This window comes from Sparus aurata, chromosome 24, assembly GCF_900880675.1.
Source record: "Sparus aurata chromosome 24, fSpaAur1.1, whole genome shotgun sequence".
Lineage (NCBI taxonomy): Eukaryota > Metazoa > Chordata > Actinopteri > Spariformes > Sparidae > Sparus > Sparus aurata.
Genome location: NC_044210.1, coordinates 22,292,732 through 22,435,136, shown reverse-complemented (window position 1 = coordinate 22,435,136; position 142,405 = coordinate 22,292,732). Strand labels below are relative to the sequence as shown.

General features: G+C 42.0%; 6 protein-coding genes, 2 long non-coding RNA genes and 2 pseudogenes across 8 annotated transcripts in view; 7 read left to right on the top strand and 3 right to left on the bottom strand.

Annotated features, from left to right (window-relative positions):
- Positions 1-20,718: 20,718 nt before the first annotated feature.
- On the top strand, positions 20,719-49,727 carry LOC115576605 (NLR family CARD domain-containing protein 3-like; the record flags this gene model as incomplete). The annotated part of the gene is made up of 10 exons (XM_030409138.1): positions 20,719-20,866; positions 21,169-21,339; positions 22,142-22,270; positions 22,935-23,013; positions 23,168-23,396; positions 24,441-26,217; positions 26,313-26,486; positions 27,040-27,213; positions 48,962-49,008; positions 49,138-49,727. Coding segments are annotated over exons 1-10 (3,420 nt in total), but the record flags the coding sequence as incomplete, so codon positions are not given.
- An 8,042-nt stretch (positions 49,728-57,769) lies between these two features.
- Positions 57,770-61,936, top strand: LOC115576727 (uncharacterized). Its single transcript, XR_003982934.1, has 3 exons — positions 57,770-57,876; positions 59,966-60,070; positions 61,907-61,936. It is a non-coding gene; the product is annotated as an uncharacterized LOC115576727 (long non-coding RNA).
- Positions 61,937-62,285: 349 nt separating this feature from the next.
- LOC115576968 (protein NLRC3-like) lies at positions 62,286-64,811 on the top strand. Its single transcript, XM_030409691.1, has 4 exons — positions 62,286-62,337; positions 62,502-64,278; positions 64,373-64,506; positions 64,807-64,811. Exons 1-4 carry the CDS (start codon positions 62,301-62,303, stop codon positions 64,809-64,811), a joined length of 1,953 nt encoding a protein of 650 aa, XP_030265551.1. The 5' UTR covers positions 62,286-62,300.
- A 185-nt stretch (positions 64,812-64,996) lies between these two features.
- LOC115576725 (uncharacterized) lies at positions 64,997-70,351 on the top strand. Its single transcript, XR_003982932.1, has 3 exons — positions 64,997-65,102; positions 65,715-65,888; positions 70,330-70,351. It is a non-coding gene; the product is annotated as an uncharacterized LOC115576725 (long non-coding RNA).
- Positions 70,352-75,146: 4,795 nt separating this feature from the next.
- On the top strand, positions 75,147-77,408 carry LOC115576967 (uncharacterized; annotated as a pseudogene).
- Positions 77,409-99,486: 22,078 nt separating this feature from the next.
- Positions 99,487-106,995, top strand: LOC115576966 (NLR family CARD domain-containing protein 3-like; the record flags this gene model as incomplete). The annotated part of the gene is made up of 6 exons (XM_030409689.1): positions 99,487-99,507; positions 101,767-101,830; positions 101,870-101,998; positions 102,174-103,938; positions 104,038-104,211; positions 106,854-106,995. Coding segments are annotated over exons 1-6 (2,295 nt in total), but the record flags the coding sequence as incomplete, so codon positions are not given.
- Positions 106,996-117,182: 10,187 nt separating this feature from the next.
- On the top strand, positions 117,183-126,089 carry LOC115576613 (NACHT, LRR and PYD domains-containing protein 3-like; annotated as a pseudogene).
- Positions 126,090-131,332: 5,243 nt separating this feature from the next.
- Positions 131,333-138,340, bottom strand: LOC115576647 (gastrula zinc finger protein XlCGF57.1-like). Its single transcript, XM_030409214.1, has 2 exons — positions 137,715-138,340; positions 131,333-133,945 (listed from the first exon to the last, which is right to left on the bottom strand). The coding sequence occupies exons 1-2, from the start codon at positions 137,884-137,886 to the stop codon at positions 132,609-132,611; spliced, it is 1,509 nt and encodes a 502-aa protein (XP_030265074.1). The 5' UTR covers positions 137,887-138,340; the 3' UTR covers positions 131,333-132,608.
- A 614-nt stretch (positions 138,341-138,954) lies between these two features.
- LOC115576649 (zinc finger protein OZF-like) lies at positions 138,955-141,521 on the bottom strand. Its single transcript, XM_030409216.1, has 2 exons — positions 140,928-141,521; positions 138,955-140,546 (listed from the first exon to the last, which is right to left on the bottom strand). The coding sequence occupies exons 1-2, from the start codon at positions 141,097-141,099 to the stop codon at positions 139,333-139,335; spliced, it is 1,386 nt and encodes a 461-aa protein (XP_030265076.1). The 5' UTR covers positions 141,100-141,521; the 3' UTR covers positions 138,955-139,332.
- Positions 141,522-141,840: 319 nt separating this feature from the next.
- Positions 141,841-142,405, bottom strand: part of LOC115576635 (gastrula zinc finger protein XlCGF26.1-like) — a 5,700-nt gene continuing 5,135 nt past the window's right edge. The window contains exon 2 of the mRNA XM_030409201.1: positions 141,841-142,405. This exon is cut by the window's right edge and continues 2,769 nt beyond it. The gene's annotated coding sequence lies outside the window, so the exon portion shown is untranslated.

Here is a 142,405-nt window from a genome sequence, read left to right as displayed (position 1 = left end):
CAGATGCTACGCTAATGCACCAGCTGAATTTGAACAACAGAGAGAAAAGGCATTTTCTGTTCTGGTGCTGAATGTAAGTTCACCCCAGTTGTACCTGATAACAAGCTGTCAGACTCCAGAAGAGGCGTGGGATACGCTGAGAGGACACTTTGGAGAGACACTCTGCAATAAAAACTGTTCCTAAGAAGAAATACAGCAGATGTGAAATGAAGGAAGGAGAAAGTTGAAGTGGACATTTAAAAGGAATGAAGAGAAAGAAGCTCCCCTCTGTGAAGCCTGTGTGGAGGGCAAGCTGTCTAGAAAAGCACACAAGCCAGATTCTCTCCAAACGTAAGCTGCAGTTGATCCATAGTGACGTCTGTGGACTGCAGACTGAGTCAACAGCTGGAGCAAAGGACTTTGTGACTTTTACTGAGGATTCTTCCAGATGCTGCAAGGTGAACTTCCTCAAACACAAAAGTCAACTTCTTTCTCCAGTGAGTGTGGACAGAAAGTCACCAGGCTGAGAACAGATAATGGTGGAATACACATCCAGTGAATTTCAAGAATACTTGAAAGCTCAAGGTCTCCACCATGAGATGACTGTACCTCACACACCGCGGCAAAATGCTGCTGCAGAATGAAAAACAGGAGACTCCTTGAAGCAGCTAGAAGTGTGCTGTCTCATGCTAAGTTACCCAACATGTCCTGAGCAGAGGCTGTAGCAGCTGCAGCTAACATACAGAACAGGCTGCCCACATCTGTTCTGACAAAGAGACACCCTGCCAGAGGTGGAGAGGCAAGAAGCCGGACATGAGTCACAGGAGAGTGTTTGGCTGTGCTGCTTATGCACATGTCCCACACAGAAAGAAGAAAACTGGACAAGAAAGCTGTGAAGCTTCACTTCATGGGACATGCAGACAATGCAAAGGGCCGCCGTCTGTTGGATGAAGAAGAAAGAAGAATCCTGTCAATCATTCAAGGACTAAACACAAACACATTCACTGCCATTACATTCATGAATGTGTGCAGAATGTGCAGATCCCAGAGCAGTATTGTCCAACAGCTGATATGAAGGCAGATGTCTGACAAGAAGAAGGTCTGAGTACCAGTTTGAGTCTGCTGAATATGCTGAATATGTACTCTGCTGTTTACTGTTCAATATGTTACGGACACTGTAAACAAGGTGAAAGGAAGTAAGAAGGATTTATTATTTCTTGATATTATTTGTGAGGTCAAGCACTGATCTTAGTTATGGAAGTTACTTAAATGCTTAAATGCCACTGAAACATTAAGTGGGACTGTTGTAAAAACAGTCATTTGGCGTTTAACCGCCACCTAGTGACAACAACAGGAGTCACCATGTTGACTTGTTTCTGTGTCAAGTGACACACACAATATTATATCATATCAGTTTGCATAATGGAGGCTGTTGGACCAGGACTCCTGTTTTATCATCAGACTGGCAGAACATGCTTCCAGTTAATGGACTCCTCAGCTTGACATCCTCCTTCTTTACCTTGTGACTTATCACTCATGCTGACACCTGCAAAGACAGAAAATATTATCAAGCTAGCTAGTGTTGTTATCTAACTACAAAGGGTCATTTGATGATACATGCTAACACATGCTGTCAACATAATGATTATGAATGTAGGCTACATGTAGCAGCCTAATCGCTACCTCAGAATAATAAGGTTCTATCTGCGCTCACATCAGTTTTCAGATATTGAGGTTTAAAGTTTTAGCATTGCAAATAACAAAACTGAAACATGGAGCACATTTCTTTATAGCAGCAGAGTTACATACACCATAAATGTATTCTACATCTGAGATATCACAATTCTACATGAAGTGTAAATGAGGGTTTTTGAAACAGGTCAATTGTAGATAGAACCTTATAGTTCTAAAAACTAACAGCTGCCTTGGAATTATAAGGTTCTATCTTCAAAAACAGAAAATGGAACAATGATTATCAAAGAATTTTAACAATTTACTGATACATACTGTTGGAATGTTCAATTTATATGATAAAAAGTGTCTTTTTATCGGTTAATATGTTAAATCTTCACTTGCTTCAGTCCCTCCTGCAGGTGATCTCTTTCTTTTATTCCCTCTCCGCCTGCATTTTCCTCTCTACAAGCACATTACAACACCATTAGAGCAACAAATACAGTCACATCCAAACAATGCCTTGCCAAACATCAGTTCAAAGTAGATTTTTATGCTAAGACTAGCGCTACCTAACGTTAGCTAGCATTAGCTAACATGACCCAATTCTGAAAGTTGTCTTCAGCAATCATTTCCATGATTCAACGTTAGCTAATGTTAGCTATCTGTCATTCCTGTGCAAAAAATGGATAATGCCAGCTAACATTAGCTAACGCAAGCTAACATTAATTTCAACAATTCAACAATCATTTCCTTGCCAAACATCATTTTAAACTTAATTTGAGTCATATTCTAACTAGTCTGAGAATATGATTCAAATCAAGTCAGAAGTTATCTTTGGCAAGGAAATGCCAAGCTAGCTAACGCAAGCTAACGCGTTCTAACGTTAGCTAATGCCAACGCTAACTTGTATCATATTCTAAGTCTAGTTACTGCAAGCTGACGCAAGCTAACGTTAGCTAGCATCAGCTAACATGACCCAATTCTGAAAGTTGTCTTCAGCAATCATTCTCAGACTAGTTACTGCTAGCGTTAGCTAACGCCTGCAGTTACTGCTAGCTAGTTACTGCTAGCTAACGTTAGCTAATGCTAGCAGTAACTAGTCTTAGAATATGAATCAAATCAAGTTGGAAATGAATTCTGGCAAGGAAATATCAAGCTAGCTCATGTTAGCTAAAGCGAGCTAACGCAAGCTAACGTTATGTAACACTAGCTAATGTTGGCAAGTGTTAGCTATCTGTCATTCCTGCAAAAAATAGCTAATGCTAGCTAACATTAGCTAATGCAAGCTAGCAAGAGGAGCAAACGTTAGCTAGCCTTAGCTAGCGTTAGCTATCTGTCATTCCTGTTTAAAAAATAATTAATGCTAGCTAACATTAGCTAACACAAGCTGACATAGCAATCATTTCCTTGATTCAACGTTAGCTAACATTAGCTATCTGTCATTCCTGTGCAAAAAATGGATTCTGCCAGCTAACATTAGCTAACGCAAGCTAACATTCATTCCAACAATTCAACAATCATTTCCTTGCCAAACATCATTTCAAACTTAATTTGAATCATATTCTAACTAGTCTGAGAATATGATTCAAATCAAGTCAGAAGTTATGTTTGGCAAGGAAATGTCAAGCTAGCTAACGCAAGCTAACGCTATCTAACGTTACCTAACATGACCCAATTCTGAAAGTTGTCTTCAGCAATCATTTTCTTGATTCAACGTTACCTAATGTTAGCTCTCTGTCATTCCTGTGCAAAAAATGGTTAATGCTAGCTAACATTAGCTAAAGCAAGCTGACATAGCAATCATTTCCTTGCCAAACATCATTTCCAACTTGAGTTGAATCATATTCTCAGACTAGTTACTTCTAGCATTAGTTAATGCCTGCAGTTACTTCTTGCGAGTTACTGCTAGCTAACGTTAGCTAAAGCTAGCAATAACTAGTCTTAGAATATGAATTAAATCAAGTCGGAAATGAATTTTGGCAAGGAAATATCAAGCTAGCTCATGTTAGCTAAAGCTAGCTAACACAGTCTAACGTTATGTAACATTCTCTAACGTTAGCTAGTGTATATATCTGTCATTCCTGCAGAAAATAGCTAATGCTAGCTAACATTAGCTAATGCAAGCTAGCAAGAGGAGCAAACGTTAGCTAGCGTTAGCTATCTGTCATTCCTGTGTAAAAAATAATTAATGCTAGCTAACATTAGCTAACACAAGCTGACATAGCAATCATTTCCTTGCCAAACATCATTTCCAACTCGAGTTGAATCGTATTCTCAGACTAGTTACTGCTAGCGTTAGTTAACGCCTGCAGTTACTGCTAGCTTGTTACTGCTAGCTAATTTTAGCTAATGCTAGCAGTAACTATCTTAGAATATGAATCAAATAAAGTCGGAAATGAATTTTGGCAAGGAAATATCAAGCTAGCTCATGTGAGCTAAAGCTAGCTAACGCAAGTTAACGTTATGTAACACTAGCTAACGTTGGCTAGTGTTAGCTATCTGTCAGTCCTGCAAAAAATAGCTAATGCTAGCTACCATTAGCTAACGCAAACTAGCAAGAGAAGCAAACGTTAGCTAGCGTTAGCTAGCGTTAGCTATCTGTCATTCCTGTGTAAAAAATAATTAATGCTAGCTAACACGAGCTGACATAGCAATCATTTCCTTGCCAAACATAATTTCCAACTTGAGTTGAATCGTATTCTCAGACTAGTTACTGCTAGCGTTAGTTAACACCTGCAGTTACTGCTAGCTTGTTACTGCTAGCTAATTTTAGCTAATGCTAGCAGTAACTATCTTAGAATATGAATCAAATAAAGTCGGAAATGAATTTTGGCAAGGAAATATCAAGCTAGCTCATGTTAGCTAAAGCTAGCTAACGCAATCTAACGTTATGTAACATTTGCTAACGTTAGCTAGTGTTAGCTATCTGTCATTCCTGCAGAAAATAACCAAACATCTTTTCCAACTTGAGTTGAATCATATTCTCAGACCTAGTTACTGCTAGCTAACGCAAGCTAATGATAACACCTACTTGTATCATATTCTAAGTCCAGTTACTGCTGGCTAACACAAGCAAACATTATCTAACGCTAGCTAACGTTAGCTAGTGTTAGTTCTCTGTCATTCCTGTGCTAAAAATAGCTAATGCTAGCTAACATTAGCTAACGCAAGCTGACATAGTAATCATGTCCTTGCCAACATCAAGCTAACACAAACTAATGTTAGCTAATGCTAACTTGTATCATATTCTAAGTCTAGGTACTGCTAGCTAATGTTGGCTAATGCTAGCAGTAACTGGTCTTAGTTAGTTGGAGATTAATTTTGGCAAGGAAATGTCAAACTAGCTAATGTTAGCTAAAGCTAGCTAGCGAGAGGAGTTAATGTTAGCTAACACAAGCTAACACCAACTAATGTTAGCTAACGCTTAAGCTAACTTGTATCATATTCTAAGTCTAGTTACTGCTAGCCAACGCAAGCTAACGTTAGGTAACGTTGGCTAGCGCTGGCTAACATTAGCTAGTGTTAGCTATCTGTCATTCCTGTGCCAAAAGTAGTTAACGTAGTAAATCATTTCCAGCTTGATTTGAATAATATTCTAATACCGGTTACTGCTAGCTAATGCAAGCTAATGCTGACGCTTACTTGTATCATATTCTAAGTCTCGCTACTGCTAGCTAACTTTATCTAACGCTAGCTAACGTTAGCTAGTGTTAGCTATCTGCCATTCATGTGCAAAAGATAGCTAATGCTAGCTAACATTAGCTATCTTTTGCAATGTTAACTAACCCTGGATAACGTTTGCTACTGTTAGCTGACGCTAATAATAACTTGTATCCTATTCTAAGTCTAGTTACTGCTAGCTAATGCAAGTTAATGTTAGCTAACTAAAATAAATAATAAATAATATCAAATAATAAATAATTAAATAATTTCCCAGTCTGGGATCATTAAAGTAATTCTATTTATCTATCTAACCCTGGCTAACGTTTGCTAGTGTTAGCTAACGCTAACGGTAACTTGTATCCTATTCTAAGTCTAGTTACTGCTAGCTAACGCAAGTTGATGTTAGCTAACCCCGGCTAACGTTTGCTAGTGTTAGCTATCGGTAACTTTTGTCTTATTCTAAGTCCAGTTTCTGCTAGCTAACACAAGTTAATGTTAGCTAACCCTGGCTAACGTTTGCTTGTGTTAGCTAACTGTCATTCTTGTGCCAAAAATAACTAATGCTAGCTAACATCAGCTAATGCAAGCTACCATAGTAAATTATTTCTAGAGTTACTGCTAGCTAACGCAAGTTAATGTTAGTTAACCCCGGCTAACGTTTGCTAGTGTTAGCTAACGGTAACTTTTGTCTTAATCTAAGTCCAGTTTCTGCTAGCTAACACAAGTTAATGCTAGCTAACCCTGGCTAACGTTTGCTAGTATTAGCTATTTGCCATTCATGTGCAAAAGATAGCTAATGCTAGCTAACATTAGCTAACGCAAGCTTACATTAGCTATTTTCTGCACAGTAATGACAGCTTCAGGTACACTTGTGAGGTTCTGGAGGGAAACAGTCTGCGAAACAGCAGATACTGAAGAAATCACAAGACCAAGCCTGCTTGCATACCTATCTGTACAATCTTCATTGAAGCAATGGCTAATAAGAAGTTGGCCGAAGATATTGAAGAAATCAAGAAGTCTCTGGGCTTCCTGTCACAGGAAATAACTCAAGTGGTAACTGAACAAAGAGGCCTAAAGGAATTGCTGGAGGAAATTAAACAACTGAAAGAGGTACAAGTTAAGGACAAGAAAATCGAACAACTGGAAAAAAGAATTGATGACTTGGAGCAGTATTCAAGGATGGATGACCTGTTGATATCAGGGCTTGAAATAAAACGCTCTTATGCACAGGCAGCAGCCAGTGGTGGGGGAGAGGAAAACCAGCTAAATCCTGCTTCAAATCCTGAATTACCAATGTTCGAACAACAGGTAATCAACTTCTTTGATAATAATGGCATTACAATAGACAGTAAGAACATTGCCGCTTGCCATACTTTGCCTCAGAAAGACCGCAAAAAGACAAATATCCTGATTCGCTTTGTCAACAGGAAGCACAAAATGGAGGTGCTTAGGAATGCCAGAAAATTAAAGGGAACGGGTGTTTATGTGAATGAGCACCTAACTAAGAGAAATGCTGCAATTGCAAGAGAAGCAAGGATTCTGAGGAAAGAAAGGAAGATTCAAGACACCTGGACAAGAAACTGTAGAGTTTTCATCAAGCTGAACGGACCTCGTGAAGAAGCAAAAGTGATCGCTGTCAAGGATATAACAGAGCTGGATCAATACAAATGACTGAATATTGCTGTGTATCACCCAGATTGAAAGAAGTCAACGCTATGAAACACAATAAACTGGATATATGACACAACCAGACAACACAGTAAGAGCAGATTCTGGTCATTCTGATTATGAAAATCTGCAATTTAAAACGTTCGATTATACAGAGTATAAACCACAAGACATGCAAAATGATCTTGATCCAGAGAACAATTTTTATACAAAAATAAAGAATACTTGTGAATACTTTACCGAGGACCATTTTGAGGCCCAAATGAATCTCAGAGATTCATTGTCCATTATACATTTCAACTGTAGGAGTCTTAATACACATTTTTCTAAGATCTTAGATTGTTTAGCACAAACAAAAAATACATTTTCTGCAATAGCAATCTCAGAGACATGGCTTGGCTATGAAGAGCAATCTTCCTTGTACCAAATAGAAGGATATAATGCGTTCTTCAAAAGTAGAAATTGTCAAAAAGGCGGGGGAGTAGCATTGTACATTGATCAGAACTTGAGAAGTAAACTTGTCAGTAGGAAGTGTCTAATCCTGGATAATATCATGGAATGTGTTACAGTAGAGATTGAGATTGAAAAGTCAAGAAATGCCATAATAAGTTGTGTGTATTGAAAACCAGGGTCCTGTATGGAAAAGTTTCAGGAAACAATGATTGATCTGTATGAGGATATAAATAGTAAAAGGCTCTTTGTCTGTGGAGATTTCAATGTTGATCTGCTCAATCCTCAAAAACAAAATACTGTTCCAGAATTTATTCACTCCATGTACAGTTTATGCTTGTATCCATCCATAACAAGACCAACTCGAATAACAAAAAGCAGTGCAACCCTGATTGATAACATATTCACTAATGCTACAGAAAGTGAAATAACAAGTGGAGTTTTAATTACTGATATATCCGACCATCTACCAGTCTTTACAGTAATAAAGAGAGTTATCAAATCAGTAACAGAAAACAAAAAAATCATAGTAAAAAGGTTAAAATCTCAAGAGGCTATTTCTAGACTAAAGAATGAACTAAAGGAACAAAACTGGGATAATGTTTATGTAGACGATGTAAATATTGCATATGATGCATTTCTCAAAATATTTATGACTTTGTATGAAAAACATTGCCCTCTAGTTAGTAAAGTAATGAACCATAAATGTACAGAAAAGCCCTGGTTTACTAGGGGTATTCAAAAAGCATGTAAGAGAAAGAATAAACTGTACAAAGACTTCTTGAGAAAGAGGACAAAAGAGGCAGAATGTACTTATAAGCAATACAAGAACAGATTAACTAGTATTATAAGATCAAGTCAAATGAACTATTATGGAGAAGAATAAAAGTAACATTAAAAATACTTGGAGTGTTTTAAACAAACTAATCAAAAAGGGAAATCAAAATGCTGACATTCCAACTGAATTCCTAACAAACGATAGAACTTTGATCAATCAACCCAATGAAATTGTAAATCAGTTTAACCAATATTTCACGAATATTGGCCCTAAACTGGCTAAAGAAATAGTCAACACTAATCAAGTTGATGCTTTAAGCAAAATACCAACCACTGATAAAACTATATTTATTCAAGCTACTGATGAAAATGAAATAATTTCAGTGGTCAAAAACTGCAAGACTAAGACGTCAGCTGACTGGAATGGACTGGACATGTCAGTATTAAAAGACATTATTGAATGTGTTGTCAAACCAATCTCGTACATTTTTAATCTTTCTTTACAATCGGGGGTTTTCCCAGAAAAAATGAAGATGGCTAAAGTGATGCCTATCCACAAGGCTGGTGATAAACATGAATTCACTCATTATAGACCCATTTCCATTCTGTCACAGTTTTCTAAGATACTGGAGAAGATATTCCATAAAAGATTATTCAGTTATGTAGATAAGCAAAGTATTCTTTGTGAACAGCAGTATGGTTTTAGACCTAATAGGACCACTACCTTAGCATTAGTGGACCTTGTAGAAAAAATATCAAATGCCATAGACAACAAACAATATGCTGTTGGTGTGTTCTTAGACCTCACCAAAGCTTTTGATACAGTGAATCATGAATTGCTACTCCAAAAACTTTACAGATATGGGATGAGAGGAGTGGCCTTTTCTTGGCTCCAGACTTATTTGAAGAATAGATCTCAGTATGTCCACATCAATGGCACTGATTCCCAGTTGCTGACAGTGACCTGCGGCCTCCCACAGGGGGCAGTGTTGGGTCCTTTTCTGTTTCTTATGTATATTAATGACCTTTGCTTAGTTTCAAAAACATTAAACCTTATTTTATTCGCTGATGACACCATCATGCTTAGTTGTGGTAAAAATGTAGAAACATTAATTGATATAGTAGAAAAACAATTATTTTTGTTAAAGAAGTGGTTTGATTCAAATAAGTTAACCCTCAATTTAAACAAAACCAAATTTATAGTTTTTGGAAATCGTGCCATTGATGTTCATAGAAATGTAATAATTAATGACACTGAGATAGAACGAGTGGATGAAATAACATTTCTTGGAGAACTTTTACAAAATAAGCTCAGCTGGAAGCCCCATATAAACCACATCAAGGCAAAACTATGTAAATCTCTTGCAATAATATCTAAAGTCAAAGAACTTTTACATGAAAAAATGTATATATTTTATACTGTTCCCTGGTCCTTCCTTACATGACCTATGGTCTGGAAGTTTGGGGGAACACTTATAAAACTAATCTTAATCCAATTACTATAATTCAAAAAAGAGCGATCCGCATTGTGAATAAAGTGGCTTACAGGGAACATACAAATGAGTTTTTCATCAAGCTAAAAGCATTAAAATTAAAGGACTTGGTTGACTTTAAAACAGCACAATTTATGTACAACATAAGCCATAACAAGTTACCTGTGCATATTCAGGGATTATTCCAAAAACGAGACTGTGGTTATAATTTCCGAAAGGAAGAAATGTTTAAAAAAACATATGTGAGAACAAGTGCAAAGCAGCATTGTGTTTCTTTTGTTGGGATTAATGTCTGGAGTAAATTGGGCCAAGAGCAAAAAGACTGTAAAACTTTAATTCAATTTAAAACTCTTTTGAAGATATCATTTATAAAAACATATGTTGAGAATGGATGCTAAGGATGCAAAAATTAAGAAGATTCTTTCTTTTCTTCTTTGGGACGATCTGAAAATAAAAAATGTATGAGTGCATGCATAAGACAAGGGCAGCTTCTATTGTTTATGTGTGTAAATACACTGGGATAGGAGCAATAAGCTTAGCTTCTGCCTATTCCACTTCAGACTTGATGTTTATCTATGTCTTTATCTGTTAAATGTTTAAATGTCTGAATAAATCAAAATAAATCTGAATCTGAATCTGAGTCTCTGTCACTTGGTTCTGTGGCAGAGGTCGGGAACCAACGTCCAATGTTTTCTGATTGATTTATTAGGTATAAATTGTATTTGTTTCTTTGCACAGTAAAACAAAGCAGCAGAAACACAGCAAGAACAAAAAGCAGACTGTGCAGCTGAGATTCAGAAAAGCCCTCCAAGCTTCAAACAGGAATCGGACCTCAAAAGTTCTGACGTCCAAATCCAAAAGTCCTCTAATATAGAAACCTGGTCACAAGTTGACATTGGATCAAACAGCAAGCGTAAGGTGGCCCACAGGAAACAGCAACAACATCCAATAAAATAAAGATGAAGTGATAAATCCAACAAGAGGTTTGTGTGTGTTCTCAGATGTTGTGGTCCTCTTTCACACACACCAACATCCTGTGGCTCACTCTCAGTGTGTGAGGAGAGTGGCAGAGGTGAAGAGGTTCAGGGAGAACAGGGAGAAGCAGCCTGATGGACAGATTGTGTTTCTGTGTATGAGAGTCATGTCATGTCCATGTTTGCATGCTGAAAGAGGATGTGCTGCTCTGACCCCCCTCCTCCTTTCAGGGTGGAGCCTGCTGGAGTCCGATGGTTGACACCAGGTCTGAGGAAGTGTGAGTGTCTTTTTACTGTCATTCATCAAAACACTGTGACATCACTCATTCACATCTGTGATGTCATCATCACACTGATGATGACACATTAATAACTGCAGCTGTGTTGTGTCTTTTTCTCTCCATCAGATTCCTGTGAGCTCACAGTCGACACAAACACAGTCAGCAGAGAGATCAAACTGTCTGACAACAACAGGAAGATGACACTTGTGGAGGAGGATCAGTCATATCCTGATCATCCAGAGAGGTTTGAGTGGCCTCAGCTGCTGTGTAGAACTGTTCTGACTGGTCGCTGTTACTGGGAGGTCGAGTGGAGCGGATGGGTTCGTATATCAGTGAGTTACAGAAGAATCAGAAGGAAAGGAGACAGTGAAGACTGTTGGTTTGGACTGAATGATCAGTCCTGGAGTCTGTGGTGCTATGATGATGGTCGTTACTCTGTCAGTCACAATAACAGACAAACACTCATCTCCTCCTCCTCTTCTTCCTCCTCCACCTCCTCCTCCACCTCCTCCTCCTCCTCCACCTCCTCCTCCTCCTCCTCCTCCTCCTCCTCCTCCTCCTCCCCTGGTAGAGTAGCAGTGTATGTGGACTGTCCTGCTGGCACTCTGTCCTTCTACAGAGTCTCCTCTGACTCACTGATCCACCTCCACACCTTCAACACCACATTCACTGAACCTCTTTATCCTGGATTTGGACTCTCCTGGCTCAGTTCTGGTTCTGGTTCCTCAGTGCGTCTGTGTGGTGTTTAGTGTGCAGAGTCTCCTCCTGTCACAGAAACATTGTCAGTGCTGAACAGTTGAGTCTGTACAGGATCACAGTCACATCAATCTTTCAGCTTCTTGGAATAAATTCATCAGTCAACTTTGTACAAAATGATTCAAACTGATTGAAAAGATTCTTCATTTCCATTTGAAACTTCTTCTTCCATTAAATTGTGGATTAAATTGCGTTGACTTGTACTTTCTGTCATGTGTTGTTTTGAATTCTGGCTCTTGTTCCAATAAAATCCACAACTATTAGTGAAATGTAAGAAAGAGAAAACATTGAGTCGTCTGCAGCTTTAATTGTAAAGAATCATTGTGAACAAAGTTGTAAATGGACAGTAAAATCTGATCAAATGTACTCGACACTCCACCTGAAACACTCTGACTTGTTTCATGTGTTTCTAATGATGAAACTAAAAGTTTGATGGTGTTGGTTAACACATGTAATTCTGTCCGTAGTGACAGAGTCAGAAACTGCACAACATCTCTTCATTTCTGTCTGATTATTCTATGAGAAGAAAACACATTTGAATGACAATCATTGTGTTTCTCTCAGTGTTTTGTGGCTGTTGAAGTCCGGCTGTATTTTCAGGACGTTTGTTGGATTTGAATCTGGTCCGTCAAACTAAACAGCTGTGAGAAAAGTCTTTCTCTGTCTGAGCCGGTTGGCTGAAGATGTTTGGAAGTCTGAGAGCCGGATGAAATACTGAAACACTTTCACACATCACAAACTAAACTGTCCTCGTGAAGTTTTGAAACAAGTGCTGAAGAGATTTGAGCTCATGTTTGATGCTTCTGAACGTTGATGTTCAGAGCAAAGAGTCCAAAACTTGTACAAATGATTCCCTTTAGTTTCAATCTGACTTTGTTTGTGAAACCATCAGCTGACGAGTTTATAATCAGACTGAAAGATGTCGCACAGCATCACTGAAATGTTTCTCCTCTGATAAAGTAGCTCAATATAACAACATCAAATATTTACAATATTAATGAGGTAAGAAGACATTTTGTTCCAACAGAACACTGTTTGAAGCCAGAGAGGTGGCAGGGTCCGCCACATATAAACCCAGTGAAACAGTATAAAGTGTGTTGTCCTTTAAGGTCACTTTGTTTCTTCAGTCATGAAAACAAAGAGAGTTTGTTTCTTTAGTTTGTTGATCAGCTGATGAAGATCTTTGTCTGCTCCTTGTTGTTTCTTCCACTAAACTACAGACTGCTCCTTTAAACTTTCTTTCCTGGCAGCAGAAATCCAGTGAAGAACAAAAACTTTGACTTGATTTTAGAAAATATGTGAAACAAGTATTATTCTGTGTGATTGCAGCACAGCGAGCACAACTTCAACTCCTCTTTTTATTTCATTATTCTGACTCGTTTCAGGATAAAAGAGGTTTTTTTTAATCTTCTTGAAGCTGAAACATGTTTTCTTTGAGAGAAGGAAGAATTAAAACCTAAAAGCAAAAGAGAATGAGTGTAACAGTTTGCTGAGACATGAATTGATGGTGAAATGAAAGCAGGTGGCAGCACAGAATCAGTGGGACTCAGAGATCTTCTGTCCTGACGACTCTCATCAATCTGTATGTGACTCATTTGTTTAACACTCAACATTCAATCATTCATTTTCTCTTCATTTCTTTTGTTCAACGCTTTAAGTTCTCACCAAATCTGTTCAATGCTTCAATATGTGTGTGAATCAATAAGTCATGTAGTGATTATGGGTCGTTCCAACCAGCCAACTCACCCACAATCCAGAACTTTTCCCGCTTCTCCAGAACACTTCATGTAGAAACTTCAATGAACTGAATGTGATCGTGCAGCTGAACTCCAAATACTTTTGAACTTGTGGTTGAGTTTTCAACTTTGACTCTTTCAACTCAATCATTTCAGGACAAAACAACTATTTGGATGTTCCAAGTTGTCATGAATTGGCAGGTCCTGGGTCAGTCGGTGTGGAGCGACCCGTATCTACAGAACATCTAAATATCTTATTTTACTCTGCCTTTACTGATGTTCTGAAAATAACACACGTGTCATACTTTCCATACCACTTCACTTTTTATATTTCAACACTTTGAGCTGAAAAACATTCAGGACGTGAAATCAAACGTCTGTGAAGCTTTATTTAACAAGATGTGTGTCACTCACATGTTGATGTTTCTGCTTGTTTTATGTGTTTTTATAACCGTGATGAGAAGAAACAAAAACCTGTGATGGTGTTCATAAACTCATCTGATGGTTTCCATGGTGACATAATAAACAGATGGATGTTTTATTACAGAAACAGAATATTAACAGCTGATTAGAATACCAAACAAACAAGTGTGTATTATGATGTATATATTCATTAAAGTGTCTCATTGTGCTGACGTGGTGTTTTTCTGCTCTTCACTTCATGTTATTTATTGTTTTCAGTCTTTCTACTGTTGTGAATTCTGACAACACATGTGACACGTTTGCAGCAGTTTGATGACTTTTACTTTGAAAATACTCAGGCAGGAAGAATGAAAGAGGTGAAAGCTGCTTTTAGAAGCAGGTGAGCATCATCCCAGATGGTCTACTAGACCATCTGGGATGATGCTCACCTGCTTTCACCTCTTTCATTCACAACATGGAGACGGTTGCTGTGTCGGCTGACATCACATCACACCTTCATGAGCTCCAGTTAAAGCTGCAGGGCCGGAACCATTCAGCGGCCCGTTGGATGACAGAACTTTTCAAAGGAGGTGACACAGACGTTGAGGTGGGCTCATGTGGGATCTCTGCAGCTGGAGCTCATTGATCTGTGAGGAAGTGATGCATGAAGAGCATTTAGAGGCCACTGACCTGCTGCTTTCTGGCTGCTGCACACTGTTTTCATGCTCTAACCAAAGCAGCACTGCACACCTGGACCACGTTTGGACCCGCTGACGGCTGCCAGTGGGCTTTTTCCACCCACCGTCAACAATATGAAGAACGAGTGTGGTTCCAGGCTCACAGGTGAACACCTACAGATCTGCATGAGAACGGCAGCGACTCCATTCAGCCCAGATTGAAATCAGTGGCAGGACCATCACATGCCCATTCCTCTCAGGAAGACAAGTCAAAGAAAAGAAGCACATATTCATTTGCACTTTTTATTGACTGTTTTCTCAACATGTTTTGAGCTGAAATGTCGTCCTGAACTTCTTCAGGCTGGAACTTGTTGAAGTGAAGCGTAAAAAAAGCTTATTGGGAGCTGTTTGCACTTTGGATTGATTTCATACTGAGCTTTGTGTTTTCTGTCACTTGAAATAAAGGCCTGAAATGAATTCTCCTGGGACGACTTTTATTGATGGTAGAATATCTGCTTGATGAGTGTCCAAGTGTTGGACAGTGAATGTGGGGAAGGAAGGCTGTAAGACACAAGCTGGACTTTGTGAGGTTCTGACCTTTTACTGGGAGGAGATGTTACTAACTGGACCTCAGAGAGAAACCACATGACAATAAAGCTTTCATTGATTCAATCAGTCAACTGACTGAGGCATTGGAACTAGATGTGCTCAAAGAGAATCACACTCCCCCACCCACAGAAATGGTACATTCCGGGGGCGGGGCCACTGCAGTGCACCTGATCAGCCACCTGTAGCCACACACACACACACACACACAGACACAGACGCAGGTGGGAAACAGCTGGAGAAGTGATGGATGAAAGGAATTTGGTGTGTTTGAATGATGGCAGAGGAACCAGGGTGAACATTACTGCAGGTGCTGAGTCAGCATTAGACATGACTCTAGAAAGAGAGGAAGCACAATGAGTCAGTGTCCAGGTGTGTTAGACAGGAGGGAAGAAACAGGTGAAGCAAGTGATGATGAAGCCTTTACATTGGCAGACATGACGAGGGCCATCAATACATCAGAACCAACCTCTCCTGGGATAGATAGGATTTGCTATGTGAGGCTAAAACACCTGGAGGAAGGAGCGTTATCAAAGCTGCTGCAACTTTATACCAACATATGGAAAGAGGGAAGATTAGCAAGTGCATGGAAAGAAAGAGGCAGCAGTGATTCCTGGAAGAAAACCTGGAGAGGATCCTTCACAGCCCTTCACCAGCTACACACCAACAGCACTAACATCACATGTGTATAGAGGATGATAACACAGAGGTTATCATATGATCCTGACAAGAGAGAAATGCTGCTGCTGCTGCTGCTGCTGCTGCTGCTGCTGCTGGCACTGATTATCAAAGTGCTTTTAGAAAAGGAAGAAACACAATGGATGCAGTGATGAGGCTGCAAACTGAGAGAAGAAGGCAAATAAAGAGCCAGTAGTTGAGTGTTTGTTGATGCTGAACAAGCCTTTGACATGATGTGGAAGGAAGGATTGTTAATAAAGCTGTGCAACATGGCTGTGAGAGGGAGGGAGGGAGGGAGGGAGGGAGGGAGGGCTTTTCATTGGATAAAGGATTTCTTCTTCTCTGTGTGGAAGGAAAATACAGGTACCAGTTGGATCACATTGATCAGATCAGTGTGCAGCTGAGAATGAGACTCCTGGAGGTGGTGTGATCAGTCCGTTACTCTTCACTATGATGATCCATGATCATCCGTGTTCTCTAAAGTAGCAGCAGATACAGGCAGCTCACTCTCTGTGGATGATGATGGGGCCTCGTGGAAAAGAGGAAGGAATGTGGCGCATGTCATTGTCAAAGTGCCAGGGGCTGTTGATGAGCTGGTGGAGTGGGGTTGTGATCGGGCTGCCGCTTCTCTGAGGAGAAAACCCAGACACTTTATTTCAGCAGGAAAACAAGAGAGGAAGGAATGAAACTAAGGATGTGTGGGAACCACTCACAAAGAGTTTGGGAGCAGTGTTTGATTCACGGCTAACACGGCCAGCAGCTCATATTGGCAGAATGAAAGAAAAAAGTCATGGAGGTGTTGAGATGTCTGACAGGTTGCTGGGCACTGAGAAGAATCTCTGTGGCTGTGATTAGATCTGTGTGTGTGTGTGTGTGTGATTATGGCAGTATTGCCTCTGGATCAGCTGCCTGCCAGGTCTCATGTGAAGAAGCTGGATGTGATTCAGGCACTGAGAGTTTGCAGTGGGGCTTTAAAACACCTCCAGTACCTGCTGCTGTACAGGTAGAGATGGAGAGATGCCACTGGGGCTGAGGAGGAAGCAGCTGATGGGGAATTACTGGCCACATTTGCAGGGACACAGTGATTCTCACCCCACAAAACAAGTTGTGCAGGAGTGCTGGGAGAATGGGAAGAGTGGGGAATGATGTGGCAGATGAACTGGGAGTCTTAGCAGTGAGGAGAAGCCCCACAGTGGTGTGTCCACAGACCATCACCACCATGGTTGACTGGGTGGCCACAAACAGACTGCTGAACAGAAAAGGAAAAGCTCCAACAGACAAACTTGGTAAGTGCTGTTAAATATCATGTCACAGTGATTCTATGCTGATATATACAGATGGAGCTACAGAACCTGAGACAGCAGTGGCAGGATTTGGGGCGGCTGAACCAGCAAAGGGAACTGGGAGAAACAGAAGAACATGAAACACGCTGGAGATGCTGCAGTGTTGCTGGAGTTCAGATGGTGGAAGAGTCCAGACACAACAAGGTACTGATGGGCTCACAGTCTTCATCGCTTCTGGCAGCTTGAAATCAGTCAGTCATTCCAACGGCCGTCAGGACGTTTGATATGAAGTTCTTCAGTCACTTACAAGAAGAGTGAACAGAGGAGGTCCGCTTAGATTGATGTGGAACCAGCATGGAGGGCTGAGGGGGAATAATGAGAGGGCAGGTGAGTTAGCAAAGAGGGCGCTAAGGAAAGGAAGGATAGAAATGGAAGTGAGCATCAGTGAGGCTGCAGGTGAAGAGTGTCGTCTGGGGGAAAACCAAGCAAATGTGGCAAGAGAGGTGAGACAGAGAGGGCAAAGGGAGGCAGCATCAGGATCACCTGGGCAGGTACGGGAACAGGAGACAGGAAGTGGTGATGATGAGCTGAAGGCTGGACCACTGTACACTGAAGAATCACTGAAACTGGCAGCAAGCATCAGACAGGACTGTGTGGGAGGAGTCAGGAAGAGGAGGAGGAGTCTGGATCAGGTACTTCTGAGCTGTAGGGCAGGTATGAGGCCCCCACAGGTGAGGAGGAGTGTGTGTGTGTGTTTTATACTGACAGTTTTTCTTTTTACAGTCCAGATTGTGATGGAAGCACATTTCTGACTGTCAGTGTGAAAACAAAGATCCTGTCAGTCATCATCTCTCTTAATAATGATTCATATAAAAACAGATCCCAAACCTTTGACTCTGGAGTCTGTTATCACAAAGAACAAGTGAAAAGTCCTCATGAAGGTGAAGCAGCTCAGGACAAAGAGCTCAACAAGGAAGAAGACTGAGCACAAGTTCTCAGGTTGTGAGTTCAATCCTCAGAGGAAACAAGGATTCTGCTGAGCTGTCCCATCAAAAAGGCCTTCAAATGCTTTAAAGATGAAAACATCCCCACAGATCAGCTGGGATTTGATCCCTGAACCTCAGCTATCAACAACAGCAGCATCTGATCTCACTCAGCTGTTTCTCTGCACAGCTGCTTCACTCCACAGAACCTATAACATGAAGAAATGTGCAGCAGAGCAATCATTTGGTTTCTCCAATCTAAAGATGAACAGAGGATTGAACCCAAAACCTCCCAGTCTGAAGGCTGCAGTGCAACAAGCACTTACAAGCATGAAAACATCATTTCAGCTTCCATCTTAAATTCTGCTTCCATCTGGTGCTTCTTTGTAAACAGGTGGAAACCAGGTGAGCATCATCACAGGTTGTATAGTCTGAGGGTTTTCTGTTCCAATGTGATAAAAACACATTTGTTTTTTATCACAGCAGCTAAATCACACAGACAAATATATTCAAGGATATTCACTGAACATGTGGCGTATTTAATAATGAATCGTGTCCACATCAGCTGTGAAAACATTGTGCCAAGACTTCTGATGAGATCTTTACTTTTCTTTACTTCCACACTGAATATTCAGCATTATTTCACATCAGTAACAGTTTGGCTGTGGAAGAAGAAAGTCCTCTGTGGTGACGTCACTAACAGTGTGAAGAGGGAGAGACAGCCCCCAGACTCCCTTATGAAATGTCTCCATTTAGTGAGTTTCTGAGTCAGGAGACACTTTCTAACCTCCTGAAACGCTGTTTGTGATGATTCTTCATTATTCGGGCCTTCTTGTAAATTCGGCATGTGTTAGCTCGTTGTGGGTCGTGCTGCAGCCCCCTCAGTCTAACAGGAAGACTCCCAGTCAGTCACACGCCTCTCTGGCTGTTTCCTCCTCACAGTTTACTTTCACGTTCTCTGACAGAAGTGTCGCAGATAGTTTTCTCCGTCTGAACCTCCAGCTGAAGGTAATGTAATGAATCTGACATGTTCGACTCGCTAACAAAAGCTCTACTTTTCATTGTTACACCGGAAACAGCACAAAAACTGAAGCTCGGTTGTTTATTTCTTCAAACTGACAAGTTTAAACTGGGAGCGTCCGGACACACATCCGCCATTTTGTGTCTTCCTGAATGAGCCTGTGGAGGAGGCCGAGACGAGCCGCCGCTCTCCCGCTGTGTGACGCACTAAACGCGGCTGCAGAGCAGCTGTTGGTGTCGGTGAATAATCTGTGGTTGTATTTACAGTCCAGGACTGATGAGGAGGCAGTAAGAGGACATCCAGGAGTCTGAAGCTTTATTTAATGAATACAAATATAACTTCATCACTGAGCAGCAGTCAGCAGGAACACGTCGGCTCTCAGTGTCAGTACTTAAAGTGCCCGTTACGTTACTTGAGTACTTCTGCTCCTGATTACTTCTCAGAGGAAGAGATTCTAATTTTGACTTTGCAGATAAATGTTTTAAATAAACAACAGATGACCAGATTGACTCTTTCAGATTAAAAGATATCAGAGAAACGTGTGTGTTGACTCCACCACAGCGTCATGACGTCATCTATTGGACTGATCCAAGTCCAGCAGCTGATGTTCTGACAGGAGACGTGACGTCAGTGAGAGGCGTCATAGCCTCTACAGACAAAACCCACCTGAACACACCTGAGACTGTCATATTTTATAATAACACAACAGGTTATTAGAACAATTTCTGCCTCTTAGTTAAATCAACTTGTCAGTATTTGTGTTTAATCAGTTATTTAACACTCCAAGCTCCACAGAAAGTCTCCACAGTCATGTACAGAAGGACACTGACTGTTTTTATACCCTTTAAAATGTCATAATGTTTACTTAGAAATAAATATTATAAAACATATAATGAGAGATCGTCCTCTGGAGTCACGGGTGTTACTGTGTGACAGGAGTCTTTTATTTTGAAATAAACCTCAGACTGATGACATCACTGTCCTTCCTGCAGGTCAGTGAAGACAGGTCCTGGATCAGTCCACTGTCTCTTTTCTGTCAGAAGACATTTTCACATTTGTCTCCAGATTTCACGTCACTGCTGTGAGCGACTTTATTAGTAGAGAACAGTAAAAAACAGAATACAAATGATTTAATGACATGATTTAGTTTTGGTTTGATGTCCTGTAGCAGCCATTTAGTGAAATATGTATTAATAGAGTCAGTGAGTTGTGGAATAATGTGCTCTGAGTTTAAATGTTAGAAGAGGAAGTCGACTTTCAGACATTTTGTCCTTCAAGAGTGTTTCTGACCCAAAGGCTGATTTCAGTTGATGTGCAGATGAATGATTTGTGTTTCCTCTCCAGATGAAAGTGTGTGTGAGATGAGCAGCATGAATCAGTGTGAGGACAGAGAGGAGGGAGGCCCTCCCTCTAAAACCACTGGACCCGGACCAGGACCTGGACCTGGACCTGGACCTGGACCTGGACCTGGACCTGAGCCTGGACCAGGACCTGGACCTGGACCTGAGCCTGGACCTGAACATGGACCTGGACCTGAGCCTGGACCTGAGCCTGGACCTGGACCTGAGCCTGGACCTGAACATGGACCTGGACCTGAGCCTGGACCTGGACCTGGACCTGGACCTGGACCTGAGCCTGGACCTGGACCTGGACCTGGACCTGGACCTGGACCTGGACCTGAGCCCAGCTGTGTGTCCTTCAAGAGTGACGACTCAATGGGTCGTGGCATTAATTTTAAAGATCAGCAAGCTCCTGCTGTAAAGAGGTGAGCTGTTAATAACATTAATATGTGACTGATTCATGTTTTAACTGTGGAGAAAGATGTTTTTTGAAACCTGATGTTTATTTTCAGCTTCGTTCTTCTTCACTTAAATGTATCTTCTCACTTTAGAAAGCTGCCCAATAGAACCAGTCTTCAACTCTTCATTTCACTTTATTGAATTAGTTTGGTCCAATATTCTCTGAAGGTTTATTCCTGATGTTTTCCACTATTTTATGGACAGAAGCTTCTGTGTCTGAAGACTAGAAGGTGAATTAACATCTCTGGTGGTCTTCTTCTCTGTCCAGCAGGAGACCAGCCTCTACTGGACCTGGACCTGGACCTGAGCCTGGACCTGAGCCTGGACCTGAGCCTGGACCTGGACCTGGACCTGAGCCCAGCTGTGTGTCCTTCAAGAGTGACGACTCAATGGGTCGTGGCATTAATTTTAAAGAACAACCAGCTCCTGCTGTAAAGAGGTGAGCTGTTAATAACATTAATATGTGACTGATTCATGTTTTAACTGTGGAGAAAGATGTTTTTTGAAACCTGATGTTTATTTTCAGCTTCGTTCTTCTTCACTTAGATGTATCTTCTCACTTTAGAAAGCTGCCCAATAGAACCAGTCTTCAACTCTTCATTTCACTTTATTGAATTAGTTTGGTCCAATATTCTCTGAAGGTTTATTCCTGATGTTTTCCACTATTTTATGGACAGAAGCTTCTGTGTCTGAAGACTAGAAAGTGAATTAACATCTCTGGTGGTCTTCTTCTCTGTCCAGCAGGAGACCAGCCTCTACTGGACCTGGACCTGGAACTGAGCCTGGACCTGAGCCTGGACCTGAGCCTGGACCTGAGCCTGGACCTGGACCTGGACCTGGACCTGGACCTGAGCCCAGCTGTGTGTCCTTCAAGAGTGACGACTCAATGGGTCGTGGCATTTATTTTAAAGAACAACCAGCTCCTGCTGTAAAGAGGTGAGCTGTTAATAACATTAATATGTGACTGATTCATGTTTTAACTGTGGAGAAAGATGTTTTTTGAAACCTGATGTTTATTTTCAGCTTCGTTCTTCTTCACTTAGATGTATCTTCTCACTTTAGAAAGCTGCCCAATAGAACCAGTCTTCAACTCTTCATTTCACTTTATTGAATTAGTTTGGTCCAATATTCTCTGAAGGTTTATTCCTGATGTTTTCCACTATTTTATGGACAGAAGCTTCTGTGTCTGAAGACTAGAAAGTGAATTAACATCTCTGGTGGTCTTCTTCTCTGTCCAACAGGAGACCAGCCTCTACTGGACCTGGACCTGGACCTGGACCTGGACCTGAGCCCAGCTGTGTGTCCTTCAAGAGTGACTGGTCATTGGATGCATTCATTACTTTCAAACAAGCACATGTGTCAGACAGACAGTAAGTTGTTGTCCTGTCTCTCTCTGTTGATGTCTGTCCTCATTAAATACAGTCTGACCAGTTGTCCTGATGGTCTTCATGTTCTCAGAGTGATGATGGAGGTCACATGAATCTACATGAATATAGCTGATATTTACAAATGATGAATTCATTATTATCTTTATATTTAGGCCGTTGCGTCACAAATCAGACAAATTAAATATTAAAATCAAGTTTGTACAAAAAAGAAACTGGTACTTTAGTTTTTTGGTGTCAGATTAAAATGTATTGCAGAAATAATATAAACAAAAAGACATAATGAATCATTTTTTTGATTCTCCAATGTTGGAATCTGATTTGAATACAAGTTTATTGAGACTCTTCACCAGTTTGCACTGGACAGTTAGCATCCAGCTAGCTTGTGTTAGCTGTGTGTTGCTGTATCAGTATTAAACGGGTCAATAAGAGATGGAGGGACTAAACCAGACAAGCTGCTGAACCAACCCAGTAAACTGACTGACTGTTGATTCACAGTGGGATCAGCAGTACGACCAACACTTTGATGTCAGAGGAAACCATCTGATTGAATGATGTCATCAACACTTTAACTCAAAGGACCTTCAGCTTGTGTTTGTCTCTGAGTGGACAGACACAATGTGACTGATTCTTCATGATTCCTCCACAGAGTGGACCAGGAGAGCTCAGAGGTTCCCAGAGGTCCGTCTGTCCAGCAGCATCAGACACACCTGGACTCCATATTTATGGTCTGTACATGAACAACAACTACTTTTACATCCAGTCTGTTCACAATAATCTCCATGCTGCACTTTACAGACCAGTGGTGAATCTGTCAAACATGGATCTGAAGTTCGGCTCCATGATTTTAAATGTTGTCATTCACATAATATTCTGTTTCAGCTGCTGGAGGAGAACATTTTCACTTTTGTGAAGAACGAGCTGAAGAAGGTCAAGAAGGTTCTGATTTCAGATTACCCAGAATGCTCAGAGAGTCAGGGGGAGGATGAAGAGGTGTTGGATGGTGAGGATGAAGAGCAGAGGAGGAGCAGCAGAGAGGCATTTCTGAAGATCACACTTCACTTCCTGAGGAGACTGAATCAGGAGGAGCTGGCTGACTGTCTGCAGAGCAGTAAGAGGATTTCTCTACAGATTTAACATGATGGCATGTCATGTCAATGAGACGTTTACTGAAGTCTGATGATGATGAATCTGTTTATATACAAACTTAAAGGAGAACTTCGGTCGATTTAAACATGCAGCTTCATTGCTCAAGCTACCCTTGACTTGCCAGTACCGAAGACGCGAACAAATTTGGTCCAGCCATTACAGAGCTCCGTGAACGGAGACGTAGCATTGAACGCTAACAGCATGGGGTCAGAACTTTACACTGTGTTTTAAGCGTCTTAACATGCTCCACATCTCACACCAAAAGTTATGCAACATCAGCAGACACCTTAGCACACAGCACTGTAGCGTGTATGACTCAAACTGAATAAAAAAGTAGTTAAAATAGTGTGTTTGTGCAAGCAGCTACTTGCCTGTTTGTTGACATCGGCGTCTTCCGGTAGCTAGACTAAACTAGCTGATCCGTCGAGCGTGCACTTACTCCTTCACTGGCGGAGACGGAAACGTATTCCAGCATTTTCGTGTTTATGTTCATAATGTACATGTCCATGTTACAGCCTGTCATGAGCCATGAGCCTTACAATAGCCTGTTAAGCCTGTTAAGTGCACACTCGATGGATATGCTAGTTTGGTCTAGCTACCGGAACACACGGATGTCAACAAACAGGTAAGTAGCTCCTTGCACAAACACACTATTTTAACTACTTTTTTATTCATTTTGAGTCATACACGCTACAGTGCTGTGTGCTAAGGTGTCTGCTGATGTTGCATAACTTTTGGTGTGAGATGTGGAGCATGTTAAGACGCTTAAAACACAGTGCAAAGTTCTGACCCCATGCTGTAAGCGTTCAATGCTACATCTCCGTTCACGGAGCTCTGTAATGGCTGGACCAAATTTGTTCGCGTCTTCGGTACTGGCAAGTCAAGGGTAGCTTGAGCAATGAAGCTGCATGTTTAAATCGACCGAAGTTCTCCTTTAAGAGGAAGGAAATCGTCTCATTGTCTTTAAAAATAACTTCATGAGCTTGTTTGTTGTGTGTTCATTCAGGAAGTCATTCTGCAGTTTGTCAGCGTAAACTCAAATCTAACCTTCAGAAGAAGTTCCAGTGTGTGTTTGAGGGGATCGCTAAAGCAGGAAACCCAACACTTCTGAATCAGATCTACACAGAGCTCTACATCACAGAGGGAGGAACTGCAGAGGTCAATGATGAACATGAGGTCAGACAGATTGAAACAGCATCCAGGAAACCAGACAGACCAGAAACAACAATCAGACAAGAAGACGTCTGTAAACCTTCACCTGGAAGAGACGAACCAATCAGAACAGTGATGACAAAGGGAGTGGCTGGCATCGGGAAAACAGTCTTAACACAGAAGTTCACTCTGGACTGGGCTGAAGACAAAGCCAACCAGGACATACAGTTCACATTTCCATTCACTTTCAGAGAGCTGAATGTGCTGAAAGAGAAAAAGTTCAGCTTGGTGGAACTTGTTCATCACTTCTTCACCGAAACCAAAGAAATCTGCAGCTTTGAAGAGTTCCAGGTTGTATTCATCTTTGACGGTCTGGATGAGTGTCGACTTCCTCTGGACTTCCACAACACTGAGATCCTGACTGATGTTAGAGAGTCCACCTCAGTGGATGTGCTGCTGACAAACCTCATCAGGGGAAATCTGCTTCCCTCTGCTCGCCTCTGGATAACCACACGTCCTGCAGCAGCCAATCAGATCCCTCCTGAGTGTGTTGACATGGTGACAGAGGTCAGAGGGTTCATTGACCCACAGAAGGAGGAGTACTTCAGGAAGAGGTTCAGAGATGAGGAACAGGCCAGCAGAATCATCTCCCACATCAAGACATCACGAAGCCTCCACATCATGTGCCACATCCCAGTCTTCTGCTGGATCACTGCTACAGTTCTGGAGGATGTGTTGAAGACCAGAGAGGGAGGAGAGCTGCCCAAGACCCTGACTGAGATGTACATCCACTTCCTGGTGGTTCAGTCCAAAGTGAAGAAGAACAAGTATGATGGAGGAGCTGAGACAGATTCACTCTGGACTCCAGATAGCAGGAAGATGATTGAGTCTCTGGGAAAACTGGCTTTTGATCAGCTGCAGAAAGGAAACCTGATCTTCTATGAATCAGACCTGACAGAGTGTGGCATCGATATCAGAGCAGCTTCAGTGTGCTCAGGAGTGTTCACACAGATCTTTAAAGAGGAGAGTGGACTGTACCAGAACAAGGTGTTCTGTTTCATTCATCTGAGTGTTCAGGAGTTTCTGGCTGCTCTTCATGTCCATCTGACATTCATCAACTCTGGGGTCAATGTGATGTCAGAAGAAAAAACAGCAGACCATCAATCTGCAGAGACATGTATATACCCGAGTGCTGTAGACCAGGCCTTAAGGAGTCCGAATGGACACCTGGACTTGTTCCTCCGCTTCCTCCTGGGTCTTTCACTGAAGACCAATCAGAATCTCCTACAAGGGGTGCAGACACAGACAGGAAGTAACTCACAGACCAATCATGAAACAGTCCAGTACATCAAGAAGAAGTTCAGTGAGAATCTGTCTGCAGAGAGAAGTATCAATCTGTTCCACTGTCTGAATGAACTGAACGATCGTTCTCTAGTGGAGGAGATCCAACAGTCCCTGAGTTCAGGAAGTCTCTCCACAGATGAACTGTCTCCTGCTCAGTGGTCAGCTCTGGTCTTCATCTTACTGTCATCAGAAAAAGATCTGAATGTGTTTGACCTGAAGAAATACTCTGCTTCAGAGGAGGCTCTTCTGAGGCTGCTGCCAGTGGTCAAAGCCTCCAACAAAGCTCTGTAAGTCTGGAGAAGTTTCTTCAGAATGCAGTAAATGTGCTGTTGCTTACCCAAATATAAATATTATTTTCTTTTTCTGCTCATTCTTTATCCAGGCTGAGTGGCTGTAACCTCTCAGAGAGAAGCTGTGAATCTCTGTCCTCAGTTCTCAGCTCCCAGTCCTCCAGTCTGAGAGAGCTGGACCTGAGTAGCAACAACCTGCAGGATTCAGGAGTGAAGCTGCTGTTTCCTGGACTGGAGAGTCCACACTGCAATCTGGAAAGTTTGAGGTCAAATCACTGTTTGAAATCCTTTATATATTTTTTTGCTATCAAACTTGTCTCTTTCAACATAACTTTAATTCAGCTCCTGCACAACATGAAGACTGGGTCAGAGGATTTTATTTGGGTCGTCACATAAATTTGCAGACTTTCTTTCATAGTCTTTAATTTAAGATTTCTATCTGCAGTACACCTTTGAGCCACATGGGGAGCTTGTTTGTATCCAGTGCTTGATTTGATTTGTAAATTACAAGGTCTGCTTCACAGAGACAGTCGTACTCGATGGGTCTTTCCTGTGGACTCCTACAATGGTGGGAGAAATGGAATTTTAACTCCCCTCATGATGAACTTTAATTTCATGATCCTCTGACTTGACTGAATATTTGCAAAACTAACGGCATTTCCATCAGCTTCAGTTACACTCTGTATTAATGTTGATTAATGAATTAGCGACAACTAAGATGATGAATATGATAAACGTTAAACCCTTAAACACAGATGTGCACTGAACCATCAGAACCCTCAACTGATCAGTGATGTGTGTTGTTTTGTGTGTCTGCAGGCTGTCAGGCTGTCTGATCACAGAGGAAGGCTGTACTTCTCTGGCCTCAGCTCTGGACTCAAACCCCTCCCATCTGAGAGAGCTGGACCTGAGTAACAACAACCTGCAGGATTCAGGAGTGAAGCGACTTTCTGCTGAGCTGAAGAGTCCACACTGTGTCCTTGAAACTCTCAGGTCAGGATTCGATACTTTATTTCATTATTTCATGTAACTGTACAATTGGAGCAGGTCTAAACCAGACAGGGTAAAAAAAAAAAAGTAAAAAAATATATATCATATGTCAGAGGATCACCAAAATAATTACATTTCATCCTTATGGAAGCATGAATGCATTTTATATAAAATGTGGTTCCGTCAGTTTATTCTGTACTTTAGTCCTGATTGTCATGAGGTTTGGTTCAGACATTCATGCTCCTCTCAGGATGAACTGTAATTACTTTGGTGATCCTCTGACTTTTCTTTTTCATCAGCTTCAGTTATACTCTGTGTTAAGTGCTGATTAGGGATGTAACGGTATGAAAATTTCACACCACGGTAACAGTGACCAAAATTATCACGGTGTCGGTATACCGCGGTATTTTCAAAATGTCTTCAAAATGTTGAAAAAACACTGATAAATTGAAATAATTTCATCAAGATTTATATTTAAATATATTTATTTTATATTAAAATTGTCCAAATTCAAAACCTTAACAAAAAGCTGCAAAATCAACATTAAATAAATATAAAAGAATGTATCAAAACTGTGCAAAATAGGTCATTGGCTTTTTGTGATGAGGCAGCCTGTTTTTGAAACGTGTCCTTTGATGTCTGTGTTACAGTGGTAGAATGAGTTGTAGTGGCATTAGCACTTGATTGGCCAGCAGACCCTCTCTGTGAAAAAAATTAATAGAACATGTCATTATTAATTATTACTGTCATTGTTACTTAATACTAAGGGTGCAACCAACAGATCACAAAACTCACAATTTAGATCACATCACTTTTGTGAGGAACAGGTTGGATCATTTTTTTTAATCAAAACAGAAAGGATTATTGTTGTTAAATTAATTATGAATACTCTATTTTGGCTCTTATCTCTCTCTAGACACTTGTTATATTCACCATTTTATATTATTCTTTATATATAGTCTATTCTACAAATAATCCACAAGTGTTATATATTTCTGATATTACTTGTATATTGGCTGTCTGTCTCTCTGTCTGACTGCTCGTCTAATGTCAGTGGACTCGGTCAGTCTGATTGGTCCGATGCTGCTGAGCCACAGGTAGATGCTGCTCCAGTGAACAGAGCTGAGATGAAAGTCAGTCATCTCAGTCAGTTTGTGTCCACTAGCTCAGTCCACCCAGTACGTGTTTGTCTCAAATCCTCCTCACTGCAGCTCTGCATCAATATTTGGGGAATTATTAGGTTGACTTTAAAAAGTGAAATCTACAGTTATTAAGCGGTTCAGATAAAGTGCCAAATCACGGATCATCTTCGTTCAGTTATACCACTATCTGGTCAGTTTACATTAGTGACAACAGCAAATTAGACAGAGAAAACTCGACATGCACATACATCATGCAACCGAGCTTAAGGTTAGCTTACCTTGCATTCGCTGAACAGTTGCGGGTGATGGTCGTAAAGTGAAAGTAAGTAAATTGGATGTGTTGCTGCCCCTCGCAGCAACTTTGTTCTCGAAGCTCCTACAGGATAGGGCTGCCATCCTCGACCAGCTGTCCTGAGCATTCTTATAATAACCAGAATATGGCCAGACTTCAGATTTGGTTCTCTTTGAAGGCGGAAAAATGCTGTGAGGGCCGCTACTATCATGTCCTCCCTCCATGTCTTCTTCACTACATAACAAGCGCACGTTGCACGCTGCGCATGCACCTCAAGTTTTCCACACCGTGGTTATCGGCCACAGCGGTTACCACGGTAATTAAAATTTAAACAGTAACCTTCACCGTCGGGAATTTTCCATGGTTTACCATGACACCGGTAACCGTTACATCCCTAGTGCTGATTAATAAATGAGTGAAAACTCAGATGATGATTATAATACCCTTTAAACCCTTAAGGCAGGAACACACCAGCCAAACCGTTGGACGTCTGAAGCGTTTGGGGAGACTCGGACGAGGTCGAGAATAAAACTGTTTGTGTGTTCAGCTGTGTCTGAAGCTTTCGGAGCCGCGCGGACGTTGTCTGCTCCAATTGAGCATGCGAAGTTTGAGGAGGTTGGCTGTCGGACGTCTGAGCCATTGGATTCTCTGATTGGTTGTGTGCCAGTTGAATTTCCGTTCTGATTGGCAGCATGCTAGCGAATCAGCACGGTGTGTGGGAGGGGCGGAATACTGTGTGCGCATTGGTTTTCCACGCACTTTGTTCCGTCATTCTCCGTTTTCATGTTTTGCAGTACTGGCACGAGTCTAGTTGTCTGTTCAGGACGAATTAATATGTGTTCGTCTGGTAATGCCTCGCTGCATGTTTAGTATGCAGCTTTTTTTATCTGAAATAGTTAAGTTTCGTTTTGATCGAAAGTAAAGAGAGTTGTGTGCATAAGCCTCTTGTTTACAACTCACAACACAAGCGCCACCTACTTATTGCATCTTGCTCAAGTGCAGAACGTACACATTACAGTGGAGTTGACAGCACGTCGAAGTGGTGTGTTCAATGCAAATTTTGTGCTGAACGGGTCAGACAAGAGGCAACAGAGTGGTCGGATAAGGCAGGTGGACGTCTGGGCGGTGTGTTGGGGCCTTTAAACACAGATGTGCACTGAATTATCAGGACCCTCAGCTGATTTGTGATGTGTGTTGTTTTGTGTGTCTGCAGGCTGACAGGCTGTCTGATCACAGAGGAAGGCTGTACTTCTCTGGCCTCAGCTCTGGACTCCAACCCCTCCCATCTGAGAGAGCTGGACCTGAGCTACAACCATCCAGGAGACTCAGGAGTGAAGCAACTGACTGCTCGACTGGGGGATCAAGGCTGCAGACTGGACACTCTCAGGTATGAAGAGTCCTGCTGCAGCCACAGACAGTCAGTGTGAGACTCTGTATCTGGATTGTAGATGGTTTAGTGTCAGGAGGTCTGCTTTGTTTACTCCACCTCCAGTTGTTCAGTTCAGTTACGGAGAATATGTAACATAGCACTAAGCCAAGAGTTACAAGTGAAGAGAGGAAGATGAGAAGAAGCGATGAAGGTCAGCAACCAGGAGGGTTTTGGCACAGACACTAAAGTTACACCTCTTTCTTCGGTCTAGTTTAGTGCCTGTTCAAAACATGCCTGTCTGATTTCTTGGCCTGCTGTTTGATGAACCACTCATCGAAACTACTTTTCACTCCACACTGACTGCAGAGGATTATCAATACATTAATATTAAATCTAATTTCCACCACGTCACTGCTGTGTTATGATATTGATAATAACAATAGACCCTCTGTGTCAGATGTCTGATCAGAAAATACTGAACCTCAAATTCAAATGATTTCTGTGACACATAAATGAATTTAATCACTGAACAGTGGCGGCTACTGACAAATTTCACAGGGGGGGGGCAACTGTTCTGATGATGACTGAGGTGACCCGTTCAATGGGAGAATTAATAGGCAGCAAGACAATTGCCACATCTTGTTATTTTCTGGTCAACTTACATAGCAATACCAAATGTAACGGCTACAGGGAAAAGTTACATCCAGGAGTGTTCAACAAATAAAAGTATCTTGGCTCTACAAATAAAGATCAACAGAGAGATAAACTGTGAATCAGTTTACCTTCAAATATCTTTGAACATGGACAGATACGCTTGCTTTACCATTAATTATAAAGGGGACTACATATAAGTCAAAAACAACATCAAAAGTTTCTATTTATAGTTCTTTAAAGTAGTTTCTTTTTTAAATTACAAAGTTTATATAAATTCAAATAAGAGGTCGTGCAGTCAAATTGCTCAACATTGTACAAACAATACTCTGTATTCACAGAAACAAACAGTAAATACAGTAAATGGACAGATTGCCATATCAGTAACAACATTTTAAAGATTTTGTGCAGCTTAATTAACTTTAAGTGCAAGTGAACGTGCACACATTCAACAGTGAACAATAAATACAAATATAATCTGTGGCCCTGGGCTGTAAGATATACTCCCACAGCCCCCGCGAGGAAGGGGGCCCCGCATCTCATATGGGCCCCGCCTGTAAAACAACCATCTTTTTTTTTTTTTGTAGGGTTCACGTCATGACATTGTCTGTATTTTGAGCATAAAAATACAACACATATTTAAAATACCGTATTGACCCGAATATAGGACGACCCTGATTATAAGACGACCCCTCTTTTCAAGACTAATCTTCAGAAAAAGACTCTGATAACCAAAATTTGTTTCTCAATAACAAACTCACATATCCTCCTGTCAGTCTCTTGGAAGCGGCCGCTTAGAGGACCACGATAAGCTTTTCTCTTACTGTTAGTGTTTTCAGGCGGTCTTTTTGGACCCGCCATCTTCGGACATTACACTCTGTAACTCCATATTTCTTGGCTGGCTGACAGTTGTTTGGTGCCTCCGCTGCATTGATCACCATTATCTTAAAATCAGCATCATAGCTCCGCCTCAGATGTCTGTTAACTTGCCACACTTTTAATCCACTTTGCTCCGTAAAATCACAGCGTCTCTCCATTTTTCATCTCCTGTCACTTCTTCTCCGCTGTGATTGACAGATAACCGCAGCCACAGTTTCAGTGACGTCTCTACAGTAAGCTGGCGCCCTCTGCCGTTGCGGTCGTGTAGCGACACAGACAACTATCAGCATGTGTCAACGGTTAGACCCCGATTATAAGACGACCCCACTTTTTCACATAATTTTCATCGAAAAAAAACCTCTTCCTATATTCGGGTCAATACGGTAATAACTTTACTGGTCCATAGTTTTCTTTGATATGTCAGAGACTTTTGGTCCAATTGATACATTAGGTGGGAAATTCAAATCAGTGACAGCGCAGCACCACGGTCAGAGACACTTTGAAAATGAAACAATCAAAGCAGTGCCCCCCAAAAAATCTGATGAATTTACTGCCAAGCTTCCGAAAATAACAACTACATTTGGAACGGTAAATCGTGTCAGACGTGAAGGATGCAGTATGACAGGTGAGTAGTCTCATATAGCTGACAGTGTTTATTAGACAGCTAAAGTTACCGACAGTGTTAGCAAGATAAACTGCTTAATTGTAATCAGAATAATATAACATTATGGCTTTCATATAGCCTAACCTAAGGATAGTTTGTCTTTATAATTAGGTACAAAAAGGGCTATAGCCTACAGCCATACTGCCACATGAGTCATAAATACAGGATGGGTTTCATGAATAAAAACACAAGCTTTGATATTAACCAGCATGTTAGTTAACAACTTTTTTTCTGAAATGTTACATCTACACTAGAGTTGTCACGATACCAAAATGAGTAACCACGATACTATACCAGACAAAGTATCACGGTTCCGGGTATTATCGCGATACTGCAGCCTTTTTTTATTATCATTATTTTTATGAACTGCAATGTATTTGTACAAGTTATAAATACTTATTAATTACTTATAATGTTGTCTGGTGCATGATAAACATAATACTAGTGAAGCATGAATTAGACTGAAACAAATATTTTTATGAATAACATTTATTAAAAAGTTAAGATAAAAAAAAAAAAAGGTATGGTCTTGGCCATGGGTTGCTTCCCTTTTGGGTCAGATGGCTCTCTCTGAAATAAGGAGTGGGAAATACATAACATGAATTAGCCTAATGGTCCTAATGGTTTTAGTTCATAACTGGGTCAACAAGAGTACATGAACAAAAGCATATAAGCAATAAAAATTAGAATTTATATGGTTGAAATCATATAATCATTCAGTTTCCTTTGCACATTATTTATGTTTAACTAATATAAATAATCAACTTAGGATAACAAATCCACTGTCTTTTAAAACAATCTATTTGACAATAATACTTAATAACATAATAAACCATAGAGGACAAAATACAATAAACAGGAACTGATTCCCTGTGAAAACTATATTTTTATGCATTTTCTAGGTGCTTTATACTTTGACATCCTTTAACTCTTCATTCCTCAGCCTGTACATGGAGCATAGCCAAATATTAGCCAATGAGAAAATAAACAGGGCATACTAACCTGGTATTCGACATATAAATCTGGGTGACGACACTGCAGGTGTTTTATGAGGTTGGATGTGTTCCTTCCTTTGGCTCCTACAGCTTGGTGGCAGCGCCTGCACAGTGGACGGCCATCGTCTATTGCTTTACCGTCTGTGCCTTGTTTAAAGCTAAAATAGTTCCAAATGTGACTTTTGGAGTTTGTTTTTTTTGAGCAAAATTAGTGGTGCCACTGAGACGCGGCCGCGGCAGACTCGCTGCTCGGGCCTGGTGCTTCTGCCATGGTGAGTGTGTTGTCTCGGGTTAGTGACTGTAAGCTCGCGTCTGGGCGAGACAGAACTTTAGCTTGTTGTTTGTTTTGAAGTGAATTTCTATCGAAGCGGAGCTGTCTTCACGGAGTTCGTTCTTGCCGGCAGAAACACACGAACAGCCAATCAGCTAACAGACGGGCGGACCCAGCGTGTGGAAACAGCCTATCATATCCCCGGACATTACCAGTAACAGGCAAACAGCCAATCATTCAGCAGCTGTGTAGGTCGGTTGCAGTAGTTAGCATGTGGGTTTGTTTACAAGGGAGTAGCATGCAGTGAGAAGCCGAGAGGAGAGTAGAGGCGGCCGCTATGTAGCGGAAACTGCCACCGGTAGTATAGTAATCCACGGTAGTACCGTCGTGTAGAATTTGTAGTATAGTAGGAACCGTTAGGATTTGGCACCGTGGGGTACAGTGGGTACCGTGCAACTCTAATCTACACAGCCACACACAGCCGGCCAGGAAGATGTAGAAAGCAACAGCGAGGTTGACGGGGATGAAACAGGGCAGCCTGATTGCAAAAACAGTGATCAACAGACAGGTACATTATAGATGAGGGAGTTACCGACGGATGAGGAGTCCACCGTGCGCCTCGCAGCTGCAGAGCCAGGACAGGGAAAGCCTCATGGCATCAACATCAGTTCAGGGAGAGCATCCTCCTGCTTCAGTATCAGTTGATGGAGAGCCCAGAGTGCCCTGGTCTACAACCAACCAGCCAGAAAAACCTTCGGACAGCAGCAACGAGAGCCTCAGATAGCTCTGCATGTCAAATTAACCCAGAATCAGCTCTTAAAACTGCCATGTCTTACCCCAGTGACAGGGCTGATTTCCTGTAGATATTACAGATGCAAATGTGGAAAAGTATATTTTGAGGCAGGGACCATGCAGATTTTAAGGTCTGTATCCTAGAGATACAAAGGGAGGTGTTTTTACAATTAGTATTATAACAGAATATCAAAGAAAGGTACAAAGATACCACACAAAATGGTTGTGTTACTCCCCAAAAATGGATCGTGTCTGTTATGAGTCCTGTTGGCTTTTTGGTGAGAGGAAATCAGTGTGTCATAATTTGGCCTGGACAACTGGAATTAATGACCAACAAGGACTATCCAGAAAGATCACAGAACACCAACATGCCCGTTCTCACCTGGCAGCTTGTGTAATGTTTGATATGTGGCAGCAAAATCTTACAATCAATGAGCAAATTTCCTCAGAATATAAAAATGAAGTCAACTTCAGAGGTACTGACAAGTATTGTTGGCGTTACCTTGACACTTGCATCCAGTAACTCTGCTTTCCGTGCAGATCATGAGAGATTGGGAGAAATAAACAACGGAAACTTTTTGTCCGTTATAGAACTTCTTGGCCGGTATGACCCTGTATTACAGAGGTTCATTACTAGTAAAAGTCAAACGAAATACTTGAGCCCAAAAATTCCAAAGAAAGTGATCTCTATTATGGCAGAAAAAGGTCAAGACGAAACAGTGAAAGAAATCTATGAAGCAGAATTTTCTTCTGTAATAATGGACACAAGTCAACACATTTCTAAAGTAGATCAACTCAGTCAGGTGATCCGATATGACACTATTCCGAAAGATGAGCATGATAATCCATTAGAGGTGAAAACACATGAAAGTTTCATGGGTTTCCATGCAGTCTACCATCAAAGTTTATCTGGTTTGGAGAAAGAGATTGTTGGACTTTTAGAGAAGAAGGGAACATCTGTAAATAAATGCAGAGGACAGAGTTACGATGGTGCAGCCACAATGAGTGGTGCACACTCTGGGTTGTGGACAGAGAACCAAATGCATCTATATTCACTGTGCTGCTCACAATCTACACCTGGTCCTGAACGATGCATGCCACAATGTGTCCAAAGTAAAAGAATACTATGATACTGTACAGACATTTTATGTTTCTTTCAGTGGTAGTATTAAAAGATTGAAACTAGTGTTGCTTTCCTCAACGAAAATTATGACTAAATATCGTCGTTAACGAACCTTTATCACGTGACGGAAACGAGACGAGACGCAGCGTAAATGGTGGTCATGTGATGAAAACTATAATCAAATATATAATGCAATATTGTTGATGAATAAAAACGGGACTAAATGTGGTTTACAAAATAAAAACTCTGCTAAAGTATCTCTTCATTTTCGTTGACCAAAATGAGACCAGACGAAATAACGTTATTACATTTCGTCTCGTAATATTTCTGTTTGCTGAGTCTCAGTTCAGGTGCTGCATCAGGTCGCAGGCGACGTCTCTTCTTCAATCCCCACCCGAGCTGCATTATTAAGAAGATGCAGCTGCGGTGGCTTAACGTTAACGATAACTCAAGACACAGTTAAGTCTGGCAGTAAGAAAGGGACTGATGGCCGGCCAGCCGGGTTCGGTGTTCCCTCCGGTGTTCCCTGTCAGTCTCAACCCACGGACAGTTTATAATCATATGGATGCTGTTATAATGTGTAGTGATTGAGATACTGACCCACCAAACATCCTGGAAAGTGACAAAGTTACGTGTTTCGGTCTAAATTACATAATTACATGATCGTCATCAGTAAACTGGATGCTGTCTGACTAGAGCCCGACCCGACCCCGTGCACGTTGTGTCCGAGCCCGGCCCGGACCGACACATTAACTGGAATTATGAGCCCGATTTAAACCCGACATGTTTTTAATACGTGGGCTGTTATAACTGACGTTCTCAGCTACAATTCCGAGTTGTTTGAACCAAAGAAATCTGTTTAGAAATATCTTAATTAATAATGCAACAATGATGAAGTAAGTAAACTGCGTTGTTTGTTTATTCAGAATGGAATGGATCGCAAATGGATCCAAATGAAACGTAAAAAAATGTGAACAATGGTGAACACAGACAATGAACAAGAATGAACTTTGGATGGCCTAGGAGTCTACTACTCTTATATATTTCAACAAGGTTTTAGAATATATAGAATTTTACAAAACAAAATAAATATTTTTAAAGATATTAATGTAGTGCACATCCGCTGCTTGATGTCCCTAAAAAAATAGATTTTTAACAATGATCTAAAACATGAAAATTAACAAAGTAACGTTGGATTAGACTAAATTAAAAAGTCTTATTAAACTGCGCAGTTGAAACACTCCAGGTTGATGTCAGTTCTGATAGTCGCCTCCTGCCTGTGTATGAGCCTGTAGATGAAGTGTGGGGAATTGATGAGGCCGAGGCTATATGCTGCCTGCTATACATAAATGTTACCATTATATAATTGCATATCAATTACAAAGCTATAGCCTACTTACATGGTTCTACATGTTGTCATGCGAGAACAAGACTGCATCCACAGTTGCTGGTTTCAGAGCGGTCCTCCTCTGCTCTATCGGTCGACCAGCTGTGCTGAACACCCGCTCACTGCTGCTGCTGCTGCTGCTGCTTGCTGGAATGCAGAGCTCAGATCTTGCCAGCCTGGCTAGTTTTGGGTACACAAATCCGTTGACTTTCCACCATTTCACTAGGTCCCTGTCGTCATCCATGGCATGCCTCTGTGAAATGTACATGGCCACTTCATCCACTATGACCTCGGCATGTCTCTGCCACACAAAGGAAAATAACCAAAGGCCATGAACATAACTTCTTTGATGATCCTGTCAAACTGGAAGGCTTTCTTAAAAGTCGGGAGCCGAATTAGTCCAGAATGAAAGTAAAAAGCACGAGTGGAAAACAAGACATTTTCAAAACCGTTGGGAACGGCTGCTGCGTGGTGAAGTACAAAAAATGGTAATTGTTGCCCGTCCTTTGACCAACTTTTTAATTACGTTAGATTTTCGTTTTGTTTCTTTCACTTGAACTGAACTAACTGTAGCAGAGACTACGAAGAGAACTTTGTTTTTGCTCACAACTTCTGGTCACGTGATGGCAAATGCTGCTGGTTGGATGGTCTCTCTCACATGACCGCATAATGAGTAAGATCCGCTAAGTTAAAGACTCTGGAGTTATAGTTATAGAACATACTTGGGTGAAAGGAGATCGTCCGTTCAATTAATAACTGGAGCATTGTAGTTACTATTATTATTATTGCTGTTGTTTTTGTTGTAGTGGCGAGTGGGAAACGGGACACTGCTACTATTTTTCACAATGATCACTGATCATTGGAACTGCAAAGGTGTTTTGTGTTTAATGTGGATGAATGTGTGTGTTATTTATTTTTATTTTTGTTGGTGGTTGTCAGTGTCTCAAGTTTGTTTGAGCCTAAATATGATCAAAAGAGTAGCATCTATCAGATGGTTCAGTAAATAAATGTGATGAAGGACATTAAGGAATATCGATAATGTTTTCAATTAAATTACCTAAGAAGGGATTAAAGGTTGCTCACATCAATATATGTAGTCTGAGAAATAAATTAATCTATATTACATATATTCTCTCACAGGGAAATATACATATTCTAGCAATCTCAGAAACTCATCTGGACTCTACATTTGATAATTCAGCAGTAAGCATTCATGGATACAGTATATACAGGAAGGATAGAAATGAATATGGAGGTGGGGTCTCCATCGACATTCAAGATCACATACCTGTAAAAATAAGGAGGGATCTAATGTCAGATGAGATCGAAGCAATATGGCTGCAAGTGTACATCCCTCATTTAAAACCCTGTTTAGTCGGTTGTTGTTACAGACCTCCTAACACAAATTCTGGTTATTTGGATAAAATATGTGATATGATTGACAAAGTTGGTGATTTTACTAATGAAATGTTTCTACCTTAACATAAATTGGAATGCAAAAGACTGTCCACTAAAAAATAAGCTTCTCTCAATCAAGATGCATGTGGTTTTAAAGATTATATAAACATTTCCAAAAGAGCATTTTATTGAAGATGTGAGAAATATTTGTTAGGACAGTGTGTTAGAGAAAAACGATCCTGATGAGGCAGTAGAAAACTACAACAAACTCTTTGAGGAAATTATTAATAAACATGCACCTGTGAAGAAAAGATCTATCAGGTAGAAAAACTATTACTTGCATGTAAGGATAAACCAGCTGGAGTAGATAATGTGGATATGAAATTGCTCAGACTGGCAGCAAACTTGATCTCTACCACAATTTGTCACGTATTTAATTTAAGTTTAAAAAATGTATTTTTCTTCATGCATGGAAAACTGCAAGAATTATTCCATTACCGAAGAATCCTACTGTATCCTTCTGTGGCTCAAACAGCAGACCAATAAGCTTTCTGCCCGCCTTGAGTAAAATAATGGAGAAAATTGTTTTTAATTGAAGCTTAATTGGCGAAGTTTCAGGAGCAGGACCACACCTCAACAGCGCCAACTTCCGCATTTCTATAAATAACCACCTGACCCTCTCATCTGCTTCGCTCTCGTATTCTGCGCTCTCGCACCCAGAAACGAGATCACGCGACATCGCCTCGCCCGAGCACATCCAAACTTTTGTACGAGCAACATCAGGCTCTACTCACCTCATCATGGACTTCGTATCACTATTCCCGTCGGACAATCTTTCAGACGAGATGAGGATCACCGTTCATCTGAAGCCGACTACTCTCCCGTCACCTCCGTACCCGAGGACCCGATTCCAGTGGCCCAACAGCCGGCTAGGACACGAGCGGGTCCGAAGAGCACCAACTTCGTCTCATCCATGGTTCGTCTCCCGCCTGGTTCATCTCTCCTCAACATCCAAGATTATCATAGTTCGCCCGACGACTCTCCCGTGTCTCCCAGCCCACCTCCTTCCGCAGCAAAGAGAGGACGAGGAATTTCCGGAACAGAAAGTCACCGTCGCTGCAGTTCGCCACAGTTCGCCGACTCCTTCACCTCCAAGAAGCGAAGCCTCTCGCCTTCGTTCCGCCAACACCGGCCGAACAACTCGCCGGTCACAACGTCTCCACGCTCCGGTGAGTTCCCCCGACCGGCTTTCATCTTCTACAGTCACCGATTGGACAGTAGCCGCTCCCCAGAAAACTTTAAACGACAAATGAATTCTGTTTAACCGAATGGACTATAAAGCCAAACTTTCTCCACACGCATGTGTGCTTCTTCCGTCAACGCCAGCTCTCTTCCGGGTGACGTCATCACGCGCACGCAACACACCGCGACGTCGACGCTCCTGTTAAAAGGGACAGTACAATTAAATACTACAGCCCAAAGACAGCAGAAAGCTCATAGACAACAGAAAGTGCAGCAGCAAAAGTGTAGACAGAGATCCTCAGCCAGATCAAATGACTCTAGAGTTTCTGCTACCACCTCTCGTCATCACTCCACTCCAAAGGGAGTGCCCAGATGGATTTCAGGACCCTCCAATCCCCATCAGGATTTTCATCATCGACACTAGCAACCTACAACATCTAGGGCAACGTCATGGTGCCCACTGCCATCCAGTTCTAGCCACCACAACAGCCAATCTTCGAAAAATAAATAAATAAACTCATGGCTGTTCGTTCCGTTAACCCCAGATCGCTTCCAGGTGACGTCATCACGCACAGCCCTACAGGCAGTGACGTCTACGCTCTTGTTAAAGGGACAGTACAATCAAATGACAAAGCCCAAAGAAAACAAAGAGCAGCAGCAAAAGCAGAGACAGAGATCCTCTGCCAGATCAAACAACTCCAGAGTTTTCGCCACCACTTCTCGCATCACTACACTCCAGAGGGAGCGCCCAGATAGATTCCAGGACCCTCCAACTTCTATCAGGATTATCATCATCAGCTACAGCAACCTACAACCTCAAGGGCAAACGCCACAGTGCCCACCGCCATCCAGTTCCGGCCATCACCGCAGCTAAACTTTGCGGAGGCTCCTGGCACAGGGATGCCAGTGCCCCCTACAGCCCACTGCTAAGAACTGCAGCAGCCTGTTTCAGCGGAGGCTCTTGGCACCGGGATGCCAGCGCCCTCTGCTTCCTGTGTCCAGCAACCACAGCAGCTCGCTTCAACCGGGTCACCGAGATGACAGTACCCCCTGCTTCCCATTTCAAGCAACCACAGCAGCTTGATCAACCGGGGCTCCCGGCACCGAGATGTCAGCACCCCCTGCTTCCCGTTTCAAGCAACCACAGCAGCTCGCTTCAACTGGGGCTCCTGGCACCGAGATGCCAGCACCCCCTGCTTCCCGTTTCAAGCAACCACAGCTGCTCGCTTCAACTGGGGCTCCTGGCACCGAGATGCCAGCGCCCTCTGGCGCCTATTTCCAGCAACCACAGCAGATTGCTTCAACCAGGGCTCCTGGCACCGGGATGCCAGCACCCTCTGCTTCCTGTTTCCATCAACAACAGCACCTCGCTTCAACCAAGTCTCCTGGCACCAAGATGCCAGTGCCCTCTGCCGCCTAATTCCAGCAACCACAGCACCTCGCTTCAACCGGGGCTCCTGGCACCGGGTGCCAGCACCCTATGCCAGGATGCAGGGAGCTTCCATCTCCCAGCTCCATCAGTCCCAGCAGCTCATGTCGGCTGGGGTCGTCAGCACCGGGATGCCGGCACCCATTCTTCCCCCTCAACAGGCAAACACTAATTTCACTTTATACACAGCTACCCACACTGGGCCGCACAAAAAACCAAACGAGAGCTTCAGCCTTCTCTCGCCTGTTGTCGGCAGCTCCACCAGCACCCATACCTCCAGAACAGATGTCATCTACCCCTTCTGTCATCTTCCCGTAATCAACGGCGTATATAAGAAAGGCAGGCCCGTCATGCACCAAGGAGGTTGTTCGATTTGCAACGGCTTCAACAGTACCGGATGCACCGTGTCCCAGTGCCGCTTCCTCCACGTTTACTCCTTCTGCAGCGGGGGCCACGCCCACCCCGAATGCCCGTACAACCTACCTCGCCAAAGCTAGTTTCTCATAAAGGACTTGAAGAAGGTCTTCACCCCGGACTCCACACATCATCTATCTCTTTTGAAATCAAAAATCTTCAGTCGACCATAACCGAGCCAGATTCAGTTGACCGCACGCTCGCTAAGGAAGTTAAGGAAGGTCCAGGAACAGACCAGTGCTCTTAAAGTCCTCCCTATTCACCCCGACTTCTGCCGTTTCTTCAGCATCCATTGGCTTGGTATATATTACTTCGCCGTTAGGCTCACCTTTGGTCGCAAAGCAGCCTAAACTCTTCGACACCCCACCTGAAGCCCTCAGCTGGATCCAGTCTAACAATTTCCCCCCACCACATCGCCACCCGCTTCCGGCCTGATTACCCTGACTTCAGTCTTCTCCAACCTCGGGGTCCCATCGTCGCAGAGAAAACAGAGGGCCCCTCCACATCCCTTGAGTTTCTCGGAATCATTCTTGACACTAACAAGTTTTAGACTTCATTCCCGGTCGGAAAGCTCAGCCGAACCTTCTTCTGCGCCGAGCGCCGCACCAAACGTCAACTTCTGTCCCTTCCGTCCCATCACTCTTGACCTCCATCTCCCTGGATAGCTCGAGCCTTGCTGAAATCTGTCCGTGACTCAACCCTATCACCAATTGAAACGGAATCACTTTCTTTTACGATGACCAACCAACTAACCCACATGACATCCATCTGTACAGCGATGCTGCTCCTTAGGCCGGTTTTGGGGGTTTCTACAAAGGAAGATGGCTTGTGGCAGAATCGCCCCCGAAGCTCGCTAATGAATGCCAGTTGGGCGTCGACATTCAACTCGTAAATCCTGCTCTTATACCCCTGATAAGCGACTACCAGTGCTCCACCATCAACAGCCTATCACCCTCGACCCTCTCTTCCTACTGGACAGCTTGGAAAGCTTCCATTACTTTCACGACCAATACAACACAACCTTTCCGTCATTCGATCTCATCACCACGACTTCTTTCAGTACTTGCGCCCATTCCTCATGACAATCACGCACCACCAAGCTTACCTTAGCGGTATCAGCTTCTTTCCAAGACAATAACCGGCTGTTCGTTAACAGTTCGTTAAGCCCTCGCCGTCTTCCTCTTAATGCCAACTTGCCGTTAATCTGCCTCCACACAATCCGTTCCGGGTACGGCACTCCTCAAGTCGCCCAAACCCTGGAAGCCATGTTCTTGCTTGCCTTTTGGCTTCCTCAGATGCTCCGAATTCACCTCCTCAACCATTCACTTCGACTCAAGCCGTCATGCTTGCATTTCTGACTTGTCTCGCTTTTCAGACGACACTATGGTGTTCCACTTAAAGCAAACCAAAACCAATCAATTTGGTCCGCCTACACCCGTCTTCTTCTTCAAGGTCCAATCACCACTGAATCCCTTCGAAACCCTCGCAAATTTCTTGCAATTCTGTAAATCTCACAACAACGACAGATCCTCTTTTCATCTCCGAATCCAGCCAAGTGGCTACTCGATTCTGGTTCCACCAACACTTTCGCCGGGTGCTCTCATTGTCTGGTATTTTGCCCGACAACTACTCTGGGCACTCCTTCAGAATCGGAGCTGCCACTTCAGCCTCCCGTAATGGCTTCCCAGAACACTTCATACATCTCATAGGCCGCTGGTCCTCCCAAACGTACCACCGTTACATCTGTTCAGATCTCAAAGATCTCAGATCCGCTCAATCTCTTCTCAAGTAATTGGAGGTTTTTGGGGGTCCATCGCTGCCCGGGAGCGGCGGCGGATTCTCTACAAGAATCCCCACAACGCACTCGAAGAACTCAAAAGAACCAAGATCTTCGACACTTCGTTTTCCTTTGTCACTAATAAATCCTTAAACACATCTCGTTGATGGTGTGGTCCTTGCCAGTGAATTGAAGCTTAATTGGCGAAGTTTCAGGGGCAGGACCACACCTCAACAGCGCCAACTTCCGCATTTCTATAAATAACCACCTGACCCTCTCATCTGCTTCGCTCTCGTATTCTGCACCCCTCCCCCCCACCCCATTTCTCTCTGTCTGTTTCTTCTTTCTCTCCTCTCCTTCGTAGGTCCATGAGGGGGTCCGTCGCTGCCCGGGAGCGGCGGCGGATTCTCTACAAGAATCCCCACAACGCACTCGAAGAACTCAAAAGAACCAAGATCTTCGACACTTCGTTTTCCTTTGTCACTAATAAATCCTTAAACACATCTCGTTGATGGTGTGGTCCTTGCTAGTGAAACAAATACAAAATTATTTTGCAGCTAACACTGATTATCAACATGCCTACAGGGAAGAGCACTCCACTGTCACAGCTCTCACTCAGATGGCTGATGAGTGGCTACGAGAAATTGACAACAGACAGATCAAATAGCATATGAATGAATAATATGTATTTGGGACAAAAACTATGTTAACGAACGAGCCGAAACTGAGGCGACATGTAAATGATGTGGCTGTAGAACAAGTGCAAGAAACCAAACTTCTAGGAATAATATTTGACAATAAATTAACATGGTCTAAACACATTGAGAAAGTAATAAATAAAACCCTTTAACCCTTTTAAAGGGAAAGTTCTGTTCCCACTAACACTTCAGTTAACATTTGGACAGGATACACTTCAAAGGTATGGCGTTTGGATAATAGCCTATTATCAGATAAAAAAGTGGTTGAGAAACTGAGAAATGAAACAGAACTCTATCTTTCATTTAAGATACCTGGAGAGCTACATTATGGGAGGCATTGAAGGCTCACGTACGTGGGCATATTATTTCATATAGCAGTGCAGTTAATAAGCAGCGTAGAGAGAGAAAACAGGATAACAGACGACATTAAGACGATAGACCAACAATATGCAATTAATCCCTCCCCGGACCTTCATAAAAGAAAGGTATCCCTTCAGACTGAACTTAATCTGATCTATTCTATAGAAACAACCAAACTCTGACTCAAGCACAACATGAATATTATGAACATGGAGAAAAAGCTGGTAGAATGTTAGCACACCAAATAAAAGAACAAGTTGCATCAAGAACGTAATGTAAGTTCACCCCAGTTGTACCTGATAACAAGCTGTCAGACTCCAGAAGAGGCGTGGGATACGCTGAGAGGACACTTTGAGAGAGACACTCTGCAAATAAACTGTTCCTGAAGAAGAAATACTGCAGATGTGAAATGAAGGAAGGAGAAAGTTAAAGTGGACATTTAAAAGGAATGAAGAGAAAGAAGCTCCCCTCTGTGAAGCCTGTGTGGAGGGCAAGCTGTCTAGAAAAGCACACAAGCCACATTCTCTCCAAACGTAAGCTGCAGTTGATCCATAGTGACGTCTGTGGACTGCAGACTGAGTCAACAGCTGGAGCAAAGGACTTTGTGACCTTTACTGAGGATTCTTCCAGATGCTGCAAGGTGAACTTCCTCAAACACAAAAGTCAAGTTCTTAGCAAATTCAAGGAAATGAGTGTGGACAGAAAGTCACCAGGCTGAGAACAGATAATGGTGGAATACACATCCAGTGAATTTCAAGAATACTTGAAAGCTCAAGGTCTCCACCATGAGATGACTGTACCTCACACACCGCGGCAAAATGCTGCTGCAGAAAGAAAAACAGGAGACTCCTTGAAGCAGCTAGAAGTGTGCTGTCTCATGCTAAGTTACCCAACATGTCCTGAGCAGAGGCTGTAGCAGCTGCAGCTAACACACAGAACAGGCTGCCCACATCTGTTCTGAACAAAGAGACACCCTGCCAGAGGTGGAGAGGCAAGAAGCCGGACATGAGTCACAGGAGAGTGTTTGGCTGTGCTGCTTATGCACATGTCCAACACAGAAAGAAGAAAACTGGACAAGAAAGCTGTGAAGCTTCACTTCATGGGACATGCAGACAATGCAAAGGGCCGCCGTCTGTTGGATGAAGAAAAAAGAAGAATCCTGTCAATCATTCAAGGACTAAACACAAACACATTCACTGCCATTACATTCATGAATGTGTGCAGAATGTGCAGATACCAGAGCAGTATTGTCCAACAGTTGATATGAAGGCAGATGTCTGACAAGAAGAAGGTCTGAGTACCAGTTTGAGTCTGCTGAATATGCTGAATATGTACTCTGCTGTTTACTGTTCAATATGTTACGGACACTGTAAGCAAGGTAAAAGGAAGTAAGAAGGATTTATTATTTTTTGACGTTATTTGTGAGGTCAAGCACTGATCTTAGTTATGGAAATTGCTTAAATGCTTAAACGCCACTGAAACATTAAGTGGGACTGTTGTAATTTGGCGTTTTACCGCCACCTAGTGACAACAACAGGAGTCACCATGTTGACTTGTTTCTGTGTCAAGTGACACACACAATATTAGATCATATCAGTTTGCATAATGGAGGCTGTTGGACCAGGACTCCTGTTTTATCATCAGACTGGCAGAACATGCTTCCAGTTAATGGACTCCTCAGCTTGACATACTCCTTCTTTACCTTGTGACTTATCACTCATGCTGACACCTGCAAAGACAGAAAATATTATCAAGCTAGCTAGTGTTGTTATCTAACTACAAAGGGTCATTTGATGATACATGCTAACACATGCTGTCAACATAATAATTATGAATGTAGGCTACATGTAGCAGCCTAATCGCTACCTCAGAATAATAAGGTTCTATCTGCGTTCACATCAGTTTTCAGATATTGAGGTTTAAAGTTTTAGCATTGCAAATAACAAAACTGAAACATGGAGCACATTTCTTTATAGCAGCAGAGTTATCTAACGCTAGCTAACGTTAGCTAGTGTTAGCTCTCTGTCATTCCTGTGCTAAAAATAGCTAATGCTAGCTAACATTAGCTAACGCAAGCTGACATAGCAATCATTTCCTTGCCAAACATTATTTCCAACTTGAGTTGAATCATATTCTCAGACTACTGCTAGCGTTAGTTAACACCTGCAGTTACTGTTAGCTTGTTACTGCTAGCTAATTTTAGCTAATGTTAGCAGTAACTAGTCTTAGAATATGAATCAAATAAAGTCAGAAATGAATTTTGGCAAGGAAATATCAAGCTAGCTCATGTTAGCTAAAGCTAGCTAACACAATCTAACGTTATGTAACATTCGCTAATGTTAGCTAGTGTTAGCTATCTGTCATTCCTGCAGAAAATAGCTAATGCTAGTTAACATTAGCTAAAGCAAGCTGACATAGCAATCATGCCAAGCTAGCTAATGTGAGCTAACGGTAACGCTAACTTGTGTCATATTCTAGGTCTAGTTACTGCTAGCTAATGTTGGCTAATGCTAGCAGTAACTGGTCTTAGTTAGTTGGAGATGAATTTTGGCAAGGAAATGTCAAGCTAGCTAATGTTAGCTAAAGCTAGCTAGCGAGAGGAGTTAATGTTAGCTAACACAAGCTAACAACAACTAATGTTAGCTAACGCTAAAGCTAACTTGTATTATATTCTAAGTCTGGTTAATGCTAGCCAACGCAAGCTAACGTTAGCTAACGTTGGCTAGCGCTGGCTTACATTAGCTAGTGTTAGCTATCTGTCATTCCTGTGCCAAAAGTAGTTAACATAGTAAATCATTTCCTTGCCAAACATCATTTCCATTTGATTTGAATCATATTCTATACTAGTTACTGCTAGCTAACGCAAGCTAATGCTAATACTTACTTGTATCATATTCTAAGTCTCGCTACTGCTAGCTAACTAACGAGAGGAGCTAATGTTAGCTAACGCAAGCTAACACCAACTATTGTTAGCTAACACTAACTTGTATCATATTCTAAGTCTAGTTACTGCTAACTAATGCTAGCTAACAATAGCTAACTCAAGCTAACATAGTAAATCATTTCCAACTTGATTTGAATCATATTCTAATAGTAGTTACTGCTAGCTAACGTAAGCTAGCGTTAGCCAACGTTAGCTTACATTAGCTATCTGTCATTCCTGTACAAAAAATAGCTAATGCTAGCTAACATTAGCTAATGCAAGCTAACAATAGCTATATTCTAAGTCTAGTTACTGCAAGCTAATGTTAGCTAGTGTAGTTTCTGTTGAAAGATTTCATTTGCAGTGATGTTTAGAGCCAGATTTATCCAAAATTTAAGGGTAATCGATGGACTAACAAAGAACGCTAACAAAAAATCGCTTAAAATCTGTCATTCCTGTGCCATAAATAGCTAATGCCAGCTACCATTAGCTGACATAAGCTAACATTAGCTATGTTTTGCACATTTATGACAATTTCCTCAACTCAAACTGAAACTAAAGCGATTTTAAGAAGAGAACTCACCTGTTCTTTGTTAGTTCATCGATTACCCTTAAATTTCAGATAAATCAGGCTCGAAACATCCCTGCAAATAAAATCTTTCAGCAGGAACTTCTTTGTGTGTGGATCACTCTCAGCAGCCATTCTAGTAGGTTTGCAATGTGCATGTCCTTGTAATCATTCCCACAATAAGTATTAAATGTTTCAATGAGTCATATAGAACATTTTTATTTTTTGAAGAACAGCTGGAATATGAAATGGGAACTTTTCATTGCAAAGATGTTGCAAGAAAACAACCTCAGCGTGTCATTTTTTACCTGCTCATGCATCGAAGGTTAATATGGTGAAGTGTAACTAGCACCACTGGATTCCTTACAGCGGGTTTAACAGTGAAAATCAACATTCATCTTATTCAGAAGTCCAGATATTACAAGTCTAAAATATACGGCGGCCATTCTTAAAATTCAATATGGCCGCCATATAGACATCTGAGCAAATGCAAACATTGATTTTCTGACTCCTTAAACAATAAACTTTCCAAAAACGTTCAGTTTAGCAAATCCCCCCAAAATCCCACAAAGGTTAAAATGTGAATCTGATGAAGCAACTAAGAGACATTTAGTGTCATTGTTTCTGCTTTTAATGGCATCAAACATGAAGTTCTCCTCACAGTAACTATTACTGCTGTAATATACATCAGATATCAATCCAGCACCAAACTATAGTCACATGAACACGTCAACACATGAAACCATGAAACTGTTTCTATCACAAACAGCTTCAGTGACACTTGTGAGGTTCTGGAGGGAAACAGTCTGGGAGTCTCTGTCACTTGGTTCTGTGGCAGAGGTCGGGAACCAACGTCCAGTGTTTTCTGATTGATTTATTACGTATAAATTGTATTTGTTTCTTTGCACAGTAAAACAAAGCAGCAGAAACACAGCAAGAACAAAAAGCAGACTGTGCAGCTGAGATTCAGAAAAGCCCTCCAAGCTTCAAACAGGAATCGGACCTCAAAAGTTCTGACGTCCAAATCCAAAAGTCCTCTAATATAGAAACCTGGTCACAAGTTGACATTGGATCAAACAGCAAGCGTAAGGTGGCCCACAGGAAACAGCAACAACATCCAATAAAATAAAGATGAAGTGATAAATCCAACAAGAGGTTTGTGTGTGTTCTCAGATGTTGTGGTCCTCTTTCACACACACCAACATCCTGTGGCTCACTCTCAGTGTGTGAGGAGAGTGGCAGAGGTGAAGAGGTTCAGGGAGAACAGGGAGAAGCAGCCTGATGGACAGATTGTGTTTCTGTGTATGAGAGTCATGTCATGTCCATGTTTGCATGCTGAAAGAGGATGTGCTGCTCTGACCCCCCTCCTCCTTTCAGGGTGGAGCCTGCTGGAGTCCGATGGTTGACACCAGGTCTGAGGAAGTGTGAGTGTCTTTTTACTGTCATTCATCAAAACACTGTGACATCACTCATTCACATCTGTGATGTCATCATCACACTGATGATGACACATTAATAACTGCAGCTGTGTTGTGTCTTTTTCTCTCCATCAGATTCCTGTGAGCTCACAGTCGACACAAACACAGTCAGCAGAAACATCAAACTGTCTGACAACAACAGGAAGATGACACGTGTGTTAGAGGATCAGTCATATCCTCGTCATCCAGAGAGGTTTGAGAGGTATCATCAGCTGCTGTGTAGAACTGGTCTGACTGGTCGCTGTTACTGGGAGGTCGAGTGGAGAGGAGATGTTGATATATCAGTGAGTTACAGAAGAATCAGAAGGAGAGGAGACAGTAAAGACTGTGTGTTTGGACAGAATGATCAGTCCTGGAGTCTGTGGTGCTTTGATGATGGTCGTTACTCTGTCAGGCACAATAACAGAGAAACGCTCATCTCCTCCTCCTCCTCCTCCTCCTCCTCCTCCTCCTCCTCCTCCTCCTCCCCCTCCTCCTCCTCCTCCTCCTCCTCCTCCTCCTCCTCCTCCTCCTCCTCCTCTGGTAGAGTAGCAGTGTATGTGGACTGTCCTGCTGGCACTCTGTCCTTCTACAGAGTCTCCTCTGACTCACTGATCCACCTCCACACCTTCAACACCACATTCACTGAACCTCTTTATCCTGGATTTGGGCTCTGGTCCAGTTCTGGTTCTGTTTCCTCAGTGCGTCTGTGTGGTGTTTAGTGTGCAGAGTCTCCTCCTGTCACAGAAACATTGTCAGTGCTGAACAGTTGAGTCTGTACAGGATCACAGTCACATCAATCTTTCAGCTTCTTGGAATAAATTCATCAGTCAACTTTGTACAAAATGATTCAAAGTGATTGAAAAGATTCTTCATTTCCATTTGAAACTTCTTCTTCCATTAAATTGTGGATTAAATTGCGTTGACTTGTACTTTCTGTCATGTGTTGTTTTGAATTCTGGCTCTTGTTCCAATAAAATCCACAACTATTAGTGAAATGTAAGAAAGAGAAAACATTGAGTCGTCTGCAGCTTTAATTGTAAAGAATCATTGTGAACAAAGTTGTAAATGGACAGTAAAATCTGATCAAATGTACTCGACACTCCACCTGAAACACTCTGACTTGTTTCATGTGTTTCTAATGATGAAACTAAAAGTTTGATGGTGTTGGTTAACACATGTAATTCTGTCCGTAGTGACAGAGTCAGAAACTGCACAACATCTCTTCATTTCTGTCTGATTATTCTATGAGAAGAAAACACATTTGAATGACAATCATTGTGTTTCTCTCAGTGTTTTGTGGCTGTTGAAGTCCGGCTGTATTTTCAGGACGTTTGTTGGATTTGAATCTGGTCCGTCAAACTAAACAGCTGTGAGAAAAGTCTTTCTCTGTCTGACCTGGTGGCTCCACTTGTCACAGACTAGTTTTAAAGTCCAACAGCAGGTGACCGAAAGAGCCGGAGACCAAATAGTCCACAGCGAGGTCGTGGGTTCAAGCCTGATGACGTCGCTTCCGCTGTTAAAGTTTCGAGTTCAAATCCTCAAGGTTTTATTATTTATTTATTATCATTTTGTCCTCAAAAGAAGTGAAATGCTCAAAGAAAGTGATTCATTTAAGACTGATTCATCAGCTCAGGATGGTGAAGTGATGCTGTGAAGTCTGGAGGTTGTGGCTTCAATCCCTGGGTAGTTCAGGTGATATTGAACCTGATGTCCACAGAAATAAAAGGGGGACAAACTTATTCAGGCCCACATCTGTTTGTTAAGAATAAACAGTGATAGAAATACCCACAATCCTTTGTTGCAGTAAATAAAGAGCTGCCACACAGTTAAAGTAGTCAGTACAACAGCACAACTTCAGCAAACCTGTTTCTTCAACACGTATGAATGTATTGATTTGTTATTGGATCAGCACACACATGAGATCAGATCAGATGAGATGATTGAAACATAACAGATGTGTCAGGAGAGGTGAAGAACCACAGACCTCCCCTCCATCACACACACACACACACTCAAACTATTCACATTACATAATTTGGGGAAATGCAACAAACCACAAATAAAAACAGAAACACACAATAAACAGAACAACTAATGAATCAATAGACAATAATCCAATAAAAACATGGACGACATCAAAACATCACAGTAACATATTAATGTGTGGAAATATGAATCATCACTGACGTCCATTTGTTTGAGACAGTTAATTGCATCATTAGTTGAAGCTCACTGGTGTAATAATAATAATTACAAACTTTATTCATACAGCAGTTTTCACAGTTAAAAAGGGCTTTACGAGGTTGAAACGTGATTAAAACATGGCAGAGTTGAGGCCAATAACTGCAGATATATATAAATAATACAATAAATAAAGAGCAATGTGGATGATAATAAAACAGACGAGACATGTTGAAATAAAACAGCGTGGTGGAAGCATTAATAAAAGACTTCCTGCTGATTTAAAAGATGTCGGTGATTGTGAACACCACTGAACATTTCCCTCATTTGATTCCAGGACGACAAACAGTGAAGTCTGTGCAGTGAGATGTAACAGACTGAGATATATACAGACTGAACAGTGATTACTGTTAGTTAGTGATGAACTGTGATGTGAGCTCACTGGAGACACAACAGCTGTGGCTTCTTTTCACCAGCAGAGGGCGGCAACGTCCTCCAATTCCAGCAGAATAATGCTGAACAGAAAAGAGCCAGAGAAAACTCAGAAAGTGCTGAGAAATACTTAAAGCTGAGGCTTCACACTAATATATGATTTTGAAGGCGAAGGTGAGTTCAGTCTGATCTGAGGTCTGATGTGTTTCACAACAGTCAGGACTGTTATTGATGTGGAGGGGAAGGCAGCACAGGGTTGAGCACTAGGACCCAGCAGGCATCAGGGCGTGTACACAGAGTGTGAGAGCTCACCTGGGCTCCTCCTCCTGTGATGAAGCTCACCTGAGAGACCGTCAGCAGCTGAGGACGGACTGTGTTTACTCTCACCTGCTGCTTTCAGTCCTGTAAAGGTAAGATATGATTTAACTTTACAACAACATTCAGCTAACCAGCTAACATCCAGCTAACCAGCTAAATGTCAAGAAAGGAAATATTTTCATCATGAACAAAAAAACACAACCATCTGCAGTCTGAAGTGAAGTTTGTGTCTCTGACTGAACTGAGATCAGTTTAATCTGCTCGTTAACTCGTCGTCAAACTCACTTCATTCAAACTGGACCTGAACTGAATCACAGTCACAAACACTAACATGTAACTTTACTGTGTGTTTGACGAGGTTCTAGTTAAAAACTCACAAAGTATCTGCAGCACAGCTGAAGGATTTTATAACACAAGTTGTTACCTGAATGTTTCTTCATGACAACTTGTGAGTTGTGTGTGAGTTGTTGTGTAGTGACCTCATAGAAACTAACAGTCAGTTAAAGTGATGTTGCTCTGTAAAAGTCACTAAAGCTGCTTTGTTGAACCAAAGTAACAACAACTGAACATGTATTTGACCTTCACACTCTCATTAAACACACAAGTCATCAGATTTCACTGATATGATTCATACGATGTGATTAATGTGTAACTCTAACAGCTTCTTCAGCAGCGCTGGTCCAAAGTCTCATTCACTGTGATGGTTGTGGTGCAGACAGTCGTGTCCGTGTGAACCTCCAGCTGAAGGTAATGTAACACATTTAAAATGTCTGACTCGTTAACACAAGCTGTTGTTTGCTTAGCGACACTAGAAACAGCAACAATCTGCCGCTCCATTGTTCATTTCTACAGACTCACAGCTGTGAGTTCAAACAGCCGCCATTAAAAACCTCATCCTCCATGTTGAGAGGAGAACGGTGGAGGAAGAGCAGAGGTGGAGTTAGTTGGTGGTCAGTAGTTGATGTGGAGACAGCAGGAAGCAGCATTCAGAGGACGGTGAGCTGATGAAAGCTTTTATTTTGTAATGAAAGAATCAAAATGTAAGTGTGTCACTAAATGAGCTGTCAGAGCTGTGAACACTCCTCCAACAGGAAGTGTCGCCTCTTTCTGTCTCTGTCCACTGAAATGTTATCAATAATCAGATCAAACACATTTACTCTACATCGTCTGTTTTACATTAACTGAAAAAGTATTTGCAGTGCAACTATAGGATTTTACACCGTCCATCAGTTTAATATTAGTTTTAACTTGTATAAGTTGAGAAAAAGCTGAATATTTGCCTTCAAAATGTGGAAGAATAAAGTTGCAGTGCAGGACAGACGGATCAGGAGCTGCAGTGTCCGGCTCAGCAGGATAGACTGACGAGAGAGAAGCTGCAGGCTGGAACATGAACTGATGTTTACTGCTCACTGTCATGGTGCTTCTTCCTCTTCTGGTGACCAGATGTTCCTGATGAGATCAGAGGACGAAGCAAAACCTCCATCAGAGTTTGAAACAGTCACACCTGCATTCACACGAGGGGAAGACGTGGTACATCATTTCTGGGCCCAACACAACTTAGAATAGTCAGAATGCAGCAACGTTATAGGATCGCTGTGGGAATGTAGCCAGAGAAATGAGAGTAGAAGTGGAGTGAGTTGGTCAGTGTGTGAACACAGAGTGGTTGTCACTGTGTAGCTCCACTTACTGATGACTGAAGGCAGCTTCTCCTGCCTGAATCAGCCTGTGGAGGAGGCCGAGACGAGCCGCCGCTCTCCCGCTGTCTGACGCACTAAACGCGGCTGGAGAGCAGCTGTTCGCCTGGATGCGGGAGCTGGAGGTGCTGAGGGGGCTGCAGCACCCCCTAAAACGAGGCTGTAACATAGGCCGAATTTACAAGAAGGCCCGAATCATTAAGAATCTGTCATTAACAGCGTTTCACACAGTTAATAAAGGTTCTCTTAACTCAACAGCTCACTAAATGGAGAGATTTCTGAAGGGAGTCTGGGGACTTCCTGTCCCTCCTCCTCTCCCTGCTGCTGTTGATTGTAGCTGATGTGACTTATAATATGTTGGTGTTCAGGTTCTTGTTCAGAATCATCAGAGACATGTCATCCTGGAAAGTCAAATGGTCCAAACACCTGAATGTGGCCCATCATTTACTATGATGTCATCATATAGACTGAGCCCTCAGCTCCAACTGTGACTGACTTCCTGGTGTGGAGACGCTCCACCAACAGTCTCTTATTTATGTCACTTTGACCCGAAATGTGATCAATAGTCAAACTCATTGCCCTTGAATTCGTTTTTTTAGTGTTTTCTGGAAGCTTTATCCAGAGGAGCCTTCTTATTTTGGAAGGATCTGACGCTCTTTGAAAGTAACTGAGTATAATTATCCCAGTACTGCGCAGAAATACAACCTGGAAGTACTTGTAAGTAGAGTCAGTAGAGTTACTTGAGTGTTTGTGCTCTTTCACACTTATACTGAGCTAAATCTCAGCCCTCTGAGGTACTGTACTTTTAATTTCTTTACATGTTGTTGTGAATATGAAAGAGAATCCTGTGTGACAGCGCCCCCATGAAGTAACAGTCGCTTGTTTTGGGAATAAAAAACATTAATTCAGATTTACGGACCTGAATGTGAAATAACGTTTGTATTGTGCTGAGGAGCTGAAACAAATATTTAGACACAGAGAACAAGATGACATCATCGAGCCTGCAGCCAATCAAACATCACAAGCTGTGATTTGAAGATTCCAGCAGTGGATGAAAAAGAGGCTCAACAGGTTTCACACACAGAGAGAGAAACCCTTGAAGATAACACAGAACAAGCCTGTGAAATAAAAGCAGTGAATGTGATATTACAGCCAGTGAAACGTCATCAATAACTCAATAAATGATGGAGTGATGCAACATTTGAACGCTTTCATCTAAAACAGAGTGAAGCAGATGAAAATAGTGGTTGTGTGCACATGAACTTCAGGCTGCTTTTTGAGCAGCATGTGACTCAAATCTTCCTCTGCTTGTCTGTAGAAGCCGTGTGGCGCCACCTGGTGGTGCAGAAGTAAACTGCAGGATGACAGTTATATTAACACAGATGGTTCACATGGAATAAAAACTCCAACATTAATGACTTTATATATCATCTACAATAATACATCACAATGTGTTCATGATATTGTGTCTCAATCATCTGAATGTGTAAATAAACTAAAGATATGTAACAAGTTAAGTTATAAAGTAACACGAAGTGGAAATACGTGACTGAAGTACCTCAGAATTGTAGTTCCTTAAAGTACGCGAGTAACTGTATTTTCCTCCACTGTTACTGGTGTTTCTACAACAGTGATTCCAGTCGTGTCTCGCTGGTTAAACTGGTGTTCAGAGCAGACGACTCACTTCCAGTCTGATGCTCCATGACACCATCTAGTGGACTGACAGTAGAAGTGCAGCATTCATGTGACGCTGATATGAAGCAGCCAATCAGAGGAGGAGCAGCTGATGTTCTGACAGGAGACATGATGGAAAGGCTGATTTCAGTTGATGTGCAGATGAATGATTTGTGTTTCCTCTCCAGATGAAAGTGTGTGTGAGTTGAGCAGCATGAATCAGTGTGAGGACAGAGAGGAGGGAGGCCCTCCCTCTAAAACCACTGGACCTGGACCTGGACCTGAACCTGGACCTGGACCTGAACCTGGACCCAGCTGTGTGTCCTTTAAGAGTGACCGGTCAAAGGATTTTTTAATTGACTTTAAAAAAAGCAGTGAAAAAAGGCAAGTTATTAGTATTTAATTAGTCATAATTATACATTTTATCAGATGTATAGTTTTCTGTGTTTATATGTTTTATATTCCATGCAGGGAGACATTAACTGAAAATAGAGAAACACTCAAAAGTTTGTTTCTCACTGAGAAATATACTACATTCAGGTGTACAAAGGAACATTTTCTGCAACCATGTGGCCCCACTCACACTGACCATTGAATGCAGTGGTCATGTGACAAATCTTTGCATCCTCCTCTGTGTGAAAGTCTCAGATGTGGCGAGGGGTGAAATTTCGCTTCGCCTCTGGAGATAGTATCAGAGGTAGCATCAGAGCCACGGCAGAGGCAAACCGAACCTGTGTGGATGGACAACCCGGCGGCGTGGAGCGAGGACTGATGGTTCACAGCCTGAAAGCTAAACAGATCCTTCACAACATTGTAACTGTCCTTGGCAACTTATGAGGAAAATAATACTGTGTTGTATGTCGCGAGGCGTCGGCCCTCATGTCTGCCATCCTGTCCTTCTTACTAACTCTTTCTGCCCAAATAACAGTGTATGTCCCCGGCAGAAAACTTTTACTCACCAAGTGTTTGTCTCCTTCCACTATTGTGTTGTTGTAGTTACTGTAGTCACGGTGACGCTCAGCCCTCCAGTCCGAGACTTCAGTGAACTTTCCCCCATAAAACAGCCTCCCTCACTCCTGCAGGTGGCAGAGTCAGACAGCGTTCAGTTTTCTGATGGCAATTACGTAATTTAGAGAAAAGTGACTCTTTGTCACTTTCAAGGATGTTTAGTGCATCAGGATCTCAATCACAACACATTATAACAGCATCCATATGTTCATAAGCAGTCCTTTTGCAGTTCTGTCAGCACAGTGAAAATGATTAGATTGACAGGAGGACACCTGGGAAACATCTTGAAAGAAACACACAGGCATCATCATCATGACGTGTACCTCCATGATAGTTTTGGATCCGCAGCGCCGGCTTGCTGTATGAATTGACAAACTCAGTGCGTTTACATGACACTCAAGATAACCGAATTACTGGGTTAGTCCGACTTTGAACGGATCTTTAAGATGCATATATACATTTTAGTCTGACTAAAATTGGACCGATCGGATTTCTCATAGTAGAATTAAAGCACCCAGATTATTCGATTGATAGTCGCATTACTCCTGCATGTATACGTTCCATCAGATCAGATCGGATTTTGCGTTCTATGGAGGCGCACGATTTTTAGAAGTAGACGGACGGTGGCATCTTTCCTCCGAATTCACGGCAAGAAAGAGCGCCATTGTGCACCTAGTTTGTGTAATTATCATGTACACCATACGAAATGTAGAAAGATGTAGCTTTGTCTCGCTCTTCGCACGCCATCTTTCTTGAATGCTGTGGCAGCTGGTGACGTAAAGAGGTCAGCCGGAGGTGTTTCTGTTACCACTAGTTGAAATGGGCACAGCGCCACCTAGCGTACCGGGTATGACATGCTCCGGCCCAATAATCAGATATTCTCACCGGCATGTATACTCGGATAATTGCAGTTTTCTGGTTGAATAGCATAGTCAAACTATGGCTGTAATCTGACTAAGCTGTGCATGTAAACGCACTGACTGGTGTGGCTTTATGCGAGAGTTGCTTGGTTCTGTGTGAACAAACAAATGCAGAGAATTTGCGAACCTCCGCTGCAGAGATAATGCAGAGTCTCTGTGTGAAAAGGCTGTTGTTAGCTAATCCAACTTTTTTGAGTCAAAAGTCTAATTGATCAGAGGGAAATCATTTGCAGTTCTGTCAGCACAGTGAGAAACTCTAAAACTGCTAATTATTGAAACAATAAAATTGGCCTTCCTTTGGCTAGTTCGGTGTTGGGAGCACCACCATGGAGGGTTTGATTACAGTCTTAAAAAAAATAACTTTCTCCTGAAATTGATCAGTCTGATCTTGTGCTGAGAAATTAAAGCTAATAAAGATAGTTCAAATAATTGTTGTTATAGAAAAACATTATTATTTCTAATATTGTCAATGTCCTGACTATATTTTTTATTCCTCGCAGACTCCATCAGAGACCAGACTCTCCTGGACCTGAACCTGAACCCAGCTGTGTGTCCTTCAAGAGTCAAGATTTTTTGATTGATTTTAAACAAAGCCGAGGAAAAAGGTAAGCTATCAGACTTTCATTATTCATAATAATACATTGTATCAGATGTATTGTTTTGTCTGTCTAATATTTCATATTTTGTGCAGGGACACTAACTGAACATACAGTAACACTTAAAGGTTTGACTTAACTGACTTCAATTTACTTATCATCTGTGTACAGAGCACCATTTTCAGCCTTCTGTGGTCCAATGGCACATTGTGTTAGCTATTCCAAGATTGTCGTGTTAAAAGATTGCTGATTATTGAAACAATACAATTGTCCTGTCTTCGGCTAGTTGTGTGCCTGGAGCATCAGCATTTGGGGGTTTGATTATAGTCTGGATTATTAATATAGGGATTATTTGATTATATAGATTATAGTAGACAGGAAAAGGACAAATTTTCCTCTAAAATTTGTCAGTCTGTCCTTTTTCTGACAAACGAAGACTGATTTCAAGCAAGAATTTGTAAAGAGAACTTAAGATCTCATACAACAGTGTGTACTATTCCCTTCAAATGACAGTGCAATATGGCTTTAACCAAAGAAGAAAGAGAATTGGGTGCAAGAGGACACCAGAGTGTCTGGTTTAAGAAATGGACATCTCACAGGTCTTGACATCAAATATAATGTAAAAAAGAGTAATATTATGATTGTTAGAAGCAGAGAAGACAGAAAATTAGTATTTCCTGACTTCTTCCTGTCTGACATTGCCCTTAAAGTGTGTAATGAGGCAAAATATTTAGGCCATTACATAACCGATGATCTATCAGATGACAAGGACATTTACAGACAATGCCGAAAGCTGTATGCACAAGCAAACACGTTGGCGCGTAAATTCAGTATGTGTTCAGTGCCTGTGAAGACCTCCCTGTTTAAAGCTTTTTGTACCCCTTTATACACTGCCCACTTGTGGCGGTGCTATAAAAAAGGCAGCATGCGGAGACTTACAGTGGCCTACAATGACAGTATGAGGTTGCTGTTAAAAGCTCCTAGAAGCTGCAGTGCCAGCCAAATGTTTGCTAATGTTGGTGTACCCACTTGCTCTGCCGTAATAAGGAATCTTATATACAGATATATGTGTAGGGTATCTGACTCTGTAAATTGTATTATTTTAGCCTTAATTAGCTCTGAACTGAGCTCTACCAGGTTCTCGTCTAGAATGTGGAACCACTGGCGTTCAAGCCTGTACGTAAATATATGATGTGTGTATGTGTGTGTGCTTGCGTGTGCAGGAGGGGGGATATGTATGTACATGTTTGTGCGTATAAGTATTTTATTTTTTTTAATGTATTTTTATTGTGCTATGGACCTCTCATGAGATGTGTCCCTAATAAAGATTGAATTGAATTATACGTGCAGTTTTTTTTAAGTGGTACCAGTTAAACCCCAATCTGAATGTCAACAGTGAAGAAGAGCCTCCATGATGCTGGCCTTCTAGGCAGATTATCAAGAAAAAGACTGGCTAATGAAAGGAAAAGATTAAGATAGGCAAAAGTTTACAGACATTGGTCAGAGTAACTGGAAAAGAGTGTTCTGTACAAACAAATCGAAGTTTGAGGTGTTTGGATCACATAGATCCTGGCCTGGGCCATAAAATGATAGAAATATGTATCGAGGCGCGCAGGTAGTCGAGTGGTTAGAGCGCATGCCATAAACGCAGCCGACCCCGGTTCGATTCCGCCCGGAGGTCCTTTGCTGCATGACACATCCCCCCAATCTCCCATATTTCCTATCTGTCTACTGCTTAATAAAGGTGTCTATGCCAAAAAAATCTTTAAAAAAATAATATGTATCGCAATGGACATGTCATTGATAGTAGTAAGGAAATAGTTTCATGTGTATGCAATAAATGCAAACCAACATGAAAGTCATGAATCAGCTTTAAGAAATCTAAGGTCATTAAAATGATCAGTAATTATCACCATTGAGCGATATGAAACTTTCACATTGTGATAGACTTTTCAGCCTTACTGCCCAGACGCAGAATAAATGAAAAGATCCTGGAAAACAACGAGCAAATACTTTTATCAGATGTATTGACAATACACAGTTTCAGATTGTTCAGGCTGCAGTGTAGATTATTTGCTGTTTTATGTGATTCAATCAGGAGGAAGATGGAAAAACAAGAACCCAGCAGTGTGTCCATGAAGAGGACCTGGGCGATGGATCACCCTATGATCTTCCCACAGGGACGTCATGCTATTGATAAAAGGTATTTAAAACTAATTTGAAAAATAAAACTATGCCCCAATCTGAAAATGTTTTTCACCAGACCACCATGATGTCAATAAATCAGTCAATAAAAGCAAAAGAGGCTCAGAGGTAAACAGATGGAAGATCAGTGTTTGGTGGGGAGCATGTAAGTCCAGCCCAGTGTAGGAGAATCTGATGTTTTTGGCTTCGTAGACCTGCTGCCTCTCCAGGGTCAGTATAGTTTTTCTGCCTTTTTTGCCAGTACCTTAGAAAGTGACCGTACCCATTTGAATATGTGACAGTATGCATCCTTGATGTTGATGGAGGATTGTCCAGTCAATTCCCACCAGAGGCAGTGTTGTTTAGACACAACAACCAACTTTGACAATATTGTGTGGGTCACTAAGGTGTAGGGTGTTAATGGGTAATGGATACAACACAATGTTGATTTTCTACATGCTGTCATATCAAATGTATGCTGTGTTGCAGACAACATCAAAGGTCGGAATATTTTAGAAACTTTCAACTTCTGTCCTTAAAGTGTTCCAGGTGCAAAATACCAAAAGTAAACACAAAACTTGTCTGACGTTAACAAAAAGAAGTCTCTTTGGCAAGTGTACACACAAGTGAACATTCAGCAGTGCTTGTATTACAAAAATCATAGCAGGAAAACTACACGTGAAATAACAGATCCATTTTACATTTTCTCTTACTCTCATGCTTGGAAACATATCTATATATTTTGCTCACTAACCTTTAACAAATAATGTAGTTCACAAATACAACCTACCCTGTGCCAATGGGTGCTGCCATTGTTGTGCAAAATGAGACAACTTCTACATAAATGTGCCCAGAGTTCAGACTTTGAGTGGCATTCCAGTGCACTTCTCCTAGTACTTGCATTATATTGTCTTCTTCTGTATTCTTTTTATATCTCTTACACTCCAACAGTGGATGGGATCAAAATACTGAGCAAGACAGTGTCCTCTACTGGTATTATGCCTGTATAGCACCAGGTTCTACATGTAGCATCTATTTAAAACATATTTAAAACACGATAGGAATTGATTGACAAGGTTTGCTGTTGGAGCCCAAGCTTCTCAAGTGCAAATTCTTAAATTCAATAACTGCAAGAAATCAGCAATCACACTGTCATTTTTTCCAGGATTTCCTCATGCTGTTTGTTATTCAAATTCTGTACTTTTTTGTCACATTTCAATACATGCATGCTTTCAACTATTGAAACCATTCAAATATCAACATGTTCAGCTATTTCATGAAAGGTGTTCCTACTGTGCTTTTTTTAATGTTAAACTTTGTCAACAAAATTTTGCTACAGACAATGAATAGGAGGCACAGCATACTCATAATATTAGTCACACTTAAACAACAACTATTCACTCTACATGGGCATAACAACAGAAATATCAGGTGAATATAATAAGTGAATTGCACAGAAATAATAGCCAACAGAATGCAGTCACAGCAACAAAAGTCACACAAACTATTAACAATTATCATCTTGCTTTAAAACACATTCTTCTAACAGAATCAACAGAAAGAACTAACTGTACAAAATACACCCCTGGCTTCATGCAATAACTAAACAGCCTATAACATTAAATAAGAGAATAATTCAATTACATTCTCATCGACGCACATACATGCAAACGAACTGTTCATCAGATATCACCTTGGTCTTTACAGGTGAAGTCCAGTCGTCATCTGCAGTCTCACTTGGTACACAGGCAGCGCAATCATGCTGCTTTCACAGAGCAGTAGCAGACAATCAGAGAGTGGCAGGAGATCTTTCTTTTTACTGCATGCATTTTCAAAGTCTTCATGATTTCTCCAGAGTGGACCAGGAGAGCTCAGAGGTTCCCAGAGGTCCGTCTGTCAAGCAGCATCAAACACACCTGGACTCCATATTTACGGTCAGTACATGAACAATGACTAAACTCCATGTTGCACTTTACAGACCAGTGGATTGTCCGTTTGTCCAACATGGATCTGATGTTTGGTTTAAATTGTCTCATTCACATAATATTCGGTTTCAGCTGCTGGAGGAGACCATTGTTATTTTTGTGAAGAACGAGCTGAAGAAGGTCCAGAAGGTTCTGAGTTCGGATTACCCAGAAGTCTTAGAAAGTCAGAGGGAGGATGAGGAGGTGTTGGATGGTGATGATGAAGAGCAGAGGAGGAGCAGCAGAGAGGCATTTCTGAAGATCACACTTCACTTCCTGAGGAGAATGAAGCAGGAGGAGCTGGCTGACCGTCTGCAGAGCAGTAAGAGGATTTCTCTAAAGATTGAATATCCTGGATGAGATTAGATTTTTACTGAAGTCTGATGATGATAAATGTGTTCATATATACAATCTTTAGGAGGAAGGAAATTTCGATATTTTCTTTATAAATAACTTCATGATCTTTTTTGTTGTGTCCTCATTTAGAACATCTTGCTGCAGTTTGTCGGCATGAACTTAAATCAAACCTGCAGAGGAAGTTCCAGTGTGTGTTTGAGGGAATTGCTAAAGCAGGAAAGCCAACCCCTCTGAATCAGATCTACACAGAGCTCTACATCACAGAGGGAGGGACTGCAGAGGTCAATGATGAACATGAGGTCAGACAGATTGAAGCAGCATCCAGGAAGCCACACAGACCAGAAACAACAGTCAGACAAGAAGACATCTTCAAAGCCTCACCTGGAAGAGACGAACCAATCAGAACAGTGATGACAAAGGGAGTGGCTGGCATCAGGAAAACAGTCTTAACACAGAAGTTCACTTTGGACTGGGCTGAAGACAAAGCCAACCAGGACATACAGTTCACATTTCCATTCACCTTCAGAGAGCTGAATGTGCTGAAAGAGAAAAAGTTCAGCTTGGTGGAACTTGTTCATCACTTCTTCACTGAAACCAAAGAAATCTGCAGCTTTGAAGAGTTCCAGGTTGTTTTCATCTTTGACGGTCTGGATGAGTGTCGACTTCCTCTGGACTTCCACAACACTGAGGTCCTGACTGATGTTAGAGAGTCCACCTCAGTGGATGTGCTGCTGACAAACCTCATCAGGGGGAAACTGCTTCCCTCTGCTCGCCTCTGGATAACCACACGACCTGCAGCAGCCAATCAGATCCCTCCTGGGTGTGTTGACATGGTGACAGAGGTCAGAGGGTTCACTGACCCACAGAAGGAGGAGTACTTGAGGAAGAGATTCAGAGATGAGGAGCAGGCCAGCAGAATCATCTCCCACATCAAGACATCACGAAGCCTCCACATCATGTGCCACATCCCAGTCTTCTGCTGGATCACTGCCACAGTTCTGGAGGATGTGTTGAAGACCAGAGAGAGAGGAGAGCTGCCCAAGACCCTGACTGAGATGTACAGCCACTTCTTGGTGGTTCAGTCCAAACTGAAGAATGTCAAGTATGATGGAGGAGCTGAGACAGATCCACACTGGACTCCAGAGAGCAGGAAGATGATTGAGTCTCTGGGAAAACTGGCTTTTGATCAGCTGCAGAAAGGAAACTTGATGTTCTATGAATCCGACCTGACAGAGTGTGGCATCGATATCAGAGCAGCCTCAGTGTACTCAGGAGTGTTCACACAGATCTTTAAAGAGGAGAGTGGACTGTACCAGGACAAGGTGTTCTGCTTCATCCATCTGAGTGTTCAGGAGTTTCTGGCTGCTCTTCATGTCCATCTGACGTTCATCAACTCTGGAGTGAATCTCATGTCCAAAGAACGGTCATTCTGCCATGAATTTGCACTGAAACAGTACCTCCAGAGTGCTGTGGACCAGGCCTTACAGAGTCCCAATGGACACCTGGACTTGTTCCTCCGCTTCCTCCTGGGTCTTTCACTGCAGACCAATCAGACACTCCTACAAGGTCTGCAGACACAGACAGGACGTGGCCGATCAGCCAATCAGGAGGCAGTCGAGTACATCAGGATGAAGCTTGAGGAGACTCTGTCTGCAGGGAGAAGCATCAATCTTTTCCACTGTCTGAATGAACTGAATGATGATTCTCTTGTGGAGGAGATCCAACAGTACCTGAGTTCAGGATTTATGGCCACATATAAACTGTCTCCTGCTCAGTGGTCAGCTCTGGTCTTCATCTTACTGTCATCAGAAAAAGATCTGGATGTGTTTGAACTGAAGAAATACTCTGCTTCAGAGGAGGCTTTTCTGATGCTGCTGCCAGTGGTTAAAACCTCCAAGAAAGCTCTGTAAGTGGGAGATGTTATTAATATACTGCCATCTTTCAACTGGAGATAAGAAATAAATGACTTGATACCTGTTAACTTCCTGTTGTCTCTCCAGACTGAGCGGCTGTGACCTCTCAGATAGCAGCTGTGAAGCTCTGTCCTCAGTTCTCAGCTCCCAGTCCTCCAGTCTGAGAGAGCTAGACCTGAGTCACAACAACCTGCAGGATTCAGGAGTGAAGCTGCTGGTTCTTGGACTGAAGAGTCCACACTGTAAACTGGAAAGTCTGAAGTAAGATTCAGTCATATTTTGTCTCAATCTGTTGAAATGATTTATATATATTTTTTTCTGTCAAACAGCAACTCCTCTTACACCATTTCAAATTTAGCCATACAGGAAAATTTTCCAGCATGTTTGGTTCAAATGCATATTCACATATTGTCCATACAAAATAAGGACTCTAAATATGAGATTGAAAACCTCATAATTTGCTATCATGCCTCTTAACATTCATTTCTGTTTAATACTGATTCATGTCCCCAACTACTCAGAGTAGAACAGCAAGGACTTAAACATGTCCTAAAAAGAGATTATATATATATACTTAATCACCAAAACTCAAGACTCCAAACTTTAACGCCGTAATTTATTATCTTGTTTTTTTCCTCTCCAGACTGGGCAACTGTAACCTCTCAGAGAGAAGCTGTGAAGCTCTGTCCTCAGTTCTCAGCTCCCAGTCCTCTAGTCTGAGAGAGCTGGACCTGAGTAACAACAACCTGCAGGATTCAGGAGTGAAGCTGCTGTGTCTTGGACTGGAAAGTAAACACTGTTTACTGGAAAATATCAGGTCAGGATTCATTAAACATTTAAACTAATGACATTTTGTGGATGAGTAGCCGACCTGTGTGGGATTGTGTATGCCAATTTGATTTGTGAAAGGACTTTTAAATAAACTTTGACAGCAGTTCATACTGAGACAAATTACTCTTCATAAGAATTTACAATCATTTTCCCTTGTTTTTGTTTTTGATGTTGAGTTATTAAGTACAAAACCCTGCAAAGTGGAGTTCTTCCTCTGTGTGTACTTGATCACATTGACTTTGTGAGTGCACACAGTGCTCATGGCTTTATTCTCTCTTTTTGATAACAGCTTCATTCTTTTAAGCACATTGTTAAGCCATGATAGCAGCTTGGTTTTATGGATGGTAAGATTGGTCCATTAGTCAGTCCTCCACTTTGTTCCAAATTTTGACCAATGGCATTTGAATATGATAATTTTCATGGTTTGGTTTATGACCAAAATACCTGCAAAACTAATGACATTACCATCGTTCTTGCTGTACTTTGTATGTCCGTGCTTAGCGAACATTAAGATGGTGAACATGATAAAGATCATACTCTCTAAATGCGATCATGCAATACCACCAGATGTTCTTCCATGTGTTTTGTGTATTAACAGGCTGTCAGGCTGTTTAGTCACAGAGGAAGGCTGTACTTCTCTGGCCTCAGCTCTGAACTTCAACCCCTCCCATCTGAGAGAGCTGGACCTGACCTACAATCATCCAGGAGACTCCGGAGTGAAGCTGCTGTCTGCTCAACTGGAGGATCCAGACAGGAGACTGGAAACTCTCAGGTAAGATGAGTTCTGCTGCAGCCACAGACAGTCAGTGTGATAGAGGAGGAAGAGCTGGAATGTAGTATGACATGTATCCACTTTATGCACTGCACATCCTTTTGTTATCGGCCCCAACTGTTTACACTGACCGAACAGAACATTAAAACCACTGACAAGTGAGAGGGTTCTTCAAGATGGTGGATGTGCACTTGACCAGCTCCCTCGAGTCAGCAGGAAAAATATGTATAATATATGTAACTCGACAGCCAAAGGCAAGATATGAATAAGGCAACATTACTAAGAAGGCAAAAGAGTAGAAACAAACAAGAGGAAAAAATCTGAAATGGACCCCGAGCAAGTTAGAAACGTCAACACAGATGAAGAAGCTAACAAGAAAACTGAAATGGCGAAGTACACGGAGGAGCTCAGAGCTGGGCTAACTGCTATCAAGGACGAAATAAAAGAGCTCAGAAGTGAGTTCCGCTGTGACCTGGCCACATTCAAGGGAGAGATAAAGGGTGAGATAAGCGCAATGCGAGTAGAGATCGACCACAAATGCTCGGAAAACCAAAAAGAGCTGCAGGTTCAGGCAGCTAGCACAGACACGCATAGCGGAACTTGCGGAGTGGCAGGCAGACTCGGGCACACTGATGGGGGAGAAGTTAACAGACTTAGAAGGCAGATCACGGAGTAATAACCTCTGTATTTATGAAGTCCCGGAAGACACAGAAAAGGACTTTGAGTCGTTGAGCAAATATGTGGAGGACTTGTTGACTACTGAACTCGGGCTGCCAGAAGGAACTGAGCTCCACATTCAGCGCTGTCACTGAGCCCTCGTGAAAAATCCTGGCCCAGACGGGACTCCCAGATCAATAGTCACCAACTTTCTGCAATATGACTCTAAAGAAATAATCCTGCAAAAGGTATGGGGCAAAGAGAAGAAAACGATAAAGATAGCAAACAACCAAGTTTCTTTGATCATGACTATGCGACCGAAGTCATCCAGAAGCAAAAAACATATGGAAGTATCAAAAAAAGACTGAAACAAGAAGGAATCCGGTTTCAGACTCCGCTTGCTAAAATAGGAATATACTGGGACAACGGAGTGAAAATATATGAAGATGCCAGAGAGGCAGCACTTGATATGAGAGCGATGGGCTTTACAATGGAAGATCCAGGTGGGGAGAGAGAAGCACTGGTACCGAGGAGGAGCAACAGCGCACCGGCTCTGGAGCGAGACTCGACTCAACCCCGAGGAGCTGATGGAGCAGCGGGTGCAACAAGGTGGCAGCGAGCTGGCAGCAGGAGAGACCGACTGCAGACAGCAAGGCGAATAAAGGAGAGACTGCAAGAGTTTAAAAGAATATAAGACTCTCAGAATAAGAGGTAAAACTGTGGACTACTTGAAATCCAGGAAGAATGTTAAGTTAGAATAATAGCGGAGGAAACATTTTGTAAAATGAGAAAATGCGAAGGGCTATTTTCCTCCTTTTTAATCCACAGTGGGTCCAGTGTTAATATTTCAAACCATTTGGAATAGTCAAAGGCAACAGTGGCCGTCATAAGGGGAGGATGGGTTAATTGGGCAGTTCAGCCGTATACCTAGACCAAATAGGCAATATAGCGTCAGGTCTAGGGAGAGGCCCTCTTACCAGAGGACTTCCTCTCCACCCAGCAACAGGGGTGCTGGGACACAAGGAAAACCGCCCCGGAGTTTGAGGGCTGTAGTGTCAGACCATAACTCACTATATTTAAAAATTGGCCTTAGTAATAGAAAATGGCAAACAGCATGGAGGTTAAATACGAGCCTACAGAGAAAGGAAAGGATTAGTAAGGAAATAAACTCATATATTGAGGAAAACGACAATGGTGAAGTTGACCAACAATACTTTGGGACGCCATAAAGGTGGTTATTAGGGAAAAATTGATAGCAGAAACAGCACTATTAAAAAAGAATAGACTAGAAACATACAAGAAATACACTAAAAATGTAAGAGTACTAGAGAGAAACTTTCAGAGTACAAAAGACCAAAATATATACAGAGAAATTAAGGCTTTAAAGACAAAAATAAATGACATTTTAACAGACGAAGTATAGAAAAGAAATAGGTTTCTGAAACAGAATTATTATGAAATAGGACCAAGAGCTACTAAATTATTGGCAAAGCGCATAAAAAAGCAGCAAACAAATAATGGCATCCATAAAATAAGAGACCCCCACACAAGAGCTGTTTTGCACACCAGAAGATATAGAGAAGGTCTTCTGGGAGTTTTATGCTAAACTGTATACCCAACCTATATCAGCAGGAGATGATGAAATGGAGGAATTTCTGAATACTTTGGACTTGTCTTCAATTGGCTCCTCACAAAATGAAATATTAACAACTGAAATTACAATAGAGGAGGTGACAGATGCAATTAAAAAGTTGAAAAATAAAAAGAGCCCGGGCAATGACGGTTATCCTGCTGAATGTTATAAAAGGTACCCGTTACTTTTGGCATCATTCAATTGGACACTTAAGGAAAACAAAATACCTCCCTCGTGGGATGAAGCAATAATTTCTATACTCCCAAAACCTGGGAAGGATAAAGAGCAATGTGAATATTATAGACCAATCTCACTATTGAACGTAGATTATAAGATATACACATCAATTATGTCAAACAGAATCCAAACGAATATGACAGGGGATTCAAAACATGGTTAACTAAGGGAATCAAGGCATGGTGCACTTTAGAGAAGAAAAGGGAGCTGGAGAGTTTTCAAAATATGAAGGATAATACGATCTGGGGAAACATGACTTTCATAGAAATCTACAACTAAGGGACTATCACAAGAAGAAAATCAGAAGAGATCCCTCCATGGAAGTGTGGGGTGTAACTCAACTTCTAATCAAATCATACGCAGGAACTTCTTTTAGAATTATACCGGCATTATACAAAGCATTGACAGTAAATAAGAATTCAACCAAATATGTAAAAGAAAAATGGGAATTGGAACTCAGCATAGACATTACGGATTAACAATAGCAAGAGATGTGGAAAACACATCAAACCACCACCAGCTCACAGTCATGGAGGGAATTCTCGTGAAAAAACCTGATACGATTCTTTATTACGCCTAAAATAAAAAATAAATATTTAAAAACCAATGACTTGTGTTGGAGAGAATGTGACGAATTAAAAGCAGGTCATGCTCATATTTTTTGGAAATGTAATAAAATTGTTAGGTTTTGGGGAATGGTACACAATGTCATGCAGAAGATACTGGGATATAATATCCCCATGAACTGTGGGACTCTGTACATGTGTAACCTGAATGAAGGACATATACATATTGGAGATAGATATTTGGTAAAGATACTATTGATTGCGAGTAAGAAAGCTATAACTAGAAATTGGTGTAAGGTAGACCCACCTAAACAGGATTAGTGGATGGCAATTGTCGAGCAAATATACATAATGGAGAAGACTACATGAGACTACAAGAGGTGCAGGGTGAACAAAAATGGGAGAAATGGACTACATACATGAAGTCAAACAGCGATAGACACAAGGACCTGGGAAACAAAGACTGAAATATTCAAGAAAGTGACTCCCTTTACTGTTTTTGTTTTGGGGGGGGGATTATTGTCAGTGTTGTTCCTTCAATGTTTGTAAATGAAAACAACATTAAAAACTGAATAAAAAAAAGAAAAAAACACTGACAAGTGATCACAATGATCATCTCTCAATGCAACGTTCTGCTGGGAAACTTTTGGTCCTGGCAATTGTATCATGTTAATAGTTTACTGTTGGTTTTTGTATACAGTGTTATTAACTGTTTAAATGAACAGTGAAAAGTGAAGAATTTCCACAAAGTTATGGATGACAATCGCTGATATAATTCTAGATGTATACTGTACAGGTGGAACATGAAGCAGAAGGACATGCAGTTTGTAAAGTGGATAACCATCCAGCTACAAGTGTAGACCTGTTGCAGTTTAAACAGTTCTCTGCATGTTAATGAACTGTTTATCATTTTGTGAAATGTCGTTCTATGCCCTCTTGCCTGGGATTGAATCAGTTTCATCTTCATACAGACACAGGTCCAGAACATTTTTAGCCTTGCTTAGCACAAAGCCTGGAAGCAAGGGGAAACTGCTAGCTGAGCTCCACTGGAAGAGAAATATAAACCTTCCAGTAACTCCAAAGTGGTCATATTTATTCAAAACTGTGCTCAAACCTGATAACCACAGGACAGGACTTTGAAGACGCTACACTCATTACATACATTTAGTTTTTAATTAAAATATAATTTCACAGATATTAAATTAAATGTATTTAATATTTAAATAAAACATCATACTTGATGATTGTATTGCAATCATCCTTTCTGTCAGGATGAGCTTTGATTCACTTCCTTGCAGTTTAATTCAAAGCCTTCTGTATTTAAGAAGTTTTGCTTTTACCCTTTCAGGGTGGAGCCTCGTGGAGCTTATTGGTTGACACCAGGTCTGAGGAAATGTGAGTGTGGTTTTACTTTGATCATGAAAACAAAGCAGCTTCACACTATAACAACACTCATTCACATCTGTGATGTCATCATCACACTGATGACACATTAATAACTGCAGCTGTGTTGTGTCTTTTTATCTCCATCAGATTCCTGTGAGCTCACAGTCGACACAAACACAGTCAGCAGAAACATCAAACTGTCTGACAACAACAGGAAGATGACAAGTGTGGAGGAGGATCAGTCATATCCTGATCATCCAGAGAGGTTCGAGTCCTCCTGGTGGCCTCAGCTGCTGTGTAGAACTGGTCTGACTGGTCGCTGTTACTGGGAGGTCGAGTGGAGAGGAGATGTTCGTATATCAGTGAGTTACAGAAGAATCAGAAGGAGAGGAGTCAGTGATGACTGTTGGTTTGGACGGAATGATCAGTCCTGGAGTCTGTGGTGCTCTGATGATGGTCGTTACTCTGTCTGGCACAATAACAGACGAACACTCCTCTCCTCCTCCTCCTCCTCCTCCTCCTCCTCCTCTGGTAGAGTAGCAGTGTATGTGGACTGTCCTGCTGGCACTCTGTCCTTCTACAGAGTCTCCTCTGACTCACTGATCCGCCTCCACACCTTCAACACCACATTCACTGAACCTCTTTATCCTGGATTTGGGTTCTTGTGGTCCAGTTCTGGTTCCTCAGTGCGTCTGTGTGGTGTTTAGTGTGCAGAGTCTCCTCCTGTCACAGAAACATTGTCAGTGCTGAACAGTTGAGTCTGTACAGGATCACAGTCACATCAATCTTTCAGCTTCTTGGAATAAATTCATCAGTCAACTTTGTACAAAATGATTCAAACTGATTGAAAAGATTCTTCATTTCCATTTGAAACTTCTTCTTCCATTAAATTGCGTTGACTTGTACTTTCTGTCATGTGTTGTTTTGAATTCTGGCTCTTGTTCCAATAAAATCCACAACTATTAGTGAAATGTAAGAAAGAGAAAACATTGAGTCGTCTGCAGCTTTAATTGTAAAGAATCATTGTGAACAAGTTGTAAATGGACAGTAAAATCTGATCAAATGTACTCGACACTCCACCTGAAACACTCTGACTTGTTTCATGTGTTTCTAATGATGAAACTAAAAGTTTGATGGTGTTGGTTAACACATGTAATTCTGTCCGTAGTGACAGAGTCAGAAACTGCACAACATCTCTTCATTTCTGTCTGATTATTCTATGAGAAGAAAACACATTTGAATGACAATCATTGTGTTTCTCTCAGTGTTTTGTGGCTGTTGAAGTCCGGCTGTATTTTCAGGACGTTTGTTGGATTTGAATCTGGTCCGTCAAACTAAACAGCTGTGAGAAAAGTCTTTCTCTGTCTGAGCCGGTTGGCTGAAGATGTTTGGAAGTCTGAGAGCCGGATGAAATACTGAAACACTTTCACACATCACAAACCACAAACTAAACTGTCCTCATGAAGTTTTGAAACAAGTGCTGAAGAGATTTGAGCTCATGTTTGATGCTTCTGAACGTTGATGTTCAGAGCAAAGAGTCCAAAACTTGTACAAATGATTCCCTTTAGTTTCAATCTGACTTTGTTTGTGAAACCATCAGCTGACGAGTTTATAATCAGACTGAAAGATGTCGCACAGCATCACTGAAATGTTTCTCCTCTGCTAAAGCAGCTGAATATAAAAGTCTACTTGTGTCCTCATCATGTTGTCTGTCAGTGTGTCCAGGGGAAACTGTAAATAATTCATATTGTTTTCATGCTATATTAAAGGAACCAGAACACGTGAAGTGACGCGTAGTGTGTTGATTTGAGATGTGGAACTCCAGAACCTCGTCAGATCGTCCCGACACATTTTAGATGCTTCCTGTGGTTGTTAACAATCATTTACAACAGTTTGACAATGTTTTGCAGAGACAGTGAGGTTTATATTGAACCAGTCTGTAAGAGGATGATGTCATTATTCTACAGACATCACACTGTGACATCAAGACTAACTCAAGACTCTCCGCCTATGGCTCATTCCCTTCGTGCTGACCGTCGGCTCTGGAAGCAAAGGTATGATCTAATAACCCCTACTGTGAATGTGACTGAGATATAGTTTTTTTAGGGATTGTTTTTAAAAAAAACATTTTTCTTGGTAATTGTGAGATGTTTGTGTCACGGGAAGTTACAATTATTGGTCAAATTTGTTGGGGCTTGGGGACATATGAGTGTGAGTGGGGAGGGTAAGGGTAACTGGGATAGACTCAGGTGTGGCCAATACTGGATCAGAGGCGGAGAGAGTGCTTGGACTAACCTCGCCATCAAACTTCTTGACATGGGCAGCATTTCTCATGCGAGCTGGGCTATCAGGTCGTTGGACTATAACAGCGTTCCCTTGTTTGTCAATCACTTCATAAGGGTTGCACCGCGAAGTTTGGGTCAAGTTTGCTGGTCTTGCGCAGGTTTTTACAGAGCACGGTTTCTCCTGGCTTTATTTCCTGATCTCTGGCTCCTCTCCTCTGGTCAGCAGCTATATTGCGCTTCAACTTGTGAAGAGCATCTTTGTCTCTCTTGTTGCACTCTTGCACTGTCGGCATGTTCAAATCAAATGTTTTAAAAAATGTTATCAAAAGTAATGATAATTACAATAATTGCATTATACTGTATTAGTCCTTACCCTACCTGTATACAAGTTCTTGTTTATTCACCCAGCAATACAAAACAATGGTATTAGGTGGAAGGTGGCAATAATACACTTTATGTGAAAACATCTGACATAATACCTTTGTTCACTGTTCTAACTTCCACCACAGTCCATTAAATATCTTTACAAGAGGTAGAAGCTCCAAACAATCCCAAAACTAAGGGAAATACCTTCAAGAATAATCCAACATAAAACAATTTCTCAAAAATACTAGGTAGATTTTAAGAAAATCATATTGCTGTGCAAATCATCACCTATAGACATTGCTATAATGATGTTATTCTAACAAATCCGTAATGCATACTAAATCATTCTCATTCACACTTAAACAAGGTGAGCTTAACATGAATTTCCTTTTTTTTTTCAAATAAACACAAAATATTTGTTTCCAAAATAATTTTAACATAATTTAGTCTTCCCTCTTTTTTTTATCAAAGAAATACATGTGTTGAATGTGTTTTTTTTCTCTCTTCTTTTTTTTTTTAATTACAAGAGGGTTAAACGTTCAGCAGCACATAAGATAGTCTTTCTGCCAGGTAGGTGGACGTCTGACCCGGGCTGACCTGGTCGATTCGCCAGGCGGTGGTGTGGCAGAGATGGGGGACGTAGAGCCAGTGTCCTTTGGGTCCACAGTGGGGCTTGGGGACATATGAGTGTGAGTGGGGAGGGTAAGGGTAACTGGGATAGACTCAGGCGTGGCCAATACTGGATCAGGGGCGGAGAGAGTGCTTGGACTAAAACTCGCCATCAAACTTCTTGACATGGGCAGCATTTCTCATGTGAGCTGGGCTATCAGGTCGTTGGACTATGACAGCGTTCCCTTGTTTGTCAATCACTTCATAAGGTTGCACCTCGAAGTTTGGGTCAAGTTTGCTGGTCTTGCGCAGGTTTTTACAGAGCACAGTCAGTGCGTTTACATGCACAGCTTAGTCAGATTACAGCCATAGTTCGACTATGCTGCTCATTCGGACAACTGCAATTATCCGAGTATACATGCCACTGAGAAAATCGAATTACTGGCCATAAGCATGTCATACCCCGGTACGCTAGGTGGCGCTGTACCCATTTCAACTAGTGTTAACGGCGCACCTCCGGCTGACCTCTTTACGTCACCAGCTGCCTCGGCATTCAAGAAAGATGGCGTACGAAGAGCGAGACGAAGCTACATCTTTGTACACTTCGTATATGGTGTACATGATAATTACACAAACTAGGTGCACTCTGGCGCTCTTTCTTGCGGTGATTTCGGAGGAAAGCCGCCGCCACCGCCATCGCCGTCTGTCTACTTCCAGCTCACGGCCCCAGGGAAAAATCTCGCGCCTGAGCAGAACGCAAAATCCGATCCGCTGGAAACGTATACATGCAGGAGTAATGCGACTATCAATCGAATAATCAACGTGGTGTAATTCGACTATGAGAAATCCGATCCGGTCCGATTTTAGTCAGACAAAGGTGTATACATGCATCTTAAAAATCCGTTCATAGTCAGACTAACGCAGTAATTCGGTTTTCTTGAGTGTCATGTAAACGCACTGAGTGTCTCCTGGCTTTATTTCCTGATCTCTGGCTCCTCTCCTCTGGTCAGCAGCTATATTGCGCTTCAACTTGTGAAGAGCATCTATGTCATGGATGTCCTCCTGGACAACAGACGTGCCGGTGAGGCTTGGTAATTTGTCCCGGAGTTCTCGATTCATGAGCATCTATGCAGGGCACACTCCTGTCACTGTGTGGGGAGTGGTTCGGTAATGAAACAGAAAGTCTTTCAATTCAGTTTTCCAGTCTTTCTTTTCAACTTTGGCAATCTTCACTGATTTCAGAACTGTTCTGTTGAACCTTTCCACTTCTCCATTTGACTGAGGCCAATAAGGGATTCCCTTTATCTGTGTGATGTCATGTGCAGTGAGATAATCATGGAACTCTCGAGATGCAAATGTTTGTCCATTGTCACTTCTCAGGTGCTTGGGGTCTCCATGAACTTGGAACATCATTTCCAGGGCATTGATTACATTTGTAGCATTTGTGACTTTCATGTATGCAACCTCAGGCCACCTGGAATAGTAGTCAATCACAGCAAGCAGGTAATTACCCTCAGAGATGCTTAGTAGGTCGACTGCAAGGTAGGTCCACGGTTGGTCTACTAGTGGTGTGCTCTCTAACTCTTCTGGTGGAGCGTTCTTGCCAATCACCTGATATGGATAGCATTTCTTTACTTTCCGTTTGACCATTTTGTCTATTTCAGGCCACCAGACTTTGGAGCGTAGTCTGTTTTTCGTTCGTGCAATCCCTTGATGTCCCTCGTGTCCTAGCTCGACTACATGTTCTCTAGTCACCCAGTTAATCCCAGAGGCAATGGAAAACTGAGGAGATTTGTCAGTCATCTGGCTTGACCTGGCAAACGCCATCCCTCATAAACTGGTGACAAAAGCCTTGACGACCGACCGCGTTCCACAGAAGGTCACAGAACTCATACAGGACTATTACAGCAGTTTCAGCATGAGATTCACCTCTGGAGCAACAACAACTGCATGGCACTGCCTAGACAGAGGCATCATCACTGGTTGCACCATATCAGTGACACTGTTCGCTCTGGTGATGACTATGCTTGTCCAGGCAGCGGAAGTGAATGTAGAGGCCCTCTGTCCAGATCTGGCATTCGCCAACCGCTGATTCGAGCTTTTATGGACGATCTGACAGTCACAGCCGCATCAGTGCCAGGATGCCGCTGGCTCCTCAGAGGTCTGGAAAGGCTAGTTTCATGGGCGAGACAATTGAGACATCCAAGCCAGCCAAATGTAGGTTCCTGGTCCTGAGGAAGGGGAGAGTGGAGGGCAAGTACCGCTTCCACTCGGATGGACTTCCAATTCCATCGGTGTCAGAGAAGCCTGTGAAGAGCCTGGGGAAGATCTTTGACGCCACTCTGAGAGACACAGCAGTGATCCAGTCAACGCCACAGAGCTGAAAACCTGGCTATCAGCAGTGGACAGGTCAGGCCTTCCTGGGAAGTTCAAGGCATAGATATATCAACATGGCATCCTGCCAAGACTTCTATGGCCATTGTTGATGTATCAACCCAAGTCCCAATAACATTTGAGCAAAACATCAGCCAGTTCCTGCGCAGGTGGCTGGGTCTGCCAAAGAGTCTGAGCTGTATTGCCCTGTATGGGCATACTAACAATCTGCAGCTTTCTTTCTCTGCCTAATAGAGGAATTCAAAGTCACAAGAGCCAGGGAGGTGCTACTTTACAAAGACTTATCTGACACAAGAGTCTCCTCTGCAGGCATAGTGGTCAAAACTGGAAGGAAGTGGCAGGCACAGGAGGCGGTCTCCAGCAGGCAGAAGCGAGGCTGCGACATGGTGTCTTGGTGGGCTCTACGGCAGTCGGATGGGCGGGGCTTGGTAGCCACATAACATCACGCTTCGACAGAGCCCAGGGGAGAGAGAGACCGCAGCTGATCCAGGGTGAGATCCGTGCAGAAGTGGAGGAGGAACGCCGCAGCAGAACAGTGGCCATGCGCCAGCAAGGAGCTTGGACCTACTGTGACCATGCATCAACTAGGAAGATCAGCTGGTCAGAGCTTTGGAAGTCAGAACCAGCAAGACTCAAGTTCCTGATTCAGTCAGTGTATGATGTCCTCCCAAGTCCATCAAACTTGCATTGTTGGGGGCTGGCAGAAACACCAGCATGTCCACTGTGCCCTGCAAGAGGATCTCTGGAGCACATCTTAAGCTGCTGCTCAAAAGCCCTGGGAGAGGGGAGGTACAGATGGTGCCATGACCAGGTGATGAAGGCAGTAGCTGAAGTCATCTGCGCTGGAATCCAGCAGAGTAGATACCAGCCCCCAGGAAGGTCAAACATTGCATTCATCAGGGCTGTAGAGAAACATCAGTCACAGCGAAAGGTCCCAACTGGGCTGTTATCATCAGCACGTGACTGGCAGCTGAAGGTGGACCTTGGGAGGCAGTTGAAGTTCCCAGAGCACATCACAAGCACAACACTCAGGCAAGATCTTAACATCTGAGAGTTAAAAGCAAGTGGTGCTGGGGGAACTAACAGTCCCCTGGGAAGACTGGATCGAGGTGGCCTACAAGCGGAAGAAGGCAAAGTATCTTGAGCTGGTAGAGGCCTGCAGGCTGAATGGTTGGAGGGCCTGCTGTGAGCCAATCAAGGTTGGCTGCAGGGGATTTACAGGGCAGAACCTGCATCAGACACTCAGGCTCCTTGGCATCAGGGGTTTACAGGAGAGGAAAGCCACCGAAAACATCAGTGAGGCAGCAGAGAAAGCCTCAAGGTGGCTGTGGATCAAGTGGGGCAATACATGGTGTAGTGCGCCGCTTGGACACAAGTCACAAACTGATCAACCCCGGCTGGGTCGCTCAGGCGAGGGTGCCTGATTGGTTTTGAAGGTTTTTCACATATTCATCTGGATAGAGATGCAAACTCAGGCAAGGCACGGGGGGGAGGGGCATGTATGTACATCAAGGATAGTTGGTGTCGTAATTTTGCAGTAAGAGACAAAATTTGTAATCCCAATCTCGAGCTGCTGTGTGTTTCCCTGTGGCCACATTACCTCCCAAGGGAATTTACTAACTTATTTGTGTGTGTTGTGTATATTCCGCCAAGTGGGAATGCCGGCAGAGCGGCTAATGCAATCACTGACTGTGTCCATCGCCATCTACAGACTAAACCTGACGCCCCCATGTTTATACTTGGAGATTTTAACCACTGCAGCCTTAACAAATCATTGCTTGGATTTCATCAATATGTTAAATGTAGCACGAGAAATAACAACATTCTTGATAAATGCTGTGGCAATATCAAAGATGCCTATACAGGCAGAGCCAGACCTCCCATGAGTAACTCTGATCACAATGCAATCCAGTTGCTCCCCACATATAGGTCAGTTTTCAAGTCCAGTAAACCAGTGACTCAGTCTGTGAAGGTATGGTCCAGTGACAAAATGGAGGAACTGAAGGGATGCTTTCTTTCCAAAGACTGGGACATCTTTTTCAAGGATGTAGACATAGACAGTATCACGGAATCAATCACTGCATACATATCTTTCTGTATAGATTCTGTTATACCCCTGAAAACTGTCAAACGATACCCTAACAACAAACCATACATTACATAAAGCATTAAGGAATGCATCAACAGAAAGAGAGCAGCCTTTAAATTTGGTGATAAAGCAGGAGTCCAGACTGCACAAAAAGATCTCAATGCACAAATGAAGGCAGCTCGGCAGCAACACAGGGAACGGGCAGAACAAAATCTGTTAGAATCCAACACTGAGGAACTGTGGGACTCTATCAGACAAATGACCAACATGGACCCAAAAAAGAAGCCCCTGCTTGCCCAGAACGAAGAGGCAAGGGCAAACGAATTGAATGATTTTTATATGCGTTTTAATACAGATAATGTTAATGAATGTGCGGCAGTGTTAGATAATGTCATTTGTAATGTGACCCGGGACAGAACTGTGTTAGAACCACACACTGTAACAAAGGTGTTTAAAAGCATACAGACTAACAAAGCAACAGGCCCGGACAATCTGTCGGCCTTCCTTCTTAAAACTTGCTGAAGAACTCTCTCCAGTATGGTATAAACTATTTCAGCTGTCTATAGACACGCACGCGGTACCAAATCTTTGGAAAAAATCTATCATAATTCCAGTACCCAAAAAGGCATGTCCCCAGGAGGACAATGACTACCGGCCGGTGGCCATTACTTCAAATGTTTACAAGTCATTAGAGAGGCTTATGATTGAGGTACTCCATACAGAAGTGGAACTTATGCTCGACAAACACCAATCTGCCTACACTAAAAACCGGAGCACAAGTGACGCCATATCAACAGTAATGCACCTCACACTTAAGCACTTAGAAAGTCCTAATGCATATGCCAGACTGCTTTTTGTTGATTTGTTGATTCAGCCAGACATCCTTCTCGGGAAACTAGTGGAGTTAAAAGTTAACCCTTTTTTAATCATGTGGTACCACTCATTCCTGTCTAACAGGCCACAACAGGTGAAATTTAACTCGGCTCTGTCAGATCCAGCAGTCTGCAGCACTGGCGCCCCCCAAGGGTGCGTCAGCTCACCTTTCCTATTTAAAATATACACTAATGACTGTGTCAGGTCTGAACCAAACCAACACATAGTAAAAGTTTCTGACGATACTGTCACTCTCAGTCACCAGAGCTGGTGTGGACAAGTTTGTTAATTGGTGCAATCTACATCAACTTCATATCAATACAAAAAAGACTCTAGAAATGCTGGTAGATCCCAGATCGGTTGGAGACCAAAGCACTGTGACCATACACGGTGCTGACATTAAACAGGTGACCTCCTTTAAATATCTAGGAGTTCACATAGACAGTGACCTGAGCTGGCACACACACGTGGCAGATGTTTGTGCCAGAACTCATCAGCGCCTCCACTTCTTGCGCAGACTTAGAGTGTTTGGGGTCAGTAAAAATATCATGCTAATCTTCTACAGGGAAACAATTGAGTCTATTCTTTGGTAGCAGAGGTCACTGTGCAGTACAGCACAGATGTACTGAGTTTGGCAGATCAGCCTTTTCTGTCAGAGCCACTAATTATTGGAACTCGGTACCAAATGAGATCAGAGACATAAGTACATTTACTGGTTTTAAATCTAAGTTCACTAGCAAGGACCACACCTTCAACAAGACACGTTTAAACGATTTATTATGAAAGAAAGAGAAAACGAAAACGTTGACGATCTTGGTTTGTTCGAGCTCTTCGAGTGTGTTGTGGGGAAGCTCTGTAGAGAATCCGCCGCCGCACTCGGGCAGCGACGGACCCCCTCATGGTCCTACGAAGGAGAGAAAGGAAAGAAGAAACAGGGAGAGAGAAATTGGGTGGGGGGGAGGGGCGCAGAATACGAGAGCGAAGACGAGGAGAGGGTCAGGTAGTCATTTATAGGAATATCGGAAGTTGGCGCTGTTGAGGTGTGGTCCTGCTCCTGAAACTTCGCCATATAAACTTCAATTAAAATCATGGCTTAAATTTACTCAATTATACACCCATCAACCATAAATTCAAACATTAGCAACTATTTTGTAAACTTTTTAGTGTTGTGTCTTAACATTGTCTTGTTGTGTCTTAACATTGTGATTTTATTCTTGTTTTTGTGTTGTGTTGTATTGTGTTTTAAGAGTGTGAAACTGTGATGTTGTTGTTTGAAAGGCTGCTTGTGTGATGATTTTTTTTTATTTTTGTATGTGCTTTTCTGTGTTAGATTTATGTTATTTGTTCCTGCCCAGGGACTACAGATGAAATTTAGCTAGTAGCTAATTTTGGTATGGCTGAGAGCCATGCACTGTCCCTGTTAAATAAATAAATAAGTATGGTATTACCAGCTGGTTCGGGAACCTAACAATCAAATCTAAAACCCAGATTTTTAACCTAGTTAAGACAGCAGGCAAAATTATGGGAACACCAGCTCCTCTCAACCCGCAGGAGCTCTTTGACCAGGCAACAATAAGTCAGGCTAAGTCTATCCTATCTGACGGCTCCCATCTGTTGTATCCTGAATATATATTGTTGAATTCAGGCAGGAGGTACAGGGTTTCTCTTAGCAAACACAACAGGTATAAACATTCATTCATCCCCCTCTCAATCAAGCTCATCAATGAAAAACGGTGATCATGATTGAATATAGGAAGTAATGTATCCACATGGCTTGAATGTATGGGTATAAATGGAACAACAAATGTATATTTTTGTAGGATTGAAATGCATGGTCAGGGCTGAATGGAGAAATAGAGTATTTACATATGACTGATTGTAAACTAGGAAGTAATGAACTTTTTAAGTTTAAATGTATGTGGGTATAGAAATGGAGCAATGAATGTATATTTTTAGGATTGAACGCATGGGAAGTGATGAATGGATAAAGGAATGTATACAGAATGGACTGATTATGGATGCATGGATGATTATGTAAGCATGAAGAAGTGGTTGTAAGGCACGCAAGGCAGAACAGAATGAATATTGGATAGCTCTCTTGCACAAGCACATGGATGGCATATGCAGTATGAATGTTAGATGGCTCTTTTGCACAAGCACATGGATGGCAATTTGCACAGTAGCCCTAATGTGTTAGTGTATTTTTTATATTTCTGTACTTTTGCTGTCTTTTTTATAGGTGGCTGGATGCCTCTGTTTGTTGTATGTGGTATGTTTTACTGTTGTTATTGATGCAGGAATTGTCCCTATACCCAAGACAAATTTCTCCCTGGGGAGACAAAATAAAATGACTTTGACTTTGACTTTGATAATCCAAGACCCGAAACACCCGGTGAGCCTGGGTTCATCACTGAGCATGTGTCCAAGCTGCACCATTCAAGGTACTTCTTATACCTTCTGTTTTCTCTCAGAGGAGCTGAGCAGCACTGACGCCATTTTGAATGTCTGTTTCCTCCACCATCACTGTGAAAACAACTGAAGTCAGAAGTGAAGTCGTGCGAACAAACCAAGATAACAAGTTTTGTTTTGTGTCGTCTCTTGATCTGATCATTCTCCTGTCTGATGATGTGTTCAGGTGCTCTTTTAAAACATGTAAAACAAGTTGTTATCACTGTACAATCTAATGTTTTACATGTTTCAGCATCTGATGAACAACAGAGTTCATACAAATGCTGATGTATTCAGATTGATGACACGTGATGTGATCAGACAATTAGAGGCCTTCAATGACCAACATGTTGAAAATAGAGACAAGTGAAAAGAAATACTGTCAGAACAAATGTAAAGATTCAAAGGTACTAATATTTGTATTAAATACCTTTAAAATATTAAATGTATATTCATTTATTCTTGTATATTTCTACTAGATTTGAATAAAAAGTTAACATCAGTTATTAATGAACATCATGAACACCTTGATCTCCAGAGCCTATAAAATGTTTTTACCCTCTTGGAAGTTTTCCACTTTTATTGCTTTTATCAATGGAATCAAAAAAATATTAAAAAATATACAAAGCAAAAAATGTACAAAAAAACCTCCGTAATGTCAAAGTGAAGCAGATTTCTGCAGAGTTATGTCAATTGATTGAAATATATGATATAAAATAAGTGATTGTATAAGTTTTCACCTCTTCAAGTCTTTGGCCTGGATCACAGCACTGAGTCTGTGTGGAGTCTCAGTCAGGCTTCAACATCTGGACGCTGCAGTTTTACTCTATTCTTCTTCGTAAAACTGCTCCAGCTCTGTCAGGTAGATGGGGATCAGGTGTGAACAGCTCTTTTCAAGTCCAGCCACAAATTCTCTATTGGACTGAGGTCGTTGCTTTGACTCGGCCAGTCCAGATCATTCACCTTGTTGTCTTTTAACCATTTCTAAGAAACTTTCTCTGTTTGCTTCAGGTCATTGTCTTAGAGGACAATAAATCTTCTCCCAAGTCGTAGTTCTCTTGCAGACTGAATCAGGTTGTCCTCCAGGATTAGGGTTCATCAGTTGAACCCTCCACCTTTACAAGCCTTCTGGACCTGCTGCTGAGAAGCATCCCACAGCATGATGCTGCCACCACCGCGCTTCACGGTGGGGATGGTGTGTTTGTTGTGATGTGCAGGGTTTGGTGATCCTTCTTCCATTTGACCTTGGAGTCTTTCACATGCCTTTGGGTGAACTCTGGTGGAAATTTAATGAGCTTGCTTCAACAGTGGCTTTATCTTTGTGACTCTTCCATAAAGCTTTGCCTGGTGAAGAACCCGGGCAACAGTTGTTGTAAGCAGAGTCTCTCCCATCTCAGCAGCTGAAGCTTTAACTCCTTCAGAGTAGTCATAGGTGTCTTGGTGGCCTCCCTCACGAGTCACCTTCTTGCAGGGTCACTCAGGTTGTGAGGACGGCCTGCTTCAGGCAGATTTACACGTGTTGTATTCCTTCCATTTCTTATGATAGATAACTGAACTCTGGGGGATGTTCAGTGACTTGGAAATGTTTTTGTACCCGTCCTCTGACTAATACTTTTCAAAAACCTTTTCACAGAGGTGTTTGGAGTGTTGTTTTGTCTTCATGAATACTGATGAACAGTGACTGGACCTTCAGACACAGGTGTTTTTATACTACAATCACTTGAGACACATTCACTGCACTCAGGTGATCTCAAGTTCACTAAGTGTGACACTACTAGCACCAACTGGACCTCTGTTGAATTCGGTCAGTCACTTTAAAAGGGGTTGAACTCTGATACAATCACTTATTTTACATTATACATTTTTATTAATTGACATAACTTTTTTTCACAATAAGTGTGGACTCATTACAGAAAACAGTCACTAAAATGATGACATTTAGCTCAAAACCTCACAACTAACAAAGTATCTGCAGTACAGCTGAAGGATTTTACGCGGTCCATCAATTTCATACTAGTTTTTACTTGTATTTTGTTCTTCATGAAAATCCAAGAAACAAATGAAGAAACGACAGTGTTGTTTTTGATGCTTTGAGTTCGACGATCACTGTGAAAACAACTTAACTCAGAACTGATGTCGTGCAAACAAACCAAGTCGACCTGTTTGATATCTTGTCATCAGACATGGAGGGTAGAGAAGCATAAAGCATAAAACTATTCCAGCCTCTCTCTTTGTTTAAACACTTCCTGAAACTATCACTCAAACACAAACTGAGAACAGGTCGCCATTTTGTTTGAACTCCACAGAAGTTATTTCTCATGAAAACTGATTCTTTCCATCCAAACTTTCCACACAGCTGTCATATAAATATGTGACAGCATCATTTAGACTCTGGTGTGATGGATTTAAACAGCAACATCTAAATACTTGTGTCTTCATGAGGTCATCATGTCACATATTCACCTGTATAAAACCTGAGCTGCTGTTTTATTGTCACAGTCACTGTAGGTTTGTTGTGTCTCTGAATAGGTTTAACTGTGATGGTACGTACAGTATAAAGACTGTTGTCATGTTGTTGTACAGTAACACAACACTGTGAATAGATCATAGATGATCACTGCACTGACACAATCACTGAACCAGAGCAGGACTGATGCACATCTGTTTGTCCAGTTAGACTCCAGCTCACTCCGCCTGTCTGCTGTCACGTGATTCTGATGCGTCTCCATTTGGATATAAAGTTCTGAGGTTGTGACGGCTGTCAGTCGGATCAACAGACACCAGCAGCGTCTGTCGGTGTCTGCAGAAGAAGGGACACACCCTGTTTGAGCTCATCTGGACTTTACCGGGTCAGAACCCTGACAGGTAACAGGACACACCTTTGATGAAGAAACTCTGCTGTCATGGAGCTCCATTTTATACTTGATGACAGCAGTGATTCAATCTGTCCACACTGTTACTTCCTGTTTGTACATCTGTATTTTCACGAGTTAATTCACTAACTCTTCTATGATCTGTGACTTTTCTGTCAGACTAATATGGGGCGCAGATTGTAAAGTTACTAAAATAAACAGCAACTTTTCGCGACATTTAGCAACAAACCACATAAAAAAAACGTGAATTTTGTTATGTTACTTTTGACCAGATTTACAGGAATATTTCTGTACTTTGTGATATATACTGCTTTTGTAAAACTATAATGTCATGTTAAATCTAAATAAGAATCTAAATCTAAATGCTAAATGTTGAATCTAAATGTTAAATCTAAATGTGACGGGTGAAATTTAAATATTGTTATTGCGAAAAGTAGCTGTTTATTTTATCGTGTGCAGCTTTACAATCCACGCCTCACAGACTGAGCCTCTTCATGTTTACTGTGATACTGAGACGTGAGAGTATTTTTATTACAGTGAGTAAAGAAGCTGCTGCAGAAGCTCCACTTCTTGTTTACACTCTGCTTCTAGTGTTGATGAACGTATTGATCGTTCTGCATGTTGCTGGATGACTTACATGTGATGACACGTGAAGTTCTAACAGCTGAAACAAAGACGGCAGGAGGAAGAGTCCAGAACATCACATGTATCCAGGGCTCTACTCTGACATTTTTCCCAACAAGCACATGTGCTCCTAAAGTAAAATATCTGGGAGCACAAAAAATATTTATTTATCAATTTATCAATTTATCAAAACAAAATTTCATTTGTTTGATTTCATTTTTTTCATGTCATTTTGTATCCAATGTGTACTAAACACAAAGGATGTCAATTCTCCAAGTGCATATTAATATTCATATAAAATAGAGGAAGCACTCAAATACGATGTGTGTCTTATTCGTCCAGTTTACTTATACAATCTGCTGCTGGTTTGGAGTCATTGGGTCACATGACATGGAATATATTGAAGAAAAAAAACTGCAACTATTTTTAATTATTATATATTTGCCAAGTAATTTAATGACTTAGACTTTCTTTTATTGTCATTTGAATTACACTTTACAGTGCAATGGGAACAAAATGTAGTTTCAGTGGCTCAGGATAGTGCAGGATAAAAAAAACAACAGCATGTAAATTTCGGACGTTGGAAAGTAGGATGGAGGGAAGCAGCGTTCTCTGCGGATTTGCCCCCCAGCTGTTAGCCCCGCTGGACAGCGGCGCCTCCGTCCTCAGTAACAACACCTCCGCTTGCTCCTCTGTTTGCTTGTGATGCTAGCAGCGTCCATAGTAACTGGGTCTTGTCAGCGGAGGTCCCTAAATCAGTTTTCAGTGATTCTGCTCGAGGCTTTGGGAAGTGAGCTAACTGTCCTGCTGCTAACACTGGGCGAATCTCAGTAAAGTTGTGGCTGGACCCGAGTGAATATCCGCCAAATATCCAACCTGAAACTAACTTCATCACAGTCCATTGACCTGTCACTTCTCGCATGACACTGGTTTTCGTCATTACAGAAATCAACTGTGATTGGTGCGTTGCGGCCAGAGGATTGTAGTTTTTGAACGATCGCAGACAAAGTATGTTGTGACGGTAACTTGTTACCTTTGCACCAAAATCATTTTCCCGGTTCACACATACATTTTTTTAGGGGCAAATACGAGTGAAATGCTTGCACCGTAGAGCCCTGCATGTATCTGTAACCATGGCAACGGCTCAGCATCGCTCTCATGTTTACTGCATTGCTCCTCGTCTTTTCAACTTTGTGCTGCATTTAAAACAAGCATTTTAATATATTTATCAGATTTTAACATTTAATCAGACTTTAACATATTTATCAGTTGTTTTTTTTTAAAAAAATTTATTTACAACTTTATATAAGATTTATTAAATTTTTTTGAAAAACGAAAATGTAACATATTAGATTTTTTTTTTACATCTTAGATTTTTAACATGTTTATAATTTTTTTTACATATTAATCAGATTTTGTTTCTAATTGTTAACATATTTGTGAGATTTTGATTTTTTAACATTTAATCAGACTTTTAACATGTCTGTTTTTTTTAACATTTGAGTTTGTTCGACATACTTATCAGATTTGTTACATTTACTCTAACATGTCTTTTTAAAGTGCAGTCATCTTTTTTAACTTTATTTTGCAATTTTTCATTAACAAGCCTACAACTTACAAACATAGACACCAAAAGAAATGTATCCTCCCACCCCCCACCCTCAAGGCTCTTAAACAAGAATAAATTAAATAAACAGAAAAATACAAGAAAAATTCAAAAATAGTCAGACAGGAGCTTCTCATCATATAATGGTGAATTGGTGTTTTGAGCATGTTATAAGTAGTTGTAACTATCCAATACACCTAGTGTTAAGGTGTATCATTGAAAGGGAAAACCTTCTACAAATTCTATAAAGGGACTCCAGGTCAGGGTGAAGTTTTTGCGGGCTTTACATATCTTGTATCTCAGTTCCTCGAAAGCATATGTGTCAAACTCAAGGCCCGCGGGCCGAATCCGGCCAGCCACGTCATTTTATGTGGCCCGCAAGAGCTTAAAAGGTATACAATTGTCTTGAAATAATAGTCTACACTGCTTTACAGTGTACAGTGACCATAAACTACATCTCCCACAATGCATGTCGATGACCCGATAACCCGACATGCATTGTGTGACCTGCAAAAAGACCGCATCCTGCCGCGAGATCGCAGTGTTTCCATATCAGCGTTTGACTAAAGCGGATTTCTAACAAGTGATGGAGAAGTTGTCCAAGAATTAAAAGGCAGACTGCAGCTACAGCAGAATGTGTTCACCAAAGCTACCGCTAAAAGTGATGCAGCAGTGAAAGCTAGCTTTATTGTGGCTGAAGAAATCACCCGAGCGTCCAAGTGTTTTTCGGAGGGCACATTTGTGAAGCGGTGCATGCTAAAGGTGTGTGAGCAGGTGTGTGAGCAGGTGTGCCCCGACCAGAATCAGACTTGTAACAATATCAGTTTGTCAAGAAACACCATCGAGTTAAGGAACTAGCAGACAATCTGACAACACAGCTGGCCGAAGAGTCACGCAGTTACCTGCTTTTTTGCGGACAACATGGATAAAGCGCATCTGTCCACTTTCATAAGAGGCGTGAAGGCAGACTTTACTGTTAGTGACGAGCTCATGGATGTAGCTGCCATGCATGGGACGACGACAACGGGCAGGAACATTTTTGATGCGGTGGAAAGGTCCGTGAGTAAAACTAAATTACTGTGGGACAAGTTGATGGGGTAACTACCCATGGTGAATCTGCAATGTGTGGAGGAAAAACGGGCTTGGTTGGATTAGTGAAGTCATCACACAGATGTCTGACATGGTCACAGCTTTCCAGCAAAAACTGCACCTGTGGAGGTCCCAGTTGGAACAGGACAATGTTGCCCACTTTCCTGTCTGTCAAAGCATCTCAGCCTCAGTTCCTGGTGCTTTTTCATGTGCTCTGTTGGCTGCCAAAGTAATGCCACATATTCAGTGTGTTTAAATGTTCAAATGTTTACTGTAATCAAAACCATCTCTCATTACCCTCTGAAAGGCTCTCTGCTATTTGTTTTTCTAAAATGCCACACATGTGACACATGTTTTAGCAGCTCAGAATTATTTGTGTGCCATAGTTCTGCCCAACTCAACAGTGACAAAAACGTTTTGAACAAAGTTGATGTAATAACTTGTGTGTGATCATATTTGGCTTATCTAATATATTATGTAATTGCTTGTTCAATATTTGTACAGTTGAATAAATAATAATTAAATGCAGAGACACTTATTTTTTTACAATATTTTACGGATTAGTTACATTCATACAGTCTTACAGTTACAACAGGCCCTATAAGGGCAACCATTATATTGATGTGGCCTGGGCTGAAAATGAGTTTGACACCCCTGCTCTAAAGGTAGAAAAGATACTACATCCCTCAACCACTGCAGAAATGACAGGGTTGAATGAATTTGATTTCCAATTAAAAAGTATGAGTCTGAGTGCAAGCAGGGAAGCAAATGCTAAAGCATTTTTTGTAAATTTGAGACTTTTCAGCCTGGGAGTGAAACGCCAAAGATGGCTGTGTGATAGTTAGGTGCATAACCAGAGCATGTGTCCTATTGTGGCAGGTACATAGTTGCACCTCGGACAACTAGGATCTGAAGTGGGAAAGAGTTTGGACAATTTATCCCTTGAATAGTGCAGGCGATGGAGTACTTTAAATTCAATTAAACCATGGCATTTACACAATGACGAGGTATGAATTGGTCTAGACTTTATTGCCACATATCTTCAGAAAGCTCAACCCCCAAATCTTTTTCCCATGCCATTTTAGTTTTATCCCATGATATCAGTTTCAAGTCCCTTATCATTGTCATGACTCCTGATTTTGTGTTGTGTTTTAAATTTTGATTTCCATGCCCTCTTGTGTCTTGTCAGTGTCTTCTGTGTTTTTTCCCTGCTTTTCCCTTCCACCTTGTGCATGTTTGTCTCCCTCTGTCTGCCAGCGTTACATCTCCTCTGTGCTTTCTTTTGTGCTGTTCCTTTCAAAACAAAAAATATGGCGCGAGGTTCGTTCGTGTGCAAGTGTAGACAGACAGACAGAGCGCACACATGACGTTAAGCATTTTCTGGTGCACAATGTGACGTTTGAGAACCTAAAACCCCGTTTCTCCTAGTTGACATGGCAACACATAACCGGCGTTTCCAGAAATCGTGACTTTGGCCGGAGTTTTTAGAAATAATCGTTTTCTGATAAAAACTGTGTTTTTGTGTAAATGAGAGGCCAAACTGCAGGGAAATATCTGCGTATTCCCGTGGTGTAAATGGGGCATAAGTGAGGCTTTAACAACCGGGTTTGTGAACTGTGTATTATAGTTGTGTGGTAACACCGATGTGAGTGTTGGTAGAGGGTTGGATAATAGTTCTATGTGGACCAGTCTGGACCCCGCTTATTCTCATATGTGTAAATTCAGTGAATAAATGTTACTATGTTAGCCGCCCAATAATACCAAAGAAAATTGGGTAATCTTAACCCACCAGCATCTTCAGGAACCTCCAGGTACAATTTTTTTTTTTCATCCTAGCATTAGAGTTGTTCCATATAAATAGAAAAAAAAGAGATTAGTTTATCTAGCTGTTTTAAATGTTTTCAGAGGGATAAATATGGGGATTATCTCAAACACATAAAGAAATCTAGGTAGAACTGTCATTTTAACTATATTAATGCGACCTGCCAACGATATTGGTAATGTTGACCATTTCCCAAGATCTTGTTTTGTTTGTTCTAATGATGACTTAGTTGTGTTTCTCCAAATTCTCCATACTGTGGATAACTTTAATTCCTAGATATGTGAACATATTGCATACTATTTTAAATGGAAATTTGGAGTCATCTCCATTTGTGTGGTCAATTGGAAATAGCAGGCTCTTTGGTTCAGTTTCTAGCCTGAGAGGAGTTTTCTAGCATCAACAGTAGCTTTGGTATTGATACTGTCGGGTTGGATACAAAAGCAGGTTATCCGCATATAGCGCCACCTTATGGACTTTACCGCCACGGGAGATACCAGTAATACCCTCCTCTGCTTTAAGGGCTATAGCAAGGGGTTCGACCGCCAGATCAAACAGATATGGGGAGAGGCCGCAGCCCTGCCTGCAAGCCCTGTGAAGGAGGAAATAGTCAGAGATATTGTTATTGGTCCATACAGCCACAGTGGGTGCATCATATATTATTCTAATCTATGTCAAGAATGATGATCCGAAGCCAAATTTTTCTAAAACGGCAAACAGGTATTGTCTTTCAACACGATCAAATGCTTTTTCTGCATCCAAGGAGTCTCCTCAGATGCCGCGTGCAGGGTGTACAGGACATTGAACAATCTAGGCATATTATAAAATGATTGATGACTGTTGGGATTACACTGTCTATACGGATCGTTAATATTTTTGTGAGAATTTTGTAGTCACAGTTTATAAGGCTTACTGGGCAGTATGAGCTGCATAATAAAGGGTCTGTGTCTTTTGTGAGCAGTACTGAAATTATGGCCAGAGTCATGGTTTGGCTCAACCTCTGTTGTTCAAAAATGTCCTGGTACAACTGGCTAAGTATCGGTGCTAGCTTATCAGCAAATTCTTTGTATATCTCAATTGAAAACCCAACAGGCCCTCCGGGTTTGCTGCTCTGCATTGATTTAATTGCCTGCATTACTTTGCCCACCGTAATCCCTCTATCTGTAAACTGTCCTCTGGGGTGATTATTGGAATGGTCAGCCCCTCCAAGAATTTAATAATATCAGACAGGTCGTCTGGTGGCTCTGACCTGTAGAGAGTCATACAGAATTGTTTAAACTCATCATTTATTGCATTAGGGTTAGTGATTTTCTCCCCCAGTTCTGTTCGGATCTCAGGAATAGTGCTTACAGCTGCGGACTGTCTAATTTGGTGGGCTAAAAGCTTTCCAGCCTTCACCCTGTGTTCGTAAAAAATGTGTTTTGATTTAAAATAACTGTTCGGTTTGTTTAATGGAGAGGTTATAGAATTCAGTTTTTAACACTAATTTTTCTCTCTAGAGCTCAGGCGTTGGGGAGTCAGCATATTTACGATCTACCTGTGCTATGCTGTGAGACAGGTCGCTCAAGCACTGTTTGCATTTCTTTCTCTCATAAGCTGTATAAGATATTATCTGGCCCCTGAGATAGCCTTAAGAGCCTCCCACTCAGTGGTTAGTGGCCTAACCCTAACCCAATCAATCTGTTGGGAGATGAATTTCTGGAAAGAGTCCCTAGATAACAACAGAGGATCAAACCGCCATGTACGGCGTGTTCTGATGCACTCTGGGAAACATATATCCAGCTGCACTGATCCTCAAACCGCCTCTCCGGACCAGTCGAGTTGGTGATGCGGAGCACCGTGGGGAACCAGACACAAAACTTGACATTCTAGCAGCTTCAGAGCTTCTTCTTTGCCACCGTCACCATGTAGTCTGGAAATATGCTCACTCTCTTGTCATGCAGGGTCAGCGGCACTGAGTTGGCCACTGTACGGAAGACCTTCCTGTAGGCAGTGCAATCTGATCATGATGACTCAGGAAGGGCCCCCCTCATTAACACGTTGGGCGCCACAATATGCTGCATCCAGGATTGGGGTGAAGTTTAGACCCAACAGCTCCTGCAGTACTTTAGCGATACTCACAGTGGGCCGCCGTCCCTCACACGATTCAAAACCTTCTTTTATCCTGACCAGACGCACACTAAGGAGACTTGTGCTTTTTGCATGGCGACTTCGTTTACAGTAGTAGCCGTCCTGTCCGAGTATATATTCAGGCCGGACTCCAATTCGCTCAGGCCGGTCTCCTGCTTCGCTTCCTCCCGGAGTGCATCTATCTTAGTGTTCAAGTCAGCTGTACTTGAGTCTATTCGTACCACTATCCTATTTTCGCTGCTTGCAATGGCAGCCATGACAGCAGATAGGTCTGTAGTCTCCTCATCTGAAGATTACTCATTTGTGGACGTGGTTTCAGCGGGGTCTGTGGCTTTAGCAGGGGCTTCCTCTTGTAGCGTTTTCCTTCAGGTATTTTGTCATTTAGTCGTATATTATGAAAATATGAAGCTGTCAGCGTGATGCACTGGTGTTGTTCAGTTGTCAGAGATAAACACCATCTGTCTGAAGTTGAAACAACATAAACTCACTAAATGTCTACAAAGGAAATATTTTGACTCCTATTTTCATTATAAACAGAAAAATCCAACATTCTGAACTCAAGTTTCTGTCTCTGACTGAACTGAGATCAGTTTAATCTGCTCGTTAACTCGTCGTCAAACCTGAACCTGAACTGAATCACAGTCACAAATGTGTGTAGTAAGTACTTTTGTCATGTCTCTGTGAACCTCCAGCTGAAGGCAATGTTTGACTGATTAACACACTGCTGGAGAGCAGCTGTTGGTGTCGGTGAATAATATGTGGTTGTATTTACAGTCCAGGACTGATGATGAGGCAGTAAGAGGACATCCAGGAGTCTGAAGGTTTATTTAATTAATAGAAATATAACTTCATCACTGAGCAACAGTCAGCAGGAACACGTCGGCTCTCAGTGTTAGTACTTAAAGTAGGCTAACGAGCCTACTTTAAGTACTAACACTGAGAGTACAGAAGGACAGTGACTGTTTTTATACCCTTTAAAATGTGATAATGTTTATGTAGAAATGACATAAATAAAATTCAAAGTAAATATTATAAAACATATAATGAGAGATCGTCCTCTGGAGTCACTGGTGTTACTGTGTGACAGAAGTCTTTTATTTTGAAATAAACCTCAGACTGATGACATCACTGTCCTTCCTGCAGATCAGTGAAGACAGGTCCTGGATCAGTCCACTGTCTCTTTTCTGTCAGAAGACATTTTCACATTTGTCTCCAGATTTCACGTCACTGCTGTGAGCGACTTTATTAGTAGAGAGCAGTAAAAAACAGAATACAAATGATTTAATGACATGATTTAGTTTTGGTTTGATGTCCTGTAGCAGCCATTTAGTGAAATATGTATTAATAGAGTCAGTGAGTTGTGGAATAATGTGCTCTGAGTTTAAATGTTAGAAGAGGAAGTCGACTTTCAGACATTTTGTCCTTCAAGAGTGGTTCTGACCCAAAGGCTGATTTCAGTTGATGTGCAGACAGGGGCGGTTCTGGGGGGGGGCAGTGCCCCCGTAACTCTGAGTCTGGACCCCCCTGTGGCCCCCCTGACAGGGAGTCTGCATTAATAATACAATGACAGATTTCTTGCAATGATTTTGTATTGAAGGGAAAGGCAGAAATAAAGTGTCTCAGCAGTTTACTACCCAATCAAAATTGCTGAAATTGTAAACACTGCTTTGTCTGAATGAGGGATTTATCCTTTTTTCCGGGTTGTATGTGCCCCCTAACAAAAAAGCCGGCCCCAACCTGGCCCCCCTATTAAAACTGGTCTAGAACCGCCACTGTGTGCATATGAATGATTTGTGTTTCCTCTCCAAATGAAAGTGTGTGTGAGTTGAGCAGCATGAATCAGTGTGAGGACAGAGAGGAGGGAGGCCCTCCCTCTAAAACCACTGGACCTGGACCTGGACCTGAACCTGGACCTGGACCTGGAACTAGACCTGAACCTGGACCAGAACCTGAGCCTGAACATGGACCTGGACCTGAACATGGACCTGAGCCCAGCTGTGTGTCCTTCAAGAGTGACAAGTCAATCGGTCATCCCATTGATTTTGAAGAAGATAAACCTCTTTCTGTAAAGAGGTGAGCTGTTAATAACATTAATATGTGAATGATTCATGTTTTAACTGTGGAGAAAGATGTTTTTTGAAACCTGATGTTTATTTTCAGCTTCATTCTTTTTCACGTAAATTTATCTTCTCCCTTTAGAAAGCTGTCCAATAGAACCAGTCTTCAACTCTTCATTTCACTTTATTGAATTAGTTTGGTCCAATATTCTCTGAAGGTTTATTCCTGATGTTTTCCACTATTTTATGGACAGAAGCTTCTGTGTCTGAAGACTAGAAAGTGAATTAACATCTCTGGTGGTCTTCTTCTCTGTCCAACAGGAGACCAGCCTCTACTGGACCTGAACCTGAAGCTGAAGCTGAAGCTGGACCTGAGCCTGGGCCTGGACCTGAAGCTGAAGCTGGACCTGAGCCTGAACCTGGACCTGGACCTGAAGCTGAACCTGAACCTGAACCTGGACCTGAAGCTGAACCTGAACCTGGACCTGGACCTGGAACTGGACCTGAAGCTTTACCTGGACCTGAAGCTGAAGCTGAAGCTGAAGCTGGACCTGTGCCTGGACTTGGAATGGGACCTGAAGCTGAACCTGGGCCTGAACCTGGACCTGGACCTGGAACGGGACCTGGAACGGGACCTGGAACTGGACCTGAAGCTGAAGCTGAACCTGGAACTGAACCTGAACCTGGAACTGGACCTGAAGCTTTACCTGGACCTGAACCTGAACCTGGACCTGGACCTGGACCTGAAGCTGAAGCTGGACCTGAGCCTGGACCTGGACCTGGAATGGGACCTGAAGCTGAAGCTGAAGCTGGACCTGGACATGAACCTGGACCTGGACCGGGACCGGGACCTGAACCTGGACCTGGACCGGGACCTGAAATGGGACCTGAAGCTGAACCTGGACATGGACATGGACCTGGACCTGGACCGGGACCTGAAACTGGACCTGAACATGGACCTGAAACTGGACCTGAACATGGACCTGAACCTGGACCGGGACCTGGAATGGGACCTGAAGCTGAACCTGGACTTGGACCTGAGCCCAGCTGTGTGTCCTGCAAGAGTGACGAGTCAATCGGTCATCCCATTACTTTTAAAGAACAACCAGCTCGTGCTGTAAAGAGGTGAGCTGTTAATAACATTAATATGTGACTGATTCATGTTTTAACTGTGGAGAAAGATGTTTTTTGAAACCTGATGTTTATTTTCAGCTTCGTTCTTCTTCACTTAAATGTATCTTCTCACTTTAGAAAGCTGCCCAATAGAACCAGTCTTCAACTCTTCATTTCACTTTATTGAATTAGTTTGGTCCAATTAGGCCTGCCACAATAACAAATTTTGCTGGACAATAAATTGTACCAGAAATTATTGCGATAAATGATAATATTGTCGTTTTGAGACCATTTTTCAACTTGTATAATGATAATAGCATAATAATGCAAGTACACCCGTTCAAAGATTAATAAACTTTATTTCTAAAGAATATTTAACATTGGAATTAGAATGTAAAGACGACATTTTGGATATCCAAAATAAATAAACAAAACAACCAGAAACAATAAATGAAATCGACTCTCAGTCTCCGTTAGCAAAAATTGCACTTGAATTACACACAACCAAAAACAGTAACTCTAACCCTTTAGTATGTCGTGTTTCTCGCTGTTGTACAGTTGTGGAATTGCTGTTTGTGACACATATGTTCTCCAGGCAGTTCGAACTGGCTGTCAAATGTTTGCAGCGTTTGTCGAAATGCCGGCTTTTCGACGGTATTAAAGGGCTACATCTCTTCAGCGATGGGGCGAACTGCACTGTCTGTGAGTGCGCGCCATTTTGCACTGTTTAGTTTGTCGACTAAACGCCCCAGTGATTTTGGAGTGTTGGGAAGACGGAGACGGCCCCTCTGTAGCTTTAGTTGTACTTTTTTTTTGCAGATGCATGTTTGTTGTATTGCCACTATTAGTTGCTACTGTTTCACAACAAATGCGACGTACGGGCTTGTCCAGGTAAAGTGATTCACTATGGTTATTCGGTTTGAATCCGAAGTGCTCCTACACAGCAGCTGTCACGTTAGGCTTTGAAACCAATTCCATCTTGGTTTTTATTCCTCCAAATCTCAACTAGCGTTACCTCACGGGGCTCTCATGCTGCACTCTGTGGTAAGCCAGGTGCAGGGCCCGCCTTCCTACACCGAGACAGAGTGACTGACAATAGGGTTCACGTGAGAGACACGAGGAAAACAAACAAGCATGCAAATGGGAATTATCGCGGCCGGCAAAATTATCGAGCTCATTTTTATTTATCATACGATTAATTGCTTTATTGATTATCGTGACAGGCCTAGGTCCAGTATTCTCTGAAGGTTTCCTGATGTTTTCCACTGTTTTATGGACAGAAGCTTCTGTGTCTGAAGACTAGAAAGTGAATTAACATCTCTGGTGGTCTTCTTCTCTGTCCAACAGGAGACCAGCCTCTACTGGACCTGGACCTAGACCTGGACCTGGAATGGGACCTGAAGCTGGACCTGAACCTGAACCTGGACCTGGACCTGGACCTGGACCTGGACCTGGACCTGAGCCCAGCTGTGTGTCCTTCAAAAGTGACGAGTCAATAGGTCTTCTCATTGATTTTGAAGAAGATAAACCTTTTGCTGTAAAGAGGTGAGCTGTTAATAACATTAATATGTGAATGATTCATGTTTTAACTGTGGAGAAAGATGTTTTTTGAAACCTGATGTTTATTTTCAGCTTCATTCTTTTTCACGTAAATGTATCTTCTCCCTTTAGAAAGCTGTCCAATAGAACCAGTCTTCAACTCTTCATTTCACTTTATTGAATTAGTTTGGTCCAATATTCTCTGAAGGTTTATTCCTGATGTTTTCCACTATTTTATGGACAGAAGCTTCTGTGTCTGAAGACTAGAAAGTGAATTAACATCTCTGGTGGTCTTCTTCTCTGTCCAACAGGAGACCAGCCTCTACTGGACCTGAACCTGAAGCTGAAGCTGAAGCTGGACCTGAGCCTGGGCCTGGACCTGAAGCTGAAGCTGGACCTGAGCCTGAACCTGGACCTGGACCTGAAGCTGAACCTGAACCTGAACCTGGACCTGAAGCTGAACCTGAACCTGGACCTGGACCTGGAACTGGACCTGAAGCTTTACCTGGACCTGAAGCTGAAGCTGAAGCTGAAGCTGGACCTGTGCCTGGACTTGGAATGGGACCTGAAGCTGAACCTGGGCCTGAACCTGGACCTGGACCTGGAACGGGACCTGGAACGGGACCTGGAACTGGACCTGAAGCTGAAGCTGAACCTGGAACTGAACCTGAACCTGGAACTGGACCTGAAGCTTTACCTGGACCTGAACCTGAACCTGGACCTGGACCTGGACCTGAAGCTGAAGCTGGACCTGAGCCTGGACCTGGACCTGGAATGGACCTGAAGCTGAAGCTGAAGCTGGACCTGGACATGAACCTGGACCTGGACCGGGACCGGGACCTGAACCTGGACCTGGACCGGGACCTGAAATGGGACCTGAAGCTGAACCTGGACATGGACATGGACCTGGACCTGGACCGGGACCTGAAACTGGACCTGAACATGGACCTGAAACTGGACCTGAACATGGACCTGAACCTGGACCGGGACCTGGAATGGGACCTGAAGCTGAACCTGGACTTGGACCTGAGCCCAGCTGTGTGTCCTGCAAGAGTGACGAGTCAATCGGTCATCCCATTACTTTTAAAGAACAACCAGCTCGTGCTGTAAAGAGGTGAGCTGTTAATAACATTAATATGTGACTGATTCATGTTTTAACTGTGGAGAAAGATGTTTTTTGAAACCTGATGTTTATTTTCAGCTTCGTTCTTCTTCACTTAAATGTATCTTCTCACTTTAGAAAGCTGCCCAATAGAACCAGTCTTCAACTCTTCATTTCACTTTATTGAATTAGTTTGGTCCAATTAGGCCTGCCACAATAACAAATTTTGCTGGACAATAAATTGTACCAGAAATTATTGCGATAAATGATAATATTGTCGTTTTGAGACCATTTTTCAACTTGTATAATGATAATAGCATAATAATGCAAGTACACCCGTTCAAAGATTAATAAACTTTTATTTCTAAAGAATATTTAACATTGGAATTAGAATGTAAAGACGACATTTTGGATATCCAAAATAAATAAACAAAACAACCAGAAACAATAAATGAAATCGACTCTCAGTCTCCGTTAGCAAAAATTGCACTTGAATTACACACAACCAAAAACAGTAACTCTAACCCTTTAGTATGTCGTGTTTCTCGCTGTTGTACAGTTGTGGAATTGCTGTTTGTGACACATATGTTCTCCAGGCAGTTCGAACTGGCTGTCAAATGTTTGCAGCGTTTGTCGAAATGCCGGCTTTTCGACGGTATTAAAGGGCTACATCTCTTCAGCGATGGGGCGAACTGCACTGTCTGTGAGTGCGCGCCATTTTGCACTGTTTAGTTTGTCGACTAAACGCCCCAGTGATTTTGGAGTGTTGGGAAGACGGAGACGGCCCCTCTGTAGCTTTAGTTGTACTTTTTTTTTGCAGATGCATGTTTGTTGTATTGCCACTATTAGTTGCTACTGTTTCACAACAAATGCGACGTACGGGCTTGTCCAGGTAAAGTGATTCACTATGGTTATTCGGTTTGAATCCGAAGTGCTCCTACACAGCAGCTGTCACGTTAGGCTTTGAAACCAATTCCATCTTGGTTTTTATTCCTCCAAATCTCAACTAGCGTTACCTCACGGGGCTCTCATGCTGCACTCTGTGGTAAGCCAGGTGCAGGGCCCGCCTTCCTACACCGAGACAGAGTGACTGACAATAGGGTTCACGTGAGAGACACGAGGAAAACAAACAAGCATGCAAATGGGAATTATCGCGGCCGGCAAAATTATCGAGCTCATTTTTATTTATCATACGATTAATTGCTTTATTGATTATCGTGACAGGCCTAGGTCCAGTATTCTCTGAAGGTTTCCTGATGTTTTCCACTGTTTTATGGACAGAAGCTTCTGTGTCTGAAGACTAGAAAGTGAATTAACATCTCTGGTGGTCTTCTTCTCTGTCCAACAGGAGACCAGCCTCTACTGGACCTGGACCTAGACCTGGACCTGGAATGGGACCTGAAGCTGGACCTGAACCTGAACCTGGACCTGGACCTGGACCTGGACCTGGACCTGGACCTGAGCCCAGCTGTGTGTCCTTCAAAAGTGACGAGTCAATAGGTCTTCTCATTGATTTTGAAGAAGATAAACCTTTTGCTGTAAAGAGGTGAGCTGTTAATAGCATTAATATGTGACTGATTCATGTTTTGTTATTTATTCAAAGACATTTGTTTAAACTTTTTTTTCAGCGTTGTTCTTCTTTAGTACATTTATATTCTCACATGTGAAAGCTGCCCAGTAGAACAAGTCTTCATCTCTTGAATCCAGTTTAACATTTGTCTGATGACTGGTTGAGTGTAACATGGTGATTTTATTCAGGCTTACAGATGCTAGTTGGGGAGTCGTTTAGCTCAGTTGGTAGAGCGGGCAAAAAAAACAACAACAACAAAACAAAACCGATACTAGCTGCTAACAAAGGATACTTGTGACTCCACAATGTTCCTCCATCAAGTCATCATTTCCTGGTTTTCAGTCATGTGACCACAGAAGTTGAAACATGTCAGTCGTGGACATTCGTCAAAAAATCTAAATCAAAGAGCTGCTGCTCCACCGTGGGCTGGTATTGTACGCAGGCAATACAAGTTCAATGTGTGTCAAACTCTGAAAGTAAAACTTGTTATCAGCAAAAATTTTAATAAGCAACAAACAAATATCTCTTTCACAATGACACAGAGCAGCCAGCCAGTGAGGAGAAGTAAGCCAGGAGTCTGAGGGCATAAAGTTTATCAAGACATGTCACAAGGATGGCTATTATTTAACTAACAACATAACTGCAGTTATTCAACAAAAAATTTAAAGCAGCAAAATTATAAAGCAGCAAATGTTTTTGGTCCCATTTCAAACTATTTCACTGTATTTCATGATTTGAGTTTTGTGTTTCTTGATCTGTTAAATCAATTCAGATTGGAAGTCAGGAATACTGACCTCAGGCTTTCAGAGGAACGCACCATGAAGCCAGTGTTTTCCCCTCACTTTTCTCCAGGTGCTGTTTTATACTCATGTCTGCCTGGTTTGTTTAGTTTCACACTTTTGGATTTCTGTTTTGTTTTGACTGCTTTGCCTTTTGTATTGTTCTCTGCTTGCCTTTTCTGCTTGCCTTTTTGATTTTGGGGATTTTGCTTCAAAAAATCATAGATATGACAGGAAATGCAGTAAAAGACAGGTCAGACTCGAACTCCTGAACCACCTCAGCTCAGCATAGAAAGGAGAGAGGGATTGTCCACCATAGGATGGGATGTACCATGGTGGTGCACCACAGAGCTGGCCTTCCTGTCCAGCTTATTCAGTTTGTTTGTACCACAGCTGCTGATGCCACCTCTCCATCTCACCACAACAATGATGACACTGGACCACAGACTGATAGAACATCCGTAGCAGCCTAGTGCAAACAGTGAAGGACCTGAGCCCCCTCAGAAAGATCAGCCTGCTCTGTCCTTTCCTGTTGAAGGCTTCAGTGTTGTCCGACCAGCCCAGCTTGTCATTCAGTTGTACCCTTATGAACTTGTAGGTGTCAACCACCTCTACCTCCTCCCCATTTATTGCTACAGGGTTGTGGGGGCTTCTTCCATGTCGGAGGTCTAGCCCTTTGGTTTTCCAGATACTGAGGTATATGAGGTTCCTGTCACACCATCCTAAGTCCTAGACTAGGTCTATCTACTCCTTATCGTCTGTGATTCAGCCAACAATGGAGGAGCCATCTGAGAACTTCTGCAGGTGGTAATTCTGCAAAACAAGCAGCCTTGCAGCCTGATATACTTCAACCTGTCTGTCAGGTAGTCCATAATCCATGCCACAAGGTCCTGGTCCATCTGCATCATTCAGAGCTTCAAGGCCTGCTCATGTAGCTGGACAGTGTCAAAGGCACTGGAGAAGTCAAAGAACATGATCCTCACAACGATGCAGCTGTGGCCTCCTTAACTTTGGGATACATAAGGTTCAAGGTCTTACGTGTTGCAGGTCACACCAGTGTAGTTGGTCAGTGTCTTTGAGATATTAACATGGTTAATAAGGTTCTCAGCTGGCAGCCTGGCTAACTATTGATCCTTGTCCTGTGTGATCCACCCCTGCTGCTGGCAGACCTCCACTGGTCTCTGGTTCTCTCTCCAGCCCATCCTCCTGAACTGCTTTGCACTTTGCCTTATCTTCTTTGTAGACCCTAGACATGCTTTGCTCTCCAGATATGGTTTGCCCTACGACTCTGCCTCCTGGTCGCTCAGTGCCCCACCCCCTGTGCCTTTCGCCCAAAAATCCCTTATCCTCAGAGGGTTTGGGGTTTATCAAGTGAATGCAGTATGCTTCTGCAGGTTCCAGTCTGGCCGTTGTGACGATAATCACCAAAAAGCAGCATATGAAAAAGTCAATAAATAACTTTCGGGTCACACAAATCTGACAAATTTGAAATCAACACTGCACCAATGCACTGGACAGTTAGCATCCAGCTAGCTTGTGTTAGCTGTGTGTTGCTGTCCACAGTATTAAACGGGTCACTAAGAGCTGGAGGGACTAAACCAGACAAGCTGCTGAACCAACCGAGTAAACTGACTGACTGTTGATTCACATTGGGATCAGCAGTATGACCAACACTTTGATGTCAGAGAAAACCATCTGATTCAATGATGTCATCAACACTTTAACTCAAAGGACCTTCAGCTTGTGTTTGTCTCTGAGTGGACAGACACAATGTGACTGATTCTTCATGATTCCTCCACAGAGTCGACCAGGAGAGCTCAGAGGTTCCCAGAGGTCCGTCTGTCCAGCAGCATCAGACACACCTGGACTCCATATTTATGGTCTGTACATGAACAACAACTACTTTTACATCCACTCTGTTCACAATAATCTCCATGCTGCACTTTACAGACCAGTGGTGAATCTGTCCAACAAGGATCTGATGTTTGGCTCCATGATCTTAAATGTCATCATTCAGATAATATTCTGTTTCAGCTGCTGGAGGACAACATTGTCATTTTTGTGAAGAACGAGCTGAAGAAGATCCAGAAGGTTCTGGGTTCTGATCACTCAGAATGCTACCCAGAGAGTCAGAGAGAGGATGACGAGGTGTTGGACGGTGAGGATGAAGAGCAGAGGAGGAGCAGCAGAGAGGCATTTCTGAAGATCACACTTCACTTCCTGAGGAGAATGAAGCAGGAGGAGCTGGCTGACTGTCTGCAGAGCAGTAAGAGGATTTCTCTAAAGATTTAACATGTTGGATCAATGAGACAGTTTGTAATGTCTCAAAAGATGGAGCTGTATCTGTTTATGTATCTAAAATCTTTAGAGGAATTAAATTGATGTATTTTCTTCATAAGTAACTTTTTTGTTGTGTGTTTATTTAGAACATCTTGCTGCAGTTTGTCGGCATAAACTTAAATCTAACCTGAAGAAGAAGTTCAAGTGTGTGTTTGAAGGGATCGCTACAGCAGGAAACTCAACTCTTCTGAATCAGATCTACACAGAGCTCTACATCACAGAGGGAGGGACTGCAGAGGTCAATGATGAACATGAGGTCAGACAGATTGTAAAAGCATCCAGGAAACCACACAGACCAGAAACAACAATCAGACAAGAAGACATCTTTAAAGCCTCACCTGGAAGAGATAAACCAATCAGAACAGTGATGACAAAGGGAGTGGCTGGCATCGGGAAAACAGTCTTAACACAAAAGTTCACTCTGGACTGGGCTGAAGACAAAGCCAACCAGGACATCCAGTTCACATTTCCATTCACTTTCAGAGAGCTGAATGTTCTGAAAGAGAAAAATTTCAGCTTGGTGGAACTTGTTCATCACTTCTTCACTGAAACCAAACAAGCAGGGATCTGCAGGTTTGAAGAGTTCCAGGTTGTGTTCATCTTTGACGGTCTGGATGAGTGTCAACCTCCTCTTGACTTCCACAACACTGAGATCCTGACTGATGTTAGGGAGTCCACCTCAGTGGATGTGCTGCTGACAAACCTCATCAGGGGAAAACTGCTTCCCTCTGCTCGCCTGTGGATAACCACACGACCTGCAGCAGCCAATCAGATCCCTCCTGAGTGTGTTGACGTGATGACAGAGGTCACAGGGTTCACTGACGCACAGACGGAGGAGTACTTCATAAAGAGTTTCAGAAAAAAGAAGCAGGCCAGCAGAATCATCTCCCACATCAAGACATCAAGAAGCCTCTACATCATGTGCCACATCCCAGTCTTCTGCTGGATCACTGCTACAATTCTGGAGGATCTGTTGAAGACCAGAGAGAGAGGAGAGCTGCCCAAGACCCTGACTGAGATGTACATCCACTTCCTGGCGGTTCAGTCCAAAGTGAAGAAGGTCAAGTATGATGGAGGAGCTGAGATGGATCCACTCTGGACTCCAGAGAGCAGGAAGATGGTAAAGTCTCTGGGAAAACTGGCTTATGAGCAGCTGCAGAAAGGAAACCTGATCTTCTGTGAATCAGACCTGACAGAGTGTGACATCGATATCAGAGCAGCTTCAACAATCTTTAAAGAGGAGAAGGGACTGTCCCCGGACAAGGTTTTCTGCTTCGTCCACCTGAGTGTTCAGGAGTTTTTGGCAGCTCTTCATGTCCATCTGACGTTCATCAACTCTGGAGTCAATCTGCTGTCAGATGAAGAGCAGTCAACATCCTGGTGGTCTGAAGTGTTAAGAGGAAAATCAACAAATTTTTACCAGAGTGCTGTCGATAAGGCATTACAGAGTGCGAATGGACATCTGGACTTGTTCCTCCGCTTCCTCCTGGGTCTTTCACTGCAGACCAATCAGAATCTCCTCCGAGGTCTGCAGAAACAAACAAGAAGTAGCTCAAAAAGCAATCAGGAAACAGTCAAGTACATGAAAAAGAAGATCAGTGAGAATCTATCTGCAGAGAGAAGCATCAATCTGTTCCACTGTCTAAATGAACTGAGCGATAATTCTCTAGTGGAGGAGATCCAACAGTACCTGACATCAAGGCGTCTCTCTACAGAGAAACTGTCTCCTGCTCAGTGGTCAGCTCTGGTCTTCATCTTAATGGCATCAGAAGATGATCTGGACGTCTTTGACCTTAAGAAATACTCTGCTTCAGAGGAGGCTCTTCTGAGGCTGCTGCCAGTGGTCAAAGTCTCCAACAATGCTCTGTAAGTGTAGAGAAGTTTTTTTCAGAATGCCGTAAATGTGCAGTTGTTGACACAAATAGAATTATTATCTTCTTGTTCTGCTCATTATTCTTTATCCAGACTGAGTGGCTGTGACCTCTCAGAGAGAAGCTGTGAAGCTTTGTCCTCAGTTCTCAGCTCCCAGTCCTCTAGTCTTAGAGAACTGGACCTGAGTAACAACAACCTGCAGGATTCAGGAGTGAAGCTACTGTCTCCTGGACTGGAGAATCCACACTGTGTCCTTGAAACTCTCAGGTAAGGATTCATTACTTTATTTCATTATTTCATTTTACTTTACAGTTGGAGCAGGTCTAGACCAGACAGGGTCAAAAAATAGATAGACACTTGGTAGTGTTGGTACCCTTCCATTAAAGAAAGAAAAACACAATGTCCACTGAAATAACTTGAAACTGACAAAAATAATTATAAACAAAACATTAGTGAAAATTAATGAAAATTAGACATGCTTTTGAATTATTGGTTCAACAGAATAATTTTAAAAAAAGATGAAACTTGTCTGGACAAAAATGATGGTACCTCCAGAAAAGATTAAAAATAATTTGACCATGTTTACATGTTCAACTAAGGTGTGTCCTGTAATAAGCATCACAGGTGTCTTCAAACTTGAAATCAGTCAGTCTGCCTATTTAAAGGGTTAAAAGCACTGTGCTGTTTTGGTATCATGATGTATACCACACTGAACATTGACCACAGAAAGCTAAGGAGAGAGCTGTTTTAGGAGATTAGAAATGAAAATGATAGACATGTATGTTAAAGGTCAAGGGTACAAGACCATCTCCAAGCAGCTAGATGTTCCTGTGGCTACAGTTGCACATATTATTCAGAAGTTTAAGGTCCACAGGACGGTAGCCAACCTCCCTGGACGTTGCTGTTAGAGGAAAATGAAAGATGACAAATTGAAGAGACGGAAAACATGAATGGTAACTGAATAGCCCTGAACAACTTCCAAAGAGATAAGGGGTGAACTCTAAGGTCCAGGTACATCAGTATCAGATCACACCATCCATCGCTGTTTGAACCAAAGTTGACTTTATGAAAGACAATGGAGTAACACTCTACTGTCACAAAGCTTCTGGGAGAATGTCCTTTGGGCAGATGAGACAAAACTGGGGCTTTTTGGCAAATCACATCAGCTCTATGTTCACAGACGCGAGAATGAAGCATACAAAGAAAAGAACACTGTACCTACTCAGTGCGTTTACATGACACTCAAGAAAACCGAATTACTGCGTTAGTCTGACTATGAACGGATTTTTAAGATGCATGTATACACCTTAGTCTGACTAAAATCGGACCGGATCGGATTTCTCATAGTCGAATTACACCATGTAGATTATTCGATTGAAAGTCGCATTACTCCTGCATGTATACGTTTCCAGCGGATTGGATCGGATTTTGCGTTCTGCGCAGGCACGAGATTTTTCCCCGGGGCTGTGAGCCGGAAGTAGACGGGCGGCGGCGGCTTTCCTCCGAAATCAGCGCAAGAAAGAGCGCCAGAGTGCACCTAGTTTGTGTAATTATCATGTACACCATATACGAAGTGTACAAAGATGTAGCTTCGTCTCGCTCTTCGTACGCCATCTTTCTTGAATGCCGAGGCAGCTGGTGACGTAAAGAGGTCAGCCGGAGGTGCGCCGTTAACACTTGTTGAAATGGGTACAGCGCCACCTAGCGTACCGGGGTATGACATGCTTTCGGCCAGTAATTCGATTTTCTCACTGGCATGTATACTCGGATAATTGCAGCTGTCCGATTGAGCAGCATAGTCGAACTATGACTGTAATCTGACTAAGCTGTGCATGTAAACGTACTGAGTGTGAAACATGAAGGAGGCTCGGTTACGTTCTAGGGTTGCTTTGCTGCATTTTGCACAGGATGTCTTGAATCTGTGCAGGGTACAATGAATCTCAAGACTGTCAAGGCATTTTGGAGCAAAATGTGCTCCAAAATTGAAAGCTTGGTCTCAGTCGCAGGTCATGGGTCTCCCAACAGGATAATGACCCAAAACATGCAGCTAAAAATACCCAAGGGTGGCTCAGAACAAAACATTGGACTATTCTGAAGTGGCCCTCTATGAGCCCTGATCTAAATCCTATTGAGCATCAGTGGAAGGAGCTGAAACATGCAGTCTGGAGAAGGCACCCTTCAAACCTGAGACAACTCAAGGAGTTTGCTCACGAGGAGTGGGCCAGATTACCTGTCCACAGGTGAAGAAGTCTCATTGAGAGTTACAGAAATTGCTTGATTGCACAAAATATTAAGTTAAGGGTACCATCGTTTTTGTGCTGGCCAGTTTCATTTCTTTTTATTTTAAAGGATACTGTTGAACCACAATTCAAATTTATAATAATTTATTATTACTTTTGTCAGTTTCAAGTTATTTCAGTGAACATTGTGGGTTTTTCCTTCTTTAACGGAAGGGTACCAACAATTTATTCATTGTGTGTGTGTGTGTGTATACATACATAGATATATGTGTGTGTGTATATATATATGTGTGTGTGTGTGTATATATATATGTGTGTGTGTGTGTGTATGTATATATATATATGTATATATATATATATATATATATATATATATATATATATATATACATATATACATACATATATACATACACACACACACCACTGGATGGATCGTTATGAGGTTTGTTCAGACATTCATGCTCCCCTCAAGATGAACTGTAAATACTTTGGTGATCCTCTGATTTTTCTTCTAGCTCCATCGTCAGGTCGTCATTTTAATCTGTACGAAATGTCGGTTCATGACCAAATATTTGCAAAACTAACAGCATTTCCATCAGCTATAGTCATACTCTGTGTTTAGTGCTGATTAATGAATACATTCTGTGTTGTTTTGTGTGTCTGCAGGCTGTCAGGCTGTCTGATCACAGAGGAAGGCTGTACTTCTCTGGCTTCAGCTCTGAACTCCAACCCCTCCCATCTGAGAGAGCTGGACCTGAGCTACAATCATCCAGGAGACTCAGGAGTAAAGCAGCTGTCTGCTCGACTGGAGGATACAGGCTGGAGACTGGACACTCTCAGGTATGAAGAGTCCTGCTGCAGCCACAGACAGTCAATTTGAGACTCTGTATCTCATTTGTAGATGGCTCAGTGTCTGCCTTGTTTACTCCACCTCTAGTTGTTCAGTTCAGTTCAGGAGAAAAGGCAGCATAGCTTTAAGCCACCAGTTACAAGTGAAGAGAGGAAGATGAGAAGACGAGACCAAGGTCAGGGACCAGGAGAGTTTTGGCACAAACACTAGAGTTACACCTCTTTCTTCAGAATATTTTAGTGCCTGTTCAAAATGTGCCTGTCTGATTTCTTGGCTTCTGGTTTTGCTGCTTGATGAATCGCTCATCTAAAACTTCACACTTCACATTGGTTGCAGAGGATTATTAAAACATTAACATTAAAGTGAAACTCTCGCCAAAAAGCAACCAAGGCTTTATTTGGGATTGAATATAAGTCAAACCTTCGTGTAAATGCATAATTGCGATGAAAGGGGCACTTTTAAGATTTACTGTAGTTTCGTTTTTGGGCAAGCTAATTTTCAATGGAGTGCAGGGGCACTAAAATCGCTATTTTTAAAACACTCAGAAGGCTAGACACAACATGAAACTTTACTCGTAGTATCACCGGGGTTTCTACACATGAACATGAGCATTGAGAATATTGTTTGTGTACTAAAATGAAGGTTTTTGGACAACTCACATTAGCAGTAGCACCTCCTGTGCGCCACTATCAAGGCAGACAAAAAGTGCCGACCGTAATGGTGGATCGCTCGTCAAGCTTGCCTGTTAGGTCGTATCGGGGATCGACACTTTTTGTCTGCCATGACGGCGGCGCGCTGGAGATCCAGCTCCTACGGTGGGTAGCTCAAAAACCTTCTTTTTAGTAAACTCTGCGTACACAAACAATGGGCCTCATTCATGAACCGTTCTTACGAACAAATTTGTTCTTAAGTCCCACTTACGAAGATTTTACGAAGATTGTGGCATTCATGAATTTTTTCTTATCTAGGATTTTTTCTTAGGCAAGAACAAATCCTACGAACACTCAGGAGTACTCTTACGCACATTTCAGTGCCGAAATGTTGGCATGGTTGTGTTTTCTTCTCTTGTGTAGTTCAATAAAATGCAATATTACAGTGATAATTCTGTCATATTTATTCATTTATTTATTTATTTCATATTTTTGGTCATTTACAAATAATTTAAATTCTAAAATAAATTAAATGTGCCAATGATTTAAGATAAATCAAGTAAATTGGAAACATGCCATCAATTAGTAACCCCCCCCCCCCCCCCCCCCCCCCCCCCCCCCCACCCTATTTATACGTGGAATTTCTCCATCCAAGGCCCGCAAAACAATGGCATATATATTGCTCCTGCGGCTTTCATCAATGTAAGAACACAGCTGCGAACAATTCTGAGGCTTATGAACGAGTTGGTGAATCTGACGTAGGGTTTTCTTGAGGAACCTCTTAAGAACAACTTAAGAAAGAATCTAAGAAGACTCTTAAGAAGATATTGGTGAATGAGGCCCAATTTTCTCAATGCTCTTGTTCATGTGCAGAGACCCTGGTGATACTGCGAGCAAAGTTTCATGTTGTGTCGAGCCTTCTTAGTGTTTTAAATATTTTGATATTGATTTTGAAAGTGCCCCTGCACTCCAATGAAAATTAGCTTTCCCAAAAACGAAACTACGGTAAATCTTAAAAGTGCCTCTTTCGTCGTAATTATGCTTTTACACTAAGGTTTGACTCATATTCAATCACAAATAAAGCCTTGGTTGCTTTTTGGCAGAAGTTTCACTTTGAATCTAATTTCCACCATATCACTGCTGTGTTATGATATTAATACAGTAGACAGTAGACCCTCTGTGTCAGATGTCTGATCAAAAAATACTGAACCTCAAATTCAAAAGATTTCTGTGACACATAAATGAATTTGATCACTGAATGTCATAGAAACTCTTTCCCTGAACTGGAGAATCGGTGTTATTGCCAAAGTGCTTGAGTGTGAACTTAAAATGGCTCTGACATGGATTTTTATCAACACTGGAGTAATTGCAGTCTAGATCATCACTGACAGTGTATTTGTGCCTCAGTGTGAGATGATTTACAGACTGTAACAACTGTCTGTGGCATCAGTTTAAAGTGAACAGAAGATATAAAACAGTCCAATAACAACAGATAACACATGGTGCAATATTCCCGTCGCATTACCATAACAGCAGCAGTGCATAGATTAATTTAAGATGGGCTCAGTGGTGCCGACTTGGCTCATGAGGAAACTGCTGCTCCAGCTGAGTTTGGGCTGTTTTTGGTAGTTATTATTATAACAGTCTGCAGGGGCAGGAAAGTTTCAGTGTTTTGCACCATCACCAAAATCAAATTAAAAAAGAAAATAAAACATTCACTGATCAATCATCTGCTTCATTGATTAACATGATATAATAATAATACATTTTATTTATAAGTGCCTCTCAGGTCACCCAAGGACACTTTAGAGAAACAACAGCAGTCAAACAACAAAGTGAACCAGAGAAATAATGTATTCATAAAACAAATGATAAAAGCATTACAAATCATCAGGGAAAGCAAGTTTGAAAAGGTGAGTCTTCAATTGTGATTTAAAAGTAGTAATAGATGTGCACTGGCGCAAACTGTGGGGCCAGCCACATTGAAGGCCCTGTCACCCATTGAGCGTAATCTAGAGGGGGGAATGGAGAGGAGATGTGCACCAGTGGAATGTGGAACGAGGTGGCGATATGTGACCTGTGCAGAGCTGCAGCTCTCTACAGTAGTGGACCTCTGGTTTAATGCTCTTGTAATTTACTTCAGCCTGGCTCGTAGCTGCTGACTCAGTTTTACTCTCAGCTGTTCTGGAGTCCTGTTCAGGTTCTGCTGCTGGAAATCCAATGTTTCCTGATTTTGCTGTTTCAAAAAAAAGCTTTTAAATTACTACATAATTCAGGACTTTTATTGTGAAGGTTTTATAGGAAGTTTTAAATACAGGAAGATGCTGTTACAACTTTACATGAATGGACTTTAAATATCTCTTCTGTGGCAGCAAAAAACACATTGTTTCAGTTACTGAGTCTATCCTCACACTTTATGGTAATAACAGCAGCACTTTACTGTGACTGCAGCAACGTGCTCGTAGCTCTGTCAAATACTGGAGAGACTCACTCCCAACCAACACAACACAGAACCAACATCCTATGTTTTCTGATTGATTTATTACGTATAAATTGTATTTATTTCTTTGCACAGTAAAACGAAGCAGCAGAAACACAGCAAGAACAAAAAGCAGACTGTGCAGCTGAGATTCAGAAAAGCCCTCCAAGCTTCAAACAGGAAGCGGACCTCAAAAGTTCTGACGTCCAAATCCAAAAGTCCTCTAATATAGAAACCTGGTCACAAGTTGACATTGGATCAAACAGCAAGCGTAAGGTGGCCCACAGGAAACAGCAACAACATCCAATAAAATAAAGATGAAGTGATAAATCCAACAGGAGGTTTGTGTGTGTTCTCAGGTGTTGTGGTCCTCTTTCACACACACCAACATCCTGTGGCTCACTCTCAGTGTGTGAGGAGAGTGGCAGAGGTGAAGAGGTTCAGGGAGAACAGGGAGAAGCAGCCTGATGGACAGATTGTGTTTCTGTGTATGAGAGTCATGTCATGTCCATGTTTGCATGCTGAAAGAGGATGTGCTGCTCTGACCCCCCTCCTCCTTTCAGGGTGGAGCCTGCTGGAGTCCGATGGTTGACACCAGGTCTGAGGAAGTGTGAGTGTCTTTTTACTGTCATTCATCAAAACACTGTGACATCACTCATTCACATCTGTGATGTCATCATCACACTGATGACACATTAATAACTGCAGCTGTGTTGTGTCTTTTTCTCTCCATCAGATTCCTGTAAGCTCACAGTCGACACAAACACAGTCAGCAGATTCATCAAACTGTCTGACAACAACAGGAAGATGACACGTGTGGAGGAGTATCAGTCATATCCTGATCATCCTGAGAGGTTTGAGTCCTCTGTGTTGCCTCAGCTGCTGTGTAGAACTGGTCTGACTGGTCGCTGTTACTGGGAGGTCGAGTGGAGAGGAGGAGTTTGTATATCAGTGAGTTACAGAAGAATCAGAAGGAAAGGAGGCAGAGACTGTGTGTTTGGATTGAATGATCAGTCCTTGAGTTTGTGGTGCTCTGATGATGGTCGTTACTCTGTATGGCACAATAACAGACACACATTCATCATCTCCTCCTCCTCCTCCTCCTCCTCCCCTGGTAGAGTAGCAGTGTATGTGGACTGTCCTGCTGGCACTCTGTCCTTCTACAGAGTCTCCTCTGACTCACTGATCCACCTCCACACCTTCAACACCACATTCACTGAACCTCTTTATCCTGGATTTGGGTTCTTCGGGTCTAGTTCTGGTTCAGTGCGTCTGTGTAGTGTTTAGTGTGCAGAGTCTCCTCCTGTCACAGAAACATTGTCAGTGCTGAACAGTTGAGTCTGTACAGGATCACAGTCACATCAATCTTTCAGCTTCTTGGAATAAATTCATCAGTCAACTTTGTACAAAATGATTCAAAGTGATTGAAAAGATTCTTCATTTACATTTGAAACTTCTTCTACCATTAAATTGTGGATTAAATTGCGTTGACTTGTACTTTCTGTCATGTGTTGTTTTGAATTCTGGCTCTTGTTCCAATAAAATCCACAACTATTAGTGAAATGTAAGAAAGAGAAAACATTGAGTCGTCTGCAGCTTTAATTGTAAAGAATCATTGTGAACAAAGTTGTAAATGGACAGTAAAATCTGATCAAATGTACTCGACACTCCACCTGAAACACTCTGACTTGTTTCATGTGTTTCTAATGATGAAACTAAAAGTTTGATGGTGTTGGTTAACACATGTAATTCTGTCCGTAGTGACAGAGTCAGAAACTGCACAACATCTCTTCATTTCTGTCTGATTATTCTATGAGAAGAAAACACATTTGAATGACAATCATTGTGTTTCTCTCAGTGTTTTGTGGCTGTTGAAGTCCGGCTGTATTTTCAGGACGTTTGTTGGATTTGAATCTGGTCCGTCAAACTAAACAGCTGTGAGAAAAGTCTTTCTCTGTCTGAGCCGGTTGGCTGAAGATGTTTGGAAGTCTGAGAGCCGGATGAAATACTGAAACACTTTCACACATCACAAACTAAACTGTCCTCGTGAAGTTTTGAAACAAGTGCTGAAGAGATTTGAGCTCATGTTTGATGCTTCTGAACGTTGATGTTCAGAGCAAAGAGTCCAAAACTTGTACAAATGATTCCCTTTAGTTTCAATCTGACTTTGTTTGTGAAACCATCAGCTGACGAGTTTATAATCAGACTGAAAGATGTCGCACAGCAGCACTGAAATGTTTCTCCTCTGCTAAAGCAGCTGAATATAAAAGTCTACTTGTATCCTCATCATGTTGTTTTTCTCTTTCAGTAAATGTAAAATAGTTGAGATATCTTCACATTGATGCAGTTTAAATGTAACAAGTATATTAAAATAAAACACTAACACATAAATCTGATTTCTCTCTTGTCCCTCCTCGTCTTCCTCGTATTCTTCTTCCTTGGTTTGTGCTGTCTGGCAACAGAAAGATAAATATTGTAAAATATTTAGTATTTGTGTTTAATTTATATCATCAACAGTATCAGTATCACTATAATCATCAATATCTCAGCACAGTTCAGCTCCCTCACAACGTAGCGTGATAGTTTGTGGTTCTGGTAGCTGGATGATCACTTTGTTGCTGTGTGTTGTTTATCCTCATTCTTTTTACTATATGTTGAAATGTTTGTGTTGCATGTGTCGTATAAGACACTGGATGTCTGTATGTCCCTCGGGATCAATAAAGTATCCATCACAACTCCAACATGGAGCCAGCTGGGCTCAGAAAAGGGTGTAAACAAGATGACCGTCACAATAAATCTGCTCATACAGACGACTGCAGTGCTGGTTCTGGTCCAGTTCTGTGAGCTGCTGATCTACAGGAGCAGCTGCACGATGTTTCAGTTAAGTTTAGTTTACATATTTATCTGTCCTCTCTGTAACCTTGTTTACATTTATATGTGATTGTATGTGCTGTTTGTAAATTGTTCTGTCTCACATAAAGTTTAAAAAGTCTCTATGATGACGTCATGTCACATTAGTATGATGACAAACATCGTGTGTGATTCATGACACAGTTCCAACAGGATCAATACTTTTTCTGTCTCTTCAGTCACGACCAGACAAACGCTTTCATTGGTGGCTCACCGGAAGTTGAGTCCTTACGGCTCTTTCACGTTGCCTGTTCAAACTTTAGTTTCAATTCATGAAGGTTGTGACGTAGATCGTGTCCTGCAGCTGAGCTCCCAGCTGATGGTAAGATGACAAGTTTAACACGTTTGTACTCGTTAATAGAAGCAATAGAATATTTCTCCGCTTTACTTCTACATAAAACTCTGAGTTTGATCAGGAGGACGGAGGGAAACTGCTGTTAGAGATATCCGCCATTTTGTGTCGATACCTGCAGAGTGTAAACAGAGGGATACGAGTAGAAGTGGAGTGAGTTGGTCAGTGTGTGAACACAGAGTGGTTGTCACTGTGTAGCTCCACTTACTGATGACTGAAGGCAGCTTCTCCTGCCTGAATCAGCCTGTGGAGGAGGCCGAGACGAGCCGCCGCTCTCCCGCTGTCTGACGCACTAAACGCGGCTGCAGAGCAGCTGTTCGCCTGGATGCGGGAGCTGGAGGTGCTGAGGGGGCTGCAGCACCCCCTAAAACGAGGCTGTAACATAGGCCGAATTTACAAGAAGGACAGAATCATTACGAATGTGTCATTAACAGCATTTCATACAGTTTATAAAGGTTCTCTTAACTCAACAACTCACTAAATGGAGCGATTTCTGAAGGGAGTCTGGGGACTTCCTGTCCCTCCTCCTCTCCCTGCTGCTGTTGACTGTAGCTGATGTGACTTATAATTAGGGCTGGGCGATATATCGATATAACATTTATATCGATATATTTTTTAAATGTGATATGGAATTAGACCATATCGCATAGTTCAAATTTGCGCTGTGATCCTTGTTCCAGGTAAGCCGCTGACCCGGAGCTCTCTGCACTGCTCCCCGCCCCTCCTCCTTCATGCACAGAGAGGGGAGGGGCTGGAACAGACACTCCGGCACTCTTCAACAAACTATTGTTGCCCCGTGAAAAAAATATCATCGCACGGCCACAGGACAGCGTAGCGAGCTTGCCTTGAATTACAGCCACCTGAGTGCACAGTAGTCACTCACAGTAACTTCAGTGAGTCCGCGGTTCGTGCAGGTGGAGTCTCATCATCAGGATGATCTCACGTGAAAGCCTCTCAAACAGCAGCAGCGTCTCAAAACAGAAGAACGAAACTTACAGCACAGCGAGCGAGCTCAGCCGGTTTTGACATGATACGTAACTGACTTATGTGGTAGGATTTAGTCCGGTAAAGTTGGAAATATATTCACAGATTCGAACTTCCCGGATCAATAACTCATAAGTGAAACCTTGTTAAAACACAACTGACGGCTCTTTCCTACCGTAGTGAGGAAGACAACGAGCTACAACCGTATGTTAATCAAAACGAGCGTCTGGACATTAACTCTGGTCTGTATGATCAGCCAGCTGTGAGACGAGGGCGCAGGGACCGTCTACAAAGTGCAACACCGAAAAGAGAAACTACAAAAAATATTCAATAACTTCACCATTATTCAGAGTGTAGTGTCACCAAAATCACTCCACACATCAGTGGTCTCCTGCTGGTTATTCTACATTTTTTTGTTTGGAAAAAATGTGCTTTGCCATAATTTTGGGGAATTTCTATTTGGGAGAAATATTCAGTAACACTAATATTCAGTGAGGTGTCACAAAACTCACCTCACCCTAACCCTACTTAAAAAAAATTGTTTTGTAATGTAACATTAACTTGATATTGGTATTTAAAAAATGTTTTAATACATAATCCATGTTTTATTATAAATTAGGATGTTATGGTATCAGTCTGAAAGGTAAATCAACACATTTTACTCAGTGGCCTTTGTGCCCCTGAAAAAAAAAAGTGAAGGCCAAATGGACTTGTCCCTAAAATGACAAAATTCCCACCCACGTCATATTTGGCTTTGACTTTGACTGAACATTTGCTCTCACTTTGCATAAAAATATCGGGATTATATATTGCATATCGATATTCAGCCTAAATATATCGGGATATGACTATTAGTCCATATCGCCCAGCCCTACTTATAATATGTCGGCGTTCAGGTTCTTGTTCAGAATCATCAGATACTTGTTGGTACATGTCTCCATGACACCATCTAGTGGACTGACAGTAGAAGTGCAGCATTCATGTGACGCTGATATGAAGCAGCCAATCAGAGGAGGAGCAGCTGATGTTCTGACAGGAGACATGATGGAAAGGCTGATTTCAGTTGATGTGCAGATGAATGATTTGTGTTTCCTCTCCAGATGAAAGTGTGTGTGAGTTGAGCAGCATGAATCAGTGTGAGGACAGAGAGGAGGGAGGCCCTCCCTCTAAAACCACTGGACCTGGACCTGGACCTGAGCCTGGACCTGGACCTGGACCTGAACTTGGATCTGGACCTGGACCTGGACCTGGACCTGAGCCCAGCTGTGTCTCATTCAAGAGTGACAAGTCAAAGGATTTTATTGTTGGTTTTACTGAAATGAAGTAAGTTCTTATAAGCACTTAATTGTGAATAATCACATATATTTTAAATTCTTATAACTTAATGTAAAGACATATTTACGAAACATACAAAGCCTCAATTGATTTGTTTTTATTCCAGGATCCACCAGAGACCAGATCCTCCTGGACCTGAAACTGAACCCAGCTGTGTGTCTTTCTCAAGTGAACAACCTTCTGTTGAAGAGAGGTAGAGTTAAAACATGAAAATATCACAGATTCATGGTTTGACTGGAATTTAACTAGCTACGTGTTTTGTTTTTTTACCTTTATGTTTATTTTGGTCTTCGCTCTTCTTCTCTTATCTTTGTATTCTCACATTGGAAAGTTGCCCAGTCTTCCAGTGTAGACTGTAGACACACATTCTGATTACTACATAAGTATAAAGGTATTGTAAGCTTCCATCCCCCTTGGTTGATAGATAATATAACACATTTGTGATCCATAATTAGTTGTGGAAAAAAAAAAGTTCAAGACATGAGTCAACGATTTAAGAAGAGAAGATACAAACTAAACTTCATATCGACAAAAAACAAATCATTAAAGGAAACTAGGACATATTAAAAAGTGACAGCTGAAAGGCCTCTACTCTCAGAGACAAACTTGTGAAGGGTTATTTTTCTCCTGTACAACAAAACACTTGGTTATGCGCCAGAGCAGGCAACTGTAAGTGTGACTCCAGGTGTGGGATTGAAGCAAATTTGCATCCATTTGCTTCTTTGCATTACTTTGTAATTTGCTTTGCTCTCAGTCTGAGCACACTATTAGTATTGCGAAGTTAAATGAAGCTGGGGGTACTAGAGTGGATGACCTGGTGAACCAAAGCATTGAACTGAAAGCTGCACTGAAATACAGACTGGACTGTTGCAGTGGGATCAGCAGTACGACCAACACTGTGATGTCAGAGGAAACCATCTGATTCAACGATGTCATCAACACTTTAACTTACAGGAGCTTCAGCCTGTGTTTGTCTCTGAGTGGACAGACACAATGTGACTGATTCTTCATGATTCCTCCACAGAGTCGACCAGGAGAGCTCAGAGGTTCCCAGAGGTCCGTCTGTCCAGCAGCATCAGACACACCTGGACTCCATATTTATGGTCTGTACATGAACAACAACTACTTTTACATCCAGTCTGTTCACAATAATCTCCATGCTGCACTTTACAGACCAGTGGTGAATCTGTCCAACATGGATCTGATGTTTGGCTCCATGATGTTAAATGTTGTCATTCACATAATATTCTGTTTCAGCTGCTGGAGGAGAACATTGTGACTTTTGTGAAGAACGAGTTGAAGAAGGTCCAGAAGGTTCTGAGTTCAGATCGCTCAGAGTGCTTTGAGAGTCAGAGGGAGGATGAGGAGGTGTTGGATGGTGAGGAGGAAGAGCAGAGGAGGAGCAGCAGAGAGGCATTTCTGAAGATCACACTTCACTTCCTGAGGAGAATGAAGCAGGAGGAGCTGGCTGACCGTCTGCAGAGCAGTAAGAGGATTTTTCTAAAGATTTAACATGATGGATCAATTAAAGGCTGTCATATTTCGTGGCTATTACTGGTATAGTAAATACAGGTAAAAAGACTAAGCCCTAATTTTGCATTTCACAAAGTTGAGAACACACGTCTACAATTATCCAGTCCATCAAAGGTAACTGTGACAAGCCCTGTTTTTGTTTCTCACAACAACAGTTCAGTTTAACTTGTCTTCTTCTGATCAAAATTATGAATAAGATCAGACATCAACTGAGTGAAACTGGAGAAGTCACGTATGTGAACCTTGCAAGTAAAAGCATTTTCCACAACACCTTCTTGATAATGTTTCACAATAAAAGGTTTGTTAAGAAGTGAAATCGGAACTGCAAACAAGTTAGGTTATGGCTCTTGCTATTATGAATTTTTGATACATGGAGATTTAAGATTTGTATAACTTTCAATAGAAAAAGGCGATTTAAAAAAATCTGACGTCAACACAAAGACATCATCATAAAGTCTGTGGCCGGGGCTGTCGTTGGAAACTCTGCTGTGAATATTCAGTTGGCTGCATTACCAGGAAGTAAACACAAGAGCCAGAAAACATTTGGTGTGTGCGCTAGGTGAGCTATTCTCATTGGTTTTAACTAGTGCATTGCCCGTAGGAAGCATGTATTCCTATTGAAAAGTGGGAGGGTAAGTAGCTTTTTCATGGATGGCCAAATGAGGTTGTGTTTGAAGGTGCGACGTCAGGGATATAATTGGCTGTTTTTGACTACTTTTGATTATACCATTATATTTCACCGCTAAAAAGCTTGGCAGACATTATTTACCCTAAATCCGGTTTTGGACGTGCCGTGCGTCCGGTCCGTCGGCTCGGGAGGTGGGCCGTGTAGCGGCTAGCAGCTAGCTACACACGAACATCCACAGATTCCTATTCCAGTTTGTTGTCCGCGCGTCTCCGGATCTCCTCAGACATGAACAGACTCGGTCCGGACTCATTTAGTCTCATTGATCCACAACAGTCAGTTTAGATGCACAGAACAGGACCGAACTGCTGGCAAAATCCCAGTCCAGTTCGCGCCACTGCAGGTATAAATCTGCTTGTTTCTTAAGGTGTGTTGTGGGCTTGAGCTCTGCAGTCATTGGCTCTGGTGCGCACATGGCTATGGTGTGCAGTGATTGGCTCTGGTGCGCACGAAGCTATGGTGGCTATGGTTGACAATGCTTGCGGAATTCGTAAAGCATTTATTAAATAATTTATTAACGGTATCATTGTAGTCCAAACAAATGCAACATTGCACACCCTTGAACCACACAGCAGCCATGTTGAAACTCTCAGGTCAGTCTGATACTGATCCGCAGAGATATTTGAGGCGCACATACACACACAGACAGACAGAGATTCCTTGCTTTTATAGAGACTAGTGCATTGCCCGTAGGAAATATGTATTCCTATAGAAAAGTGGGAGATTCAGTAGCTTTTTCATGGATGGCCAAATGAGGTTGTGTTTGAAGGTGGGACATCAGGGATATAATTGGCTGTTTTGACTACTTTTGATTATACCATTATATTTCACCTTAAAGACTATTTACCTTGCCTTGTTTGGTGTCATTATTTTCAGCACAACCTCACATGTGTGACTGTACAGTTATTTTTTCATTTTGACATATTATATTAACACTATGGAGCTAAAATCACAAAATAACATAACATCAGAGTAGGAAAAAGTTTTTTTACTGTGAAAACCACAAACAGTTTAATGAACCAATTGCATTAGTTATAATGCAAATATAAATTGTTGTTTGCTAAATTTGTGCATAAGTTTTTGAAATTTACAAAGTTATATGTAACTATTTACATTTAAATGCAGGCAATGCCTCAGGCTCAGGGCTCAGCTCATTCCTGCCTGCTCCACATTCAGCCGTCTCCTGAAAAAACGACTACACGACACACTAAAACACACCACACCAAACACTGCATTACACACTAACTATACACTCCAAACACGCTATATGTCACAAATCTCTCAACTCTCAAAACTCGCTCTCTCTGTCGCTGTCTGCATCACCGCCTCCGTCCTTCACACAACTTCCTGTTCCTCAACAACCAAACTTGCTGCTTGGACACTTTCGTGACAAAAGCCCGTTTTTACCGTTTCTTCCTGCACCAGACACAAAGCAAACGTGACGGCAATGTTCGCGAAAAAGCTTGGCGGACATTATTTACCCTAAGTCCGGTTTTGGACGTGCCGGTGGGTCCGGTCCGTCGCCTCGGTAGGTGGGCCGTGTAGCGGCTAGCCGCTAGCTACACATGAACATCCACAGATTCCGATTCCACTTTGTTGTCCGCGTGTCTCCGGATCTCCTCAGACCCGAACAGACTCGGTCCGGACTCATTTAGTCTCATTAATCCACAACAGTCAGTTTAGATGCACAGAACAGAACGGGACCGAACCGCCGGCAAAATCCCGGTCCAGCTCGCGCCGCTGCAGGTATAAATCCGCTTGTTTCTTAAGGTGGGGGGCGCGGTGGGCTCTGCAGTGATTGGCTCTGGTGCGCACGTGACTGTGGTGGCTCGGTGGACAATGCTTGTGAATTTGTAAAGCATTTATGAAATAATTTATTAATGGTGTCATTGCAGTCCAAACAAATGCGAAGTCGCACACCCTTGAAACACGCAGCAGCCATGTTGTAAGTCTCAGGTCAGTGTGATCCTGATCCGCAGAGATATTTGATAAACACACACACATACACACACACACACACACACACAGAGATTCCTTGCTTTTATAGAGAGATGAGTGCCATCTTTACATCTGGTATCTAGCTCTTCCATATAAATCCGCATTGTAGGTGCATAGTGGTGTATCCCAGAGCCAGACAACAATTACTGGAATTGGTCCACTTAGTAGAATCACATTTTCTTGCTTCTCTAGTGGTGATGCTATTACAGGGAATTGTCCCTTTCCCCAGTAAACATAACAACCCTTTCAGCTGTTGCAGTCCCTCCTGAACAGCTGGGTGCTGCCCTTCTTGCATTATACTTCACCCCTGCAGCCACTTTTCACTGCTGGGGTCTCTCTGAGTGAGAGAGAGCGAACAGGCTGCATGTCGGTCAATACGAAGGAGTTGTGTGTTTTTAAAGGAAAAGAATTGCTGTCAAACCGCTCTACACCATCACTAACACAGACAAGCCATCGCGCATGTATGAATGTTCACAAACCAAGTTCAGTTCATTCAACTAAATGTCTATTTTTCTAATCCTTTTTGATTACACAATCAGTCCAGTCAATAGAAAACTAAGTCTAAGATTGCACTTCGACATTCTGCAAAGAATATTTGGATATGGAAGAAATCAAGTAGGTAGATATGGTAATGCTTTTTCCACTTGCTGTATATAATATTTTAATTCAGCCTAATTTTGGACATTTATTTACTCAAGTGGCTTTTTGTTGCAAAGCAGTGGGTAGCAAGACATTTTCGAAACTCAAGGAGACGACAAATCTTGAAAGAACAGTATTTATGGCCGACAATGAATACTTATTTATTTGCTCTTCCTGTTCAGAAAAAGTAGGATTTATATTTCTTATGTATGTATGTTTATTGATGTCACTTGTTTTTTCAGAATCTCTTGGAATGTGCCAACTTAATCTGAAATCTAATCTGAAGAAGAAGTTCCAGTGTGTGTTTGAGGGGATCACTAAATCAGGAAACTCAACGCTTCTGAATCAGATCTACACAGAGCTCTACATCACAGAGGGAGGGACTGCAGAGGTCAATGATGAACATGAGGTCAGACAGATTGAAACAGCATCCAGAAAACCACACAGACCAGAAACAACAGTCAGACAAGAAGACATCTTAAAACCCTCACCTGGAAGAGATGTCAGGAGAGTGTTGACGAAGGGAGTGGCTGGCATCGGGAAAACAGTCTTAACACAGAAGTTCACTCTGGACTGGGCTGAAGACAAAGCCAACCAGGACATACAGTTCACATTTCCATTCACCTTCAGAGAGCTGAATGTGCTGAAAGAGAAAAAGTTCAGCTTGGTGGAACTTGTTCATCACTTCTTCACTGAAACCAAACAAGCAGGAATCTGCAGGTTTGAAGAGTTCCAGGTTGTGTTCATCTTTGACGGTCTGGATGAGTGTCGACTTCCTCTAGACTTCCACAACACTGAGATCCTGACTGATGTTAGAGAGTCCACCTCAGTGGATGTGCTGCTGACAAACGTCATCAGGGGAAACCTGCTTCCCTCTGCTCGCCTCTGGATAACCACACGACCTGCAGCAGCCGAGAAGATCCCTCCTGAGTGTGTTGACATGGTGACAGAGGTCAGAGGGTTCACTGACCCACAGAAGGAGGAGTACTTCAGGAAGAGATGAGGAGATGAGGAGCAGGCCAGCAGAATCATCTCCCACATCAAGACATCACGAAGCCTCCACATCATGTGCCACATCCCAGTCTTCTGCTGGATCACTGCTACAGTTCTGGAGGATGTGTTGAAGACCAGAAGGGCAGGAGAGCTGCCCAAGACCCTGACTGAGATGTACATCCACTTCCTGGTGGTTCAGTCCAAAGTGAAGAACGTCAAGTATGATGGAGGAGCTGAGACAGATTCACACTGGACTCCAGAGAGCAGGAAGATGATTGAGTCTCTGGGAAAACTGGCTTTTGAGCAGCTACAGAAAGGAAACCTGATCTTCTATGAATCAGACCTGACAGAGTGTGGCATCGATATCAGAGCAGCCTCAGTGTACTCAGGTGTGTTCACACAGATCTTTAAAGAGGAGAGAGGACTGTACCAGAACAAGGTGTTCTGCTTCATCCATCTGAGCGTTCAGGAGTTTCTGGCTGCTCTTCATGTCCATCTCACGTTCATCAACTCTGGAGTCAATCTGCTGGTAGAGGATGCAACATTGTGGTGGCCTGAAGTGTTCCAAGACAAATCAACACTCTTCTACCAGAGTGCTGTGGACCAGGCCTTACAGAGTCCCAATGGACATCTGGACTTGTTCCTCCGCTTCCTCCTGGGTCTTTCACTGCAGATCAATCAGAATCTCCTACAAGGGCTGCTGACACAGACAGGAAGGAGCTCACAGACAGATCAGAAAACTATCAACTACATCAAGAAAAGAATTGAAGAGACACTGTGTCCTGAAAGAAGCATCAATCTGTTCCACTGCCTGAATGAACTGAACGATCATTCTCTTGTCGAGGAGATCCAACAGTACCTGCGTTCAGGAAGACTTTCCAGAGAGAAACTGTCTCCAGCTCAGTGGTCAGGTCTGGTCTTCATCTTACTGTAATCAGAAAAAGATCTGGATGTTTGTGACCTGAAGAAATACTCTGCTTCAGAGGAAGCACTTCTGAGGCTCCTGCCTGTGGTCAAAGCCTCTAAGAAAGCTCTGTAAGTACATGGATATTTGCATATGCTGAAAATACTTTAAATACACAAAAACCTTTTAAGGAGGAGATAATGATGCTTACTATTTGCATTTCAACTTTTCATTGTCTCTCCAGGCTTAGCAGTTGTAACCTCTCAAACAGATGCTGTGAAGCTCTGTCCTCAGTCCTCTGCTCTGATTCCTCCGGTCTGAGAGAGCTGGACCTGAGTAACAACAACCTGCAGGATTCTGGAGTAAAGCTGCTGGCTTTTGGACTGCAGAGTCCACATTGTAAACTGGGAACTCTCAGGTAATATCAAGTTATTATATGTTGTTATTGATTTGTAATATTTCTTAATCAGTTGTATGCAGTTAAATCAACCTTACTCAGTTCAGTACTTCTATCAGTTCTTATCAAAGTACCTTATACCCCTACTTCCAAGTCACGTTCTCTCTTTCTGGGGGAGTCTGAGGCATTCCAAGATGTTATTCCTTTACAGTGTTCAGGATCTTTGTGAAAGTCTACATCCAGTTTAATATGCATTACCTCTGTAAGGAGGCATCAGAACTGGATAAGTAAACCATCTAAGCTGACTGCTTTTAACTTGAAACAGCACCATGTTTACTCGGTGCTCCTACTGTTGGAGATAATTCATTTTTGACTGCTTGTATGATCTCATTCTTGGGATTAATACTTCAAGTGTCTGACCATAGATGAAATTTGAGAAGTAGTTGACCCTGCACATCATATTTGCCTCTAGACTGTACTTTACAGGTTGAGAAGTAATGAAATGTTCGTCTTCTTGTTTATTTTTCCCCTTCAGACTTAGTGGCTGTAACATCTCAGAGGGAAGCTGTGAAGATCTGTCCTTAGTTCTAAACACCCAGTCCTGTAGTCTGAGAGAACTGGACCTGAGCAATAATGACCTGCAGGATACAGGAGTGAAGCGACTGTCTGGTGGACTTAAGAGTAAAGAATGTACTCTGATAACTCTAAGGTCAGATTAAATTACTGATTTTCTTCGCTTACTTGAGGCATTTCCCTAAACTACCGTCTCCACATGACTTAAACAGAATTTATCCAGATCTTAAGTGTTCTAAACCCAAACCATTGTCCTCTGCGATTTGTGTTTTTTTCTTTATCTGCAGGCTGTCAGGCTGCCTGATCACTGAGGAAGGCTGTGTGTCTCTGGCCTCAGCCCTGGACTCCAACCCCTCCCATCTGAGAGAGTTAGACCTGACCTACAATCATCCAGGAGACTCTGGAGTAAAGCTGCTGTCGGCTGGAGAGCAGAATAAACTCTGGAAACTGGACACTCTCAGGTATGAAGAGAGCTGCAGCAGAAGAATTGGGTGGGGGAGGTAAAGCCGGAAACATGTCAGTCTGTCAGGTTGGCCTAGACAACCCAGACAAGCCAACCAGGGCAGACTGTCTGGTCCATCCTTTGTGTGTTGACTCACAACACAAAACCTTCTAAATAATCTTGTCATATGCTCAGAATTGGAATTGGATAATATAATAGGCCCTCTCAGATTTTTTGTTAAATACATTCATTTGGAAATATTGCAGAACATTTTCCAGTTTGACAAATGCATCAGGAAAATTATATTCTCTTCTGTGCTTATTTGTACTTGGATACAAGTAATATACCTAAAATATAACCGTACACAGAAATATTTTTCAACTGTTGCCAATTTTTTTTAAAAGTATGAGAATGATGTCATGTCCTGAAAGAAAATGTGCTCCTCCTTTCAGGGTGGAGCCTCGTGGAGCTCGATGGTTGACACCAGGTCTGAGGAAGTGTGAGTGTGGTTTTACTTTGATTCATGAAAACAAAGCAGCTTCACACTGACATCACTCATTCACATCTGTGATGTCATCATCACACTGATGACACATTAATAACTGCAGCTGTGTTGTGTCTTTTTCTCTCCATCAGATTCCTGTGAGCTCACAGTCGACCCAAACTCAGTCAACAGATACATCAAACTTTCTGACAACAACAGGAAGATGACACGTGTGGAGGAGGATCAGTCATATCCTGATCATCCAGAGAGGTTTGACCTCTATCCTCAGCTGCTGTGTAGAACTGGTCTGACTGGTCGCTGTTACTGGGAGGTCGAGTTGACTGGAGAAACTCATATATCAGTGAGTTACAGAGGAATCAGGAGAAGAGGAAACAAAGAAGACTGTTTGGAGGGAACTATCATTCTTGGAGTCTGGAGTGCTATGACGGTGGTTTCTATGCTGTCTGGCACAACAGCAGTGTAACATCCATCACATCTTCCATCTTTAACAGAGTAGCAGTGTATGTGGACTATCCTGCTGGCACTCTGTCCTTCTACAGAGTCTCCTCTGACTCACTGATCCAACTCCACACCTTCAACACCACATTCACTGAACCTCTTTATCCTGGATTTGGGTTTGAGTTGATGTTCAGACCTGGTTGTTCATTGTCTCTGTGTTCTGTGTAGGAGAGAGAGTCTCCTCCCAACAGAGATATTGTACACTCTCATTACTGAACATCAGTGAAATAACTAATGTCAAGATACAAATACTATGTAAGATTATAATCACTGACAGGTAAAGTGAACAACAATGACTTTCTCGTTACACTGACACCTGTCAGTGGGGGGTGAGAACAAGAGAACATTTTGTCTTCAAAGTTGATGTGTTGGAAGTGGGTAAAATGGGCAAGCCAAACCTCACTTACTTTCCCCCACACCAGCTCCTTTTTTGTCCTGTCTCGGTGCAAGTGTGTTATCGTAAAGTTCTGATTGTCCGCAAACGGCCACGATTATTATTATCCTCTCCTTTGCATCAGTTACACTGCCTGGCACAAATACACAGAAATTCTGAACTTTTTGCAAACGATTTGGATTCAAGCAGCTTTGACTAGAACCATATTGTGATGGATAGACAACTGGGTCAGAGTTTCTCCAAAACTGCAGGTCTTGTTGGTCTTGTCAAAATTGGTCGAAGTAAGGACAAATGCTCAACAAGCGCCATGGTCATGGGCTCTGTAAAGATGTGGTGGAGACAGGTCTGTGTAAAGACGTGAGATGGGTCTAAAGATGTGGTCCTATTTTGTCCATTTACTTCCTGTGACCAGGCATTAAACCAAGCTGGATCAGCATGGTCTTGATGGTCCTGACTCCAAGTCCATAACACCTGTTTTCTTCTGCTTTCTGTAGAATTATGGTTGAATATAAAGGCAAGAAAGATTTGTGGTACTTTAATTATTATGTTGATTTATCATTTGGAAAACCATGTAGTTAAAGAAGCAAAACATTTACTCATGTATTGCTCATCTGTCACCTTAATTGTAAATACTTTTGTAAACTTTGCCACTGTAAAGTAACGTACTCAACATTGTACCTAAGACGATACATTTTCTGTTTGTAACAATGAATTAAAAAGGTTGTTGCCTACCATGATCATGTTCATAAACTAATGTCATTGTGTCTGCAGTGAAACTGAACAACGTTTGTGTGATTATTTTCTAAGCAGCTTAAGAAAAGTTTAATCTGATACAAATGCAATCCATTCATCTTGAAAGGAAACCTAAACTGTTCTGAGAACTGCTTTGTCTGACCAAGTTGTTAGAGGTGTTTGGGTCGGGCAACGATCTGATGGAGACACAGACTGACAAACTGAGACGGCCAGGACACAAACTAAAGTTGAGCTTGACACACCTGCAGCAGGTAGCTCAGTGTGCTGGAGGACTGGCAGGAAGTTGTGACACTGTGACTTCAGTCCTGGAGTCAGTCTGAGCTTTGAACACAGCTCTTCAAATAAAAGAGGCAGAAGCTCAAAGCAGGACATTCAGCTCTCTGATGAGCTGCTCTGGAGGTTGTGGGTTCTTTGATCTTGTCCTCCTGTTAGCTCAGCAGGAGAAACCAGCGCTGGAAGTTTTGAGGACATAGGTTCGATTCTTGATTGAGTGTTGAGGTTCAAAACTGTGAAATGTGAAAGAAACGAAGAGCATCAGTCAGAACCAGTAGCTCAGAACTCTATCTCCAACTCATTAGCTCAGGAAGATAAAGTGATGCGGTAAACACTGAATGTCGTTGGTTTGATTCTTGAATGATTCTCAAGTGTTGAGGTTTAAAACAGTGTAATGTGAAAGAAATGAATTGTATCTGTTAGCTCAGGCTGATAGAAGCCTGGTCAGCAGTCCCCAGATCGCCAGTTCAAGTCTTGTTTGGGTCAAATTGTTATAATAGTGGGACTGAAAAGCGCCCAGGGATGAGATCCCATTGTGAAGTGGACTTGGTAGTGTGGAGGGTTACACAACTGGCAGGTCAGTAACCAACGGTGCTACTGCAGTAACTAGAGGTGCAAGAGGCCGGTTCAAATCCACTGCCTGCCAGTCCACGGAGCCGGGTGAGGGGGCCGTGTCCCCTCCCCCGGTTTCTCAGCAATGTAGGCAGGGGGTTATGTTACGATGAACCATCAGCAACAGTAATTTTATTATGAAGAAACTAGCAGTAATCATAAAGTCAATCAGAGAACAGGTCCAAAAGATCCTCATCTGACGTGAAGAATCTGAGTCCAGGAGGAGAAGTGGAACACGAGAAGTGTTTCACCATCAACAGATGAAGATAAGAGCACTTTAAATATACAGTCAATAGTTTGTAAATCGTCTGATGAGTGTTTTCCTCTTTACATACGCAGTCTTGATTTTCCGAGTGAATGAATGAATAAAGACAAAGCTGGATACCCCTTCATAAAATCTGAACAAAGTTGTGGGTCACTCTGTTTAGGAGGGAGCATATCCAGCTTGTTATAAAGTTCCTTACACGTTTTTTTATGTTATTTAAAAACTTTATTTGAGGTTCCAAAAGTAGTGACTTGCAAAGTTAATGGAAGCTTGTCCATAATCATACCAAACATGAAAATAAATGGAGGGAGCAGGTCAAGACATTAGTTCACAAATCCACCATCCTGTTTAAAATAAGTACCTCGTTCAGAATTTGTAGTGTGGTCCAGCAGCTGCACAGCGATCACTATCAGCACATATGTAGCTCAGCTGACTGTCACCTGAGAATGAGGTACAAAATAAACAGTTTGAAGGTTTGTGTCAGGTTCTGGTTCAGCAGAAACACAGCCCTGCACGATGAGAAGAGGGGCGGACCAGGAACTTTAAAACCAGCTGACGAGGCCCGAAGGACTCGCTGGTGAAAAGGTAGCAGGTGAGAACAGGTGAAGCGTTTGAAAACCGTCCTGTAATGAGGAACTAAGTTTATCTGTCAGATTCTTGTTGCCAACAGGAAACTTTAACTTTGTTTCTTCTTCCAGTGGGGCTGTTAAGCTCTTAAAATATGGACAATCTTGTTTTTTGTGAAAGAAGTATGAAACTTTCAGGGTTTGTTCTTGATGACTTAAGATGTGGAGGCATCCTAAGTTTGACCCCTGAGGTCAGCTAGAGGTCTTTGACCTCTGTAATAGGACATTTTCATGCACAAAATTGTAAATGTGTGTATTTTAGGATCTACATGTGATAGAAATGTAAACCAAATATGTATTTCTAAACTTCTGGGCATGAGGAACTCATTTCTGCCATTGATAGCACTCTTAAGAGGTCAACATCATTAAGTGCAGTGAAGGTTACTAGGAATGTGAGTGACTTAAGGCGAGATACTAAAGGTGAATAGGTTAAAAAAATAAAAATAAGTTTTTTGTATTTTAATGTTTGAATATGCAAATGAGGCATTATCTCGATAAAAATGCCCCTTCGTGTAAACAGGATCTTATTTTCCCACAGTTCTGCGGTACAGGGTGGTTTCAGAAGTTCAGGCACTTGGAAACCTAAAAGGTTGTGTGCTGATCTCCCTCTCTCTCACTTTCTCCTTTGACTGTCCAACAGTACAGAGTGATAAACAGCAGGCTAGTCATACCTCATTGGTGTCCAACTGACACAAACCACAAAGATGCCAATTCATTTGTGATTTAGGGTTTCTTGGTCATAGGACATTTGTCTAAATCTACTAGCACATGGTGTTTAGCCATGATTACTACCTCAACACTACAGGCTACAACACACAGCTCATGCTCCAAGAAAGAAAGCTTAGCAGATGATTTTTTAGTTGAGGTTAGCAAATGTATTTTGAATGGGCATCAAGAAAAAATTCAATGGCACAATTATACTACTGAGGCTGCTGTTTACAGGCTACAACACACACTTCACACTCTAACCGTATCACACATGTAACATACATACTGTGGGAAAATAAGATCCTGTTTACACGAAGTGAAAATGCAGATATTTCTACGTGGTTCGGCCTCTCATTTACACTAAAACCCTGATTTTATTGCGGAAAATGATTATTTCTAAAAACTCTGGCTATTGACAGTATTTACAGGATAACAGAAGATGTCCATAAACCCCTCTGTAATTATCTTCCCATCTAATATGACAACGAAATGTAAAAAACATTTTGAGCCTGGCTTTATCACACGATCTGATTTTGTTTTTTAAAAGGTATGCAAATTGGCGCATTTTTATCGAGATAATGCCTCATTTGCATATTCAAACATTTAAATACAAAAAACATGCATGCAATGCACATGCATTAACATGAGTAATCAACTGAGAAAGTGTCATGGTGATGTCTATTATTATTTTTTTTTTACCTATTCACCTTTAGTATCTCGCCTTAAGTCACTCACAGTCCTAGTAACCTTCACTGCACTTAATGATGTTGACCTCTTAGAGTGCTATCAATGGCAGAAATGAGTTCCTCATGCCCAGAAGTTTAGAAATACATATTTGGTTTACATTTCTATCACATGTAGATCCTAAAATACACACATTTACAATTTTGTGCATGAAAATGTCATATTACAGAGGTCAACGACCTCAGGGGTCAAACTGAGAACGCCTCCACATCTTAAATTAAAGCTTAGGTCATCAAGAACAAACCCTGAAAGTTTCATACTTCTTTCACAAAAAACAAGATGATTGAGCTTAACAGCTCCACTATCCATACTTATTAAACAAATTAACAATTACACATGCTTGAAAAATGTAAGAATATGTTATTCTGAATACTTCAGTCATAAAGCAGCAGCAGGAACACGAGTTCAGACAAAGAGCTGGTTGATTCAGTTTACAGAGAAATAACTGAAGAGGTTCAACATGTCAGTGAAATGTAGATTTCTGGGATCAGAATAATTATTTCTGACAGCAGCACAAACTCCATCCTCACAAAGCACGTAGTGATGAATCAACTGTCCAATCAGAAGCTTCCAGTCGTCTCTTCTCTACTGATGTGTGTGTTAGTTTAGTTTCTTTGTGTTTAAATCAGATGTAGCAGCAGAGTGTTGTTAGGGTGGAGCACATGTTAACACTTTTCATTTCAAACAGCAGAGTGGAACTATAAAGCAGCAGAATATGGTTCCTAACAAAGTCCTGGAGTCAATCAAACCTGCTTTATTTCCTCACTGGCTGTTTGAGATTCTGACACAAAGAGTTTAATGTGTCCCTGAGTAAATGCAGACTGGCTGCACAGCTGCACTCACTTACTTTCAATCAGTGCTCATTAGCTAGCGTTGCTAAGCTAGCAGGGAACAGGCTCGTCAGATGTCTTGATTTGAAGCGTTCTTGCCGCTCAGTTTAACATGATGTGAGTCCAAATGTGCAGTAAAAGCTTCATTTCACTCCGAGTGCATCATTCTTCACTGAAACATTCGCTGGAGGACGTTCAGGTCTCTGGTGAGCTGGTCTGGAGGTTGTGGGGTTGAATCCTCCAACTCAACTCAACTCCGAACTCCTCCTGAGGTGACAGAGGAGAGAGGTAGTTCACACTTACAGGTGGAACAAGAGGTGAGGACAGTGGGCGGAGTCTGCACCTGCCAGGTGATGATGCAGATTGTGTTCATGTCTCTGTGCAACAACACTTACAATCTGCTGCTGTTCTGGCTGATAACAGGTCAGCTGTCCTGATTCTTTAAATAAAGCCTCATCTCTGACAATAACTGTCTTTTCACCTTGTTTTGGTCACTAGACAGCTTTTATCTTGACTGACTGTATTTCAGTCACACAGTAGTGAGCATAAAGCCTTCAGTACAAATATAACTATGTTCACCTCAGAAAATAATAAACGTAATGCAAAACTATACATCAGACTTTCTTTGATCGTAGCATTCAGAATAACATATTCTTAAAACATTTCCAGCATCATGAACTTAGTATTTAAGAAAATAACGTGAATAACTCACGATATGAACTGAAGCATGAAACCCTCTTTATAGTTCGATATGCATCTCTGAAGAGTTTTTAACCTATTACATTTTGTTTATTATATTAAGAGAGAGAAAAATTACAGTTCTTTGCATTAAATATTTAGCAAAATAAATGTATAATCCTCAGATTTAAAAACTCCACATGACACACAGATGAACACTGTGACTGAAACAGTCGTAGTGTCGAGTCCCTGGTGTCACCTGGACACAGATCTCTCTGGTTCTGGTTCTGGATGCTGTCCCTCCTTCCTCATCAGCGGTACCAGTCTGTGGGCCGAGTCCACCGTGTTCTGAACAGACTGGGCGAGACCAGGTGAAACACGGGAGATGCATGATGGGAAGCTGAGTCCAGGACGAGCAGAACAGGAAGTGGAAGTTTCCACCATTACGAGCAGGTTAACATGTACATTTAGCCAATAATACTTCCAGGACTTGTACTTGTGGTGGAGTATTAATGCTCTGACTGAAGCAAACAACTTGTTTTTACATCCATCTGTTTATTATGTCACTATGGATACAATCAGATGAATTTATGAAATGATCATAGGTTGTTTTTTTTTTTCTCCTCATCATTATAAAAACACATAAAACAAGCAGAAACATCAACATGTGAGTGACACACATCTTGTTAAATAAAGCTTCAGAGTCGTTTGATTTTACGTCCTGAATGTTTTTCAGCTCAAAGTGTTGAAATATAAAAAGTGAATGTTTCCATCATTTAACATTTAAAAAAAAAAAATTTCACCGGCTGTAATATTAAAAATGGTGGTTTTACTTCCAATGTTTGTTGACTTTTCTAACTTAGTGTGAAACCTCACAATTTCAAAGTTTTAATAAGTCATTTTTGACCGGCTCAATTGGTATCAAACAAAGAAAGAGATGCTTGAAGTCAACAAAGTACAAATATCCTGAAATTTAGTTAAGAGAGTCAAAGTTAAAAAGTATTTGGAGTTCAGCTTTAGGACACATATTGAAGAATTGAAAATATTTCATGATAAATTAAAGCGTTTAACAACAGGAATCAACAGAAAATGAACGACTGAATCTGAGCTTAAACAAATGAGTCACATACAGATTGATCAGAGTCGTCAGGACAGAACAAAAGAAAACATGTTTAGAATATTAAAGAATATTAGAATATTAAAGAATAAAGAATATTAAAAATCTGTTTTAAAAAAACACTTCTTTTATCCTGAAACGAGTCAAAAAAAATAAAAAATAGGCGAGTTTAAGTTGTGGTCGCTGTGCTGCAATCACGCTTTATACGGTTTTACTTTGTTTATATGTGGCAGACCCTGCCACCTCTCTAGCTTCAAACTGTGTTCTGTTAACTACAGATGCAGGAGCGATCTGACAGACTGATGGAGGTCAAGTCATTTCCATGTTGCTGTACAGGAGACAACTTTAAAACAAGGCAGACGACCCACAATCGAGTCCGGTTCTGCTCGAGGTTTCTTCCTGTTCAGGACAGTTTTTTCTCTCCACTGTCACCAGGTTCTGCTCATAAGGGAAAAGTTGGGTCTCTGTAAATAAATGAATCAAGGAGTTTGGTTTGGACCTGCTCAGTTTGGAAAGTGTCATGAGACGACTTCTGTTGTGAATTGATTGAATAAACCTGTAACTTGATTTTGTCGCCGACTTATCTATTTTAAATCAACGACTAAAAGTAGTATAGAAAAGCACAAGTCTCAGACAACGACAACAGTTATGTAGACAAACATTTAAAAAATAACATGATCACGTGACGCCTGACTTAGTTTGGACTCTGTATGTCAGTGTTTAACTGATCCGTGTTGCCCTCAGAACTTAAATCCTGCTGGAACTGACTTCCACTGTTCTCACCAACACACTTGTGTTTCTTAGCATAAGCGAGGCGAGTGAATCTTTCACCGCAAACACTGCAGGAAAATGTTTTCTCCGTGTGGACGGTCAAATGTCGCCTCAGATCTCCAGTTTGTGCGAACGTTTTACCACAAACAGAACAGCTGAACGGTTTCTCCCCGGTGTGGACTCTCATGTGTTTGGACAACACGCTTCTGTCGCTGAAAGTTTTTTTACAAACTGAGCAGGTGAACGGTTTCTCCCCCGTGTGAATTCTGAAGTGTCTGGGCAAACTTGACTCGGCGGCAAATCTTCTGCCGCAGACAGAACAACTGAAGGGTTTCTCTCCTGTGTGGATTCTCATGTGCGTCACAAGATTTCCTCTCCACTGAAATGACTTCTTACAAACAGAGCAGCTGAAACATTTCTCTTCTGAATGAATTCTCGCGTGACCCTGCTGATCCCCCTCGTGGCCGCTGCTCGTACCACATCCAGGATTCAAGTTCCTGACTGGTTCTGGTCCTCCACAGTCCCCTCCAGCAGCTCCGGTTTGTCTTTGGTGAAGCTGTGACGACCGACAACCGGCCCACTGATGGTTTTTGAGCTGAGAATGCCAAATGAATCTTTTTCCACAAACGCTGCAGCTGTAACGCGTTTCGCCCGTGTGCAGCGCCATGTGGCGCGTCAGATGAATCTTCTGGTTGAATCTCTTACTGCACACGGAACAACTGAACGGTTTCTCTCCCGTGTGAGTTATCATGTGTTTCTTCAGCTGCGAGTTGAAGCTGAATTTTTTATCACACTCAGAGCAGCTGATTGATTTCTCTCCAGTGTTGCGTCCACTGTTTTTCAGACAGTGTAAACCTGATGGAGGTCCACTGCTCGTCCTCAAGTCGTCGCTGGTGAAGGAGTCGGGTTCAGATGAGTCAGAGGTCTTGTCTTGAGTAAATGGTTCTAAAAGACCCTCTGGATTAAAGTTCCAGGCTGGTTCTGCTCCTCCACAGTCCTCTACATCTGCCTCTGCTGGTCCCTGATGAAGCTGTGAGGATGGAGGTTTCTCTTCGTCGTCTTCTTCACTCTTCACAGTGAAGTTGATGATATCATCCTCCTCCAGTGCTTGAAGCTGTTCTGCATCCTGACGGGTCCAGAGTTCCTCCTGTTCTTCTTTAATGTGTGGTACCTCTGGTGGGTCCTCCTGGTCCAGACCGGAGCTCCAGTCCTGCTGCTCAGGAGGATCCTCTTCTTTTCTCACCAACAGCTGCTGGACGTCTGCGGAGAATAAAGAAATACAGACACATGTTTATAGAAAGCATTTTCCTAAATGTTCCTTCTTCAGACCGAACGTTCAGACAAAACGCTTTAATTCTAGTTTACTGGTTATTGAACAGGCTTTCTTTCAGATCAAATGTGGTACTTCATAAAATTGTGATAAAAGCCATTTTAATTCATCTAAAATCGAGGTTGTATAACAAGAACTTAAAGTTGTGGTTTCATGTAACTGGTAGGGGTGCACTGATCCGATATTAAGATCGGCCGATCCAGTTTTTTTTTTTCTCTGTCGCAGCACATCCTACGTCATTCTTCAGCGTCAGTGTGTCGCATGCTGGAAGAGCGCAAGTTCTTGTTTGACCAACTCTTGATTAGTTTATTCTCAGGTTCAGCTGCTATGTTTAATTTTGTATCCCTGTGTGCAGGACGTTACACTTACTCACGTCACATTTCTCCGCTGATTAGCTAGTAGCACCGCTATAAGTTGTTAGCCTCACCGATCAGCTGTTAGCCTTAGTGATGGCGAGATGAAGCTTCATGAAGCATTGAAGCTTTCCATCCAATTGGTTCACACATGGGCCAAAGCTTCATGGTGCTTCATTTGCTCTACTGTGCCATCAAGTGGACAATGAATGTAAAACAGGCAGAGTGATTGTAATGACACCAGGGCTTGAAGCTTTGAATTGAATTGTGCTTAAATGATAATGCAAATAAACAAATAATATACTCATTAATATAGTGTCTGTTTTTCTGATATAATGATGACAGAGGGGAAAGTTGAAACAAATTGGGGAGAGGGTTGTGATGTGAATGTGTTACTCGGGACAAAATGTAACGCATACAATGAGGAAATTGTATTAATTTAAAAACAACAACTTCTCCACTGTGCTGGGCTTGGGCAGTTTCTTTTTCTTTTTTTTTGTTTTTGTTTTTAAGATTTTTTCCAGTCATAGACAGCTTTATTTATGACAGTGGATAGATTGGAAAAATGGGAGAGAGAGGGGGTGTGACATGCAGCAAAGGTACTCCAGCCGGGATTCGAACCGGGGTCCGCTGCGTTGGTGACATGCGCTCTAACCACTCAACTACTTATGCGCACAGTCAAATGTTTTTTTTAAAGGATTTGAGGTGATGGGGGACCTCCATTGTGTTTCGTTGCCTCTCATATTTCGAATCACATGCCAAAGCCACAAACCTGAATCAGTCACGTGGTACAGCCGGCTCGCGAGGCTTCGAACGTCACTACATACGTCATCGACACAAGCCTCGATACGCGCTTCACAAAAATCTTCCTGGACTACTCGACACACGCTTCGAAGCCTCGGCACGGAAGACACATCACTAGTTAGCCTAGCAACGCTAACTTTCAAACCGACGTACTCAATACTCTGTGGGCTGTCCATCGTTGGTCCTCCCTCCACCACCACCTCAGGGTTATTCACTGCCGGGCTGCTTTGTCTCCTCCTCTGCTGCTGCGGTCTCCCCGGCTCGCAGCGATGCTGGATGATCGCCCCCCGCTGTGTGCACGGAGCCTCCAGACGCTAGTTTGTTTACGGACGGTGCTGCTGACTTCGGTGCTAGTTTTCCCTCCGTGCTGACTGACAGGCCAGTGTCCAACATAAAAAAAATTTCTTACTGGCCCGCTTGGCCAGTAGATTCGAGTTTGACTGGCCCCATGTGTAATTTTAGTGGCCCAGCCACGAAAAATGAAAATAACTGTTTTGTTTTTTTAAAAAATTAAAAAAAAAGACTTGTTTATTTATTGAAATTGTTTTGAGAGTCTGTCCCTGAAAAATCTGGATGATCTGGCAATGGTGGCAAAAAGTAATAGGGGTTTGCGTAATATCAAGCATAAAAATTTCAAAATTGAAATTACAACATATTTAATATTTTGAGATGTATCATTTCTCTCACTCCTATAATTCTGTTATCATTTTTCAGGTGATTGATGTTCTGAAAGCACTGTACAAACAGTACCATTATTTCTCCCGAAGTGGAGGGATCAGTATACCGACGGCATATGTAACGCTGTTACTGTGATGATAAATGACACTTAGATATTGAATCTGTGTCTATAATGTGACATCTGTCTTGATTCATTTAATTTAACTTAAAATATGGACAACTGACTGCATAATACATGAATCAGAAACAGAAATGCTTTACAGCAGCTCCCATTCAAAGTCAAGAATATGCAGAAAAATAGTAATAATAATAATAATAAACTATTTATATGCTGCATATTTATAATAGAAGCCTACTGCAACTGTACTTTTTTTACCATTAAATGTTATTTTATACATGATCATATTTTATAATGTTCTGTCATGGAGTACATCACTTCACTGCTAACAGAAAAGAAAGCAGCTCACTGCCAGTTACAGCTTCTTATCGTGATCTGCAGTCTTTGTTAATTTTTTGTCATGATTGTTATTATTAGTACCCATCAAAAATCACAGTTACATGTCAGGATGTGGTTATTATAGACATATTCAATATTTAACTGTCATGTATCATCACAGTGACAGCGTTACATACATTAGCAGCTGTAAACACATAAAAACATTATAAAACACATCATGTGGTCCCCTTTAAACGCTGGGTGCAGGTGTATATTTTGGTAAATAACCGCCGGTTCCAAATAAATGCCGAGTCTAATTATTTTGAAAAAACATCAAGGAAGAAGACGTGACCACTGACACTGCACGTTTTTCTTCTTCGCCTTTTTCACGTGTTGTGCCCAGAAGGATGCCATAGAATTCACAGAGAAGCTGGCAAAGTTTTTGACATTTTCATCCCGGATTTTTGTGAGGAGGGAATTAAACGCCTTAAACGAGGGAATTAAACAAATAAACGCTCGGCTATTATTTGGTATTTTACGGTAGTTCCCGCCTCGTCAGCACGAGCTGAACAATAAATCTAACACAGCAAGAGAGGCGGGACTTAAGGCAAAACAGCCAATCATCAGCCGGTCAGACCCAAAGCCGGTGTCATGTCTGAAGCAGCAACAGGAGAGAGAGGAGAGAGGAGGCAGCTGCAGCGAGAGCAGACACAGAGCGGCCAGAGAAACTGAGCGGCTGTCGTGAGGCGTTTGTGCAAAACTGCGGATAAACGGCAGAAAAAGTGTGGGTGTTGAACCCTCTAACCGGGAAAAGTGTGGTAAAACACCCACATCCCCCACGGCCGCGACGCCCCTGACCGCGGTCAGCCTTCGCCGGAAACTGCCGACATACTTCACAATACATTACGCCGCCGTAACTGACCAATCGACATGCCCTGCACCTACTTTTACTGGCCCCGGGCCATCGGGCCATGGGTTATGTCGAACCCTGCAGGCGCTACATTCATTCTTTGTTTTGTTTGTTCCACTTTGTTACGTGTGTCCTTGGGTACCCTGACAGGCGCTATATAAATTAAATGTATTATTATTATTATTATTATTGTTACACATGTTTACAATGTTCGGTAACTGATCATTTTGTCTTAGTTAGGAAAGTCTGGTGCCTTTAGTCCCTTTCACATGGTGGAAGGTATACAGTTTATTATTAATTCAACAACGGTATCGGATCGGTATCGGCTATCAGCCGATACGCTCAGTCCAGGTATCGGTATCGGGATTGGATCGGAAAAAACTGGATCGGTGCATCTCTAGTAACTGGACTTTAAAATAATTAAGGAGTAAGTTAAGTTTTAAGTGGTTCTGTTGTTTTTCTCTATTGTCTTTAAAAGCACGAACAGAACATCACATCAACATTATGTCAGAACCGACCTGCTCTGTGTAACTGGACCTGAGGCTGTAAAACAGCGTCCAGTAGTTTCCGGTGTCGACACAGTTCCTCCTCGTACTCTGCTATCGTTCTTTCAAACAGCTCGAATATCTCTTCAGCAGCCGCAGTTAGTCGCTGCTTCATAAAAACTCTCAGCGTTTGGACTTTAGACATTTTCACTGAGTCACAGCAGAACTTCTCCTCCACAGACGTCCGGCTCCGTCTACTTCCCGCGGAGAGCTAAGTTAGCCTCATTAGCTTGGCGGGGCACCAGGAGATCATTCAGATGTCAAACATGTTGAATAAAGTCACAGCTCAGAGTCCACTCGGACACAGGACGTGTCTATCTGGACGTGTTGTCTCCGTGAGAAACAGTTTGTTCTCTAACGAAACTGCTCCGATTAGCACTTCCGGCTCCGTCTACTTCCTGCTCCTCAGCTACGATAGCTTCCTTTAGCATTCTGTGCTAACAGGAGACGAGCCTGCGGTGAAACATCCGGACGGTTTGAGTCAAGTCGGTCCGAACCTGCAGACTCCGCTGCTTCACTCAGTTAATCTCGTCTGTACGTGACACGTAACAGGAACAGTTAGCTTGTTAGCGACAGGAAGTACGCGATTTTCCGGTGCCCGTTCTTCGCTGATTTTCAAAATAAAAGTGAGATTTTCTTCTTCTTCTTGTCTGTTTCACTGACGTCACTGAAGTTGTGTGTCGCCGCCTGCTGTACCGGCGTGAACATACAAAAACACGATGTTTGGAATATTACAGTGTTTTATTCATGTTTAAAGAGGCACTCTGTCGTTTTGGGAAAAACAAAAATGCAATTCATTTATTTTCTATATACTTTTCTTAAACTGACTGATGAACACAATGTGTATATTACACCTGTGGGTGCAGTAATCATGTGTATCTGTCCTCTGTGGTCTCATATGTAAGTAAAACAGTTCTTCATCTTCAACCTGTCAGTGTCAGCAGCTACTGATAGTGATTATGTGATGATGTCAGAGTCACAATGCATTGTGGGTCAGGATCTCCATCACAACAGCATTAATTATGATAACAAACAGTTTGCTGAGACATTTTTAGATAGACACACTTGTGCCGGCGTCTTTTGCAAACCAGCCCAAATAAAAAATATGAGTCTATCTGATCAACTCACACAATGTGTTTTATAAAAAGACATTTCAAAACTACTACACCTTGTGATTTCCCATGTTTTTCAAACAGAACTGACCAACAAAGAATTGAGGAAGAAAATGAAGTTTAATTTTTGCTTCATCAGACAGCAGAGACAGCAGCAAGCCCAAAGAATCAACTACACGAGATTGAGAGACAAATCTGAACGTGTCCTCCAACAAATTTAATCAAATCTCAAATAAATGAACACATGTAGAGTTTAACAGTGCAGTTGCCAGACATAATAAAATAACTGAGACACAAATAAAAACAGAATCTAAATGGACACCAGGCTTCATCATCGGCTGTTTTTGGAGTCTGTATCATTAGTTTTTTTATCGGTCCTGGTCTCAGTGCTTCAGTCCTGCTGGATTAAATGTGCTCAACTAGGATCTCCACTGATGTTTTCATGAAGCTCATGGATTCTTCTATCACAGACGCCGCAATTAAATGGTGTCTCCCGTGTGGATTCTCATGTGTCGTCTCAGATTTCCATACAACGCGATGCTTTTACCGCAAACGGAACAAGTGAATGGTTTCTCTCTGGTGTGAATTCTCAGGTGTCGGGACAAAGTGCTTCTGTCGCAGAATCTCACATTACAAACGGAGCACGTGAAAGGTTTCTCTCTGGTGTGGACTCTGATGTGTGCGGTCAGATTTGAGCCTGTTGTAAATCCTCTCCCACAGATGGAACAACTGAAGGGTTTCTCCCCCGTGTGGATCCTCATGTGTGTCACAACATTTCCTCTCCATGGAAACGTCTTTTTACACACCGAGCAGCTGAATCCGTTTCCTTCTGAATGGATTCTCATGTGATCTGTTAAAGATTTCTTCCTGGGGTATTTTTTACCACAAACTGAGCAGCTGAAAGACCTCAGTCCAGTTTGGACTCTGTTGTGTTTCTGCAGCTGTCCATCGTGGCTAAAGCTTGTAGCACGTTCAGGATAAAGGCTCTTGGCTGGTTCTAATTCTCCACAGTCTTCTCCATCAGCTTCCATCTTCAAATGCTCTTGGCTCAGATGAATGTGTGACGACTGACGACCGACACACTGATGTTTTTTGAGCTGATAATGCCAAGTGAATCTGTTGCCACAAGCGCTGCAGCTGTGTCGTTTCTCCCCCGTGTGCAGCGCCAGGTGGCGGACCAGATGTATCTTCTGTATAAATCTCTTGCTGCAAAACGAGCAACTAAATGGTTTCTCTCCTCTGTGAATTCTCATGTGTGTCTTCAGATTTGCGTTTTGGCTGAATGTTTTACCGCAGTCCAAGCACGGAAATGATTTCTCACCAGTGGTAACTCGTCGGTAGTTGTTCGGGAGCTTTAAACCGGACTGAGGTTCCCTGGTCTCATCCAGAACCCAGCCTCCTACAGAAACATCTGGACTCTTGTCATGTGTAACTGGTTGTAAATGAGTATCAGGCTTAAAGTTCCTGACTGGTTCTGGTCCTCCACAGTTTATTCCATCATCTACTTCACTCTTCACAGTGACAGGAGTGAATGTGACCTCAGTGACATCATCCTCCTCCTGATTGGTCCAGATTTCCTGCTGTTCCTCTTTAATGTGGGGCGGCTCTGGTGGTTCCTTCTGGTCCGGCCCAGAGCTCCAGTCCTGCTGCTCTGAAGGAACCTCTTCTTTACTCACTGACAGCAGCTGGACGTCTGTGGAGAATAAAGAAATACTGACACATATTTTAGAAAACGTATTTCCTCTTCACATTAAACCCACTGACACCACTTCCAACTTCAGCCAACCAATGCTGTAATTAGGCTAACTAATGCTAACGGGTCTCTAGCTAACATATAACAAAGACGCTGCAGATGGATACTTGTTTTGTTTGATGATTGATAAGATGCAGCTTTTATTTTGTAGACTGCTGCAGTCTGATTACTGGGAGGACTTTCAGAATAAAAGGGGGGTTTAAATGATGTGAAGTATCCGTGTGCAGCGATACAGATCATTGAGGATTCACACTTTATCTGAGGCTTTAATAAAAAGGACAGAGTCCAAACGTTTCTAGTGAGAATACGAACAGAACCGACCTGTTCTGTGTAACTGGACCTGAGGCTGTAAAACAGCGTCCAGTAGTTTCCGGTGTCGACACAGTTCCTCCTCGTACTCTGCTATCGTTCTTTCAAACAGCTCGAATATCTCTTCAGCAGCCGCAGTTAGTCGCTGCTTCACAAAAACTCTCAGCGTTTGGACTTTAGACATTTTCACTGAGTCACTGCAGAACTTCTCCACAGACAACACGTCCGGCTCCGTCTACTTCCCGCGGAGAGCTAAGTTAGCCTCATTAGCTTCGCGAGACACCAGGAGATCATTCAGATGTCAAACATGTTAAATACATTAAACATCACAGAGTCCACTCGGACACAGGACGTGTTGTCTCCGTGACAAACAGTCTGTTCTCTATCGAAGCTGCCCCGACTACTTCCGGCTCCGTATATTTCCTGCTACGTATGCTACGCTAGCTTACTTTAGCTTTGGTGCCTGAGACAATAAAATCCAGAATATGTTCATAAAGCCAATTTAAACATATCCATCCAAACATACAGATTCTGCTACGTTCCAGTCGACACGTTGATACGTAAACAGTTAGCATGTTAGCCACCGGAAAAAACGAGAACCGCTTCATCACGGATTTTCAAAATAAACGTGGCGGAACTTGGTGGAGATAAACAGACCCTTCACAGTAAAGTCAAAGTAAACAGTAAAAGCAAAGAGTCAGCAGAATGTGTTTATTATCATACATATTACTAGTTACCTTCAGTGTGAAGTAACATATTATATAACAATATCATCGTCTACTTAAATAAATAAATGTCCTTTTGACTCAGAGACAAGCAGACAGGATCACAGTCTATATAATGAGACATGAATATACATTTTTAATTGTATGCTCAGTCATATGAAACACAACAGACTTTCCATAAGGACACAACAAGACAAACATATCTTCTTCTCTGCCTTTTTATTTCAGTCCACAAAACAAGGAATGTTTAGACATCTGTCATTCAAGACTCAGTCACAAAGAGACTGAACACAGAACTTATAGGCCCGGCTGTATTAAACACACGGAGCCTATATTAATATGGTCATGTTAGTGTGGATGAAACAACAAAAAACGCTTTGGTAATACAGACTGTAACGTGTTACATGACATGACACATTTTTTAACCATAAGAAGCTCTTTATACATCGGGAGAGTTGAAAAGAGTTGAAAAGAAATTTGGCCTCAAAACAACTTTCACTCTGGCTCTTCACTGAACGTCTTTCCAATGTCTGCAGAGATGTTAAAAAGACATCATGCGGAGATGTCTTTGCCCTGAAAAAAACATACACTAGAGTCCTGAAACGAAGATACTCAGCTGAAGGAACGTTGCACAACAAGGATGATGGGGTGACAAATATAACTAAACACATGGATCAACAAGTGACCAATAACTTTAAAACATGATATTCAGCGGAAACGATGCGAACACCCTCCCTCCAAATAGAGGCAGTAAAGTTACCAGCA

Bases quoted from the DNA above. Each gene is read 5' to 3' on its own strand.
- LOC115576968 (XM_030409691.1), top strand. From the start codon at position 62,301: ATGAAGCAGGAGGAGCTGGCTGACCGTCTGCAGAGCA. The intron at 62,338-62,501 runs GTAAGAGGATTT...GTCCTCATTTAG, and splicing joins GGCTGACCGTCTGCAGAGCA to AACATCTTGCTGCAGTTTGT. The intron at 64,279-64,372 runs GTAAGTGGGAGA...TTGTCTCTCCAG, and splicing joins AAAACCTCCAAGAAAGCTCT to ACTGAGCGGCTGTGACCTCT.
- LOC115576647 (XM_030409214.1), bottom strand. From the start codon at position 137,886: ATGTCTAAAGTCCAAACGCTGAGAGTTTTTATGAAGCAGCGACTAACT. The intron at 133,946-137,714 runs GTCGGTTCTGAC...TATTCTCCGCAG, and splicing joins GGTCCAGTTACACAGAGCAG to ACGTCCAGCAGCTGTTGGTG.
- LOC115576649 (XM_030409216.1), bottom strand. From the start codon at position 141,099: ATGTCTAAAGTCCAAACGCTGAGAGTTTTTGTGAAGCAGCGACTAACT. The intron at 140,547-140,927 runs GTCGGTTCTGTT...TATTCTCCACAG, and splicing joins GGTCCAGTTACACAGAACAG to ACGTCCAGCTGCTGTCAGTG.